This window comes from Cupressus sempervirens, chromosome 8, assembly GCF_028749045.1.
Source record: "Cupressus sempervirens isolate cs-2001-9-10 chromosome 8, ASM2874904v1, whole genome shotgun sequence".
Classification (NCBI taxonomy): Eukaryota; Viridiplantae; Streptophyta; class Pinopsida; order Cupressales; family Cupressaceae; genus Cupressus; species Cupressus sempervirens.
Window position 1 is genome coordinate 707,620,264 of NC_143125.1, and position 144,179 is coordinate 707,764,442.

Below are 144,179 nucleotides of genomic sequence, written 5' to 3' on the forward strand. Positions count from 1 at the left end.
TGGCATTAACAATGGTGGCATGACCAGGTTGGTTCATGAAAGCATCAATGTCTATGGAGGAACTTGTCTCTTCGGGGATTTGTGGTGGTGGATCTGGCGCCATCATGGAAACGATGGGGTATGGCTGAGCTCGAGATGTGTTATTACTATGACTAGGATCCATGTCCTTTTTCCTTTTGTTTCTACCAAAATGAGTGGTGGGTGGCATGAAAATGCAGAATGTTCCCAGGGATGAGATGCAACAATGCTAATGGATGCAAAAGGGGGAAGGCTATTTTATGCAAGTGATTTCCTAGTTTGAGACAAAGCTATATGACAAACCTAAGGAGGATTGGGTTGGGGATTCTAACTTCAAAGATATGTTGCCAAAGCATGAAAGGTCTGCTTTCCTATGTGCAAGCTTGGTGGTGATTGTGTCAACTTAAGGATAGACTGATGATCCTTTAGGAAAAAACATGAGATTAACCACTTGTGGATCTCAACCTTTAGCTCAAGGTGATGAGGGATGACAAGTGACAAGCCTAGATTACCCTAGACAAAGCTCTGTCAGAGAGATAACCTCGGTGAGACTGGTGGATTTGCAAGATGGTAGGAATGGCAGAATTCTGGCAAGGTGACAACAATTTTGAAGGCTTAGATGTGAATTTTTTTGATTACTGGTTAGATGGTTTGGTTCTAAAGAAAAGAACTAAATGAGATGGAGAACTAAAATGCTTAAGAGGATGACTAAGGATGGCTGGCTGTCTTACCTACAAAGATGACTCTAATGCAAAAGTGAAGCTTATGCAAGAAGATGTGGAGAAACAAGGGGGTCTAATCATAGAAATCATGCCTAGTTGGTAAGGCATAAGCATTGTTAACTCCTGGATGTTGGTTAAGTTGGATGGTGCAATCTAACCAGGCGTCTTGAAGGGCTTCGTCAGCAGCTTTGTCCTCTGCTTTGTGGAGTTTGGCAATTCGAGGGTTTGGTGTTAGTTCCTTTCTCTTGGCTGAAAGTTCTTGGTATACCTGAGATGGCTTGAGTTTAACTTTGTGAAACTTCTGTTTGGGTTTGGGTTGTTCTGACATGAATTCCTAAATCTGCTTGGCTTTGAGAGATCTCGGTTGTTTTGCTTTGACTTCTTCAATTTTTGAAACAAGCAGTGACTACACGAAGTATGCCCTAAGCTAGGATTGACCAAGTTTGGCAAACATTCATTCAACAAATAAAAAATCAAGCAATAGATAGGAACAACCACATAGAAGTTTTTGATTCTCAGAATGTGATACTTGCGCCAAGGAGTGTGTATGTTTTACAAATGTTTTGATCAGTCACTTCAAAAACATTAACACCCTAGATGGTTGTCTACAAGGCTGACAGTTGGTTTAGCTAGGGAGTCCTCGATATACCCAAGGTACGTGAGGCCCAAATTCGTAGATGAAAACAAAAAGATGTCGCACAGCTGAGAGGAGCGGTAACCCACTTCTCCTCTTTCACTTCTCAAGGGTATAAAGTTCCTTGAGGCTTAGCCCGAGTGACAAAATCTTGATCCCAAGAGAGGTGTCTTTCGATTCACCTCCGGGTTCTTATACTCCGTCGGAACGCTGGAGTTGAGGTCGTCCAAGGGGTGATGAAATCCCCAAGCAGGCCTCCGAAGAAGACAAACAAGGTTTTGGATCCTAATCTTATGCACCCAAGATGGCCTCGAAAGATGACAAGGGGAGAGAAGACTTGGATGACCTTGGGCTAAAAAATATGCTTGTTCTTTTACCAACTGACTCTTATGTGTGCCAATCTAGACTCTGCAAGCACTCATGTTTAAGAGACAATGTTCAATTCCAACTTGAAGTGCCAACAAAAGTAAATCGATCGAAGAATGCAAATAAGAAGAAGAGTTAGGGTCAACAATAAAGTAAACTCGCGCGCCCGAAGGCCCTCCACGTCAAGTATCGATTGATTTTTCTTTAAGGCATTCAAGATTGAGTGTGAGTTTGTTTTAAGCCCAAAACAAAAGTGTATGAAATTCGATGTCTAGCGCGCGCTCGGAGGCCCTCCACGTCAAGAGTTGTTCAATTTTAGTGCCCAAATGAAGTGTTAGCGAACCTAATGTGCATTCAAAGAATTTTCTAAGTTAGAAAAACTAATAAAAATACAAGTAAGTGAAGTTTGATCTTTGTGGAGCACTTAACACCCTCTTAGGTGGACCCATCCCCATAGATGGCGTTGAGATTGCAACCAATGGTTGAATTGATGGGTGATTAAAGAGGGTGAGTCCAACTACAAACTCACTTAAAGCGTCTTTATTTGGTTTTTATAATTTAGGAAGTTTCTAGAATGTAGATTCTTTTTATGCCCAAAAACTGAAGTGTGAGATATTGCAATGGTTAATTGATCTTTTGCATTCAAGATTGAGTTTGTTTGTTTTAAGCATACATTCCAAGAAAGATTGATTTTAATCCATGGCATTCAAGATTGATTTAAGCGACATACATTCAAAGACAAGTGTTTAAACATTCAAGTTCATTTTAGCAAAATGCATTCAAAGACAAGTGTTTAAATTTTCAAGTTCATTTTCCAAGAGCATTAAACCATGTAAGGAGAACCTGCAAGAAACGTGATTAGTGGTTTCATAGAAGTCTTCAACCAACAATGCATGAGTTAGCAAATATCCCTGCAAAAACTATCAAAGTTCAGTCATTGATAGTGAAAATAAGTATTTAAAAGGCTGTAAAATATGATAGAAACCAATACCATCATGACGGGCTCGGAACCAGCTTTTCGAGGATATTTCATTTTCTGAAAACAGAGTCTGGATGCTCAAGTTATGAGAAAAACACCAAATGTTGCTTCTCAAGGCTTAAAAGGGCATGTAGAAATGATGTCGTGCTAACATCATCAAAGTGCAAGTTTAAATTTCATGGCCATATGGCTGTCATAGGCATAAAAAAAAAAGATTTGACCTGCTAACATGGCAGATCCAATGGGTGTGGACTATGCATGATTAGAGAGTGACTTGATATGATGATGTTTTACTACAATGGCTAGAACCCAATGAATGAGAGCAACGGTGTTGGTGGTCTTCAAAGGCCGCAAGCTGTGAATAGAAATGGTGTTGTGGTGGCTGCCCAATTGGTTTGGATGGGTTTGGATGGTACCTGCAAGAAATTTAAAAAAATTTGGGGGCCAAAATCCGTGCCACTCCAAAAAGACAAGCACGTATTTTACACTTTTTTGAATTTTTTTTTTTTAAGAAAATTTGAAGAAGAGAGAAGATGAGATTTTTTTTTTAAATTTTTTTTTAAAAATTAAATTAAATTAAATTAAAAATGGCCAAGATCCCACAAGAAGAAGTAGACGGAATAGAAGAAGAATATAGACAAGAAGAGGAAGAAGAATTCAAAGTGCTCCGTCCACCTATAAGCTTAAAAAATCTGAAAACACTCTAAATCACATTAGCATGTTTGCAAAGAACCCGTGAAGTGGGTCCCACCGGGCGTGCCAAAATGTATCACCTATTTTAGTAGAGTAAAATGAACACTAATCAATAAAAAGCATTCTCAATACTAAAAACAAATAAACACTTAAGATAGGACCAAAGAAGACAAAATTGAGGAAAGTAGACCAAAGATGGTAAACTCCTCAAGTGCTTCTCATGATGACGAAGCTATGTCCCTGATGGATAGTGGATGTATGCTCACGATGTGCTCAAGCTCCAAATGGATGAGTGATAATCAAATATGAGTGTGGATGAATGATTCAACAATGAAGGTATGGAGGGTTTTTAGCATTATAATAGTATTTTGGTAGTTTTTAGGCTCTCAAAATAGCATTATAAGTTTGCTTCAAAAGTGGATGATTTTAGTGAAGGGAGAGGCTTCTATTTATAGGCCAAGGGGTGGAAGGATGGACAATCAGGATGCAAGGATGGCAAGATGGTAAGGGAGGGCTAGGATGCACTCAAAGGGGAGCACATGGATTGTGCTTGTTTAAAGCCAATTAGGAGGTGGCACATGTCACAAGGTGATTGGATGTGAGAGGGTAGGATATGGGTTGGTCAAAGGAGTAATGAGGGAGGTTGAGCCATAAATGGGGATGGTTGGGTCAAATAGAGATGGTTGGGTCATAAATAAAGATGGTTGAAAGGAGGATGAGATTGTTGACTTTGGCTTGGAGGTGGTTGGGAGGAGGATGAGATTATTGACTTTGGCTTGGGTTAGCAAGTCTTAACCCTTGCTTAAGTTGTGCACATGATTAGAAGAGGGATTAGGATTAGCTTAGGAGTTGGCTAACCTTATTTAGGGAATGTGACAAGGTTAGAGGGGGGTTTAGGATTAGAATTGACATCTTCTAGAAGAGTCTAGGCTTTTAGGATGAGGATAAATAAGATTTTTTTAGAAAATAAATAAAGTTTTATTTATTTCAAGAGTTTAGGTTGAGGAAATATTTATTAAAATATTTTTAATAAATATGAGGATTAATATTTAATCTTAATTAAATATTTTGAGTTGGGATTAGGGGTAGGAAATGATGGGATTAGCCTTTAATCAAAATTAAAGAAGGATTTAGAAGATTTTGGAAGAGGTTAGTGGTCTTAAGGAAATTGGCCAAGTTTTGGACAAAAAAAAATAAATAAATTTTTTTTTGGATTTTTGGTCAATTTATTAATTAAATAATTAATAAATAAGGAAATAATGTTTAAATAAGATTTAAACATTTTTGGGAGGGATTCCTTAATTAAATATTTTTAATTAAGATAAAGGGATTTAATGGCATAAAAATAAATTAATTAATTAATTAATTAATGATGATGTCATCAGGGATTTTTTTCAGAAAATAAAAAATACTTTATTTTCTAAAGGATTTTTAGGTGTCTACACCTGGTGTATCACTTCTAGAGCTAACGTAATTTCCATATGAACAACACTAAATAGAACAATAAATACATCCAAATAAACAAAACTCAAAATCAATACTAGACATATAAAATAAATCAAGTATTTACTAACATCCAATTTGACTAGAGATATATCCATATAAACTTTTATGATAATATACTTATTAAAATGAATAAGTATTTGAATGATAAATCCCCATTTGTGTATAAAATATTATATAATATTATCATGTTATTAATTTAAATGATCTTAAATCATAAATGACTTAATTAATAAGATAAATATATATATGATCAGTTATATCTTAACATGAGTTATAGTGAAGTTTAGTATATAATTGTTTAGTTATAATTATTTGATTTATGGGTAAAATTATAAATAATTTAATTAAAATTAATATTTATGTTTGTGTTATTTATAATTGCTTTATGAATTTAAGAAAAAGTAAATAATAATACTGGACTAAAATGGAAGTGAAATTAATATTCTAAAAATGGAATTGATATTCATATTGGTAATTGATATTTTGACATTTATCATATTTTTTATATCATTAATTGTGGTACCCTTGAGGTAAAGAGCTTCCAAGATCCCTTGCCTAGGTTTTGCGTTATTGATTTTCTGATTTAATATTTGAGTGGAACCTAATTTTATCTTATTAGCATAGTGGAAGTGGGTCATTTAGGTTCCACTTGGTCAAGTGGTAGTGATTCTATTACAGTTTGAGATTTCCATAGACATGTACTAGTATTGGATATTACACTATTGTAGTTGTATCATTCTTATTCATATAACTTAGAGGCTTAGGATAAGATGATGTATTTATGTATTGTGCACTTTGTATTTTTTAGATCCCTATAGGACAATTTATTGTATTTGTATTATCGTTACATACCCTACAACTTGTGCAATGGATGTTATGTTGTTGGATACACCTTGTACTTATGTATTCATTTATGAGATTGATGGATTTGATATTTCTCATGGATGTGGATATTGTACTTATGGTTAATCTTGATTAAACTAACATATATGTGATTCTATGTTATCTTGCTTTTGCAATTATTATCTTGATGTTATATAAAAATTTAAGAGAAAAAAAACTATATAGTAAATATAGGAACATGTTAGGTTAATTTATCTTGGATTCCCTTGTAGGGTATTACGAAGTCACCATGATTTATCCTTGTTGATCCCAACTGACAAGGATCTTTTGACTATCCTAAAAAAAGATACATTTACTTGCAACATAGAAATCGAGTTATCTATCATTTTTCCTTTCTTTTTTGTTTTATGTTGACTGATCAGGTAAGTACTATACACTCAACATGTATCATGGGGTTTAGGGGAAATGAACTAAGTTTTTTGGGTTAGCTTATCAACCATTTTCAAGTTGACTCATTAAGCATTTCCCTAGATTGACTCAAGTATTTTTAGGGTTTACATGTCAACTAACATTGGTAAATTGCCTAAAAGGCTATAATTTTTTTTGTGGTACAATATAAAATATATCAGACTACAGTTTTCTCTTTGTTGAACAATAAGATCAGACTCTCAATTTGGTGGGCATAGCCCGATATTGGGTGAACCATGTTAAATCTTTGTCTTCTATGTGTTTTATTCCTTTACGTTATTAGTTGTATTTGCATGTAATTGTTAGATTTATCTATTACAACCCTAATAAAAATGTCCATTTTTTTAGGGATTTAGTCTACTTTGTTTATGTTGGTGCAATTATTTTCTATTAATTTGTGTGTACATGTGATCATGACGGTTTATCTCTTGTTACATTATATATAGAAAACATGATGATTTGTATTTCTTTCAACCTACTCCTCTCGAAGATAAATTTTAAGATATGAGGTCTTTTATTTTAGCCATTATTCAAACTATTTCTATCTATTACAAGACAATTGGGTATTGTTTCCTTAGGTGAAGGAGCTTGCACTCCCTTTATGAATTACAAATAAAAGGACTTTGTGTTTTTCATTCCTATATATAGAATGGTATACATGTTGTTCACTATCTGAAACATAGAAAAGTGTGCATGTTGTTCATACCAGGCATATAGTACTCTGAATAATTGATAATAATATATTTAATCATATTCTCATTTTTGAAAAATTAAATCCAATAGATCAACTTGGGTGGATAGAGGATTATGGGATTGTAAGTCACTTATACAGAGTGTGTGAGAGGATGGAAATGTAATGCACTCATGAGATATAAGAAAAGGAATGAATTTAGAGTCCTGGATTCACTAGAGTTAGATCATATGTGATTATGTTTTATGGTTGATAACCTTAAAATATATATCATATTATACAAAATAATGTAAAATAAAAATATGCATGTTAAGAGACCAAGAATATTTGATAACTATTGTAGATAAAAAATGAAAAACATGTTAAAGCATGAGTATGAAATAAAAAAAGAACCTTATAGTTGTCATGAAATGTCAAACATGAAAGATTTGGTGCAAAGAAATAGGAAAAATAAGTAAGAATGGTATTTATCCACACTTCACCCTTTAGTCCCGAAACCAATCTATTTAGGATAATGAACCTGGCTACTTGCCTATCCACTCTTTCACCTAAAAAGTATTGGCCAAGCTACACTATGTCTTGATAGTGATAATTAATTCTATTGACCTAGATACATAGCCTAGTCATAGGTCATACTAGTTAGGAGAACTTATAGTGTATGAATGACTTGTTGTGTAAGATCATCCATTAGAGTTTAGTCAGCTTACCTCGTGATCATGTTTATACCCATGAAAAGGGTTGGGCCCTCTTTTATTAGAATGTAAGTATTGAGGACCAATAGATCCATGGTTAGGTGGTAAAAATGCCTTGGTGATCTCCCCTCCAAAGATGCATTGAAGCTTAAAGAAAGACAAAATTGTAAACTCTCAGTAAATAACTAATCATGCCTTGTACTTTCTTGGAAAAATTATTTAATTTAATGTACAATAGTTTTATCTTCATTTTCTACATGTCCTTTTTGTTAAAAGTTGCATTAGTTTACAGTAAATTTTGTTTATTATTAATATAAATTACACTAAAATGATTAGAGAAGTTAGAATATAATCTAAATTCTTTAGTTTTGGTTTTCATTATTTGATGTATGTCACCCACACAACATCTTCATTAAAACTCAACCCAATAGCTACTAGTTTTTTTATCCTTTACAAAGCATTGCAAATAAAAAGACCAGACAAACAAAAAATCAAAACCTAGATAAGAGACTGTCTAACTTTAGTACAAGCTACAACATGGTAGTTAGCTCAGCCCTGCTATAATACCTCTCAAGCATCACCTTGTGTCATCCCCTCTGTCATGTCTATCACTCATGTGGTCTTCCTTTTTTTCCTTGTTCTTATTATGAGCACCATTCCTTTATCTTCTTCTTCTCACCACCCTTTCGTCTTCCCTATTATTTTTCCCTCTAGCATTGCCAATTTGGGAACACTCTATTAATATATAAGTTTGACTTTGAGGGAAAATCTGTTGAATTCTCCCTTTCTCTACCATGAGGCAATGATCCTTTTCCAATCTATTTTGTAGTCACAAAGTATCCTCTATGTCTTCTAGACATCCATCTTCCTCACACATCTATTCTACCCTGCCCATCAAAGTATGAATGGATGCAAAATTGGTGGGTATTGTTGGCCATTTTCCCCCCCAATTCATCCCATTACTGATAACCAATCAAAGAAATCTTCAATTTGTTGGATTCTTTGTTTTGAGTTAACCCACTAAGGTTGGTAGCTAACAATTTGTGTTAGCTTAGTCCCTTCATTGATCGAGTTGACTCAATTTTTTCTTTAACTAAGCTATAATTTCTTCTTTGAACAAGTTGATTGGTTTGTTCTTGGTCAGGTTGACTCTGCTATGAGATCTGATGACTCTCGTATTTTTGAGAGCTATCTTTCCATCTTCCCAAAAGCACAAGATGCTTCCATGCATCGTAAATTTGGCATTTCCTCACACCGCAATGCTTCCTCAAAGCTGTAGAGCTCATAATTGTGTCATGGTGCCAGCTCAACTTCTGTGGGTCCATGGATGAAAGAATTTTATTATCCAAAATTTGTCCATGTACTTCCATGCCAGTAGCTGGTAGGGTCCAGGGTTTCATATGCATGCATACTAAATCAATGGTTGTCGTGTCTTTGTTTTTGGCTCAGCGGGGTTTCACAAAGATATGAGATGTTGCCATATGTTGCCATTCCATCATTTCCTCATACTGCAATGCCTTGTCAAGGTTCTAAAATCTAGAATTCCACCATGTGGCAGAGGGTCTCATCTTTGACATTTAAGTTAGCCCAACATGCATGTGCAGATCGACAACAAATATTCAATGAAAGATTAAAAAGATCATCATCCGATCTATCAATGACAAAACATATAATGTTGCCACACATTTCCATTTTAACATTTCCTCACTCCATAGTGTCTCCACAAGGCTTCAAAGCCCATAATTGCACAACAACTATTGGATCTGGATCCAATGCATCTAGGGAGTCTCCTCACGACATCTCAGTTGTCCACTAGAAATAAGGGAAGATTTGCATTGATGGTTGTGACTTATTCTTTTGTTGAGAGATTCATATTTCATATGGGTCATCCATTTTGAGGGGATGACCTTCATCAACTATCATCATTTGTTTTTGGGGAAATCAGTTTTCCCCCCGCGATCAATCCTGCATGTTGTGGGTAGATAACATGTCGTGTTATCCTTCCCCGTGGTTTGTTTGTCCATGGCACACCATCAGGGCTAGTTCTTTAATGCCTGGCAACTTCTTGGGCCTTATTTGCATCACGTCAATGCCCTTCATGCCTCTTTAATGCATGTAATGATCAAATCTTTTGTGATTTGATCCCTTTTACTGCTAGATGAATTATTTTTTCCCTGCTTGTCACTTCTAGCATCATATTGTACTCCATGATCAAATTTCTTTTTAATTCTTCAATTATTACTCTCCTTTATAACTCAACTCCACATGGTTGGGGTTTGAACTCAATGTAAACATCAAAGTTATGTTTGAACTCTATGTAGGCAAGTTGTAAATATATTTTCTAGGTTCTTCTCTATCTATATTTTGTAGCAGCATTATGCTCTGCAACTTTTACCTTCCATTAACAAAATAGCTATGTTTCTTACCTCTTCTTGTCATTCATTATTTGTATATGTATCTTGCCTTGTAGTGAATGTTTATTTTCTAGTTTCTGAGGTTGCACATTGTGTTTAATATTACTAGTGAAGTGTTGTTTTGTGAAAATATCCTTCCTTTTGACACCCAATCAATTCCAAACCTACATGTGAATTCTTAGGAGATAGGATAGAGTTGAGATCTATGTATTTTGGAGTGTTTCATTGATGTCTTGTGTAGTTGTGGATAGAGTTGTAACTGTTAGTTTTTGGTGATTGATCAAGGAAGTATTGTACATACTCTAGAAAAAAAATTGGGGCTATTTTATCGATATTTTATGACCGACATGTTGTAACTAATTTTAACCCTAAAGCGAAAAACATGCTTGTATAAAAAGGTTTAGGCTTAGGTATTTTTTTATAAGGTGCGATGCAAAAATTGCTTCTTGGCAGTATTGAGATGTAAGGGATTACAAATTGTAATGAGGTTGTAAATTTTTTTGGGGCTATTTTATCGACATTTTATTGCCGACATGTTGTAACTAATTTTAACTCTAAAGTGGCAAGCATACTTGTATAAAAGGGCTTAGGGTTAGGGATTTTTCATAAGGTGTGATGCAAAAATTACTTCTTGTGGTGGTATTAAGTTGTAAGGGATTACAGATTGTAAATTTTTCTTGGGGCTATTTAATCAATATTTTATGGTTGACATGTTGTAACCAATTTTAACCTTAAAGTAGCAAACATACTTGTATAAAAGGGCTTAGGGTTAGGGATTTTTTATAAGGTGTGATACAGAAATTGCTTCTTGTGATGATATTGAGTTGTAAGGGATTATAGATTATAATCAGGTTGTAATTTTTTTTGGGGCTATTATATTGACATTTTATGGACAACATGTTGTAACTAATTTTAACCCTAAAGTAGCAAACATACTTGTATAAAAGGGCTTAGGGTTAGGGATTTTTCATAAGGTGTGATGCAAAAATTGCTTCTTGTGGTGGTATTGAGCTATAAGGGATTACATATTGTAATAAGGTTAAGAATTTTTTTGGGGCTATTTTATCTGCATTTTATGGCCGATATGTTGTAACTAAATTTAACCCTAAAGTGGAAAACATACTTGTATAAAAGGGCTTAGGGTTAGGGATTTTTCATAAGGTGTGATGTGAAAATTGCTTCTTGCGACAGTATTGAGTTGTAAGAGATTACTGATTGTAATCAGGTTGTAAATTTTTTTGGGGCTATTTTATCGACATTTTATGGCTGACATGTTGTAACTAATTTTAACCTTAAAACATCAAACATACTTGTATAAAAGGGCTTAGGGTTAGGGATTTTTCATAAGGTGTGATGGAAAAATTACTTCTTGCAATGATATTGAGTTGTAAGGGATTACAAATTGTAATTGGGTTGTACATTTTTTTGGGGCTATTTTATTGAAATTTTATGGCCGATATGGTGTAACTAATTTTAACCCTAAAGAAAAAAACATACTTGTATAAAATGGCTTAAGGTTAAGGATTTTTTATAAGGTGTGATGCAAAAATTGCTTCTTGAGGCGGTATTGAGCTATAAGGGATTATAGATTGTAATAAAATTGTAAATTTTTTTAGCACTATTTTATTGACATTTTATCGCCAACATGTTGTAACTAATTTTAACCCTAAAGCAGAAAACATACTTGTATAAAAGGGCTTAGGGTTAGGGATTTTTCATAAGGTGTGATGTGAAAATTGCCTCTTGCAGTGGTATTGAGATGTAAGGGTTTACAGATTGTAATCAAGTTGTAATCACTGGATCATAATAATATTGGACTTGATGTTTGGTGGACATAGCTCAAGGATTGTGTGAACCATGTTAAATCTTGGTGTCTTGTATTCTCTTTTGTGCGATTTATTATTTTATGATATTGTTTATGTCTGTGATTTATCCTAATAGTAACCATGTTCTATCTCGGTGCATCACCCCCTTTCTCTTTCTACATTTAATTTATGTTCTCCTTCTCAATTTTCCTTTCAAGCTATAGTTTAGGTGCACATTGATAGTGAGAAAGTTGACCTTCTCTAGAGATTATGCCTCAGAGCACAAGTCCCACACTTGGATGTTGTTTCCATGTTACACAAGGTCACTTGAGCATCACACCTCAAGCAAGGGTGCAGACTTTTGTGTCAACAGGTACCCCTAGAATATGAACCCACTCACCATTGTTTGTATTGCAGCCCCAACTAGGCTCTATGTATAAACCCTGAGCTTTGATCCTCTACATTCATTCTTCCTTTGCACTCTTACACACCATGCTCCCCACTTCATCAATCTTGTTGGATTCAAGTCTTCATGCACAAAACATAGAGGAGATATTCATATTGATCTAAAATTTGTATATTACAATCAAATATTCAATGTCTAATAAATATCATAACATGGTCATTAAAATTGAATCATCTATTGTAAATATATGTTTCAATTTCTCCATAGAAAGTCCACACTAGAAATCTATCTACTGCTTAGAGGCCTTGAAATTTAAAATTGCATTCACTCTTTCAAACCTTCACCCCTGACTACCATGAAACAAAATACAAGTAATCATTGATTTCCACCATATCTCTACCATTCCTCTTTTCACATTGACAAAATACTCACTATCTTCTTGATCTTGGAAAATCCCCACCAACATTCCTTCACATTCAATTCCCATCACCTCAACTCAAAACCATCATCCTTTGTTAATGGTATTTCAAAAATACCACCACATCAATGCAACAAAAATCCATGTCACCATTTGGTTATATCTCCAGCTACCTTATATCCTACTAGGGTGTACCATCATTGCTAACATAACCTTATTGAAGGGTCAAGTAGACTACCACCTTGGAGAGGGAATCCACTAAGGTGTTTCCCTCCCTATAGATACGAGATAATTTGAAATTTCATGAAAACACTTTTTTTCTGTATGATTGGATTAATTTTATCAATTTTCTGTACATATGATTTGATAGTAGAAATAACATTAATAACAATATGTGAATCTCCTTCCAAATGCAAACAATCACCTAATTCCTCTTTTCCATTTTTATAGCCAATAATATTTCTGAAGATTCAACTTCATTATTGATACCCTCCTCTATATTTTTAGATTCCAAGGCTAGGATGTTAGCTATAAAGTCTTTTGCCACACATCCAACCCATAAAGGATCCAAATTTATTTTCATGTCTCCATCAAATTTGACTTTGATCCACCTTTCTTTTAGCACTTCCCATTTTACTTTATCTCTTTTTGTTAGGAAGGATCAACCCTTGAAACCCATTGATAGGTTCTTAAAAAATATTTGTGTTTACATAATATTTTTTTGATATATAATTTTATGGGAATTTATAGCTTCAACCACCTAGAAGATTACGCCAAAGACTTTACAAACTAAAAAGATAAAAGACATATTGGAAAAAAAAAAAAAGAAGCTTGAGCCAAAAATGTAATTTAAGAAAACATTTTTCTATTAAGATCACCATCCTTGCATCATGTCCAAATAACAAACACCAAAATTTCTATCATTTGTGCCCCTAAAGCTAAACTGACAGGTAAACCTATAATACCATCCAATTTTTAACCAGCAACCAACCAAGGTGCTATATTCAAAATAATCCAATAAAGGATTAAAAGCCACAAATGACTTCTTCTATCCATATTGGACAAGCCAACTGACATCTTGTGAAGATATATGTACTTGTTATTGCTAATACACCCCTTCATTAACAAATGATTTTAACACCTTTAGTACACCAAGACAAAAATCTTATAGAACCTCAACTTCCATGCCCTTACCTAAGATTGACACTAATTTATAGTTAGTAGAATCATTTGATTCCATTAACTTTTTTTGCCCAAACTAAAGTATACTTAATACCACCCATTTATGTAGACTAATTGATATAATATCTACTTTCACTTTCTCTAAAATCTCCCACATGACAAAATAACACAATTAAAGCAAATCACTATCTTTCAAACTATATGCCCCAATATTTATTTTGAGCAAATCCAAGCAAATAGAGTCAATGTAGAATTTTTTTTTATAGTGGTGATCAAATACTATCCATTCATGATAAGGATCATGAACCTTACCAAAAATCCACCTTTTTTTTTTCAAAAAATAAAAATAAATAATGGAAAACATAAAATAATTGACTATCACACATTCTCATTAAAAATATGAATTTCACATAGCTACCCACAAACCATGAGAACACCATTGATCACCAATAAAGACATTAAAAAAATAAACACCATATGTATAAGAAGACAAACATACACAATAAACGAGATGCATGAGCTAACAAAGAAGTCAACTAAACAAAACCAACATCAACTTTCATGACAAATTAAATTCAAGAAACTAATTTCAAGAAGAAACAAAAAAATGTTATGATAATTGCTAGTCCTTATTAACAATTTAAAGCACTTAACACATCCCAATAATTGCTTATCAACATAAAAAATGTTTCTAACTAATAATTGGATTCCTCATAGAATTCATCCCACTATTGAAAACTTCAAGACAATGAATACATTTATAATCTAATAAAATTAGAACATAACACCTTAGTTTCATTAAATAAATGGTAGACTCAGTTATTTATATAAGAACATGCCTCAATAACTACTAAGTGTTGTAATTGATTTGGAGAGTTTGATAAATCAAGATAAAATCTAGTCTAATCTCACAAATAATCATCTCTTCTTATGCTTCACTAGTCAACCTTATCTTGAGCTGGAAAGAGCCCCTTTCATAAAGTGGTCTTCAAGAGTCTTGAATCAACAACACAACACTCATCATTAAGGTTCCATGCCACCATTAAGAAAAGATGATCAATTGACATTGATGCAATGAATATATTTTGAATAACATAAGTACCACAATCATTGTATTTATTTTTTTGAAATATTAAGTACCCAAAACAAGGGGGTTGGCCCTTACAAACAGTCATACTTGTGAATTACCAACAAGTTACCATCTGAGCAAGAGGATAAAAAGCAACCCCTAACCACACTTAACACACCAAAAACATAACCCAAAGAACCTAAGATCCCCATAGGGGTGACTAGCTAAAAATTAAAAAACAACCGACAAAATAATAGAGTACCAGAACCAACACCAGGTCAAACATTTAAAAATAAATTAAAAAATGCATCATTGCCTTAAAACTAACTAGGTCAGTGACCCACCAAAAAAATTGAGAACACATAAAGAAACCAAAGGAGGGGACAAGGCACTAGTTAGCCATCTCATTTTCTTTCCCCTTGAGGAGGACATTAGCCTAGTCCTCCGCTAGGAATCCAAACAATAATTTGGAGTCCTCCTAGTTCATATCCTCTTCCTGATTACCTTGATGCAATTGAAAAGTGGTAGTTGTTGCATGGGTCACTTTGATGGTGAACTTGGATAGAAGGCCAAACTTTTCCTCCAGAACAATCATTTTCTCTCAGAGCCCCTTGACCTTTGTGTTCAACTCTGCAATTGTTTCCTCCAACGAGCAACATGACTTGCACTTCTCCACCTCCATGATGTTAACCTACTAAACTAGGGAGTCAGAAATCATCTTCTCTTTAGAATTCTCCCAAGTCAAGAAGGAGGTCATCATGGGAGAGGGAGCCATTTCATCCACAGTATCTGGGAACTAATCCCACGTAAGATCCACTATATTCATCATGAGGGATGTAGAGACATGGGTCACCTCCTTGCTCTCAGTTTCCTCTTCCCCCAAGCTTGAATCTGAGGAATCCAAAATATCCACCTCCATCTCCACATCCTTGTCCTTCTTCACTCTATATCTTGTTGCTTTTGCTTCATCCTTTGCTTGGGAGGAGCCATATCTTCATAATCTGATTCATCATCATCATGTAGGATAGTGGTTCTCAACCTCCTCTTAGCCTTTGATTTTGTGAGTCTCCCAGACCTTCTTCTACCACCTCTGACCTCCTCCTCAGAATCATTGTATTTATGTTAGTAGAATACAAATGATTCTAATCAATAATATTATGTAGTAAATTTGAGAGTTTGTAATTGAATTATGATTCAAATAGCTATTTACAACATATTGAAGTGGTATACTTATTAAATAAGAATATATAAATTTTCAGTGTTTAGGGAGTGGTTTAATGTGACCTTTTCAAGTAGTAGAAGTAGTATGCAAAATTTTAATTAAATAAAGAGAATAAATTAAAAATATGATAAATAAAATTTAAGTCAAAATTATACTTAATAGAGAATGTGATACATTTTTTCTTGTATATTCGTTAAATATTAATTTAAAGGATTATATGATAAAAATCAAATCTCACAATTACTTAATATAAAATAAAATAAAATTGAAAGACTTCTAAAGAGTGGTGTTAGAGAAAGGAAAACTCATGATCTATTTCTTGTAAAACATTTTTTAGATTTTTAAGATTTGATCATATATTACCATTAGAATCTACTAAAAATATATATATAATTTTAAAATTTTTTTAAATCACATATTATCATTAAATTTATTTAAAAAATATAAAATATTTTATTGAATAATAAATAAAGACTCAAGAATCAATAACTCTATAAAATTTGATTAAATTCTCATGTACTCAATTATAAAAAATCTCTAATAAATTTATAAATAACACCCTCCATTAAACTATAGCCTCTTAACTTCAAAAGAATTCTATAATATTTACTCAAAAATTAAAGTGATTCTTAACTTATGAGTAGATTTTGACATAAAAGAAACAACACTTTTATTGAATCAAATGTAATTCTAGGTGATTCTTAACTAATGCTTGTATTACCATCAACAACTCTCAATCTGAAGCCCTTGAACTTTTTCAATCTATCTGTTAGGGTTGTCTTTTGGCTCCAACTTTGTATGTTCTTATTGGTGAAGGTTTTGGTCACCTACTTGCTCACTTTGTTTCTTCTAGTTTGGTGCGTGACATTTTCTTTCCCGAGTCTTCTTCCTAGATTGTCAATGGTCACTTTGCTGATGACTCATTTCTCATTCTTCTGGAAGACAAGGAAAATATCAGCAATGCCTTCTAATGCTTGGATACCTTTTGTCAAGCTTTTGGTTCAGCTATTCAATGCCACAAGATCCTATGTTATAGGTAATCCTTTCTTTTGGCTCCGCCTTGGCTTGCTTAATTTGAGTGGAAATGGGTCACTCATGGGGATATATTCTGCTTTTTGGGCATCCCCTTTGCCTTTCAAGCTTCTCTGGTGGATTTGTGAAATGTTGTGCTCATAAAAATTGAGAAAAAGCTTGACTACTAGCTTACCAAACCCCTCTCTCTTGTGGGAAAATTCCAAATTTGCTTGAAGGTGCTGACTACTACTCATGTGTATTACTCCTCTTGTTGGGCTCTATCCAAAGCCTCCTACCTCAAGTTGGAATGCTTGCTTCGTGACTTTCTTTGGGCTTCTAGTTCTGACCATCATGGCTTTCACAAGGTTGACTAGGATTTTTGTTGTCTCCCTAAAGAGTTTGGAGGTTGTGTCCTTCTTTTCGCACAGACGCAAGGGCTTTCTCTTTGTGCTAGGTGGATTATTCATGCTCTCACTGGTGATGAAGCTTGGAAAGTGTTAATTCAACATTGTATCTCTTCTAGATTTCTTTTCAATAGGCTTGTGTGGAAGGGGATTGGTCTTCAGAGCCTTCTCATTATGTGGGAACGTGTTCATATCCAAGGCTCTTTTGTTATCAAGGGCATTTGGAAATCTTGGGAAGCTATGAAGCCTTGGTTTCGCTAGGATAGTGATGGGTTTCTTGATGAGCTTTCTTTGAATCAACAAAACCTTTGGTGGTCTTCATTGTTTGCCATTCAAGGTATTCCTCTAGCCAAGTCTCAAGGCGCCAGTGCTCTACATTTTTTCAAATGCGGCATCAAGACTCCTAAGGACCTCTTCTTTAGGGTCTCTATGAGTTTCAAATCTTGCAAGGATATGCAGGTCTAGTTTCGTCTTACTTGTCTAGATCATTAGACTTTTGATTTGTTGCTTTCTGCCATTCCTGATCATTTGCTTCACAAGTTGGGAATCCAATATGTGTGACCTTAGTGGAAAGATTGGAAGTAGTATCCTGCCATGCCCTTCACCGATTATAAGCCTAGCTTAGGGTATCGATGACTTTCTCCTCACCTCCCTATGGTTGATACTCTCAACTAGCGATGGCATCTTTAGTCTTCTCCTCATCATTGGAGGGTTCGATTTGATACTATTTGGGATGCTATTACTGATCCTAAGATTGCCCATCTTGCCTAGTGCTTGTTGTTTCAAGGGCTTCCCCTTCGGCCACAACTCAAGCATCTTGGTGTTCTTGATCCTTGATGTCCTTTTTGTGGGCATCCTGAGTCATTTTTGCATATTTTCTGGTCCTATAGGTGTGCTCAAAATTATTGGCATTGGATACATGATTTTTTCAAGCCTTTGAGGCCAAAACCCTTTTCTTGGCACATGATTGCTCTAGATGATTCCTCGAGGACTCCTCGTCAATTTACCCAGATCTAGCATACTTTTAGGATGAAGATTTTGTTTACCTTGTGGAAAGATAGGAATGTTGTTACTTTTACTCACAACTTTCTTTATATCAATGTTGCTATGTGTTAGCCCCAAATTTGTCTTGCCGATTGGTGATAATGATTCCCAAAGTTTTGCTAAATTGAAGTTGAACTTGAACCTAGTACCCATTTATTTCAACTTCCACTTCAAGCCAGTATCTTTCGCACAAATGCAAAATCCTTCCTTCCGCTTCCCCATCAGTCCAATATGTCCCATGCAAGGAAGGAGTTGAAGCTGAAGCAAGAAAGTGTAACTTCAACTTTGACTTTGTCACTTTTCATTCTAATGTTTTCACTTGTTTCCTTCTGAGAGGGATTTAGTTAAGTAAAGCATGTATGTTTTACTAAAAGGAGGCCCCACTTCTTTCCCATGTGTTGAAGATGTAAAAGGCAACAAATGTGATAGTTAAGCGACATATGTCAAAAATACCAGTTATTTTCGAGAAAGTAAAAGTAATGATTATCTGGCATCATTAAAATGAGTTCGCATGTTGATGTGATGGAGATGATTAACAACAGATGACTAGGAAGTCTTGTCAAATAAATTCACATGTCGATATTAATGATTTCACACACTCCATATCTGTCCTTGATTTTTTGAAATCTCATGCTTTAAAATTCTTCCTTTTCTAGTTTAATTATCTATCTTACCATGTTGGAGCCCAAAACATCAAGTTGGTAAGAACAAAACTGGAGTGCTTGACTTAGTAGAAACTGGTGAGTGCACATCTCGACCTCCTTTGTATACTTTTCTTTTTTGCTCCTATTTTTCTTGGTTAAAGTTTTCTTTTTAAGCATTTAAGTTTGTGATCCCCTGTTAAGGTAGCCATGACTCTTTTCTGACTTAAGCTCCCTAAGCCTGAGAAGCCCTTCTTGTTAAGCTCTCTATCTGAGATACGAAATACTTTCCTAGTCAATGTAGACCTAACTCGACTGGTAGAAAGAGTAACGAATGCACAAGGTGGACCCATATACCAAAGACTCACCAATAGTGGTCTAATAGAATTTGCCACTTTCTCGACTACCATAGGATGCTTAGAGTTGATTGTTGAGTGTGCAAATCATTATGATCCTCATACCAAATATACAAAGAAGGTCATAGGTGAAATTTTGGTTAGAACTGATTGAGTTACAGTCAGTTCCTCCCTAAGGATACCTCATAAAGAACCCTATGAACTGTGGACTTTTGAAGAATCTAGATGCTTGTACGAAAAGAAAAAGAAGGATTATGATTCTATTGTGGCACAAACTTAGCTTTTAAGACTGACACTAGGAGGCTCAAGGTTACCCAAACCACTAACTATTGAGCATTTTATTAAAGAGATCATCGACATAGTTTTTTTGCTCAACAAATTAAAATGAAATGAGCATGCTTTTCACTAGGATGACTGGATGTATTTGTTCATCCAAAAAATTGTTGAGGGACAAAAATTCATTGACTGGGTAGACTTGATAGCCGAAGGGTTGCACATAGGTCTTGTAAGTTTGAATAACTTCGGCTCTTTCTTCACGTTCTCCTTTTTGGTTTACATCCTAGCTATGTCAAAAGAATGGGAAGGTCTAACACATGAGCCTTGGACAGAAGACATGACCATATACCAGTATTATAGAAGTCTGTAAGCAAAAGAACCCTACAAAGAGTTCAAGAGGATTAATGATGTGTTTTTAGGGAGATTGGTTTTTGAAATCTGAGGTCAAGAAAATTGTAGGATCTCTGAAGAATCTATGCAAGCTATTGAGATTTATGGTTGTTATTATATACAGTTCTCTAGATTCACCTATATTAGAGTCAGGGGTTTCACTGGTGAACCTCTTAAACTGCCTCGTTATTGCCTTGATGACATTGTCCTTTCTGAAATTTGTAGGCAGCTCCTTTATGTCACTGATTTGTCTGAAAATATTAAAAAAACTCGTGCTACCCTGTTTCCTATCAAAATCGGCCACTATAGATGTCCCAATATAAAAAAGGCTATGTTGATAGATTCAAAAATGTCCAAACTATGCCTCAAGTCCTACTTTGCTAGAGAGAACTTTGATTATGTAGGTTTTTCTAGGGAAAATCTAAAACATGCATCCTTCCTCAGGCACGTTCCTCACCTAGAAGACTACTTGGCCAATTGCTCTGATGAGTTTGAAGTGAGAAAAAAATTATGGTCAAGATTGACCATAAGTTAAATACAAGCATTCAAAGTTTAACTTGGCATCAACGGGATAAAATAAAATGATAATGAGGAGGTGGTTGATCCCCTATGTATTGAACAAATTGAATGTCTCCCTATCCTTGAGCTAGACTGGAACAAGAGGGAAGAAGATGATTTGTATTCTTACATGACAGGTGTTTTCAAGAGAACAAAAAATTGGTTGACTAAAAAGATGAATCGAGTGTCAATTTAAGAAAAGCCCAAAAGACACTCAAGAGCTAGAAAAGAGAGGCCTTCAAGAAAGCTAATTGTGCCCTCTAATGATGCTATTAGTGATTCTATTGTAGGTCAAAAGGAAGCTGAATTTGAAGCATCTGTGCCTCTGGTTCAACTTCAAACAGTAATCACTAAAAGAGCTACTCATTTGTACACCCGAAGCAAGAAGGCTGTGCAAAATAGAGTAGAGAGCGGGATCAAAATAAACTTGGATTCCCCAAAAATTGAAGCGATAACAGAACATATCATTGCTCTTGATATGTTTGACTCAATAAGAGGCCAACAAAAAATGACAGAAGGAGATAGTGCATCAATGAGTACTTTGGCTTTGATCAACAACACTGCCACACTTGGAAAGGAGCCTTTGACACCTAAGTGGTTAGAGATTTATGTAGAAAAGAAACGAAGCAATGTACCACTCTCCATAGCAATGGATGACTTGGTGAGTAAATGCCTTAGAAGGTCTTCTAAAGTTAAGAAAGCAAAAATGGAGTCTCAGATCGATTTTGACAAGGACACAGGACAATGGTTGGGAGAAATTGCCAAACCTCCACAGGATAAGCTTCAGGAAGAACTCACACCTCAAGATTATCAGGTATCAAAAGTAGACTTGGGTAAAAGTAGTAGAGCCGTGGACATGACAATATTTGAGGTGTCTAACAAGAAGATTGCAGACCGGGACACTAAAGATAAGCAAAACATGAAGGAAGCTATGGTAAGCATGGCCCAATATATCAATGCAATTCTACATCTTGAACCAAAGCCAATCAATGAAATGTCAGCCATTGTTGATGTCAAGTCTCTAACCAACAATTTTTGGATAATTTACAAAAGTGTAAAGCCACAACTAAGAGATTTAAAGAATGAGTTTAGACTGTGCAAAATGAAGCAGTAATACAAGTGAATCTCCTGAGTGATACTCAGAAAGAAACTTCAATTGTTACGAAGAAGGTTGAATCAAATATTGAGGGATATGAGAAAGAGAAAAGTAATTGGATGAAAGTGATATTGTGGATTGATGAAATACAGGGGTATGTCCTATAGAAGTTTCTCTCTAAATGCCCTGTAGTTGGTCTTGACGATAAAACTTTCCACTAGATCTGAGAATGTATTGAATGGAGAAATGAAGCAATTGCACAGGGTGTAGCTGAGATCAAAGAAACACTATCTGAGCTTGGGGTCATAGATGATATAATTCTCAATGACTTGAAGTGGTTTTATAATCAATGTGTAGAAGGAGAAGGCAATTCTATCTTACCCACAGAACATATCATCATACAAATACAAAAGAGATTCTTGGAACTTCAAGAAAAGAAATCGCCTATGAGACAAGACTTTTCTAACATCACCCATGTCGAAGCCATGTTGATAATCAACTAGAAGCACCTAAAGATGCACAAAGGAAAGATAGCAGAACTAAAGAAGGAAAAATAAGTTGGAAACAGAGGATTGCTTTTCTCGGTCAGCCACATCATTTAGTTATCTCATCCTTTACTGCTGCGTCTAAAAGCTGGAAAGCTGGACTGTTGGGATGGACAAGGCCTTGTGACACTTGGAATCTCATAGTTGTGTGCTTTCTAGTTTTTATTTTCTCTGCTTTATTTTAGTCGGTTAGCTTGGTTAAGTAACCAAATAACTATCTACTCTTGGCAAGGTAATTTTGGATTATGTTATCGAGCCCCAAAGGGTATATATATGTAATAACTGTTTTCAAAAAGGCTCTCTCTTGGTCGATGTGAAACCAAGAATACTTTTGATTTGGTATCTGCATTTTGAAAAAAAAACTTTGACGCAAATTTTGGTTGTGATAAGGAGATATAAGATTCTATAGTTTTATATTTTGAAGCTTTTCTAGAATAGATAAGCTTGTCTGTTTTGTAATAATTTGTGTCCTTGAGGAGATTGGTCATTTGTGAAAAAGGTTTACATTGTCTTATTACAATTTAAAATCTTGTCATTAAGGTTGAGAGAATTCGAAGGGATAATAGAAACAAATTTTAAATCATTTTCATTTATAGGGATTAATCATGTGGATGATCTTGGTTATTAAGTTTAAATGGTTTTTCAATCTGCACATTCTTTTCATATTTATGAATTGATTGTTTAAACTTTTTTAGTATTTTTTGAAAATACTTGTTGGGAAGGTTTTCCCTCAAAAGAGGAATCAATGAATATCTTTTCAAATTGGTTGTTGCACCTTATAGTATTGTAAAACAATACTAAGCAGAGAATTCATTACACATTTTGGGAATTTCAATCTGTTACTTTATCAAGATTCTTCCCTCTTTGAGGTTTAAAATCAAGGAAAAAAACTGTTTAATAACACTATGTACATTAAAGCATGCATTTGTAATAATGTCATGTTGTAGATCCGTCCAGGCTAACACGATGGTGCTGGAGGTGGCCCACCTCCAAGAATTGCTCAATCATTGGGGTAACATGCTTTGCATAGTTGTCAAAGTTCCTCCTGACTCTTTGGTTGACCACACTCCACCCAAGGTTACCGTCTGGGTCGCAGTTCTACTGCTCGTGATTTGTATATGTCGCGCTCGTAGGCTCCCCATCACCACTCTGTTAGTGGTGGCGATGTTGGTTGGCGGCACCGCTAGACTTCTCCACCTTGTCGCAGTTTTGGTTGGTCCTTGATTCTTGTGGCTCCCTCTCCTGTTGCTCCTCCTAGCTCTGGTGGCTGCAAGTGGTCTTTCCCCTGCCTAGATTTGACAATTTCTCCACCGCAGGCGAAGGAGAAAGACAACAAAAAAGTTGCTGATGAATATGCTGTTGATGGCTGGATTGTTCCTAGTCCACCTGTCAATCCCAGGGATTCCTGGGGTTATAATGATCGTGATGGTCACCCTCGACTGACACTGCTCTTGCGGCCTGAGAGAATTGCTTATATGTTTTTCTAGCAAATAGTTGTTTCCGACTTCTGCCTTGTGAACTTTCACAGGGTGATCTTGTATCTCCAACCCTTTTTTTGTGAATATGTAACAAGTATATTACTTTATTAATAGAAAAAAACAATTCATTAAAAATAAAACGTTTGATTGTCTTCCATGGAATGAATTACGATTTCCTTGAACTTTTGAGGCATATCATATTTTCTATTAAAAACCATTAAAATTTCTGGTATTTTATTGGATGTGTAAAGACGTGACAAGACCGCCATTGGGAAAGTCCATCTCTTATAAAAGCGGTTTTCCTAGAAAAGAATTAGTCAAACCATCATCACGCAAAATAGAATTAAGCAAAATAAAAACACAAGAAATCATACCCAACAATTATATCAGATATGAAATGAAATCTGAACCAATGTCCCAACCTTCCCCAAATTTACAATAGTCGCCAGATCTGGGTCCCATGTCACTAGTGAAATCGGAGTTACCTGGACAAGTTCAATAGAGTTAACGCATTAGCCCCATGGACTATATTTCTATTTGCATATATGGATATAGCGGTGTTTTTTCTGTTTGCTGCCAGGAGAAAGTCAAGCCTCGTTACTGTAGCTTAAAATGAATATTGCCATGATCATGAATACATAATAATATCCACAATACATTGAGATGGTATTTAGGCCTGGACCAAAATCTGTGAAGCTTGACTGACTTTAACTTGACAGAATTAACAAAAACGAGAAAAAAAGGTATCATTCTGGGAAGAGAGAGTGAAGGAGCTCATCAAAATGCAGCAATGGCAATGGCTGCTGCTTGTGGTTTTGTTTCAGGCCATGGTGTTTCCCATGGTCACTGCTTCGGAGTATGACCACAAGGTGCTGCGTTTTTCTCGTAATATTTTGCTTTTAGTACGTTTCATAACAGTATATATGGACTCCATATATCACATTTAGGTAGATCCAGAAACTGGAAGTCTTTTGTTAAAGATATGGGTTTAGAAGGTAACCCAAGTGCTGAATTCATGGTAATCAGCAGATTCAATTTGTGCTCTGATGGCATTTTTCAAGTGGGTTTATCACGATTGATATTCACGACCTTCTCCACAAATTAACAATTCAAGCGTGTCTATATATTTGAGTACCTTGACTTTCTATGCAAGTTATGCACGGTAGTATAAAGATCTGAGATAATGGTTGTATATACATTGGGTTTTGTTGGTTTTTTCTACTTGAATGGGTTTTAATTTTTTGCCGTTTTCTGCCATGGTGCTACAATGCTCCTAATTGTTTTCCAGGTTGGGTCCCCATTCTTGTTGTTCAAAGAGGAAGGGTTTTCTGTGGGTTTGATTGGTGGACGGTAGTTCAGTCCTGGCAACTGAAGCAGGCCCATTCATGGCATGTTAATAATCAAATGTCATTACTAGTCCCTATTTGTGAATGGAACTATTAAATATTATCGTTGACTCCATTCTAAAAGTACATGGAATCTATGAAACCGGGTATTCAATCAGGAAATATATATTCTCGTTTGATTCTCTCCTGAGTAGTTCAGAAACATAAAATGAATCATGCCGTCTCCCTGAAGTCAAATCCTGTATCTCCATACGCCCATAAACTGGTCAACATTTAAAGATCTTAATTAACAAACTTAGAGTTCTGTCTGATTATGTTCGCATTTCCTTCTTCCACGATTCTGCCATTGAAATTACCATAATTCTTTATCCACGTAATAATGTTATGGGTTCTATTAGTTTTTTGCAATTTGTCTGCCCTTTTGAAGTTTTATTTCGTTAAATCTTTGGGATGTTTTCGTTGAAACTGTGGTTCTTAAGTAGAAATTGAACGTGGACCGCTTGATCAAATTAGAGATTAGATTTAGCACTATTTTAATTCTTTGGCTGGAAAAGCTCTCTGTTTGTAGTAGTACTTACAAAACACGTGTCATATCTACTATTTGACCCAGACAAGTGAGACTCTGATGCGGCTTGGCTGGTATGGTTTACTTTTGGCATTGAGCTTATATTCACATGTTTTTTTGTTTGACAAATGGATGTAGCTATCCTTTCTTCAGGGCAATAATAAATTACTAATCAGTAGTTCATTTTGGTGCCCGTTAGATTTCAAATTTCTAGATTTTCTCTGACTGCATCTGGGAATATAAACTACTGACTGAGTTTACTGTTTTGAACAGTATAATATTGGTGATCCTGTAACACTCTGGGTGAACAAGGTGGGTCCTTACAACAATCCACAGGAAACATATAATTACTACAGTCTACCCTTCTGTCATCCTGGAAATAACCCTACACACAAGTGGGGCGGACTTGGAGAGGTTCTGGAGGGAAATGAGCTTATTGATAGTCAGATTGAGATTAAATTTGGAAGTAAGGCTATTTGTTCTATTCCCAATTGTTTTCACTGTTATGATTTTATTCTATTCCCAAATTATTTCAATGTTATGGTTTTATTCTATTCCCAAATCTTTTCAATGTTATGGTTTTAGACTATGACAGAATTTCCTTAGAAGATGCTATTTTAGGATAGGTCCATGTTTTGGATTTAGTTATAACTCTTGAGGCTGCAATGTCTAAATGAAATTCTCCAACTTCAAATCCCTCAGGCTTAGATCATATTGTTATTGAACGAGTTAACAACATATTTGCAACATATAAGATGTTAATATTCATTGTAAGGATGCTAATGTTTGGAAGAAATACCCAATAGAACACGTCTTTGCAGTTCCTTTTTTCGGCAGCAAATGTTCACAGGAGCAAAATATGCTTTCCCAAATCTTTCCAATGTTATGGTTTTAGACTGCCAAAATTTCATTTGGATGCTATTTTAGAATAGGTCCATGTTTTGCATTTAGCTATAACTATTTAGGCTGCAATGTCTAAATGAAGAAATTGTCTAGCTTTAACCCCTCAGGCTTAAATCATTTTATTATTGAACAAGTAGGCAACATTTTTGCAACATACATGATGTTAATATTCATTGTAAGGATGCTAAAGTGTGAAAGAAGTACCCAACAGTACACGTCTCAGCAGATCCTTTTTTGGCAGAAAATGTTGGCAGGAACAAAATATGCAGCCTTGAGCTTAACAATGACAAGGTGCAGGAGTTCAAAGACGCTATTGAGAACATGTACTGGTCTGAATTTTTCATGGGTGGGTTGCTCCTATCATTTTGAATCTTTAAGATTGGTATAGTGCCTATGGTTCAGTTATTTCCAAAGAGGCTGACTTAGTTCATGGTTCAATTGTTGGTATATTGAATGGATCACATCAGACGATCTGCCTCTCTGGGGTACGCATCCTTTCTTTGGGATGAATTTCTTTTGAATTATTTTTTACAGTCTGAATGATTTTACCGTACGCACAATGCACTAATGGAATTAGTAATATATATAGGATTTGTGGGAGAAATACATCCCGACAAGAAAGAGGATCAAAAACATTTACTGTACACCCATAAGAGCCTTGTTATAAAATCAAATAAGGATCAGGTGGGTGAAACATACGCTTCATATATATTATTTGTGTTTTGCCAAGGTAATCTATTACTTTTTTATACAGCATTACCCTTATCTGTTATGCATAAATTGCAATACAACTTACCCCATTGTCGTGTATAACAAACTGGTATAACTTTTATGGAAATTGCAGATAATTCACCTGAATCTTACTCAGGAAAATCCTCAGCCTCTGATACCAGGAAGCACATTGGAGCTTACATATTCTGTCAAATGGGTTGATACAAATGTAACCTTTCCTAGGCGTTTTGATATCTATTTGGACTATCCGTTTTTTGAGCACCAGGTACAAACCAATTACTAAAGCATTTTACTTGATTTATGTTTATTTCTTATCATGCTTATATCAGATTTCATATTCTAATAATTGGCCTTCATTTCTCTCTCTAAAAAGGTTACTTATTATGAGTTTGCTTGTAATCCTGCATAACTGCTATAAACCTTAGGTCTAAAAATCTAGGATTTTGAATTGAAGAAAAGATATTTAGATTGCTCCGTGTAAATCATCTTTTTGTTTAGTGTTAAAGATTGGAAAATGTATAACTTCTACAGAAGGTGTAATTATTTGACAGCACAATAACAACGCTCAGACTTCTTAAAGTTGGAATAGAAGCAGATTTTTGCATATCAAAATATCAGTTTGCGCAGTTGGTAGAAGAGAAAAGAACATTTCTTAATAGGGTACAGGTACCAACTGAAGTCCAAATTGTCTCTTGCATTTATTGTACTTAGCCAACACAGTCTCTGAGAAACTGTATTCAAATCTGATTCCTCAAAGAAAAACCCTATTCCAGGTCTCAAGAGCCCATATATAAACAATGTTTCCACTATACCTCTCTTGTCTGTTAAATGGGATAAGTAGACTTTACATTAAACATCACTAGCTGATAGAAAAGTATAACCGATTGATTTGAACATAATTTTTTAAATTAACATAAAACATAAATAACCTAGTTATTTTGATCCAAAATGGATCATTTTAATGTCCCATTTTCAAAATAGTCTAACCCCCCGACTTAGCATTGAGAAAACTCACCAAGGGATTACACGAGTTTCATGTAATGGGCAAGTTGATGTTATTTGACAATTTTATACCCACATATGCATCATAATTAAGATGATAACAAACAAGAAGGTAGCTACGCTACGTATAGTAATCAGTATTTATACAAATTTATTGTGAAGGCTGATTGATCATATATCCCTTTGGTGGGAGTCTTAAAGCACTGTTTATGTTGGTTTATGGTTTGAATTCCAACCTGCAGGGACACGGATTTAATTTAATATCAAATCTAACCAAAGGAAAGTTTTAAAGGGTCACAATTGCCATTCTTCAATCATTCATGACACTTATTACACATCAAAGGCCAGCAACATATCATTTTGCAATTATTAATTGATTTAAGTCAAATTGCTGTTAGGCAGCAACTATACAATGACAAGGTGGATTAGCGATTCATCCTCGAGGTGGAGGATTGAGGGATTTGAGGAACATGTCCATTCACTAATTAGTAGTAACTCATCCAAGCAAAATGCGATTTAATTAAAAATTAAAATTTATATTTGTGTTTAACATATAACAAGTTTGGATACAACTTCTCGTAAAGGATTGGGATTTAATAATCTGTTCATATTCCTACAATTTCTATAAGGCTTAAGTAATGATAAACTGCAAATATAATTAAAGGTTATTCTTAATAATATCAATTTGTTCACACTCCTGCAATTTCTTGAAGGGTTAAGTAACAATAAAGTGCACATATATTAAAGTTAATTCTTAATATTATCAAGATGCATGCGAAGAGTTGTTTAATGAAGAAAAAAGATATTTAAGAGAGACCAAGCAAGGAGGATGGTGCAGGAGCACCCATGGGACAAAAGGCCTAAGGTGTATTTGGCCTTAGTTTTATGAAATCGATATGTAGTAGGTCCAAGTAGGACATGGCTGGTCAACCGTGGTCAACAGATTGAGTAAGGGTCAGAAATGACTGAAATGGATGTAATATGACCTATTTAGTCCACATGGATAGTTTTAGGGTCATTTGATGAGTTTTGAGGTCATTAGGTGCAAAAGTGTCAAATTGCACTAAAAGTTGCAATTTCTCAAAAATGTTGTCATAAAACGACCAACGAACTTGGGAATTGGTTGGCACACATGTAACTGACCAAAATATATTTAAAATCCCTCTTTGGATTGAGGAAAACAGAGAGGAAGAGTTTGAAGGAGCAAGAAGCCAATAAAAATAAAGTTCTTAATGTTTTATCTCTGTTTTTTTGCTGTTCAAACGTCTATCTCTCACTCATGGTGATTCATTCTTATTTGAAACCAGTTGTGGAGTGTTCTTTGATGAGTTAGCTCTCTAATTAAGCCATTTTGGGCACTAGCCATGGAGGATGGAAAGAGATCCATCAAGTCTTTGCAAAACTGTCCAGAAACTCTCATCTACTGAGTCTTGAACAAAGGGTTATTGATATCTCCAGATTTAACCAGTAGAAAAAAATGGTTTTTTATTCATGTGAAAGTAGACTCAGAGCCCTTTACGATTCATTTGATTTTTCATTGAATGGTTGAATATCCGGAGATAATTTGATGCCCTAGGCGGACTGGGCGTGCACATTTATTCTTTTCTTTGTGACAGTCAAAACGGTCTCAGTGCAGAGGCCATACTTTTTATTTAACCGTTGGATCTTAATGGTTTTTGGATATGTTGTTGCAAGCTGAGTTCTCCGAATTCTCACCAAAGCGATTGGCGAAATGATGTCTGGAATGAAAGTTGTAAGAGAGTGTAGAACTATCAAAACTGTCAAGATATGGACAGTCATGGTTAAGGTATTTCCTGCTGTTTGATATCAAATCCAAAGAAGTTGTAACAAGTAAATGCTGCTTTCATGTTGGGTCATCAACCTTATAAGTGGGGCATAAAGTAATGATTGAAAGGTTCTGTGATATGTGATCAGACCTCACCGTGTTCCTAAATGCAAAAAGTGAAATGGTTGTCAACAAGAATTGACATGATTTGGGAATTGATAAATGTTATATTGGTGTCTTGTACATGTGTACAGGTTTAAGGAGAACAGGCAAGACCAAATGGAGATGCGGTGAGTGGTTGGCAATATGGTCTACAGGCTGTAAGCCTAATCTTGCAATAAGGATCAAGTATGTGTGTGTGGCCTTGAAATATTGAATGAAGTGTCATGCACTGATTTTGTAATTGAGATTTTTGGGAAAGGATGGATTCTTAGATAGAAGATCCTCGTACCATGAGTTAATGATTATGGTACTGCCTTAAAGAGATGAAGTTTGATCAATTTGCTGATTGGATGTAATATTGGATTGAGTTGGTGAAGACGAGATGTTTGATTGTTGATTCTGCCTCTAGAAATGTTAGATTTGATCTTAAATATTTCAAGAATGAATGTTGTTAGATGGATCCTAGAAGTTTGGTTGAGCTCCAAGATCCTCCACATCAAACTGGAATCTGAGCCCAAAAGCTCTGGGCAAGGTGTTGATTGTGGTCACTGATTAGGCAAGTATTGTACACTTTTCATAAGGTGTTGGGTTAGGGGTAATGACCCATTTTCCTTATTTGAGTTAGCTCGTCAAGCAATTCCGAGTTGACTCGTCAATCATTTCCTAGATTGACTTGTCATGTATGTTTAGGGTTAACTTGTTAAGCCGACATAAGTCATGTAATAATGGCTTAGGGTTAGGCTTTTCTAAAGAGAATATAAAGTTTCTTAAAATGGTATTGAGCTGCAAGGGATATTGCAGATTGTAATAGGTTGAAGTTACAGGATAATAATATTGGACTCTCTTTTTGGTGGACGTAGCCTAAGATTGGGTGAACCACGTTAAGTCTTTGTGTCTTCTGTTCCATTTATGTGTGCTTTATTCTTTTCTATTACTGGTTATATTTCCATGTAATTGTTATTTTTCTGTCTAAATAATCTTAACACAAGGGAAGTTGTGGTGAGTTTGTGTGGGTAAGGATTCACAAAAGGAGAAACAAGAAGAGGAAGAGAGGGAAGAGGAAAGAGGGAAAGGAAAGGAGATACAAACCCCAATATATAGTGGTAAGAAGAACGCTACAAAAATAATGGAATGGATAGAGGCTATGGATAACTAATTTGAGTACTAGAAGACACGAGAGGATAAGAAGGTGAAGTTTGCAAGGTCCAAGATGAAAGGGAAAGCATGCGCATGGTGGAACTATGCACAAAGTGAAAGGGTAAGAGAAGGATCTAGTATGATCAACTCATGGAAAATGACGTTGATAAGAATTAAAAGGCACATTGCCTGCAAATTATGAGGAGCAATTGAAGAGGAAGAAACAAAGTTGAACAAGGAGATGAGCACACTAGTTTGCTTCTTAACGAATCAATGAAAGGATATTCTACTGATGTGATTCTTGACCAAGAATTTGTTAAGGTGATCATTGACAAATCTCGTGGCAAGGTTGTTATTGAACAAGAAAATGACCATGGTCGTTTGTTGCTTGAAGAGGCAACACATGAGTCTCCTGATATTCAAGATTTGGGACATTTTGGTAACCATAATGAAGGAAATATTGCTGATGGTTTTAGTGCGTGTAATCAGAGGGCTGTTCTAGTTGCTGCTGCTGATCAGAAAAGTGATCACGATGATGTTCCTGTCCAAGTGAAGGATCCCATCAATGCTTATCCCAGTGTATATGGTATAACTCTTTTTCCTAACAGGCTTTATGCAGGTACGCAATATTGTGTGGCTGATTGTAGTGCAGATGCCTATGATGGGTTGAGCCGCCGTGCTTCTTGAAGCCTTGAGCTAAGGTCATATCTACCACTTGAAAGATTTAGGGTACAACATGAAGACATTGGAGGTCATCTCTACTTTTCTTGCAGGAGTCGACAAATGGTGTGAAGGAATTGGAAGGCTCGGAAGAAGAAGAACATTCAAGGGACCTTGAATTCTTTGTCCCCGGGAGTATGGTTCAGGAGCACCCATGGGACAAAGGGCCTAAGGTGTATTTGATCTTAGTTTTTGAAATCAATATGCAAGAAGGTCTTTTTGGCCTTTTCCCAAGATCCTCCGCATTAGAGGAGCGTCGTTGAGAAAATATTTGATTGTTTGATTCCTACTCCTTGTGGAGCATGGATTTATGGTGCAATCAACCTGAGGACTGGGTTTGGATTTGGAGGACGAAAACCCACATTTCCTTAGAGTGATTTCATACAGAAATCATCTACTTTGTGGTATATTTAACGTGGATATTGAATTTCTTCCAGACAGCAAGATAAAGGTTTTTATCACTCAGATTAATCATTCACTGTTCAACATTAGAGAATTCTATAATCAGTTTTGAATCGATATACTTAAGAAACTCATAAATTTCACATAACTACAAGCTATTTCAGAATTGGTTTCACCATATAATAATCACAGTTGGAAAGAAATATTCAGTTTCAGAGAGCCTAAGAAAACATTCGTATGAACTGCTGCTAGCTGGCAATTTCAAACATCTATTTAAACTATTCTGATACCCATTAACAAAGACTCCTGCAATCTGGAATTGTCTAGGTTGCTGAACTTGATATATATATAAAATCATTCTTCGTTGGCCAGGAATGCTGGCATACTTTGTTTTGTGTCTCTTGGCACCAGCAAAGCAAGGAACATCAATTAGAGAATCTGATGCAAACAGGATAACTCGTATATTTTCCAAGCTTAGAGGATGATATGGCACCCAATGCCTTCCTTCCAGCCACAAGTGTATGCAACTATCGAGCTCTTGTGGCTAGGAAGTGTGTTCACCATAGTAACTCGGAGACGTGTCCCCCCTTGTTGCCCCACGTCTCGGAGATGGGGACGCATAGGGGACTTGGGGATTTCGTCCCCTTGTCCCAATGGTGCCACCAGATTCTGCCACCTCTGTTGAGGATGGGGGGATGTCCTGGTGTTGACTTTTTTCTGTTTCAACTATTTATGTTCAACATTCGATGTTCTAATTCAATGCAATGTTCAAGTATTTACTCTTTTATATCTTTATCTTATATTGCAATACATCTTTAAATAACTAGTATTTTAAGTACCATATTGTTGAGAAAAGATTGATACAAGTATGAGAATGTGTTTCAATTATTGTTTTGTCATTGATGTTAATCCTACTACTTGCTGGTAAGACAACTGCTTAGTTGATTTGAGTACTATCATTTGTTTGATTGATGAAGAGGATTTGATCAAATGAGATAACAAGAGCACTTAGAGGAAAGGTTGAGTTATGCTATGAAAAAGGAGTGCAAAGATCAGTTAAGACAGTGATGATGTAATGTATTGTTTATCTACTTAAGGTTGTAAAGGTTGGATACGCTGATTAACTCTAGAAGAACAAGTAAGAAAAATTGTGTCTGCGAAGCTTGACCGAGTGCACAGTAGGTGCTAAGCAAAGTTAGTGTAAGACGAGCAGAAAATCAGTTGGAGCCGAGCAAAGTGAAGATTTAGTGTATGCCGAGTGAACTTAGTGTAAGCTGAGTAAAGTTTGATTGATGCTGAGCATCAGTAAACTTTAGTGTTTTCCGAGTAACAAATTAGTATAGATGCCGAGTGACAACATATTGATGCTGAGTACCAGTAAATATGTTAAATCGAATATTTGATGAATCTGAGCCGACAATTGTTTTCTTGAATTGTGTGACGTGTGTGGAAGATAACTATGATGAGCTGGTGGCACAAAATTCAAGGTAGACCATTTTGTGGTGAATTCAAGGAAGATTGAGGAAGAAGTTTCTAGAGGAACAAAATGGAAAAATGGGCAGATTCATTGTATCCTACCTAATCCTACCTAACCCAAAAATGAACGATTGTGGTTAAGCAACAAAAGATCTTAAATCTCTATTTATAGAGAGAGCTAGTCAGAAACAAAGGTTGTCATGTGCGAGAACCTAAGGAAGACAAGGAGTCTAGGGTATTACTTCATTCAATGACCAAACAAAAGACACTGCTACTGGCAAGCAAAGCAAGAAGGCTTAAGAGTATGAATACTTGAAGGATGAACAAACTATCAGAGCTGAAGTGTGTGAAAGCCAAATATAATGGAGGACTGAAACAAAGATCTGTAATTTGCAAGTGAGTTGTAATTTGTTATTAGATCAAACCTTACTGTTACTTTCTAATCATTGTATCAGTCTAGGGTAAATCCTTTGGATTAAGGTTGACCTAACAGTTATTCGTAAATCCTTTAACCGAGTGACATTCCAAGTGAATGATCTAAAGTCCTCTAACAAGGCTCACTCCTAACTGGGTGATTGAAATCCTCTAACCAGGTCACATTTAATAGTGTGTATTGTAACCTTTAACAGGGTTGGCCTTTCACAGGGCATCACTTCAGAAGAGTGAGAATTAGTAGTTATTGGTGTTTTTTCCCAAATTGGGTTTCCATGTAAAATCCTTGTGTTAAATGTGTTATTGAATCTGTTATGTTTCATGTTTACATTTCTGCAAAGTTGTTTTGACCTAGGACAATAACCTACAAAGTTTAAGTGTTTTATGATCTAATGGATGCATGCATAATAAGGTTTTATGGATATGGGTTCACTAAGCTGTGAAAGTTTTATTTATACATCTGGACCTTGGATAACTGATTCACCCCCCCTCAGTTATTCTAAAGAATTCCAACAATTGGCATCAGAGCCATTTGCTTAAGAGGACTAGTTTGAAGGTACTAGAAGCAAAACATCAAGATGTCAAAAAGAGAGTTACCCAAGCTTAACAAGGAGAACTTCCCTGGATGGGAAAGTCTGATGAAGCTACAGCTAGGAGATCTTGGAGACCATGCACAATCTACCATCTCCACTGAGCATGTCAATCCTGCTGGAGCCCTAACTGCTGATGCTATGAAAAAGAAGAAAGAACATAATCAGGCATTGTTGGAGATTGCCTTTGCCTTAAGTCATGTTGAGTTTGATGATATCAAGGGTTGTGATTCTGCAAAGATGTGGGATGCTCTTCACACCATTTATGGAGGAGATGCAAATGTTTTGAGAGACAAATCTGAAAGTCTTAGAGGGAAGTTTGATGATATGAGAATGCAAGAAGGTGAGAATGTTGCTCAGTATTGCTCTAGAATAAAAGATGTTGTTAATGCTATAAGAGGAGTTACTGGTAAGATAGATGATGATACTGTATTAAGCAAAGTACTAAGAACACTGCTGCCCATCTATGCTATGAGAGTCTCTGCCATACAAGAACTAAGATGTATACCAGGTTCCAATCTGACTCTTGAAGGTTTGGTAGGTAGGCTTTGTAATGTTCCCAATTTTAATTAATTTGGGGCACAAGTTATTAATGCTTGTATTGGTGGGTTCTGATTGATTTAGTATATCTCAAACCCATTTTTTATTAATTGTTTTGGAGGTGTTGACTGTCGGCTATTTTTGTAAAACCTTGGGATGCTTATCCGAAGGGTATTTAAGCACGGCTTGTAGGTAGTCTTAGGTATGCTTTTGGATTATTTTTTATGTATTGCGAATTCCTGTTGGAGTTCTCTGTTATTCGCCATTTTGGAAGTGAAAGACCTCTATTTGGCTTGTCTCGGTTTCGGTGGGAATCAACCCTCACCCTATTCTGTTTGTGTATTTCTTGATTTGATTCTGGCAAATATCGATATATATTTTGTGGAGTGACTTTGTTGGTATCTCTTGTTTGCAAATTTGGATTTCTTATCAAATATTGTTCATATGTGGAATCGTACGTAGCCCATCGACAGTAACTTCTTGACAAGCCACAACTTGCAAACTGTACCTCGTCACAACAAGGCTACTGTATGGACTGATCCAGTACGGTCTCGACTGAAGTTGCTATACGACCTTGGCTGAAGCTGCTGTACGACCTTGACATTGTACGGCCTTCTTGGCCTTGTCTATCATACGGCCTCCCATTATCTGTATGGTCAGACCCCAACATACTGTACGAACAATAAGGTATTGTACAACCTTTTCCATCTTGCACATTAACACTGTACAACACACATCCTGAGGCATTGGAAAGACTACCCAAGGCATGGAGGAGAACTACCTGAGGCATGGAGGAGAACTACCGGAGGCACTGCAAAGACTACTCGAGGCACGAAGGAGAACTACTGGAGGCACTGGAAAGACTACTCAAGGCACGAAGGAGAACTACCTAAGGCATGGAGGAGAACTACCAGAGGCACTGGGAAGACTACTCGAAGCACAAAGGGAGAACTACCTGAAGCATTTGCTACTGGGAGCACACGACAAGGCTACCTAAGTAATTGCCTACGGGTCGAGATCCCCTTGTTTAGCCGATATTGCATTCGGATTGAGATCACTTATAGGCCGAGATCCCCGTAGGAACATTACAGTGGTATCAGAGCTAGTGATCTTGCCAGCCTGTTGGGATGATTGAGAGATTTTAGGATTGGGATAGCGTTATAGCGCCAGGTAGCGACAAAGTGGTGGTTGAAGATACTACATGGGATTGGCAAGGAGCTCAGTGAAGGTGTTGATCTTCTATTAGATTTGTTGCAAGTATGTTTGTGTAAGGTTAACCAATTACCTTCAAGATTTATACAGAGAATCCTCTCACCGATTAAAGATGCCTTAAGTCAACCCAAGCTTTTAAGACAACATGACAAGGGGAAAAGGTTGGCAGTTGCAGCATGTCTCAGTGAGATCTTGAGAATATCGGCTCCTAGAACACTATATGATGATAACACCATGATAGAGATCCTGCATTTGATTGTTGATAGCTTTCAGAGTCTAGATGACATTAGTGCCAATCCCTTTTGCAAAAAATCTACAATCTTGGAGAATTGTGCAAATGTTAAAATGGGTAACCTTCTCTTAGATCTCAAATTGCAAAATCGGGTCGACGACATGTTTCATCACTTCTTGGCCACCATCAAGGAAGATCATGATACTAAGGTTTCAGTTGCTATGGAGAGCCTTATGATTTCGTGCATTGAGGAGATGGATGAAATATCCCAACCCATCACATCTATGTTATGGGTTATTCGTAATCTTGAATGTGTCCCCTCTATAGTTGCACGTAGATTGGTTAGTCATATTTTCAAGCATTGTGAAAAAAAACTAATATCTCATTTGCACAAGTGGGAGAAAATAGATGGCTGTGATAAGGACGATGCATTACACTAGAAGGAAGGCATTATTATAGGGCTGCTTCAAGAGGAATTGTTAAATCTTTCTTCTACACCAACCTGGGGAGAACACCAAAAAATTGAAGAAGTTGCTTGCATAGATCTTGTGAAGACATGTACAGATCATGTTATGCCCATCACCAAGGTTGTTACCGAGACTGTGTGTTTGTCATCGAAGTTATGTCCACCATGGTCATGTTTGTCGCCAAAGTTGTATGTCCATCACTGCGGTTGTATTTGTCACCATAGTTGTGTTTGTTTTTGTCATTGTCACCGTGGCCGTCGCCGTCTCTAACATCGTCACCATGTCTATTGCAAAGTCCATGGCCATGTCCGTCACCATCATGTTTGTCACCGTTGTTGTGTCCATCACCGTCGTTGAGTTTATGTCAGTCACCGTTATGTCCGCCACCATTGTGTCTGTCTTTGTTGTTGTGTTCGTCACCGTCATCGAGTTTGTATCTATTGTTGTCGTTGTATCCGTCACCATCATTACTGTCGTTATATTTGTTGTTGTCGTTGCGTCTGTCACCATCGTTGTGTCAGTCACCATTGTTGTGTCCATTATCGACGCTGTTGTATTCGTCATCGTTGTTGCGTTTGTCACTGTTGTTGTGTCAGTCATCGTCGTTGTGTTCGTTATCGACGTCGAGTCTATGTCCATCATCGAGTTTATGTCCGTCACCGATGTAGAGTCTGTGCCCGTCACCGACGCCAAGTTTGTGTTTGTCACCAACACCGAGTCTGTGCCCATCGTCATCGCCATGGTCATCCGTGTGTGTCTGCCAGTGCAACTACAACCGTTGAGACGTTGCTCATTGTGGAGGCTTTATCTATTGTCGAGGTTTCAACTGGGGTTTTGTGTGCCACCAAGGTTTTATCTACAGCTAGAATTGCTGGGTTTGTACCAACATCGATGTCTGTGTGGATGACCATACCCGAAGAGATTGATGAACATGATGACATCGATGTATGTTATGATTGGCATCCTTGGGATCCCAGTGACTTAGGACACGACAATGTTTATATTAGAGTGGCGTAGCGAAAGTTTGATGAATATTTACTCTCCTTTTCTAAGTGTGTGTATGTGATCATGATGCTACATGAAGACTTTAGAAGATACAACTATCGACCTCCACACATAGTTTGGGATCTTGAAGTTGCGAATTGCTTGAGGACAAGCAATTTTTGGGCGACGAGGATTTGTAATGTTCCCAATTTTAATTAATTTGGGGCCCAAGTTATTAATGCTTGTATTGGTGGGTTTCGATTGATTTAGTATATCTCGGACCCATTTTTAATTAATTGTTTCATAAGTGTTGACCGTCGGCTATTTTTGTAAACCCTCGAGATGTTTATCGGAAGGGTATTCAAGCACGACGTGTAGGTAGTCTTAGGTATGCTTTTGGATTATTTTCTATGTACTGCAAATTCCTATTGGAGTTCTCTGTTATTCGCCATTTCGAAGTGAAAGACCTTCCCTATTTGGCTTGTCTCGGTTTCGATGGGAATCAACCCTCACTCTATTCCGTTTGTGTATTTCTTGATTTGATTCTGGCAAATATCGATATATATTTTGTAGAGCGACTTTGGTGGTATCTCTTGTTTGCATATCTGGATTTCTTATCAAATACTGTTCGTCTTCGAAATCGTATGCAACCCATCGACAATAACTTCTCGACAAGCCACAACTTGCAAATTGTACCCTGTCACAACAAGGCTACTGTATGGATTGATCCTATACGGCCTCGGTTGAAGCTACCGTACGGCCTTGGCTGAAGTTGTCGTATGACCTTGACATCGTACGACCTTCTTGGCCTTGTCTACCGTACGACCTCTCACTGTTTGTATGGTTAGACCCCAACATACCGTACGGTCAATAAGGTACCATACAACCTTTTCCATCCTGCACATTGACACCATACGTCACACATCCTGAGGCACTGGAAAGACTACCCGAGGCATGGAGGAGAACTACCTGAGGCATGGAGGAGAACTATCGGAGGCACTGGAAAGACTACTCAAGGCATAGAGGAGAACTACCTGAGGCGCGAAGGAGAATTATCGGAGGCACTAGGAAGACTACCCAAAGCACGGAGGGAGAACTACTTGAAGCATTTTCTATTGGGAGCACACGACAAGGCTACCTAAGTAATTGCCTACGGGTCGAGATCCCCTTTTTTAACCGATATTGCATTCAGATCGAGATCACCTATAGGCCGAGTTCCCCTTAGGAACATTACAGGCTCACTGCCTTTGAGCTCTCTAATTTTGATAACTTCAAATCTGACAATGTTAAATCTGCTTTTAAAGCTAAGCTGTCATTGAAGGAACCTAAAATATGTTTTTAGTGACAGTGATATAGATGAGGAGGATCTAGAACAACTTGAAGCATTGCTAGCAAGGAGATTTCACAGAGGCAAAGGCAAATTCAAAGGTAAGTTACTTATCATGTATTTTAATTGCAATGAGGTTGGTCATATTGCTGCGAGATGTCCAGAAAAGAACCATAGAAGTGGAAACAAATATAGAAGTAAAAGAGATGAGGACCACAAAGATTACAAAGACAAGGGCAAGAAGTCTTGCTACATTGCAGAAGAGGAAACCAGAGATGGATCTGATGATCATGATGATGAAGTGGTGTATGTTGCAATGAAGGATGATTCTGATGAGGATGAGGCAACTGCACTGGTGTCTTATGTGAAGAAGAGTGACAGATGGATCATTGAAAGTGGGTGTTCACATCACATGGCTGGAGATAAAAGTAAGTTCATTACCCTGAATTATTATGATGGAAATAGTGTAAAGTTTGGCAATAATGCACCTTGTTTGATAAAAGGAAAAAGATCTATCAAACTCACAGAAAAGATTTTGTGTGACGATGCTTATTATGTTGAAGGAATTGACTATAATTTGTTGAGTGTGTCACAACTGAATGGTTTAGGTTGCAAGGTTGAGTTTGAAAAAAATATAGCTAAGATATATGATACTGATGGGAAGCTAATTGGAAAAGGTGATCAAACTAGAGGCAATCTATTTTATCTTAATTTGAATGATGCTACTTGTCTTGTAGAATTTGATGATGTGTGGTTATGACACAAGAGGTTATGTCATATTAACTTTGATAATTTAGTGAGTATCAGTAACATGAAAAGAGTCAGAGGTTTTCCTAAATTGAAGAAACTTGACAATATAGTTTGCAAACAATGTCAGTTAGTCAAGATGGCAAAATCTAGTTTTAAAAGTAAGACTCACACCTCTAAAGAAATTCTTGAGATTGTTCATACTGACTTGTGTGGACCAATTAATGTGCAAAGCTACAAGGGTGAAAAGTACATTATCCTATTTGTTGATGATTATTCTAGGATGATGACAGTTATGTTTCTAAAAAAAATAAAATTTGATGCTTTTCAAATGTTTAAGTGGTACTTAGCCAGAGTTGAAAAGGAGACAGGCAAAAGCTTGAAATGTCTGAGATCTGATAGAGGTGGAGAATTTACATCAAATGAGTTTGAGATACTCTGTAATGACAGAGGAATCAAAAGACAGACATCTGCACCTAAGACCTCTTCACAAAATGGAATTGCTGAAGGCAGGAACAAATCTGTAATGGATTGTGCTAGGACACTCATGATGGAGAAGAATGTTGCTTTGAAATACTGGAGAGAGGTTGTAAGTATAGCTCTCTATACCTTGAACCGTGTGTAAGTCAAGAAAGGTACTCATTCAACACCTTTTGAATTATGGTTTGGATATTCACCCAATGTAAAATATTTTAAGGTATTTGGAAGCAAGTGCTATATTCTTAAAGATTTCAGGAATGATAAAGTAGATGCTAAAAGTGAAGAAGGTATATTCCTTGGCTATTCCACAAGAAGTAATACTTGTAAGTGTTTAAACGCTAACACTAACAAAGTTATGGAAAGTGCAAATGTGAAGTTTGATGAATATACAGAGGTACATGAGACTGAACCTATGAAGGAACCGAAGGAATACAAATCTTTTGTATACTTTTATAAAGGTATGCCTGCTGATGAAGATGCTGTAAATCTGGTTGCAAATCAACAACAAGTTTCAGTGACTGCCGAGTCACATACAATGAATGCCGAGTTGCATTCAAGAACTAAGCTAAAGTCAGGAACCAAGTTTTCAGAGTGAAGCTGAGGCACATTTTGATTCTGAAATTAATGTACATGAAAGAGATGTTGAATTACCTGATATAGAAGTACATGATTATTCAGAAGTTGATAGGCCTAATGAGGAAGGTAGAGCAGAACCAAGATTGTCAAAGTATGTCAAGAGACATCACCCTGCTGAACAAATAATTAGAGATAGAGATGCTAGACTAATGACAAAGAACAAGCTGAGAAGTGATACATGTTTGTTGAGCATGCATGAACCTAAGATAGTGAAAGATGCCTTAGAAAATGAGGACTGAAGTAAAGCCATGAAAGAAGAGATTGAACATATTGAGAAGAACAAGACATGGACTCTAGTTCCTAGACCAGAGGATAAGAATGTGATAGGAACCAAGTGGGTGTATAGAAACAAGCTAGATGAATATGGTGAAGTTACAAGGAATAAGGCAAGATTAGTTTGCAAGGGGTATGCACAAGAAGAAGGGATAGATTGTGGAGAAACATTTGCTCTTGTTACAAGATTGAAAGAAGTAAGAACTTTGCTTGCTTACTCTGCATACAAAGGTTCCAAAGTTTATCAAATGGATGTGAAGTCAACATTTCTAAATGACATATTAGAAGAAGAGGTTCACATAGAACAACTAGAAGGATTTGTTGATGCTAACAATAAGAACATGGTATATAGACTACACAAAGCTTTATATGGTTTTAAGCAAGTCCCAAGAGCATGGTATGAAAGGCTTCACAATTATCTTGTGAAGATTGGATTTGAGAGGACTGATGATAACAACAATTTGTACTTGAAGACAAAAGGAGGTAAAGGTATTTTACTAACTGAAATTTTTATTGATAATATCATGTTTGGAGGTCAAGATGGATTAAGGCATTTGCAAATGAAATGAAAAAAAAATTTGAGATGTCTATGTTTGGAGAGATCAAGTTTTTTATTAGTTTGCAAGTATATCAGATGAAATATGATATATACATCACTCTGTCTAAGCATGTGAACGAAATATTGAAAACTTTTGGATTAGAAGATTCAAAACCAGTTAGCACACCTATGGTGATAGGACACAAGTTGTCAAAGAATGATGATTTAGCTGATGTGAATCAAGCATTGTACAGATCTATGATTGACAAATTGCAATATGTAGTACATAGTAGATCTGATATTGCATTATCTGTTGGGATAGTTGCAAGATTCTCTACCAATCCTAAGGAGAATCATTTGATGAATGTTAAGAGAATTATGAGATATTTAAAAGGAACAAAAGACTATAGTCTATACTACAAGAAAAATGAGAAATTTGAGTTGAGAGCCTACATTGATGGTGATTGGGCTGGAAATATTGATGACAGAAAAAACACAAGTGGAGAAGCATTTTTCTTAAGAAAGAGGTTGGTCACCTGGACCAGCAAGAAACAAAATTGTATAGCTCAATCTATTGCTGAAGTTGAATATGTGATTGTTGCAGTAAATTATACAAACATTGTATGGATCAAACAACTACTCAAAGCTATGAAGGAGGAAATCATTGAACCTGTGGTACTTTATTGTGATAATACAAGCGTTATAAATATATCAAAAAATCCTATGATGCACACAAATACTAGGCACATTGCAATCAAGTATAATTACTTGAGAGAGTTAGTTCAAAACAAAGAAGTGAGGATGCAATATGTAAATACAAAAGAGCAGTTCAAAACAAAGAAGTGATGATGCAATATGTAAATACAAAAGGGCAGATAGTTGATATCTTCACAAAAACTTTACCTAAGGATGCTGATGAGTATCTAAGAGGTAAACTAGGGATTATACCCCTATCTAAAACTACTCAAGAAGCATGAGTAGTGCCCTACATCAATTGGAGCTGAATGTTGTATCTTACAACTTGATGCAATGGATCTTACTTTAGGAACTACCTAAAGTAATCAAAGAGCTGAATAAGAAGATTTACAGTCACATGCAAGGTGACAGAGGAAGAAATTGAAATTGTTAACATCTACATGTTGAGATGACAAGTCTTTGGCATTGTTGTCAAAGAGAGAGAAATAAAGAATACCAAACACAGTGAGAAAGATACCAAGCAAAGTGAGAAAGAGAGAAATACTTTAGAAGGAGAAAGAAATATGAAATATGTACTTAGAGGGAGATAATGTACTTGATGTTTACCTATTGAGGGAGAAATGACTACAAGCAATACATCTACCTAGTAAGAGGGAGAAAGTATCGAGGAAGATATAAGCCAGAAGGAAAAGCCTTCCAAGATGACAGATGAAGGGAGTCATAAGAAAGAGTTGACTGTCTGTTGGTCAGAACATAATTTTGAAACCTATACAGAAGATGAAAGCAATTGATAGAGGGAGAGATTTCAATACAAGGAATTATTTTCTTTTTGGTATTGTTGTTGGTATTGGTTTGCCATCAATCCCAAAGAGGGAGATTGGTGAGAAAAGATTGATACAAGTATGAGAATGTGTTTCAATTATTGTTTTGTCACTGATGTCAAACCTACTATGTAATGACCCTGCTCAAATCTGACCTCAAAATGCTGATTGGAGGCTCAAAGAATTTCATCAAACAACTCACATGCAAGGCTCATATGACTGATATAACTTTTCAGTTTGCTAAAATTACTCTTTTTTTCAATTTGCATCAATGAGAATGCTTATAAGAAGACTCTAGATTGTCTAAACAATGACCTAACATAAATGTGCAACTAATTTTGGCAATATTGAATGCATATATGAGTTCTAATCATGAAAAATGATCACCTACAGCCAACTGGTATTTTAACAAACAGTTGGTATGCAAACTAAATAACTGATAATAAATGATATAATAATGCTCAAAGACAACTATTAATGACCAGCAATTGAATCTCCTTGATTGAGAAGTAGTATCCAATACAATGTTCATTACTAAGTTAGCCAAGACTCTTGGCATTTACAAAAATATCAAAATATGATGATTGCTCGTACAGTAATATGCACCTACAGCTGCCAATGAAAACTAAATGCAATACTAAAATCTGACTTCGATACTCCCCTACAGCAGTACGCTAATCACATGCATGATTAAATACAACTAAAACCATGGATTGCTGATTAAGACAGTGAGAAATACAACAATGAATGATGTATCTATTCATGAATGATAGGTCGGATATGAAATGACATTTACAACAGCACTCTATAGTGATATGCAACTATATAAATACACATAAAACTTGGTATATGAAGTCGCCTTAGAGAGTAGATGAATTGCAATACAACTCCACAGAAAATAACCTCCGCAAGTGTTCAAATCGTGCCTCTCTAGCTGCCGCCCCTGTTTTGGAGAAGATAATTTTAAATAAATTATTGACTGCCTCCAAGTGCCAACACAAGCACCTAAAATGATCTCCACTCCTTTGTGAACCAAGCGCAACCTTTAGAGCATAAAGTTGATGGCTCTAGGAACCTCTATGAACAAAAATGTGGTATCCTTGTCTGCAGCAACTGTGACTGTAATCTAATAACAGGGGCACCGAAATGCCTCCAAATGCACTTTTCAATTATCACAAACCAACACAAGGCTTCCACAAATGGTGCGCCCCAATGAAAGAAGAGAATCGATGCACATAAGGGCTTCAATGAATGAAATCGTTGGACTCAATACACTGCCATGAGAATCTGGATGGACTGAAATCTGAATTTGAGTATGCACAATGCAAATCGACCTCCAAGAATGAAGATTTCGATTACAAATTGTCTCCAGCTTGTCTCCAGCAATGCTTCAAATCAAACCATACAAAAACTTGGCCAAAGGCCACTAAGTTTTAACCAATGAAGCTTAAATAGAAAGTCTGAAGTAACTTTCTCCCAGCTGCAATAATTCAAGTGATATTTTACACCCTCAAAATTGCGTACCAATTGAGAGTTTTCGTTCTCAATGGCCAATTGTGACTACTGCAGAAACCCTAGGCTCGACAGTGTGCATTAACAAACATCAACATCAACAACAACAAATCTGCATGGTGAGAATGAAGCCCAGGATGCTTATTTATTCTTTTTTCTCCACTTTCTCCAAAAACTTTTAGAACATTATTTTATTTTATTTATTAAGTGAATTTATAAAATATTTTATAATTCAAGTCACTTTATTAAATTAACTAAATATAAAGTTACCTTTTAATATTTATTTATTTGATAACTTTATAAATAATTAACTTAATACCACTTAATTATTTAATTAAAATAATTAATTAGTCATCCTCATAAAATATTCATTATTTTGGACAACTTAATTAATTAAATTAATTAAATCAAATTACCTCCAAAACGGGGACATTACAGTCCGCCCCTCTTGAAATTGCTTGTCCTCAAGTAATTCACCACCTGGATCCCACAAGAAGAGCTACATAATGTCCTTGTCATCACAAAAGAACTCCTGCAACATTTGCTCAAACCATTTGTCGTTCTGTCGTACCAACTCAATAGCATCATCAAGTGTTGCAGAAGTATAAGCCTCAAGTGGAAGCAAGCCAAGAGACTGATCATCCTTGCCTCCAAACTTTGTACAAGCTAAACTATCATCCCAACTATTCAGCACATGCACTCTTGAATTGCGCATCACGAATAGGTCACGTGTATGAGGATAAAAAATGAAGCTGTGAGCGTTCCTTACCATGCACACCTCTGAAATCTCCTCTATGAGCCCCGTTTGCAATCCCAATGCACTAGTAGGATCATAAATACTATCAACAATGCTCATCTCAAGGCTGGAATCAAGAGAGCTATCATCATCCAAGCCATAGAGTGGAATATCATATGACCAAGCGGCTTCCACTTCGAACAATGGATTGAGAATCATCTCAGGTTTCTCCTGAATCACCTTTTTCTTTCTCTTACTATCTAGCCCTCTGATAGAATGCAAGCCTCCATCCGTAATACCCCTCAATACATGTCTCCTACCATCAACCTCAAAAGACATTTCCATCTTAGGTACATTGAGGGTAAATACTCCCAAGTCTTGGAGCCACTTCATTCCCAAAACTATGTCCATCTCTCCCATGTTGACCACATAAAAATCTGAATGTAACTCATAGTTGTTCAATCTCAAGGTTAGATGAACAACCTTTCTGGTGCATGCGAGAGCATATCCATTTGCTACTCGAATTCTGAGTCCATCAAAATTCTCAACCTGAAGTTTGCACCAAGCTACAAAATCTCCATTAATAAAGTTATGTGTCGCACTAGTATCAAGCATAGCGATGCAATGCTGTCCATCAACTGTCTCCCTGGACCTGAATGTAGTCTCATCTTGAACATTGGCAATATATGCCATGGGAGCAGAAGTCTCCTCACCCTGATCAAGTTCTGAAGCAACCTGTTGATCAACTTCATCAGAATTGGAGCCCTCAAAATATGCCCACATGAAATGGTTCGCCTTGCCCGTCGGCCTCAAAGGGCAATCATGATCCTTGTTGTAAGGCTCCTTGCACCAATAGCATAATTTCTTCTTCCTTAACTCTTCTCATATCTCCTCATCCATCATAGGTGCTGATTTCTTTTTCTTGTCTGATTGTTGGGGAGTCTCATTGCTTGTTGAAGGGATTTCCTTATGCAAGCTCTGGCTCTTTGGTGCTGCAAACTCCATGCTCCTAGCCTTCTTCGTTGCCTCCTGAAGAGTAGGAGGATCAAAGGCTTTTATCCATCCTCTCATTGGCTCCAATAAGCCCTCCACGAATAACACCACCAGTCGTCTCTCTGAGATATTGGGAACCATTACCAACAATCTCTGAAAGTCCCCAATGTAGTTCTCCAAACTCCCAACTTGCTTGAGTTGAGCCGAATCTTTGAAGTATGATTCTGGGTCTTTCTTGTCAAAGCGTTCCACCAATCTATGCACAAACTCCTGATAAGATGTAATCTGATTATGCTGCAATGTAACTAGTCCATGATACCACCATTCGCGTGCTGCTCCTTCCAGGTGCAAAGTGGCAAACTTGATGGCTTCCTCTTTTGTCATGGGTTGAAAAGCCAAGAAAGTATCCAACTTATGAATCCATGACTTTGAAATAAATTTGTCACTTCCATCAAACATAGGTAATGTAAGCTTATTAGTAGCCTGCTTGAGATCTTTATTCTGATTCCGAGGTCCCCTCTCCTGTTGGGACTTGTAGTAGTCCATCCTCGTTTGTACAAAACGATCAAAATGCATGAGCTCTCGAGCTCCTGGTGTCAATTGTTGCCATTCATCATGAGCAGCCATATATACATCAGCAAAGGTAGGCTCCTCAACATCTTCATCATTCTCTTCTACTGCACATTCTTCTTTCAAGAAGGTGGGTCGTGTAGGTCTATCTGCTGTTTTGGAAAGAGTTCTATGAACTCTAGGTGATCCCATTGCACTCTTGTTATCCCCTTGCTCTTGATTCCATCTATCCTATGTGTTTATGCACTCAACCACGGTAGTAAATGCCTACAAAGCCTCAGCCATCCACTCTTATTCTGTAACCATTGCTTTGAAAAATTCCCTTGTTTTCTGATTCTCATTCCTATTGTCTCTTGGTGGGCTATGCTCTTGCCTGTCACCCATGGTGTTTGGCTGCCTGTCAAAATCTTTTTCCTTGTCAAACCCAGCTCGCCGGCGAGTGTAAAATCTGTGAGGGCCAACATCAGGTGTCTGCATGTGATTGCTAAACCCTCAAGATGGTAGGAATTTAGCTCTGATACCACTGTAATGACCCTGTTCAAATCTGACCTCAAAATGCTGATTGGAGGCTCAAGGAATTTCATCAAACAACTCACATGCAAGGGTCATATGACTGATATAACTTTTCAGTTTGCTAAAATGACTCTTTTCTTCAATTTGTATCAATGAGAATGCTTATAAGAAGACTCTAGATTGTCTAAACAATGACCTAACATAAATGTGCAACTAATTTAGGCAATATTGAATGCATATATGAGTTCTAATAATGAAAAATGATCACCTACAGCCAACTGGTATTTTAACAAACAATTGGTATGCAAACTAAATAGTTGATAATAAATGATATAATAATGCTCAAAGACAACTATTAATGACCAACAATTGTATCTCCTTGATTGAGAAGTAGTATCCAATAAAATGTTCATACTAAGTTAGCCAAGACTCTTGGCATTTACAAAATTATCAAAATATGATGATTGCTGGTAAAGTAATATGCACCTACAGCTGCTAATGAAAACTAAATGCAATACTAAAATCTGACTTCAATACTCCCCTACAGCAGTACGCTAATCACATGCATGATTAAATACAACTAAAACCATGGATTGCTGATTAAGACAACGAGAAATACAACAATCAATGATGTATCTATTCATGAATGACAGGTCTGATATGAAATGACATTTACAACAGCACTCTATAGTGATATGCAACTATGAAAATACACATAAAACCTGGTATATGAAGTCACCTTAGAGAGTAGATGAATTGCAATACAACTCCACAGAAAATAACCTCCTCAAGTGTCCAAATTGTGCCTCTCTAGCTGCCGCCCCTGTTTTGGAGAAGATAATTTTTAATAAATTATTAGCTGCCTCCAAGTGCCAACACAAGCACCTAAATGATCTCCACTCCTTTGTGAACCAAGTACCACCTTTAGAGCATGAAGTCGATGGCTCTAGGAACCTTTATGAACAAAAATGTGGTATCCTTGTCTGCAGCAATTGTGACTGTAATCTGATAACAGGGGCACCGAAATGCCTCCAAATGCACTTTCCAATTACCACAAACCAACACAAGGCTTCCACAAATGGTGCGCCCCAATGAAATAAGAGAATCGATGCACATAAGGGCTTCAATGAATGAAACCGTGGGACTCAATACACTGCCATGAGAATCTGGATGGACTGAAATCTGAATCTAAGTATGCACAATGCAAATCGACCTCCAAGAATGAAGATTTCGATTACAAATTGTCTCCAGCAATGCTCCAAATCAAACCATACAAAAACTTGGCCAAAGGCCACTAAGTTTTAACCAATGAAGCTCAAATTGAAAGTCTGAAGTAACTTTCTTCCAGCTGCAATAATTCAAGTGATATTTTACACCCTCAAAATTGCGTACCAATTGAGAGTTTTCATTCTCAATGGCCAATTGTGACTACTGCAGAAACCCTAGGCTCCACAGTGCGCATTAACAAACATCAACAACAACAAATCTGCATGGTGAGAATGAAGCCCAGGATGCCTATTTATTCTTTTTTCTCCACTTTCTCCAGAAAGTTCTAGAACATTATTTTATTTTATTTATTAAGTGACTTTATAAAATATTTTATAATTCAAGTCACTTTATTAAATTAATTAAATATAAAATTACCTTTTAATATTTATTTATTTGATAACTTTATAAATAATTAACTTAATACCACTTAATTATTTAATTAAAATAATCAATTAGTCATGCTCATAAAATATTCATTATTTTGGACAACTTAATTAAATTAATTAAATCAAATTACCTCCAAAATGGGGACATTACATGCTACTTGCTGGTAAGACAACTGTTTAGTTTATTTGAGTACTATCATTTGTTTGATTAATGAAGAGGATTTCATCAAATGAGATAACATGAGCACCTAGAGGAAAGGTTGAGTTATGGTATGAAAAAGGAGTACAAAGATTAGTTAAGACAATGATGATATAATGTATTGTTTATCTACTTAAGGCTACAAAGGTTGGATACATTGATTAAGTCTAGAAGAACAAGTAAGAAGAATTGTGTTTGCCAAGCTTGACTGAGTGCACAATAGGTGGCGAGCAAAGTTAGTGCAAGTTGAGTAGAAAATTTGTTGGAGCTGACCAAAGTGAAGATTCAGTGTATGCTGAGTGAACCTAGTGTAAGCCGAGTAAAGTTTAGTTGATGCCGAGCATCAGTATACTTTAGTGTTTGCTGAGTGAATTAGTGTTGGCTGAGTGAAAGAACAGTATGGAAGCCGAGTGACAACATATTGATGCCGAGTGCTAGTATTCATGTTAAATCGTAGATTTGACGAATCTAAGTCGACTATTTTGTTTTCTTGAATTGTGTGAAGTTTGTGGAAGATAACTATGATGTGCTGGTGGCACAAAATTCAAGGTAAACCATTTTGTGGCGAATTCAAGGAAGATTGAGGAAGAAGTTTCTAGAGGAACAAAATGGAAAAGTGGGTAGATTCATTGCATCCTACCTAATCCTACCTAATTGTAAAATGGACGATTGTGTTAAGCGGCACAAGATCTTAAATCTCTATTTATAGAGAGAGCTTGTTAGAAGCAAAGGTTGTCATGTGCGAGAACGTAAGGAAGACAAGGAGTCTAGGGTATTGCTTCATTCAGTGATCGAACATAAGAGACTGCTATTGGCAAGCAAAGAAAGAAGGCTTAAGAGTATGAATGCCTGAAGGGTGAACAAGTTACCAAAGCTAAAGTGTATGAAAGCCAAACATAATGGAGGACTGAAACAAAGATCTATAATCTGCAAGTTAGTTGTAATTTGTTATCAGATCAAGTCTTACTGTTACTTTCTAATCATTGTATTAGTTTAGAGTAAATCCTTTGGATTAAGGTTGACTTAACAATCATTTGTAAATCCTTTAACTGAGTGACATTCCAAGTGAATGATCTAAAGTCCTCTAACAAGGCTCACTCTTAACTGGATGATTGAAATCCTCTAACCAAGTCACATTTAATAGTGTGTATTGTAACCTTGAACAGGGTTGACCTTTCACAGAGCATCACTTTAGAAGAGTGAGAATTAGTAGCATTTTACTGGTGGTTTTTCCCAAATTGGGTTTAAATCCTAGTGACAAATGTGTTATTGAATTTGTTATGTTTCATGTTTCTATTTCTACAAAGTTGTTTTGACCTAGGACAGTAACCTACAATGTTTAAGTGTTGTATGATCTAATGGATGCATGCATAATAAGTTTTTATGGATATGGGTTCACTAAGCTGTGAAAAGTTTTATTTGTACATCTGGACCTTGGATAACTGATTCATCCCCCCTTTTAGTTACTCTAAAGAATTCCAACATTGTATAGTATATATAACCCCCTTGGCTCCCACCATTGTTCCCTTCTTGTCTCCAAATTAAGGCCCCTCTATTCCCCCGTCCCGAAAACTTGTCCTCCCATTCCATCACCCCTTGGTCCCTCAGGGCAATGCAACTATGGTGTTCACCCAACTCCTGCAATGTGATTATAGTCTCCAACATGATGTCTCTTGCGATTTGATTATGCTCTCTAGCATGATGTCTAACCTACAATGAAAATAAGAAATAATCACAATTTGCTACGCTTTAGTGCTTCTTATTCTACTGTGCAAGGACAAGAATTGGCTAAGTATATGACATATCCTTGACAAAGCTCTGCATGTGCCTAAGAGTGGTATTCCTTCATGGTCAAGGATTTTCCTCAAACATTAAAAATTCCACCATCCAATCTCAATATTGCCCATGAGTGCTAATTTCTTGGGCCCAAGGAACTCCTTCAAGATACAAAATCTCATTGCCAGTCTCGAATGCGCCCATGAGTGCTAGCTCTATTATGCAAGAAATTCCTCACCCAAGTGGAAGAATCAACCTTCCTATCTCAAGTACACTATTTTACTAGGGGCAAGGAATTTTTTTTGAACTTAAAAATCTCCCTATCCATCTCATCTGCGCCCAAAATAATATTGCAAAATTGGTCAATTGTTTAAAAATCTGACTTTGTCTCATATGCATCCAAAGGGGAAGTTGCAAAGGAGGATTTAAAATTGGCTCAGCGTGGGAAATTCAAGGGTAACATTCCAAGAGACATTAGGGATATTGAAATGGCCTAAGTGTTATTTCCTTCCTCATACATAATTTATACCCAAGAATAAGGATGCATGAAGTGTTAAAATCAATGAAAAATCCTTGGAAGTATCTAATTTGCATACAAGAGGGAAAGTTGCACATAATGATTGAAATTAACCAAGTTCGAAGAATCTTGACTAATATCTCATGTGCACCTGAATGGCAGGAATTCAAAATGGGAGTTACATTTTAGCAACTTGCGGGGTCCATGCAAGTGACAACTTAAGATTCCTCACTCAAGAATATAAACTTGTAAGAATTTTGGAGAGTGATTAATGTAATTGCTAAAATTAACTTCTTGCCAACTTAGCAAGTTGATGGCCGAAATTTTCATTTTATTCCACATATCCAAGTTAAAGAATCAAAGGGAAAAGGCAAGCATTTGGAAGAAAAAGAAGCAATTTATAATAGATTTTTAAATACCAATAGGTTTTCTTCTTCAAGTTAGAAACTTAATCCTAGTTTGGAATGAAGTGTAGAAATGTTTTGTCTTTAACTTCTTCCTAACTGACATACTTATGTTATTTTTTCTTATCTTATAGAAAGAAGATGGCAAAATCTAGAGGATCAAAATCGTCAAGACAAACTCTGATCAAGAATGAGTTGAAGTGATTTCTTTTAAAATCCAAGATTGTGCTGACATGGAAATAGTTTGGTGACACAAATTTGGGATACCTCAACATGGACAAATATAACAAAACGATGTTTGGCCACAAGGAATGCTCCCCAACATTCCCAACCAAGAAAATAGTCAGAAGTGGTATTCTAGTTGCATCTAGATTCCTTCTTGCCATCCAGTGCCTGAACTTGATCATGGGATGTGTGAAGCATTACAAATTAGAGGAGAGGGTGATCTAGGCTCCAGATGACAAGTTGTTGGCAAGTTTCACTCTGCCAACAATTGTTGAAGCCTTTCAAATTTCAATGTATTAGTCCATGGTGCATAAATCAAAGGAGAGGGCATTGGGGTTTTACAATGCTGAAGCTTACAATTGTGAGAATTTATCAATTGTAAGTAATCGTAGAAGCCTAAGGCTCATCATTGAAATTGCCCAAATAGATTGTTTGACTGGATCTTAAGTAGGAGTATAGTGACAGTGATGATACTAAGTAGAATAATGGGGTGCCCACAATCTTGCATTTTTGAGCCATGGATGTGGTATTTTATTGAAAAAGTGTTAGATGGAGTCAAGGTTGTGGACTGGTTGAGAATTATTAGTGAGAACTTGGTCTAGCAATTCACAAATTTGGAGTAGTCGAGAATTTTCTATATGAGTTCCTATGTCATATACATGGTAGCAACAATCACTAGGCATGAAGGACTAAGATGCTGAGTGATGGAGCTCAAAATTCTTTTTCCTCCATTTGATAAATCATGTTAGATGATCCTAAATTCATAAAAGCATCTCATATCTTTTTACTAGATCCCAACCAATTATTCCTCCTGCCTTTGTCAATTTTCTCAGGAACAGCAAGCTTGTAATCACAAACACATCAGATACACAACAACGTTAGTAAGGAATGATGCCTGATTTTGATGACTCGAGCAATGAGCACAATACAGTGTAGTGATAAAAACATTACTAATGTCCTAGGAGTGATGGTGATTTGAACGTTGTAATGATAGTAAGGATAATGGTCAACAACATAGAAACTGAATTAAAATAACTACCAATTAAAGGCTTTTAAAGAGTAGGAATCCAATGACATTTACAGCAATATGTTTGATATAGGGTATATTCTTCTCTAGTGGTGAAAGCTTGATGTATTAAAGTCTTTAATATGCTTGTTAAAGAAGGTTGAAGCAAGTCTACACCTTGAGGCAGAATAAATACATTCATCTTTTCTGAATTTGAGTAGGAATGAATAGAAATGAGTATTGGAGGCATCATTTAGCTCTTGCAAAGACTTGAGCACATTCAATGTGCGGCAATACAATTAATGGGATACATATATGACATTGAGAGCAGCTTGACATATCGCTAAAGATATCTTCAAATGGAAATACGGACAAATCCTTACCAAATCATCTAACACCATAGCACCCTAAAGAGAGTAGCGTCAAGTTCAGACACAACCGTGAATGAAGTCGGAAATATTTTTAGGGATGTGCGACAAATATACTACAAAGACAAATAATGTGATTGGATGTCGTATAAAGAGAGGTTAATGGTGTTGAATGCCAAACATGTATACGCAAGTGTGAAGATAGTTTTATGATATCCCAATAGCTTTCATATCCAACACAATAATGGGTTCAAAGGTGATGGGATAACATATATGCAGCAAAGACACAAGAGCCTCCCAAGCAAGGATTTCAAATTACCTATTGCTAACCGGTATTTGATAATTAGCATCTAATGTTATTGCATATTTGTTGTAGGTGGAAAGATTCCACGCGGATTTGGAATGTAGAGATTGCAAGCACAATGCGACAACTATCATAACGTATGAATAAATATTGGGAGAGAGTGCCAACACAACACAGGTGACGGAAAAGGAACGAATATGTCACAGAATCACTTTAATACACTCTGAAGCACGGATTTTTACTACCACACTATGAACAAAGGACTAAAGAAGGAATGATAAATTGGGGGCCTTTATATTTCTAAACCATCTATGCATCGCACAGGATTATCTAAAGGAAAATAGAAGCTTGTGCAAATATGGAGACAAAATATGTTTTTATTTTGAATGAACCTTTCAAGATTGATCTTAATTATTGCTGAAGGATAAATAGGCGATTAGATTATCTAGATATCAATCATTTTATGTTAATGTTTAATGTTTAGTTATTTGTTATGGAAGGGTGTGGTGCTTGGAAAGCAATCGATATCTCTTACTCTCTTATAAATATGAGATGTAAAAGACACAACATACAATTCATATTCATATTTTAAAATTTTATATATTATGATGCACTTATGATTTATTATATTCTCCCATTAGGGAAGAAATGAATTCTTGAACAAAGCCGGTAGATTGAATTATTGGGTAAATTTTGTGCGATTCGGATAAATTCGTAATAGATGGATCATCTGTAAGGAATTTGTTTATTGTGATTTTATTTGCGGCGTAATTTGTAAGCGTATCTACTTTATTTATTTGCATTGGAGTTTCAAATTATTATGAAGTTGTGTCCTATATAAATATTTTAAAATTCGGATAAGTGGATTGGGTCATTATTGCATTTTAAGCTTGATAAACATAGATGTTGTGAAATATTTAATTGTTTCCGTATTTATGTCTGTTTACCTTATGGATTAATTAAGCAACGCACACAGGAAATAGACACGAACACCGAATAGCAAATAGCATAACTCTTATTATTATTCGCATATACCAACAGTACATTATGCTTCGATGATAAGATATCCTCTGATGATTACAATGCTTCCCGAAGGGGTTTATAAATACTTTCCGACGAACCTTCCCGAAGGTATCCGTCGGCCAGATACATCATGTCCACTACAAACTATTTATCGTCAGCTACATAACAAGAACTTTTACCGAAGGGTCCCGTCAGCCGATGCACAATTTCTACCGACGACATCATCCCCCCCAAAAAGAAAAGTCGTCTACAAACTATTTACCATCGGCTACATAACAAGAACTTTCCCGAAGGGACCCATCGGCTGATACACAATTTCCTTTTCGAAGGGACTCGTCGGCTGATACACAATTTCCTTCCCGAAGGGACCCGTCGACCGATACACAATTTCTACCGACGACATCATCCCCCCCAAAAAGAAAAGTCGTCTCCTGACGACTACAGAACAAAACTCAAACAACTAATACAACAATATTGATCTGCCATATCACTTTCACATTCATCCTATTGCATCTATAGCCTTTGCTAACACAATACTGACTCCTCAAGCTGACCTTGATAGCCACCTGTGCTGCTTCCTTTGCTTCCAACTCCTCAGTACCTTGAGCCAAGTGTCGCTGCACTGCCTCCAACTGGATGATCAGCTCCTCCCGAGCTCTCTACGCATCCACCAAGACAGCCTCACGGCCAACACCTACTCTCAGTGCCTCTGGTAGACAGACACTCCATGCCTGCCGCAGCTCCAAGTCTTCTCAACTGGTCAGACTCCCACGACTGATATCTGCAACGACTGGGGGTCCAGGGGGCAATGCCCTTGGCGGGGTCTTGGGGCAGCGCCCTGGGTGCGCTCAGTACAAGGCGGGGTCGAGGGGCAGCGCCCCTCGCCACTAAGACCAAATTAGCACTTCGCAACCCACACAGAAATGCACGAAACACGCCATTTCTGTCATTTTCTGTTGATTCTACACTCTTTCTGGCAATCGCTGATGCTTCCCCTTCCCTATGGCATCATCTGATACTCATTTTGAGCAGCTTGATTTTGTCGTCGTTTTTTTTTTTAATATTTAGAAAACCTCCTGTCACCCTTCTGTGATGAAATCCGTACGGCTTCGAAGTCGACACAATCTGGATTCCAATCCTCTTGAAAAAGCCGTACAGCAATATCCCACCCAGTCTTGCCTTAAAATCGTACTTCAAATTTGAAACCCGTACCTTGTCTTTAAAAAACCATACTGCAAAAACCGTACTCCAAAAACTGTATGGTGGTGCTCCTTCCTGCATATACTGAATACCGTACGGCACTCTCCCTTAAAAACTGTACAAAACTCTATTCTTTAAAAACTGTACGTCATTTTCCATCTTCTGAGAGATCCGTATGGTGGATGTATGAAATCCGTACGCCGTACGGTGCTCCATTGTGAAATCCGTACGTTCTTGAGGAAGCCGTACGGTGCCCATATTTGACTTGTAAAATTTCGTACGGTGCTTATCTGATTGCATAAATCCGTACGGCCACACTACATCTAAAAGTCCGTACGGTGATAGGGACTCAAAAGCCGTACGACTGCATCTAATAAATCCGTACGGCCACACTGCATCTGAAAAGTCCGTACGGTGATAAAGATCAAAAGCCGTACGGTGACTACATAAAATCCGTACATAACTTGCCTGCACCAGAAGACCACAAATCCGTACAACAGTTTCTCTCCCTGAATTTGTATGGCAGGAATGATGGAAATCCGTACAGTGCATCATTGTTATAAAATCCGTACATCATACATTAAAACCCGTTTTGTTCAAAGCTCAAAAATCCGTACATTGTCTTCACTTTAGCTCCTTTCAAAAACTCTCAGACTTTACAAGCTGCAAAATCGTACCCTTCCTCCAAATTTTGTACGATGAGCAGGTTAAATCCGTACGATGCTTCAGAGTTTAATAAACCGTACACTAGCTCCCAACTTAAAAATCGTACAACTCAAAACCAAGTGAAAACCGTACGGTGAGCAAACAAAATCCGTACGGTACTTTTTTTAATTCATTATTATTATTATTTTTTTATGAAAATCTCACTTCTAGAACAATTATGTACAATATTTACATATATACAGTACTTACAGTCTTCTCTCAGTTATTCGTCCATGGGGGTGCGTTACTTCTTTCATTGCAGACATTCAACTTCGACCTTTTCACTACATCGAATACTTCCTTTTGGTCTAGCATCCACTGTTTTATTGCTCCGTTATTGCTTACTTCCTGCATTTGGTACGGCCCGACCCATTTAATTTTGAACTTGCCTGGTTTGATCTCATTTCGATCGTCGTATAACACCCATTGTCCGAGTGAAAACCTGCTACGCCTATTCTGTGTCATCTCCATATCGCTTAGTTTGTTCTCGAAGCCCCGTACCATGGACTTCGTCAATTGCCCCTTCTGTCCTTCAATAACACTTTCACTCTGTACTGCTACAACTTTTATTGAGACCTTCCTCTTTGTTTCCTGTGCAGACGGTATCGTGTGTCTTCCTTGCTGCCAGTACCTTTCTGCTATATTTGTGGTTCGACGTAATACTTTCTTCCGGCTCAGTCGTACGGTAGAATCTTTCCTTCTCTTGGGTTCATACTGTATGTTCTGTTCTTCAGCTTCAGTCATACCCGCGTTTCTTTCTTCGGCTTTTCTGTGTTGCTTCGAACATTCATTTCCTCCTTCGGCTTCTCCATGTTCCTTCAGACATTCATTTCCTCCATCGACTTCTCTATGTTCCTTCGGACATTCATTTCCTTTTTTCTTACCTTCGTCGATCCTTAGCATATTACAACTTGGAAAGAGCTCGTAATCCTCTATCTGCCAGTGGTAAAGACCATTTACTGAATCCAGATCGTCATCTCCTTCCAATCGTAGGACTCCCTCCTGATTGGGTTCCATACTCTGCCTCCTCTCATCATCTTCTCTTTTGGAATCTGACGATAGAGCTTCTTCTCCAACCATCTGAGTGTGTAGATCGATGACATACTTCCGGCCTTTGCTTTCGAGTGATAAAGTATTTTTCTTCCAATCGTGCTTTGCCTTGGCTTGTATCAGCCACCCCCGGCCCAGAATGGCATCATATCTTCTCCGCTTCAGTGGGATTACGACAAAGTCCAACAGAAATGGCTGTGTTCCAATCTTCATTGGTTGTGCTGTCAGGACTCCCAATGGCTTGATTCCATGTTGATCGGCCGTTAGCAGCTGGAAGGTAGGTGGCCATAATGTCGGCTGTCCCAACTTTTTCCAAGTGTCTTCAAGCAACACATTGACACCAGACCCTCCATCCACAATTGTTTCCGTCAATACAGTCCCGAGAATTCCCATTTCGACGACTGTTGGATGGCGTCCGGATGAGAGGGCTAACAACATCGGATCTTCTACACTTGCGCCACTTTCTTTCTCCTTTTTGTCCACTGTACTTGCTCCACTTTCCTGCTTCCTTCCATGTTCTCCTGGTAGTTGAGCAGCGGGAACAATGTTTGTGAGTGCCGATCAGAGCTGAGGCATAGTGAGCAACAAATCACTTATCCTGACAGGTATCTCGGCTTGCAAAATTTGCCGGACAATGTTTTGTTCTGCGCAGTTCCGTATGGAAGTACTCGGCGTGTCCTTCAGGTGTGTCGTTTCTGCCTGTGTTGCTTTCTGGATCTCTACCCGTGCTTCTTCCAGTCTTTGCTTTTCTTCCGCCAGGTCGGGGTACACTTTCGCTTGCTTTCGTGTGATGGCCAAAACCTCTTCTTCGTTTGTCCCGACGGTGATCAAGTTTACTCCCGACTTCAGACACCTAGCATCTTCATGATCTCCAGGTCCACATCAACGGCATAGCAACTTCAGTGTGTTCGTCGTTGTGCACTGTCGGGCGAAGTGACCCCACAGATTGCATGCGCGGCATTGAACAATTGGCCAACCATTCGCATCGTACTGAATTCGACTCCTTCCTCCATTGTTGTTGTTGCCACTATTGTTGTTATTGCTGCTGTTGTTTGGACCGCGGCGGTTGTTTCTGTATCCACCTGATGTAGCACCTTCTGTACTAGTGTTCCCGTTCCCTCCTAACGGGGATGCCTCCTGTGACAGGAACACTTGCTGTGGTGTCCTTGTTTTTAAATTGAAAGGACATTCCTTTACCGAGTGTCCGAGGATCTGGCAGATTTCACAAATTTGATCTTTCGGGCAGGATCCCTTCATATGGCCTTCTTTCTTACATTCCGTGCACCACAGGTCATTGCCCTTAGTTTCCTTGTTCATGTTTTTGAATTCTTTCATCATCCGCATCATGTCCTTCTAGAGGGCACGGACCTTCTTGTTGCTTCCTTCGTCATCGCTGCTATCATCTCTTGAGGATGCATCGTCATCTGAATCGGATGAGGTGGTCTTCTTCTTCTTCTTTGTCTTCTGGTCACTTTCAAGGTTCATTGCCCGATTGTACGCTTCATTGTATGTCGATGGGGGCACGATCTTCATCTTTTTCCGCAGCTTCAGGTGAAGGCCTTCAATGAACCATCTTTTCTGGAGCCCATCTGCTGGCTTATTCTCCATTTTACTGATTAAGTCTTTTAATCTCCTGGCGAAGACCCGTACTGTTTCATTCTTCTTTTGCTTGGTATTGAATATCTCAGCTACAATTTCATTATCATCACGCAAAAGTTGAAATTCTGCGATGAACTCCTTCTTAATATTATCCTAACTATTTAATTTCTGTGGATCAGCATCAGTAAACCAATCAATCGCAACACCCCGCAGGGTAGCAGGAAATTGTTGGATCCATTCGTTTGTATCCGTTATGCCATTGGCCCTCCAGATCGTTTCACATGTTTTACAATGTCGAATGGGATCAGCTGCTTCATCACCATCAAATTTAGGCAATTTTTCCTTCGGACCTGCCATTATCACTGTATGTCGAGGGTTTTGTTGTGTACCTGCGCTGTTTTGCACTCCCGTGCTATTTTGAGCACCCGCGCTGTTCTGAACACCCGCGCTGTTCTGCACACCCGCGCTATTCTGTACACCCGCGCTGTTCTGGACACCCGCACTGTTCTGCACACCCGCGCTGTTTTCTGCTTCCGTGCTGTTTGGTGAAGAAGAGGGTTCGTCCACCGAAGCTGTCCGTTTCGGAAGTATATCTCGGACGAAGAGGTCACTCCACGCTCGTGCTCCTTTGGCACTCCGAGCCGTGCGAGTCGATCTCCTTCCGTCAGGATTCTCTTCCCATGGCGTATGCAGGTTCAAAAACTCCTCCCTCGCTTCTTCCACCAAATCAAGCCGTTGTCGAGTCTCCTTCAACAATCCTTCCGCGCTCTTGTTTCCGTCGGAAATCTTCTGAAACCTCCTTCGACGCTCTATTTGCTGAGCCAAAATTAATTTTTTCTGCGCAACGCGTATGTCATCTTTTTCCTTTAGCTTACTCTTATCTTTGTTCAATTGATTCGGCATTTAATTCATACCCCCCTGCTTGCATGCCAGATCCATCGGGCAACGGCGCCAAATGTTTACCGTATGGATTAATTAAGCAACGCACACAGGAAATAGACACGAACACCAAACAGCAAATAGCAAAACTCTTATTATTATTCGCATATACCAACAGTACATTATGCTTCGATGATAAGATATCCTTTGATGATTACAATGCTTTCCGAAGGGGTTTATAAATACTTTCCGACGAACCTTCCCGAAGGTATCCGTCGGCCAGATACATCATGTCCACTACAAACTATTTATCGTCAGCTACATAACAAGAACTTTTACCGAAGGGTCCCGTCGGCCGATGCACAATTTCTATCGACGACAATGTCTAGTTTGTCTCCATATTGTAGGAGTTAAAATGCATCCTAGACTAGTTTAAGATTGTGTACATATAATTGATCCATCGCATTTGAATTGTTAAAATTGTTTATAGTTTAAATACATTGAATTTTATAAAGTTGTATGTGTCAACTTATAATATTGACTCTGATTGCCCATTTAATTAAGCACTGGTCTTTATATTACTCTTGATTTGTAATCCACATGCAAGCAACTATTTTCATTTCTTTCTACTGAGGAATTAATATATTCATTTGTTGTGTTCATTCTTTATTTAAAATATTATCACATTTATTATTCTTAATTTGTAATTTGCAATCTTAAAGCTTTCTATAATTCTTGCCATTTTGAAAGCTTTCATTATATTCGTGTCCTAATCAATTTGCTATAAGCATCTTGGGCTCAAGTGTTTTGTTTAGGATTAGGTACACCCGCCTTGGTTTTGCAGAGCTAAAAGCATAAGAGATTTGGATTGCATCAATCAAGCCTGTCAAGTTGGCCTTAACCAGTTGGATATCCCAGCATCAAGCAGGCAAGGCTCATAGGATTCCAATCTGCAGTTTTGGGAACCAACACAAAGAACCCATTGGGTGGGGTCCAATTCAGAGTTGAAGATGGACAATTGTTATCCTTAGTTGCATTTGTATAATATTCTTGATTACTTGAGGGCCAATGATGCCTTCGCCATATATGTAGTCAGATCTCTTCAAGGAGGTTGCCAAATTTTTGTTATGATGCTGCCAAATTGTTTTCAACTCATTTTTGGTCTTCATATTGGATTGTTTGTATCGTTACAAACAGTTATTGGTTCGAAATACGGGTTTGAAGAACTGGTTCGCCGGTATGACAAAAATTTGGAAAGGGTTTTGGGTTCGTTCGTACAAAAAACATGTAAAAATTATAAAAAATTATATATATACATATTTATGAAGCCTAGAAGTATAGAGTATCATAAAATCATATGGATGTAAACTAAGTTAATCATTTAAGCAACAAAAACACCATAGGCATAAACTTTAAACATGTAAGTTGTAATCTATGTTTCCCAGGGATGCATACCCGACCAAAATACAGGAGTTTTCGAGACGGGGGTCGGGTATGGGTCATCCTCGGTACGGAAAGGGGACGCCTAAACATCCCCCAACCATACTGGGTATGGCCAACCATCCCCAAATGTTTTATTTATTTATTTAATTTAATTTTTTTATGCAAAAAAATTGCAAAGTGAATATTAAAAAACAATTTTAAGGCTCCTAACTAGGTCGCTTAGGTGGACCCCACCCTGCAAAATGCGGTAGAGGTAGAATAGGAGCAGCAGTTTGCTTCATTTTTCTATGTTATGTTTTTTATGTTGAACGTGAACATGATTATGATACATTGATACTTACTACTTTTGGGCAGCTCTCTAGCCTTTCGGCGTATAGCTTTATGCATATTCAAATTTATCATGTTTATAGTTTATCATTATGATATTGTTCACTAATATTGATATGCATTTCGACAATTGAGAATTGAAATCGGATATTATTTCTTAGATAGCATTCAAATGTTGTATGTTATGGTTCTATAATGTTTAAATGACATGCCTTGTATATTTGCAAATTTCAATGTATATTTTAAAATTTACCTATATATATATATATATATAGCCGTCCTCGTTTGCCGTCCCCCCTCCCATCTCCAAGATTGCAAAAAATTTTTGTCATCCCGGAAACCCATCCCACCGTCTCCGTACCGGAAACAAGGGGTAACATAGGTTGTAATCATAGCATCATGAATAAAGGTCATACCATCATATATTTCAATTTTCAAATTCAACTTTAGAGATTCAAAACATTAAAACTTAAAAGTAAATCATTATCCATGAATCATAACAGCAAGTTCAAGTATCATCGTTTCAACTTCAAGTCAAGTAATCATAATGTATAAAATTTTAATATTCATCTTCATCACCTTCACCTTCTTCTTCTTCTTCTCGTAGTCCTTCCGCATTAGTTGACTCAGCAATAGAGCTCAGGCCAATGGGATCAACACTAACAACAATAGTATGGGCATCAAAATCTTCAAAGTCTTAAATTGTAAGCTGAAAAGAAAAAATATCCAAGTCGGCCAACTCTGCATCTACATCTTACTTCTTTGTTTCCCCTTCTTTGTATTCTTTAGTCTTGTGCAAGAGGAGACACAAGTTGTAATGCACAAACACCAGGTTTTCCGCTCTTTTTGATTGCAACCTATTGCGCTTTACTGAATGGAGTGCTCCAATTTCTCTCTGAAACAGATGAACTAGCAATCTATGAATACATGACATGTAAACAATTAATATAAAATTTAAATTATGTAACTTGAATCAAAGAATTTCTAACAATTTTTTTAGACAAAGGAAACTAATATCAATTTTTTAAAAATTAAACTTACTTGTGATATCACTTTGATTGCAAGGGGCTGCAACCTTTGAAATCTTTCGCCATGAAGGTACCACCAACTATGAGCATCCTTCCTAAACCGATGACAAAGAGCATCATTACTTGAATTTTTTGCTTCCACAAACTGTATGAACTCATCCGTGATCAAATCTCACATTTCATCATCAGGGAAGAGTGTTTCAAATGCTGCCTTGTATCCATCAGACACTTTTATGTCTCTATAGGGTGGTAGCCTTCCTGGTAGATTGGTATATTGGGTGCTATAGTATTTGGGCGTCAATGCACAGGCAAGCAAATGTAGAGGAGTGGTCATTTTGTTCCATCTTTCTATAACAATTGCTCGCAATTGTTTGGAGGTCTCTTGAGGATCTTGTTCCTTTTCATTTACAATTTGCTTGATCTTCTCAAGCATTGAGTCTATGCCATCATAGAGCTCTCCAAGGCAAGGCCTATATATGTTTGCGTACCTAAGCATGATCATGGATGCGGTGAGATCAATGAGATATTCCACATGTTCCCACCAATTTTCTTCCAATATCCTCTTCCTTATTGTGGTTGCCCTCTTAGTATTGCTTTGCCACCGTATAGCCCAATTGTTGCTGGTTACCATATTGGTAAGTGCCTCTTTCACTTGCATAAGTCATCTCAAAACGATTACATTTGATGCAAAACGTGTCTCAAAAACCTTTAACATAAAATAGAGCAAAAACAATACAAATTGTTAGATACATACTTGACAAAAGAATATACATCATTACATAACCAAAAAATCAGAAATTGTAAGATACTATTTAAAAAAAAAAATAACTAACTTGAGTTCAAGTTTGCTTACCTTCAGCAACTCCAAACATGAGAACATTTTGAATATCCCTTGAGTCATGTGGTGGTTTGTGATGAACATCTGGGTGTCCTCAACTTTTGCATACATCTCCTTGATCCACTGAATACTCTTCCCAATCTTTTGTAGCATAAGATTGAATGAATGAACTGCACAAGTTGTCCAAAAAATATGGTGGTATCTCTCTTTAACCAACAAACCAGCAGCTCTACAATTCTTTGCGTTGTCTGTTATGACTTAGACAACGTTTCTTGCATCCACTTGTTCAGTGGCCTCAATTAGGATATGAGCAATGAATGACCCATCTTTTACATGCCCCTCACAATCCACTACTTTCAAAAACATTGCCCCTTCAGGGGACACCACCAAAACATTGATCAATGGACGATTTCTAGCATCTTTCCACCTGTCTGAAACAATTGTTACACCTGTCTCAATCCACGAATCCTTGACGGGCTTCAATTGCTCATCAATCAACTTGACCTCGTCATCCAACAAGGTGGTTTGTACTCTCTCAAAATTGGGACTTGAATACCCTGCAGGTGCTTTATTAACACTTCTCAACATCTACTTGAAATATGGAGAGTGAACAAGATTAAAAGACAACCCATTTCCATACAAGCATCTTGCCGCATCAATGTCGGGAATTTCCCTACTCTGATTTTGAAACGCAGTTTCAAGTGGTCCTTTTCTTTTGTGTTGAATGGGTGTTTCATTTTGAGAATCAGGGGCAGCTGAGGTAGTATAGAAGGGGTGCTTCATTTTGATGCTCCTGCTCATCTTCTCCCTCACGTCAGGAGTTGAACAAGCACGTTAGACAGGAGATTTACAGACAATACATTACTACTACCTAGAGTAATCCCTTGGGAGGTCTTCAACCTAGGATGACATTCTATGTTGAGCATTTTCTTATGCTTCAGGATGGTATTATTGCTCTTGTTGCTTATCTCTATCGGTGCTGGAATCATGCCTTACGGTTTTCTTTAGGCTTATTTAGGGTTGGTTCTCACCGCCTCCAGGCTCGGACCGGGATTAGGCTGGTCGGATATGTCAGTTGTGTACTTTGGCTGAGGTTGAGACTGAGATCCACTTCATTTTTCGATGTTCTCTCTACTATGAGATCAGAGGGAGATTTTACTGCCTTTTTAGAGACTGTTCTTCTCTTTCGATGTTCTTTAGTTATATTGACTAGTGGTGTCTTGCACTTTATCTTCAGGAGGCCACCCATCTTCGAGAGATTACCCTGCAGTCTTCTATACCTCAGGGGCGTACTTTAGACCAGCTCATTACTGCCTTTTTCTCTCCCCTGTCTCCTCCACGGGGTTTGAAAAGGCTTTCCAGTACTTCTCATTTTAGATCTAGTAGACAATGCACCAGTCTCTCCAGGCAGCGACAATCATACAGCGGTGGCATTTTGTCTAAGTTCCTTTCTCTCTTCAGCTCGCTCATGCTCTTCAATATATTTTAATACTACTGAGTTTGTCACAGGTGCATTTTTTTTTCTGGACACTTCTTCACTCCTCTACCAGGGTATCCACACAAATGACTCACCACACGATAATATGAACTATTTCTTTCTACATCACGACCTCGACATTTCCAACGGAAGCCACCACCTCCTAGAAGAGGTTCTAGAATATCCACATACTTCCACAAAGAAGAATCAGATGGGGGTTCTTTTCTTTGTGGGATATTGGCATTGCCTATTGAGGAAGATGTAGATCCCTTTGAAGCTCTTTTTCCTATGATAAGAAATTGTGTACATATTGACATATTGATATTATATTGAGAATAAAACTCTAGCCTTTAATATTTATGAAACATTCAAACAAAAGCAAAATAGAACAAGAACTTACCTCTTCCTGACATTGTAAGCTTGTAAAGATGTAGCAATGAGACACAAACACTTCAATATAGCTAACAATCCAGTCTTCCTACTCCACCTTGCACAAACTTATTTTTCTCAATCACCTATTTGCTCACAAAATCACCTATTTGCAAACCACAAATGATGTTAGAAGCCAAAATAACCTACTTACATTCACTTTTTAGGGCAATCGGACCTCAAAAAATATAAAATTTGTTATAAAAAGTGACTTGAAAGTCACCCATCAACGAAAATTCATCCCAAATTCGTCACAGGTTCGCTCTGGGCAGCCCAAATTTGGTCGGGTTCGAATTTTGGGCTACAGGTTTGAACTAGCCCTGGGAAAATTTGAACCCTAATCGAACCTGGGTTGAACTAGACCCGAATTTTGAATCGGTTTGAACCCAGGCAGGGTTCTTGGGCCAAAACGACAAACCCGGGTAACTAAGGTTGCAGAGTATTGCTTGGTTTCTACATTTCCTTGTAGAGTAGATTTCATTTTGTGTCGAGTGGAAGTAGTTGGGTTAGTTGAATGGAAGTAATTGTGAATCCACCTCTGTAAAACTCAATTGATCCATACCACGAGCTGCTTGCTGAATGTATGTTTGGTTTGCGTGGTCAGCTGAAGTTTAATGAGCTTTATGATTATTTCTCACACATTGATATGCATTCGTTGATGGTGTTAATGGCATAGTAATAGTTTGAACATCTTACATTTACCTTAAAAGATTGCATTAGCTTGGCCAATTTCAATGGCTAAACGAAGTCTAGTAGAATAACAAAGACATTCACAGTCTCTTGCATTCTTAGAGTTAGATTAGATTTCTAAATCCTTGTCCCTGCGAAGTTTGCTTGGCTAGAAATAGTCGATATCCATTGAATGAACAATGTGTTAGCGTGAATGCTGATGGTATTCTTTTGGGGAGTATCCTAAGCATTGGAGAGTATTGACATGTTGCATTCATGACTGTAGACATTCACAGTCTCTTGCATTCTTAGAGTTAGATTAGATTTCTAAACCCTTGTCCCTGCGCAGTTTGCTTGGCTGGAAATAGTCGATATCCATTGAATGAACAATTTGTTAGCGTGGATGCTGATGGTATTCTTTTGGGGAGTATCCTAAGCATTGGAGAGTATTGACATGTTGCATTCATGACTGTGTTTGTCATTGATGTCAACATAGCAGTAATTTTGTGAAGACTGGCAGAGGAGCAAACATAGATTGTACTTGTACGGATAGAGTCTTGATGTACAAGTGAAGTGCATTTAGGGACATGTTATTTGTGTCTAGATGACAAGGTTAAATACACAGAGTCTAAGTCGAAGATGTACAAAAGCTATAAGTGATTTACAGAGAGTAGTGTAGAGACAAAGTGCATGGAAAGCAGTTTGTGATGATCCTGTTTTATCTTCTAACAAAGATATAATTTGGTGACAGAGGACAGACTGATGGTGATGTAAGCGAGTGCGCAAACCTAGTATCGCATGTGTGAAGTTTTGTATAGACTGTGAGCCGATAGTGCTGTTGTAATTGTGAATTAATTAAATTATCTTATTATAATTAATTGGGAAAGTTTCAAGGCTGACTTAAGGAATTATTTTGAAGGTATAGTATAAAGGAAAGATGTTTTCCTTGTTTGCAAAGTGTAATTTGAATATATATTTGATGCGAAGTGTGAAAAGGAGCATAGTGTTTGGTGAATGTGAGCAAGCGATCCAAGGGATTATCGGATGCGAGATCTATGATTTGGTTACAAGATCAAAAGGAGCAGAAGTTTGGTTGACAGGACAAAGAAAGAGGAAGGAAGTACAATTCAATTCTATTAGTCTCCTAACAGGGACTGATATGTACTGAATGTTGTTATAGACTCCTAACAGGGTTCATCCTCTAACAAGAAATATTTATATCAGTACATGATCTTGTGGGTTTTATCTCCACTAGGATTTTCCCCTTGATCAAGGGTTTCCCAAGTTAACATATCTGGTGTTATTGTGCATGAGTATCTTGTTGTGGTTTTTGATTATATTGCCCACATGGTTAAGTTTGATTAAGGGTAATAATTGTGATAATAGTTGGATAATTGATTCACCCCCCCTTTTAGTTATTTTGGTGGACTGTATATTCTAACACAATGTAGGTCCCTTTGTGAGACCAGCATATCACATCATTATAACTAAGTGAAAGTCCACAATTAAGAAGGAACCTTGAGGCTGTCTCATTGATTACACAATCCATATACATTGTTCAACATATGAGCTTCCTTATTACAAAGAGGATTTGACATTTGTTGTTTAACCTAGAACTTTAAGTGTTTCATCCTGCATGTTGTAGTTGCATAAAAATCACATCAACAAGTGGGTGATAAATCCTTTCCCTATTTTAGACCAATTAGTTATTGTAGCTCCATTAGTAAACTCTTCTCCAAGATTAATGCCTTATTGTTACAAAATTTTCCTAAAATCATTTATGTGTAACAAAGTGGTTTTGTGCACGAAAGGCTTACTGAACTCAATAATTTCAATCCGCAAGGTCCTAAAGTTGTTATTAGTGAACAAAAAAGAACGTTTCATACATAAATTGGATATCATGAAAGCTTATGGCAGGGTGGAGTAGGATTTTCTTTTAGAAGTCCTGAATAGATTTGAGTTTTAGGACATTTTTTGAAGTTGGTTTTGAAATGATTTCTACCTGCAAATTCTTGGGTTATGATCAATGGTTATTCATCTGGTTTCTTAAAAAACTCAAGGAATACTAGGCAGACAGATCCTATATCTTCATTCCTTTTTATCATTATTGTAGAATTTCTTGATAGAAGCTTGCAAAAGACAGTCAATGGGACTTGTTTAAAAGGAATTGAACTTGCTATCACTTCTCCACGTTACTCCCATCACAGTTTGTGGACAATACTATCATCAAGAGTGAAACCTCTTTGAAGGAAGCTGGAGAGGAAAAGAGATCCTGTCTAAACATGGAAGGGCTTCTGAGCATAAGATTAGTTTTTGAAGGGTAACATCCTTTCTTGAATAGCCAATTCCAAGACAATAGAATTTTTCTTATATTCTCGGGTGCCAAGTGGATATGCTTCCTACTAAATATCTGGGCCTACCTCTTTTCTGAGATGTTGTTTTGGATTCCTTTTGGAATGAACTCGCTGACATATTTAGCAGAAATTTGGCTGCTCGGTAGGGATCCTTTCTTAGCCAAGCTAGCAAAATCTAGATTATTATTGCAACACTTTGAAATCTACCTGTCTATAGTACAAGTATATTGAGAATCCCTACAAAGTTGCTGATAGGCTTAGTCAAATCCAAAGAAAATTCCTTTGGGTTGGGATTGAAAAAATAAATGCCTCCTCTAGAAGCTTGGGACTCCATTTTGTAGGCAAGAAGAAAGTGGGTTTAGGGATTAGTAAGATAGTATAATTTATCTTTTAATGCTGAAATTATGTGAAGATTGCCTTTTGAGTAAAACGAGTGGACTGGTATCATAAACAGAAAGTATCTCAACCAAAATGAAAATATTGTGGAAAGCTCAGCGTGTAGCAATCTTCCTCAAGGACGTTGTTTATTGTAGGCTATCTACTACTAGCTAACCAACTTCCAAGTACTTCAACTTTATTAAAATGATGTAATGTCCCCATTTTTGCCAGTATTGGAGTTTGAGAATTACCCTATTATTGTGATCTTCGTAGGCTAATTATTGTGAATAGAGGGTCTTTTGAGGCAGTGGCTTGGCTTGGGAGGGTCTTATCTTCTTCGCAATTCAGTAAGTTATAGGTTGGTCTTCGTTTGGCTCAGATTGGACCTTGTTTGGGCTTAGTTTTGTGTTCTTGCTATTTGTGGTAAGTCAGGTGTTGATTGAGATGGAGCCTTTCTATTTTTCGAAAGTGCATTTGATCACATGGAGAAATAATAGGTTCGACTCCTATTTTAGACGACATATTTAAATGATGAGTATTTTTGGAGTTATTATATTTTTAGTGGCCAAATTATTGTTAAATCATTAAATGACTTATTACAAAGTTATAATTTAAATTTTATAATTTCACTTAAGTTGAGGGTTGAGTTATCATTGGAAGGGGCCATGTGTTTAATTAATTATATGCCTAATCCAAGTATTAAATGTTATAAAGTGATGTGTTGGAGAAGCTTCGTAAGTGAAGTTACATTTTGGAAACAAAAGGCCATTTGGAGATTATAAATATGAACTCATTGTGAAGGAAAAGGCATCTGATTATTTGATTATCTTATTTTGCTCTTGTTGTCTTTGTGACATTTCTGAGTCTGAAGTGAAGTATAAGGGGTTTAATCTGAAATTCTGAGAAGTGCCTGGCAATTCACAACTGAGGTATTGTGAATTAGATTTCTGAGATTTGATTAGTCTTCCATTTCTATGTGACTGTTGCTTTGGGAGAAGTCTGGTGCTAAGTGTTGTAGGAGATTTAATTTGGAGAATTAGAGTCTGAAATTATTGGAGTCTTCCTTTTGTCATTGCCTGTTACCGGGAGGCTTCATTGTTGAAGTTTGAAATGCATTGTTTCCTGCACAAAAGAATTCGATCTGCATGTCTGAGAATTGTGATGAGAGAAAAGTGTCGTAACCTGGCATTATTGAAAGTATTTGCAAATTTTAGGGGTTTTGATTTGTGAAGAACAGCCATCCCTGTGTGAAGCAATGTGTGTATCTGTGCAGGCTGTGGCTAGAATCAGAGGTCTGTGATTTACTTTGTGGCCTGCATTTCACCTTAGAAAGGCCTGCAGCAGCATTATAGAGGCCTGCATTTGTATTCTGGGAGGCTTGTATCTGTATTTTAGGCCCAGTGTTGAAGAATTTGACCTGCGGCATCATTGGGAATGCCTGCAATGTAATTCCTGGGCCTGCATTTTCATTATTTGGGTCTGTGATTGCCTATACTGGCCCGTGTCTGCAAGAAGAAGCCTGCGATTATATTCTTTCAGGCCTGCGTTGTGGTTTTTGGAAGCCAAATGGACTGTTGTGGATTGGACTGTTCAATCTGGAGGATGGGATCTGCTAGATAAGGAATTATTTTGCTCTAATTCATCTTTGTGCTTCAAATCAGGTTCCATGATTCTATTATTTCTTGTGTAGAAGGCTTGGATTAATAATAAAATTTGCTGTATAATTTCATCTCTGAATTGGTCTAGTAGTAATTGGGTTATTTTTCAGCACTGTCATTTGCTTTTCTATACTTATTCAAAACACTTAAACTGGTAGAAGCAATTAAAAATTCTAAACGGAGATCTGCATTACCATTACTGATTAGAGAGCTGTATTAGACTTACCACAATGACAGCAGAGTTTGTTGGCCAAGTGTTTGACAAAATGTCAAACCCTTGAATTTGTGAAAGAATTGATGTTTTATTAAGCTATATCTAGACAGGGGGTTATTACAAATTATCAAATATGATTAATTCCTATGAATATCTAATATATGGATTTTGTTTTATTCATCCCTGACCTTGATTTTATCTGCAGACATGTTTATTTTCTCTATTACTTATCATGCTCTTCCATCCTTCCCAACTTCTTCTTCATCTAATTAAGTCCTGTTGATGTGAGTTTTCTTCCACTACAACATGCAGAATCAAATTCTTAATGTTCCAAGCAGAAACACCAATCACTCAATCCTCTCTTGATATAAGGCTATCTCTCATGCTAAGCTTGCAAAGTAAGATCATGAAATGACTTCATGGTTCCTTCTTGATTGTGTACTTCACTCAGTTTTATGATGTGATATGTTGGCTATCACAAAGGGACTTGCGCTATTCATTCAATGGATATCAACTCTTGCATTTCTAAAGATTTGGCTCTACAATGCGCAAAGAAAATGTAGTTTAACTTTTCCACTTCAACTCCAACTTAACCTATAACTTCTATTTCTACTTCTACTTCTAATTCTAACTGCGAATGCAAGGAATCACGGATGACTTGGACTCTACTAGGTGTAATCTCACTAGTAGCTCTACCCACCTAGTGTAAGCTTCTAAGGAATACATAAATGATTTTCACATCAAATCCTCTCTCCAATCTCATCAATGGATGCAAACTAAAGATTGAATATCAATTGAAGTTAAGTGCATTCAATCATCGACTTACCACACAAGGGCACCCTTACCATCAGCAAGAGGCTAGTAGCTCGGATTTGTTTGAGTCAAACAAGTAAACATCCACAACCACTTCCATTCAACTAAACTACTTCAACATGAAAAGGAATCTACTCCAAGTGGAAGATTGAGGAAACCATGCAACACTCCAAAGCAATAACAAGTAATTCACCATGAAGAACCAATAATGAATTATCAATTACTTTGATAAGCATTATAGCAACAACTTCATCAAGTCTCTCCTTTAGCTACCCTACACTATCCTAGCTCTTTAATCTCGCCTCCTAAACTGATTTCTAAGCTCGTCCCCTTAAACTAATGAATCACAAATGAGAAGGCCTTGGCCTTTTATAGTAGTTCCATTACAACGGGAGGCCAAGCTCGATTCAAGATCAAGGACCGAGATTTCTTCCCACAAACCCTATATAGGGTCGCCAAATTTACAATCTATTACACGAAGGCACCAATTTGTGGGCCAATAGGAAAATTACAATGATTTTGATAGCCAATGAGAAAATAGGACACTTGGCATGATTTGATTGATTGTGCTTGAAGCTGCAATTTTCTAATTGGAGGAGGCAAACAATTGCCACCTCATCATCCTTATCTTGTGCTTGGAGTCTTGACTTGAGAGGATGTTCGTTAAAATTGCAAAAATGTCTCTTGCCCGATTATTCGAAATCATCTCCCGAAGTTTGATTTTCTCCATCCTTTGAAGTTTCCTCATGGAATCGACTTGAACCACTTGCATCTTCGTGAACTCGTAAACTTGGTCTTTCTTGATTCTCCTTGAATATGTCCTAATGGAGTTGGATCCTCTGCGCTTTCTTGATTTTGCTCTTGATTTCAGTTTGAATTTAAGGGTTGCTAACTTGAATAGTAATCTGTCCTTCTCACTTGAGTCCTCGGGCTTGAGCCATCTTCTTGCAGTATCCATTTGAAGTTTTGAGGCCTTGATCATCACCCTTCCCTCTAGCTCCTTTTGTTGATGTCACGATGGCGGGTATGTGCACCATCAATGCTCTAATTTTCTAAGATTTCCCAAGAATGAATTTCAATTCAACCCTTCTTCTTTAATTCACCTTCCTAAACAAAGGAGAAAAGGATTAAGTTTGTGAAAAAAATCTGAAAAAAAAAACACGCATCAATGATAAACAAAATTCATCCCCATTTAGAACTAATCATTTTGCAAAGTCGAGGCAAATCTTAATCTCATTCCAATCCAAAACCATTTATTACAATTATTATTATTATTATTTCTAATTTTCCTCACTTTCTTTCATTTTTTTTCTTTTTAAATCTTTATTTGAAGAGTGGAAGGGTGGTTTTGGCGATTAACAGAGGATGAGAGTTGGGGAAAATCTAGAGCATTAGGAATTTCCCCTGAACATGGTGTTCTTAAATTTTTTTCTCAATTCAACGTTTCTTGGTGATTCCTTCTTGTATTCTTGCTCATGATGTTGTCCTCATGCCATAAATTGGTCTAAATGCCTTAGACGATGGTAAAACTTGGCAGACTCAATGTGGGGCAATTCCTGAGAGAGGTGAAATTTCCCCAGGAGGGAAATTTGTGAGAAGTGAAATTTCCCCTGGAGGGAAATTCTTGAGAGGTTAAATTTCCCCCGAACTTGGTTTGCTCAAAATTTCGTCCCATTTCTCAAACACGCAAACCCTTCTCTCTTCTACTAAAATCTCACTCTTTACTTGGACTTAGGATATGAAAATTCCTCTAAGTGGCACCAAAGTGCTCATACAAACCTGAGACCAAAATTTGCTTCCCACTGATCCAGAATTGGTCAAACTCATCCTAGACTTGAAAAAATAATGTTGCCTATTAAAACCACCTAAGACAAAGACTCCTACTTGCCAAAGCAAAAAGTGGGGATCCCCATTTGCAGTGGGGAGATGGTGTGAAAACCACACAACATCTAGCACCCACCCAAAGAAATGTTCCTGAACATTTTAAGGATAAAACTTGTGTGGAACCAAAAACCTTTGATCAAATCAACTTCCACCTATCAAACAACTAGGAAACACACTCAAAATGGATGAAACCACGAATTGGGCTAAGCTCCCTCATCCTCGATTAGACATGTGTGTGCAAGTTTATTCATTCCCCACTCGACAAGACCCTAGAAAGGCTCTGAAATCCATTGGACTTAGCTAAAAAGATAACCTTACTCCAAAAGCATCTTGGATAGAGCCTCATTGCCAGTTAGGCGCCCATAGCCCTGATTGTGGTTAATCACTAACATTGCTCTACCTTTAGTGATTATTTTTATAGCACCGATATAGATATTCACACATCCAAAGCCAAACTGCTTGATTTTCTTTTATTTTTTATTTTTTAAATTTTTATTGTTTTGATATTGCCTTTCTTTTCTTCTCAGTCTTTTATTTTTGGCTTACAAGCAGTGAAGCTTGTTGAGGGTTTTTTGGAAAACCACAGTGGCGCTAAATCAGGTGTACGATTTTTACTAATCCCAACTTCAGCTCAAGAACTCTCAAAGAACTCAAAGCAATTAAGTGCAAGTAAAATGTTGTAACCAAAAGACTTGGATGCTTTAGACTAAACAAATGAATTCAATTTAAATTTAGTACAAATCTTTTTCGCAAGATAAGGTAATTAGGAATCTAATCTCCAATTCAAGGAACCCTCACAGAGAGATATGTAGGAAATATACCAAACAAATTCATTGGGAGGAGTACCAGAGTGTGTTGTCTAACACCTAGACAACTAGAGGAAACAACTACTAAACTACTTGGGCCAAATGACTCAAGGCAAACCTACAGAATGGATCTCTAAAGTAGACTAAGCCAAGCATCTAACTGAGCCACTCAAAAAATCTTTAGTCAAATGACTTGGGGAAAATTAACCTCTCAGCTTGACAAGGAAACCACTAGGCAAACCGACGGAAAGGAAACCTACTCTAACCCTCTCAAATCAAGTGGCTCAAGACAAACCTACTCTAACTATGTACAAAAATCTCAAGGTCATTGGGAGATAGGGAAACTTGGAGGTCTTCGGTACTGGTACCGGTACTTGGAGATGCAATTTTTTTTAATAGTTTAAAAAGTCTAATACTTAACTACAAAATTTGAAAATAGTAATATTGTAAAACTAAAAGACAAAAGTAAATAATAATAGTAATGTCACATTAATATAGAGTGAAATATTTCAAAACTCACATAATCACAATATTGTATCTCATTGGTCTTAATTTTTGCATTGAAAACATTAAAATGAGGGTTAAAATATATAAAATAATTTAATATTATATTTTATCAGGAGACTTCAGGGAGACTTCACTTTTTGGATTAGGAGATTGGGAGACTTCGCAACGAAGTCTCCAACCTTTTTTGAGGTCTTCGGAGATGCGAAAAGTCTCCAAGACGCGTCTCAATCTCTGAGACGTGACTTTTAGGGTGAAATGGGTCTCCCTATAACAATGAAAAATTTCGAAGGGATGACACAAACCAAACTAATATATACACTTGATCTAACATGGTTTCTCAGGATGTCTGAGAGCAACAAGGCTTTGGTGATGGTTCTCAATTTGGCATTGTTATCCTTGTACTACAAAAAAATATTTATTACCCCATTTCAAGCTTAGGAAAACTATCATGCAAGATCAACAGTTGAGGCAATTCATGTGGTCCACGATCAGTCCAAAGGCAAGATTTCCTTCCTAAACCTCCATAATCAAAATAATAACTTTCAAAATTTTCTATATTAGAAGTAAGGGAAGATAACCTGGTGTTCAAGAGTAGTAATTCTTGTTGGAACCTTTGCTGATCATCGACAACTTCAAGAAGTTGTAGTTGGTGGTGGATTCCCCCTCTGATGGCATCATCAAACTCATGGGTGGCTAAGGAAGGATCAATGTTGCAGTCAAACCCATAAAATATTGTATTAGGAGGCTTGTGCTTGTACAACATGAACCATGCATCCTTGTGTGTATTGCTAATTGCATCCTTAAAAATCAAGGATTCCTTGATGAGGTCTCTGTCAAATATCTTCCCAAGTTCAAATGCAACATCCAACTATGATATTAACCCAAATTGTTCTTTATCCTCCTCCTCCATGGCATTGCATGTAGAATTCTTTGTAGGAACATCTTGCAATTCTTCATGTAGAATTTCATCAAGCATAGCCTCTACAAAACTGGAAGGAAGCTCCTCACCAAACATCCTCACGAGTTCATCAAATTCTTTCTCAAGTTGTGAAGCCTCTGGAGGTCGAAGCCGATGGTGAACCATGTCACTTGTAGTAACTTGAACAACTTGAAATACCTTTGGCAATGAATTGACTTCCTTCATGATATCGTTTAGCAACCCCCCAAAGAACTTGGTGGTGATGATGTCTTGAGATGCTCTGTCTAATGTTCTTCATATTTAGATTCGCATGTAATATCTTGTAATTCTTTGTTCAACCTTTCCACCTCATTGCCTTCCTTTTCAAGGGTATGTGAAATTTCTTGCAAGTCATCCTCAAGAATTCGTCCTTGTAGCACTAGGGAAAGTTCACCAAGGATCACTGCCTCAAACTTATGGTTATCACCTTCTTAGGTCTTTAATATGTTTATCTTTTCCTTCCATGCTTCCCCTTGAATAAAATCTATTGCCTCCTTAATTTTCTTGCCCACCCCTTCTAGTGAAGTGATGTGTGAAAGTTCTTCCTCTCGATTATCATTGCTATGAAGCTTATCCATGCCGCCTTGATGCAACTAATTTCTTTCTTCAACCTTTAGTTCCCAACTTGAGTGGTGAGTACTACCTTCATTAGACATCCAACTTGGGAGTTGGAAGAAGTCCTTGTCGACCCCCACAAATATTTCCTCATACCAACCCATTTGAAACTTGATCAAGTCAATAGTGCCTTGACAAGATGGGCAAGTAGATTCTGAATGTAAAAGGCTATGCACACTGCACCAAGTATTTCCTCTATATCCACTTCTTAGTTTTCTATTGATATCTTCCTCGAAATCAAGAAACTTCTCTTTTGAATTAACAATTATCGCTAGTTCATGTACTTGTGAAAAATAAATTCTCCCTCGTAATGCCAAGTCCACGCTCAAAAGGAAAATCAAATAATGCATCTCCTCATGCTCAATGGTGTCATGTATCCTACATTGTCCTTATGCTGGCAGTTGAGTCAAATCACATGGATGCATCCTCTTGTTCAAATACAACCAAATTGGAAGAACATCCACCTGCCTATCCATTTGAGAAACTTTTTTTTGTCTTATTTTTTGATTTTTTAATATTCTCACATTTTTTTTAATTTTTCACTTTTGAAGAGATCTATCTCAAATGCAACTTGAAAGCTCACTTGTTGACAATTCCATGAATGAACTTTGTTCGTGCCCTCCTTCTGGAGCCAATTTCTGTTGGTCTGAGTTTTGTTCCACTACAACATGCAAAATCAAATATTTAATGTTCCAAGGAGAAACACCAATCACTCAATCCTTTCTTGATATAAGGTCATATGTCATGCTAAGCTTGCAAGGTAAGGTCATGGAATGACTTCAAGGTTCCCTCTTAATTTTGGACTTCACTCAGTTTCATGATGTGATATGTTGGTTATCACAAAGGGACTTACACTATTCATCAAATGGATATCAACTCTTGCACTAATACAGATGCAAAGAAAATGTAGCTTAACTTTTCCACTTCAACTCTGACTTAAACCTCTAACTTTTATTTCTACTTTTACTTCTACTTCTAACTATAAATGCAAGGAATGATGGATGACTTGGATTATACTAGGTGTAGTCTCACCACTGGCTCCACCCAACTAGTGCAAGCTTATAAGGAATAGACAAATGATTTTCACATCAATATCCTCTCTCCAATCCCATCAATGGATGCAAACTAAAGATTAAATATCAATTGAAGTTAAGTGCATTCAATCATCGACTTACCACACAAGGCACCCTTACCATCAACAAGAGGCTAGTGGGCCATATTTGTTTGAGTCAAACAAGTAAACATCACAACCACTTCCATTCAACTAAACTAACTCAATATGAAAAGAAATCTATTCCAAGTGAAAGATTGAGGAAACCATGCTACACTCCAAAGCAATATCAAGTAATTCACCATGAAGAACCAACAATGAATTATCAATTACTTTGATAAGCATTATAGCAACAACTTCATCAAGTCTCTCCCTTAGCTACCCTACTCTACCCTAGCTCTTTAATCTCACCTCCTAAACTGATTTTTAAGCTTCTCCCCCAAAACTAATGAATCACAAATGAGATGGCCTTGGCATTTTAAAGTAGTTCCATTACAACGGGGGGCTAGATCTATTCAAGATCAAGGACCGATATTCCTTCCAACAAACCCTAATTAGGGTTGCCAAATTTACAACCAATTACATGAAAGCACCAACTTATGGACCAATAAGAAAATTACAATGATTTTGATAGCCAATGAGAAAATAGGACACTTGGCATGATTTGATTGATTGTGGAAGAAACTGAAAATTTCTAATTGGAGGAGGCAAAAAATTGCCACCTCATCATCCTTATCTTGTGCTTGGAGTCTTGACTTGAGAGGATGTTCATTACAATTGCGGAAGTGTCTCTTGCTCGATTATTAGTAAGCATCTCCCAACATTTGACTTTCTCCATCCTTTGAAATTTCCTCATGGAATTTTCTTCAACCACTCGTGTCTTCATGAACCCGTGAACTTGATTTTCCTTGATTCTCCTTGAATATGTCCTCGTTTATCCTCTGTGCTTTCTAGAATTTTCTCTTGATTTCAATTTGAATTTGTGGGTTGATAACTTGAACATGAATTCATCCTTCTCACTTGAGTCTTTGGGCTTGAGCCATCTTCTTGTAGTATCCACTTGAGGTTTTGAGGCTTTGATCGTCACCTTGTCCTCTAGCTCCTCCTGTTGATGTGATGATGGAGGGTATGTGCACCAATAATGCTCTAATTTTCTAAGATTTCCCAACAATGAATTTCAATTCAGCCCTTCTCCTTCTTGAATTCACCTTGTAAAACAAAGGAGAAAAGCATTAAGTTTGTGAAAAAAATTTGAAAATAAAAGCACATCAATGATAAACAAAATCCATCCCAATTTAAAACCAACCATTTTGCAAAGTCGAGGCAATTTTTAATCTCATCCCAATCCAAAACCATTTATTGTTATTATTTTTTATTTCTAATTTTTCTCACTTTCTGTCTCATTTTTTTAAAAATCTTTATTTGAGGAGAGGTAGGGTGGTTTTGGCTATTAATAGAGGATGAGAGTTGGCTAGGGAAAATTTTGAGAGTCAAGAATTCCCTTTAACATAGTGTTCTTAAAAAAATTCTCAATTCAATGTTTCTTGGTGATTCCTTGTTCTATTCTTGCTCATGATGTTGCCCTCATGCCATATATCGATCTAAATGCCTTAGAGGATGGCAAAACTTGGAAGACCGAATGTGAGGAAATTCTTGAAAACGTGAAATTTCCCCAGGAGGGAAATTCCTGAGAGAAGTGAAATTCCCCTAGGAGGGAAATTCTTGAGAGATGTGAAATTTCCCCCAAACCTGGTTCGCTCACAAACTTTGTCCCATTTCTCCAACACACAAACGCTTCTCTCCTAGACTAAAATTCCACTCTCCACTTGGACTTATGCAACGAAAATTCCTCTAAGTGGCACCAAAGTGCTTGCACAAACCTAAGACCAAAATTTGCTTCTTAATGAGCCAAAATTGCTCAAACTCACTGTGGACTTGAAAAACAAATGTTGCCAACTAAAATCACCTAAGACAAAGATTCCTACTTGCCAAAGCAAAAAGAGGGGGTTTCCATTTGCAATGGGGCAATGGTGTGAAACCACACAATAGGTCCATTTTCTTCAATCATTGCTCCTTTTATTATTCTAGGAACACCCATCTTCTTGACGTTCTTCTTATTAGATCTAGTGACATCTTCCTCCTTGCTGGGCTCCAATTCGGTTGGTTCATTTGAATTGATGTGAACAATTGCATATCTGATCCACATGGAACTAATATAGGATAATTTCAGATATTGATTTATATTTTGCTTCTTAGTAAATAATTGAAAATTCAAAACTTGGCCCTTTTCCTTTAAGCCTAAGGTTTATTTGTACCTTGTTCAAACCCTTACAATATAGGCCAATTTCAAAAATTAACAGCATTTAAAGTAGTTACAAGAAGTTAAAAAACTTGTAGAAAATGGCGTTAACGTTTTGAAAAACGTCAACCAAACTCTCTAATTCCGACAAATAAAACCATAATTGCGACTCATGAGAATAGTAAATATTGAAGAAGCTTATTTACTAGTGAAAGAACAGGGTTATATGGAAATGTTATGTGCCAACTAACATTGAATTCACAAAATAAAATGTTCTGGACGAAGTCATGAAGAAAAATGAAACAAATGAGAGTGATAGATGAGGATGAGGAAGGTTAGTGGTCTAATCAAAATGACAAATAGTTAAACAAACTAAGCAGCTGAAGGAGAACATGACATTGGCCATTTTGTAATAATGAATTGTTGTTCCCATTTCATTGGAGAATTAGTAATGAAGGCATAACAGTGTAATCTTTACATTATTTGCATTTGGAAACAAAATATGGCAGAACAACTTACATGCCAATTTACAGAGAAAATAGGCATCGTGATTCCAATTTATAAAATTCAACTGATAAGGAATGTGTAACTATTAGTAGAAGAATCATAAATTGACACACCAAAAGATGGGATAATGGTTGTCGTTTAATAAAAGTGTAGGCCAAGATAGGTTTTCTCAACTTAGAGCAAACGTAATCCTGATTATAATTGCCTAAAAAGATGGAGAACAATAAATGATGAACTGAAGGAGAAAATGGCAATCAATAAGAGAAGTGGGATAATAAAAGTGAATTATATAAAGACGATCTCTAGGGGAATGGTTAGTGCAAGATTTTACCAAAAAATAAAGATCTCGACCAAGGCATTGTTACCATTGGTGAAATCTTAGGATCTTAAACAAGCTAAATCAACTATAAGTCCTGTTATGAGGTTTTCACACCATCGCCCCAAATTCTTTGGGGACCCCCTTTTTTTTTGATCGCCTCGGCAAATTTTTGTTTTGTCCAACAATTTTGATTTTTCGAGAATTTTCACGCTTTGGCACCTTTAGGACAAATGTGGGGAGAGGGTTAGATTTATTTTCACCCAGTTTCAACTTGATTTTCCAGAGCCACCAATTTCATCTTTAGACCGAACAAAATTTTAAAGAGCAATATTTGGCAAGATAAAATTGTAAATTTGTACTTAGACATTTTCTTTTGAAAATTTGGATATAATTGTATAAATTTGGATAATTTTCAAAAAATGAAATTTTTGTTAAATTTGGTCTTTTGGAAAATCTTAATTATTTTTTTGGTGAAGAAAATTAATTTTTGTGATGGTTAAGTCAAATTGCAAAATCGATTTTTAGGCTCTAGAGAAATAATTCTATTTGTGTTAAAATGCTAAAATTGCTTAGCAAAATCGATTTGAATTAAAATTGCAAAATTTGGCTTTAAATGGATTAAATTGCCTTGAAAACTTTTTAGCCTTTAATGAAATTAGTAATTTAATATTGAAAAATGGCTTTTGGCTAGCCAAAATCTAATTTTAATGATGTATTAATTACTAAATCCTCATTAAATGGAAATATTTAACATCTCCAAGGCACCATTTGTGGGAGATAAAATTCTGATTTTTGTAAGAGGTTGCAATTTTTGCCCTAGGTTGGGTAATTTTATTTGGAAGTGAATTGCATGATAAATTTCTGATTTGCAAGGGATTTGAAGTTCTTAAGGTCAAGTCCTAATTCCGAAAAGTCGTTGTAAGATTATTGGTTAAGGTGAATTTTCATCATCTAGAGTTGCAAGGGGTCCTTAAGCTAATATCCTTCTTTCGTTCTAGTCTTAGGATTAATTCCCTTGGTTCTACTTGCCTTCTGGTCCACCACTCTACCATCCCGTAATAGGGCGACGAGCATGGAGGATGTTAGTGCAAGTAAGAATCCCAAGCGGACAAGACTAAGAAAGACAGAGGATATGATGCCCAAAACGCCCTTCTTCTCGAAAATGAAGAGAATAATCGACACCAATATCGGTACAGTGGACATGATATGGATGAAGGAAAGACTGAAGGAAGGACAATCCCCCTTGGCAAAGAGGATGTCAACGAGACAGATTTTGGATCGAGGTTGGATGAGTTGGGAAAGGTTGCTATCAAGAAAAAGCATTTGGGCACCCTTTCCTTTCTTAGTGCTTTTATTGGATTTGCGAAGGAATATGAGAAGGATCACAAAAGGATACTACAAGCAACGAGCAACGTGGCGAAGTCAGCAGAATTCAAGGCGAAGCACACACCTTGTCCTCCTATGGAAGAAGTTAATGAAGGGCTAGCTAAGTTCATTGCCTTAGCTAAGAAGATGAAAGAAAAGGGAAGATTTATATTAGAAGATCATTTGATGTAAGACCAAGTGGCAATTTCCCTTTTTTCTAGAATTGGACAAGTGTCTATTTTTGATTGGCCACCATTTTGGTGCCTTCTCATTGCTTGCCACTTTTTGCACTTTTTTCATTGGTCTATTGACGAGGTGGCAGCTTCTCATTGGCCGATGGGGTGGCAACCCTAATTAAGGTTTTGAGGATCCAATCTGGATCGTTGATCTTGTTTTGATCTCCATTGTCCGTTGTATTTTTGGCCCCTATAAAAGGCCATTTGCTCTCATTTGTAAGTGTTGGAGAAATTGTTGTGAAGATAATACCAAAATTGCTCTTTTCTTCATTGTTGCGATTTGCATGTTGATTAAGAACATTGGGTGTTATTGCATGTTTTCTACTTCCACTTAGTTAGATTTCCTTTCAAGTTGTTAAAGTTGGTTTCATTTCAAGTTGCTAAGTAGGAGTGAAGTAGATGGATAGTTGTATGGTAGCATTGGTAAATGTTTGATAGGGATCAATACTAGACCACTAGCATCCTAGCGGCTGGTTGGGAAGCTTTGTGTGGTAAACTAGTTTATTATTCCTTTGAATCATTGCACCTGTGGAAGTGAGGCCGTTGGTTAGCTTTCATTAGGTTCGATCCCCGTCCATTTGCTAACCTTCCATTCATAGGAGTAGGAGTAGAATAGTGAGTAGCTGGGTAGTCAAAGTTTAGGAAAAGAAGTTAGAGGAGTAGGTCCAGTATTAGAACACATCCATTCACCTTCCACCACCATCGCTTTCCCATCAACATCACCATTGGCAGACACACCCTCCATCATCACTACCATCAACATTATTTGCCACCCACACATTTTACAAACTGAGCTGCCATCACCTTCATCCCACCAAAGTCCAAGTCATCCTTGAATGAATAGCATAAGGCCGCCTACGTGATTACTAGCAAATCACATCAATAAAATTGAGCGAGTATCCAACGGTTTAAGGAACATTGGAGTTATACTCATGTCTCATGAGCATTAACTTTTCAAGAGAGGAGTTGCATGTTTGATATCCCATATCGAATATTCAATTGCTAATATGTTATGTAAGTGATACAAAACTCGCATCAACAAGTCTATAATCATTAATAACAGTATGTAAACTTGAACAAGAAAGAAATCTTTTCATCTTATTACTGCTAGGGAAAAAAAATATGTGACAATCACAAGTTATACAATAGATGTCCCAGTTGGAAATATAGATGGAGTAACTGAGAGGGGGGGTGAATAAGTTACCACAAAAACAAATCCATAGATCCCTTAGATGTCTTATAAAACTAGTTACTGCTGTCACTCGGTAACCATACAGAAAAATGCCGTAACTCGGTAGATGCAGTGTATGTTATCTTTAACAGATATTAAACATTCACAATGATTAACATGCATGCATAAAAGAAATAACATGAACACATGAGACACCAGATTTAACGTGGAAACCCAATATGGGAAAAACCACCAAGTAACTAGCTACTAATTTTCATTGTTCTGAAGTGAGCCCTGTTAGGAGCCAACCCTGTTAAAGGTTACAAAACACATTATTAGGTGTGACCTTGTTAGAGGACTTAATCACCCTGTTAGGAGTGGCCTTGCAAAAGGTCTTTAGAACAATTCAATAGAATTGTCATCTTATTAGAGGATTTATAAATGACTATTAAACCAACTCTGTTTAGAGATTTAGAAATCATTGCTACAATGGTGAGAAAGTAACAATGACTTGATCTGAATGAGATGCAACTGAATTGCTGATACAGATCTCTTTTCTGTTTCACTAGATCCTCTCTGATCGAATACAACTTTGCCGCTTCTCAAGGATATGTGATCATCTTTCAAAGTTCGCTCACACTTTCCTCTTCACACAATCAACACACTTGCATGTTCGCTCATTACCCTTTAGAATTCTCAACTTGACCTTTTATTTATACCTTACAAATTGTCAAGTCGGCTCATTTACAAGTTACAATTACCAATAATCATTACCTCAGTTGGCTACAATGATTACAAAAAACAATTTAAACTTTATTCTCCAAGACAGTGAAATCCTTCATTGGCTGACCCTGCTTGGTAAACATTGTTCCAGAATTGATTTCCAGTGTTAACCAACTGAAGCTCGGTTAACACTGCGAACTTTGCAAGATCTTTTGGAGACCGAGTGAACTCGGTAAACACTGACTTTCCTTTGTTAACTTTGTGAGCTCGGTTACCACTGACTTCTGCCACAAAAACCTGCGATGCCCGAGTGAGTTCAATAGAAACTGTTTCCACAGAGTAATTACCAGGAATGCTAGGTAAACTTTGGAATTTGCTTTGCTGACCAACTGAGCTCGGTAGACTCTGTCTGCCAACTGATATGACATTTGTGTAACATCAAAGACAACACAATTAAACAATTGTATCCAACAATCTCTCTCTTTGGCATTGATGGCAACACATGTCATAGCACAATGAAATTTGAAAACAAGTTTTTTCCTGATAGAACATTTCACCCTCTTAGATTTTATGCCACAAACTTCTCTAATGCAGTAATTTCCCTTTGTGAAGGAATTACATAGCAAACTCTCCTTCAAACAAATTCAAATTTCAGAAAGATGACAGTAAAATCTCTCTTTGACAACACATGCCAAAGACAACACATACCGAATGAGTAACAATGTACCTTAAGAACTGATTCATATGCAATGTTTCCATGACTATGCTGCATCAACTGATAGATCTTCAACTTGGTTCCTATTGATGCATCACTAAAACTTTATTTTAATGAGCTTCAGCTAGGGGAATGATCCCTAGCTTACCTCTTATGTACAAGAATGCATCCTTAGGTAATGGCTTGGTGAATATGTCAGCAATTTGTTCTTTTGTATAGACATATTCCAATCTGATATCCTTCTCCTGCACCAATTCTCTGACAAAGTGATACTTTATTGCAATGTGCTTGGTTTTTGAATGCATTATTAGATTCTTTGATATGTTGATTGCACTTGTATTATCACAAAACATAACAACTGGTTCTTTGATCTCAACCTTTATGCCTTCAAGCAATTGTTTAAACCAAACAATATCAGAACAGTTTACTGCTGCTGCAACATACTCTACTTCAATTGTAGATTGGGATGTACAATTTTGCTTTTTACTTGTCCAAGAAACCAACCTCTTTCCAAGAAAGAATGCTCCACCATTGGTACTCTTTCTGGCATCAATGTTTCCTGCCCAATCAGCATCAATAAACACTTTCAAGTCCAAATTTCCTCCAAATTTGTACCAAATTCCATAATCTTTAGTGCCTTTCAAGTATCTTAAGATCCTTTTTATTGCCATCATGTGATTTTCTCTGGGTTTTGCTGAAAGTCTTGCCACTATACCAACTGCAAGAGCAATATCAGGCCTTGTATGAACTACATACTGCAACTTTCCAAGCATTGATCTGTATAAGGTCTAATCTACCTCTTTTGATTCATCATCTTTGGTAAGCTTTAGTCTAGTACACATGGGAGTTCCAATTGGTTTTGAATCTTCCATATCGAACTTCTTGAGTATTTCTTTGATGTACTTAGATTGAGTAATGTAGATACCATTCTTGCTCTGCTGAATCTGAAGACCAAGAAAGAATTTGATCTCACCAAACATAGACATTTCAAATTCCTTGTTCATTTGCTTTGAAAATTCTTTACATAAATCATCATTCCCTATAAACAAAGTATCATCCACAAATATTTCTGCCAAAACAACCTTGTTATCTAGTCCTTCCTTGATATACAAAATACTGTTATCATTAGTTCTTTGAAAACCAATTTGAATAATATAGTTATGCAATCTCTCATACTCTGCTCTAAGGGCTTGTTTCAGACCATACAATGCTTTGTGTAATTTGCAAGCCATGTCCTTTCCGTCTGGATCAACAAAACCTTCAAGTTGCTCAATGTAGACTTCTTCATCCAGAATACCATTTAGAAATGCTGATTTGACATCCATCTGATATACCTTAAATCCTTTGTGTGCAGCATATGCAAGTAAGGTCCTAGCACCTTCCAGTCTCGCAACAGGAGCAAAAGTCTCTCCATAGTCTATTCCTTCTTCTTGAGAGTAGCTTTTACATACCAATCTAGCTTTGTTTCTTGATACCTTACCATCTTCATTCAACTTATTTTGGAATACCCACTTAGTTCCAATCACATTTTTATCTTTAGGCCTAGGTACAAGAGTCCATGTTTTGTTCTTCTCTGTTTGCTCTATCTCTTCATTCATAGCCTCAATCCAACTTTCATTTTCCAATGCATCTTTGACATTTCTAGGTTCAAAATCAGCAAGTAAACAAGTACCGTTTAGCTTACTTCTTGTTATAGTACCTTCAGATTTGTCTCCAATAATCTGATTTGGTGCATGATGTCTCCTGACATACTTGGCCAATACAGGTTCTTTGCCTTTTGAATGAATTGCATTGTCATCCTCTTGCACTTCAATTTTAGGTTCTAGTTGCTCTGGCTTGGTAGGCATTAACTCGGTAGCATTTGAATGTGAGTCGGGTTCCTGCAACTCAGTTTGACTTCTTGCAACTCGGTGACTGAAAACTTGGGAGTAGAAGTTTCCTGATTAACATGTGTCTGACACTGTATCAGGTTCAATGAAAACAAATCTCCTGTAATCTTCTGGTTCCTTTTTGCTTTCTTCTTCAGTCCTTTCTGCAAACTCATCAACTTTCACATGTGCACTTTCTATGATTTTGTGAGTAGACAAATTCAAACATCTATATGCCTTACTTTTGCAAGAATATCCCAAAAATATGCCTTCTCTAGAGTCTTTCAAGATATAACATTTACTTCCAAATACTTTTAGGTAACTTACATTGGGTTTGTAGCCATACCATAACTCATTGGGGGTTTTGAATGAGTTCTTCTTCAACTGTACTTGGTTCAAGGTGTGAACTGCAGTGCTGATAGCTTCTTTCCAGTATTTGATAGCAATGTTCTTTTCAATCATTAGAGTTCTTGCACAATCCATGATAGATTTGTTCCTCCTTTCAGCTATTCCATTTTGCTCGGGAGTTCCAGGGGCTGATACCTGTCTTTTGATTCCTCTTTCAATGCAAGAATTATTGAATTCATGGGAAATGAATTCACCACCTCTGTTTGATCTCAAACATTTCAGTGTTTTCCTTGTTTCCTTCTCTAATCTAGTCAAATACCATTTGAACTTTTCAAATGCTTCTGACTTCTCTCTCAGATATATGACAGTCATCATTCTAGAGTAGTCATCAGCAAAAAGAATGAAGAACTTTTCTCCAGTATAGCTCTCAATTCCAATAGGTCCACACAAATCAGTATGCACAATTTCCAAAATTTCTTCAGACTGATAGTTTTTATTATTTAAAGCTAGAATTTCCCATCTTACCAATCTGACAATTCTTGCATAGACCAACATCAGGTTTCTTTATACTAGGAATGCCTCTTACTTTCTTGAATTTTTGCTTATTTTTACTAGGTAATCAAAATTCACATGACATAACCTTCTGTGCCATAACCAACTTTCTTCAACTTGAGCAATAAAACAGGGGCATTTGCCAAGTTCAAAATAAAACAAGTTATCTTTTGTTTGTATGCCTGAGCCAATCAGCTTTCCTTTGTCATCCAGCAGTCTTGCCTTTCCATGCATGAATTCCACTTTAAATCCAATATTGATTAGCTGTGCCACACTCAACAGATTATGTTTTAGTCCTTCAATCCAATAGGCATTATCACATACAAGCTCTTTGGTTAGTGAGATTCTTCCTCTTTTTTTTATGCAACAAGGTTCATTATTACCAAACCTCACACTACCACCATCATAGTCTTCAAAATGTTCAAACTTTGTTTCGTCACCAGTCATATGATGAGAACAACCACTGTCTATGATCCATGTATCATTTTTGCTTACATAAGAGATAAGTGCCATCTTATCTTCCTCATTATTATCAGATTCATCTTTTACATCAATGTAAACAATTTCATCTTCACTATTATCAGAATTTTTAGAATCCTTAGCCATGAAACATGTTATCATACCTTTGTCCTTGAATGATTTGAAGTCTTTTTTGCCATTGCACTTATGACCTTTCTTTTCATCCTTGTTTTGCTTGTTTGGGCACCTAGCAACAATATGACCAGTTTCCTCACATGAAAAGCAGATTAGAAGAACTTTACCTTTGTATTTTCCTTTGCCTCTAGAATATTTTCTTGCAAGTAGAGCTTCAACCACCTCAAGATCATTGTCGGAAGTCTCTTTTGATTCTTCTTCACTTTTTGACTGAGAATCTTTTAACTTCTTACCCTTTTCTTTGAGTGAAAGCTTGGCTTCAAATGCTGCTTAAATGTTTTTGGAAGTTGGAACATAGTTGTCATAGTTATCTAGCTCAAATGCAGTCAATCTTCTTACTATGGCCTCTGAATTTATCTTATGATTTGCTTCACATCTTCTTTCTTGAATTGTAGAAACTCGAATTGCATAAATGGGAAGCAATGTTCTCAGAACTTTACTTACAATTGTTTCCTCTTTGATATCTCCTCCAGAAGCCTTGATTGCACTGACGCTTGCTTTGACCCTTTCAACATATTTAGCAATGTTTTCATCCTCTCTCATCCTCATCTGATCAAATTGTCCCCTTAGACTTTCTGCTTTGGCTCTTCTCACATTGTCATCACCTACATAGATATCTTTCAGCTTGTTCCACATATCAAAGGCAGTTTTAAAGTCCTTGATATCATCAAATTCTTCATAGCTTAGGGCAGATGCAATGTCTATCATCATGGTGTTATGAGTTTTCTTCTCAGCAATGTCATTTACAGATAGTGTACCAGCAAGAGTTGTATACTCTTCATGAAGATATTTCAATCTTGTATCTCCAATGGAAGCTAGATGGAGTCTCATGAGACTTTGCTATGTTGAAAAGTTATCCCTGTTAAGCCTTGGAATTTCCCTCTTGTAAGACATCCTGATCTTTAGCTTAGATTCTTGAAATTCTTCCAGCAAGCACCAAAAGCTCTGATACCAATTGTTGGAAATATAGATGGAGTAACAGAGGGGGGGTGAATTAGTTACCACAAAAACAAATCCACAGATCCTTTAAATGTCTTATAAAACTAGTTACTGCTATCACTCGGTAACCATACAGAAAAATGCTGTAACTCGGTAGATGCAGTGTATGTCATCTTTAACAGATCTTAAACATTCACAGTGATTAACATGCATGCATAAAAGAAATAACATGAACACATGAGACACCAGATTTAACGTGGAAATCCAATATGAGAAAAACCACCAAGTAACTAGCTACTGATTTTCACTATTCTGAAGTGAGCCTTGTTAGGAGCCAACCCTGTTAAAGGTTACAAAACACACTGTTAGGTGTGACCTTGTTAGAGGATTTAATCACCCTATTAGGAGTGGCCTTGCAAAAAGTCTTTAGAACAATTCAATAGAACTATCACCTTGTTAGAGGATTTACAAATGGCTGTTAAACTAACTTTGTTAAGAGATTTAGAAATCACTGCTACAATGGTGAGAAAGTAACAATGACTTGATCTGAATGAGATGCAACTGAATTGCTAATACAGATCTCTTTTCTATTTCACTAGATCCTCTCTGATTGAATACAACTTTGCTGCTCCTCAAGGATATCTGATCATCCTTCAAAGTTCACTCACACTTTTCTCTTCACACAATCAACACAATTGCATGCTCGCTCATTACCCTTTAGAATTCTCAACTTGGCCTTTTATTTATACCTTACAAATTGTCAAGTCGGCTCATTTACAAGTTACAATTACCAATAATCATTACTTCAGTCAGCTACAATCATTACAAAAAAAATTTAAACTTTATTTCCCAAAACAATGAAATCCTTCATTGGCCGGCCCTGCTTGGTAAACACTGTTCCAGAACTGATTTCCAATGTTAACCAATTGAAGCTCGGTTAACACTGCGAACTCTGCAAAATCCTTTGGAGATCGAGTGAACTCGGTCAACACTGACTTTCCTTTGTTAACCTTGTGAACTCGGTTACCAGTGACTTCTGCCACAAAATCCTTTGATGCCCGAGTGAGCTCGGTAGAAACTGTTTCCACAGAGTAATTACGAGGAACATTCGGTAGACTCTGGAATTTGCTTTGCTGACCAATTGAGCTCAGTAGACTCTGTCTGCCAACTGATATGACATTTGTGTAACATCAAAGACAACGCACAATTAAACAATTGTATCGAACAGTCCCATGTAAATGCATTTAACAAATAGCCCCTTTCTCTAGAATGTTAGTAGAAATTAAAATTAAAGACCATTTGAAGATTATGCCTGATCCTAGTAATCCGTTGAAGTTTCTATAAGAATCAAGGCAAGATTTGAGACACCAAATCCTGTTACTTGAGACAGATCTGTATAAGTCCTTGGAATGTTCTCAGGGTATTAGTAAGACTTATGATTAGCTTGGACCTGTGAATACCCTGAAAGTGACCTTCTGTGCATTGTTTTTGAGAACCATGCAATTCAATTCTGTTCTTGAGATAAAATTCTGTGGACATGTTTTCAAATATATATTTATAAATATGTTGTTGGATACCTTGTGATCACTATAATAAGTATGCAGAACATTGAATTTTACATATCAAAGTCTTGAGTCAATGCACTCACTACTAAATAGTAAAACTCCAAAGTATCTCTTTCATGTGGCTAATGCTGTTGAGGCTTCTTCCATATGGTAAGTCATGTTGGCCTTATTCAGCTAGGTTATGCTTTGATTGTTGCTTGAACAATCTCGACCATTTTAGTTTTCTCCAAGTTTATATATACAACTTACATTTCTAATATTTCCTGATATGCATGGTGGGCATTTGTTAGGCAGATAATCATCCTGATAAGGATGTGACATACATCTTTGAACACATGTATAGTTTCATCATAGTGCTTATCCTCTCCTAAATGAATCCGACCAGTTCACAGTGACACATCATAACCAATTAGTTTCAGCACATAGAGGGGATGGTTAATCATTAATGTGCTGGAAAGTTAACACCACCTATTTTTTCTAGGCTTGTATATGATTCTTTTGTGAAAGATTTCTTCATTATATTTAAGTTAGCAGTGACTGAAGTACTCTCTAATTGATTAATGAGTTACAACCTAATATTCAGAACTCTATAAATTAAGAAGGATGTAAGCTGGAGCAAGTTTATGTTCCACAACCATTGTTTCTGTATGAGACTGCTAGTTGTGTTCAGGTGTCCATAATTGAGCAACAAAATATCAAAAACTATAAACAATACTTTCTCAAGTTTTTGAGATTGCTCACTTTATCTCAAGAATTAAGTTTATTTGGCTGTCCTCAACTCAATCGGGCTGCTCAATCTAGAGCTCTGATATATTTTCTCACATTAAAAATTAAACTTGGGCTAGTCTTAGTCAGCTGAAGGCTCAAAGTGACTGGCTTATGCTAATTGTGAATGATCTGATAAAAATATATAACCCATTGTGACCATGGAATGAAAACCATTGAACTATTAAGTAGAAACAGTTGAAATGGATTTGGTCTGTGTGGCCTTGTAACCTATTTTAGAGAGTTTTAAGGTTATTGAATCTTGCTGTTGCAAACAGATCCATTGGTTTTCAGTCTTCAACTCCTCCATGATGGTTGTTTTCTTTGCTGGTTTAGTCTTTATGATCATGATGCATACTTCAATGAACCACTATGCAATGTGTGCTTGTGAATATGAGAATCTAGAAATCATGTGTGACTATTTTATAGAACCTCTTTTTGAATGATTAAGTAAAAATTTAAAATACTAAAAACAGGTGCAATTGATGTGGTCTATTTGTCCTTTTGATCTAATTTAGAGAGATTTAATGTTACTGAATGTTTGCTATTTCTAACAGATCCATTGGTTCTCAATCTTCAACTCCTTCATGATGGTTATTTTTCTCGCTGGTTTAGTCTTTATGATTATGATGCGCACATTGAGGAACGACTATGCAAAATATGCCCGTGAAGATGATGATCTAGAAACGCTGGTGAGTTTTAGATTCCTATTGTGATATGGTCCAACTCCACATCTAGTGACAGTAATTCTTAAAGACCGATTTCAATTGTTTTAACTCAGTGATTTGGAATATTGCCCTTGTGGTGTGTTAGGAAGGGATAACTGAATAACAACTGAGACATTGCTTATTTGGATAATCAGTTAAATGGTAACTCTTGGATTGTTCGCATGCCTAGTTTTGTAGCACTCTATCGATTTTACTGGAGTATCTTGTAGCAATAGTCATTTGGAGGATTGTTGAATAGTTATCATCCCATTATGTATGATGAATGTGAAGATGGATATTGAGTGGCTTAAATGTTGTCTGAAACAGCTCCAAATAAGTCTTTATGCACATTTTGTTAAAAGGCAGCAATATCAGCTTTGCTATTTTTTTGTTGTTATCATGTTATATCTAAACCACATTTTGATTCTAATATGGTAAATATATCTGCCTACAGGAAAGAGATGGAAGTGAAGAATCAGGATGGAAGCTTGTTCATGGGGATGTTTTCCGTACACCAAGAAATCTAGTATTGTTGTCAGCATTGGTGGGTACTGGTGCACAGCTTTGTATGCTTGTGCTTCTTGTCATCGTGGTGGCAATTATTGGCATGCTCTATGTTGGGTATGTAAGCATGCTTCATTTCTCTTGGTTTGATTTTTGTAACAGTGAGCATCATGTGTTGTTTTAAAGCATATTGACAAAATTCATAGAGGTTTGGATACTATCTGACTTCAGTTCCCTCTCAGTTTGATTTGAAGTTCTTTTTTCGTTCTTCATGATGAGAAGTTACCATATTTAGACTGTTTCATTCACCATTTGTACATGTTCTTGGATGTTTTTGGTCATGTTTTTAATTAGACAGCAGAATTTGTTTACACTTTTAGTGGTCAACTGTCATGTCCTTTTTGATAAGGTTATATGTGAGGAAGTTAGAGAATGAGTAGATCCACATGTTAAATAATAGAAATTTGCCCATAATAACAACTATATGCAAAAATACCATAGCAATCACACACGAAAATAGAGGCTTAAATGCCCAAATAAAAATAAGATACCACAGTACAACAATGCAAATAAATATTGTTTATTAAAAACCATGAGTGGTCATTCCTAGAAATATTCCCTAAATTGAGGGGACGTCTCTCATATCTGAATTTTTATGGATATAACAACTTTTTATTTCCACTCTAAGATCTTGAAACATCAACCATTTTGAGGGTGGTAGGAAAAGCCACCCCATGCAATATCTCTAACTTGAGATTGCAACCAAATAGAATACTCTCCAGATAATTAACATACTTAGACACTAACATTCATTTCATATATATACACCTCCCGCTAATACTAACGGAGGGATAAACGGCTAATCTGAACATAGGATGATTGATTTCTCAGTACTATTAATCCTACAAGACAACTCTATGATCTGATATAACTAAGTACCAATTAGTCGGTATGCATGCAATATGTTTGCATCTTTATCACTCCATTTACAACTAGGATAACATAACAGAATGAGTTCAGAATCTGCACGGAGAATCAAATCACTTAATATGTCTAATTGTTTTGAATAAAGCAAGAGAGTCGAGGCAAGTAAGCACACAATTAAGACAAAAAGTGAAACAAAATCAAGTTAAAGGTCAGTCAAATGTCTTCCTTTTTGACTCTGTCAATTTTTTGATGTAGTGATGCAATCACTCAAGATAAACCACAAGGCATTGAACCTTTTGGAATCTGTAAGGCATTGACGCTTTTGGAATCTGTTTTCTTTTGCTAGAGTTCTGAGTTGTTAAATGCCTGGCTTCAGTATATGTATTGGCATCAATTTGTTTTGAAACTCTTTTAATGCTATTACTGACTTGAATTTCAGCTACTTTATTTGGCTTGTTTTTTGGGTTGTAAACTTAAGCTTTCCAACTTATTCTGTTGATGTTGGTTCAGTCGTGGAGCAATTGTTACAACTTTCATTGTCTGCTATGCCCTTACATCATTTATCTCAGGTCATGTGAGTGGAAGCCTTTACTCGCGGAATGATGGTAAATATATTTATGTATTAGAACTTAACATTTAATATCAAATTTTGTAACATGAGCTTTTCCTGATATCTTTGATTTTGGGTGGCTTGATATTTTTTTGCAGCACTGTTGGAAGTTATGTCTTTCTGAACTTTGCTTGCATAGCTCATTTCATGTTTTACTTGACAGGGAAGCATTGGGTGAAATCAATGGTCCTTACTGCGTCTCTTTTTCCTTTCCTGTGCTTTGGAATTGGTTTTGCATTGAACATTGTAGCTATATTTAAAGGGTCACTGGCTGCTATTCCTTTTGGCACCATGGTATCTTTCCTGCTGCTAAGAATGCATACCGCTGTTTCTTTATATCTGGATTTTCATATTTATGCCATATAATAATTTTTTTATTCTCTCTTCATCTAATACAGGTGGTGGTTTTTGTAATATGGGCTTTCATTTCTTTCCCTTTAGCACTTCTGGGAACAGTTGTAGGAAGGAATTGGAGTAGGGCTTCAGATAATCCTTGTCGAGTGAAGAGTATTCCTCGGCCGATTCCTGAGAAGAAATGGTATCTCACTCCTTCAGTGGTGTCAGTGATGGGTGGTTTGCTTCCATTTGGAAGTATATTCATTGAGATGTATTTTGTTTTTACATCATTTTGGAACTACAAGGTAAGGGGCTTGTTGAATACTTAGCTGTGCATATTAACATATAGATTAACAATTTAATTATTATTATTTGTGAAACAACCTCATTTCTTCATTTTCCCTTTGCTGCTTGATCATCTTTCCTGGAATTCCTTACATTGCCATAAATGGAGAGATTCAGTTGAATTTTCAAAAATCTGAGTTGGTTATTTTCTTTATACCTGTCTGAAATTGCACCATTTTCCATTATCTCTGTTTTCAGTGCTATATGTCTTCCTCTTCTTTTAACTACATTAATCTGGTGGTTATCTTGAAGGTTTACTACGTGTATGGATTTATGTTGCTGGTCTTCTTGATTCTCATTATAGTCACCATCTGTGTCACAATTGTTGGAACATACTTTTTGCTAAACGCGGAGAACTATCATTGGCAATGGACATCCTTCTTCTCAGCTGCATCAACAGCGGTTTATGTCTATCTCTATTCCATATATTATTACTACATGAAAACAAAGATGTCTGGATTTTTCCAAACAAGCTTCTATTTTGGCTATACTCTTATGTTTTGCTTTGGTTTGGGCATACTCTGTGGTAAGCATTTCACCTCTCTTCTTAGCTTTTAAACAGAAGAAAATTTAATATGTTTTTGCAGACACTTCTCTATGGAAAATAATTTGAGACTTTCTTTGAAACTTGCAGGAGCTGTTGGTTACTTGGGTTCGTCAATGTTTGTTAGACGAATTTACAGAAACATTAAATGTGACTGACAATAAAATGAGACGTTTTTGAACCAGAAATGGAACTTTATCATGCCACATTAGTTATCCAGTCCATGGTGCAATAGTTGAAGCTTCAAATTTTGCTAATTCAATTCTTGTTTTAGTTTATCTGCTTTTCCAGCGCCTGATAGAAAATTCACATTTGCCTATGAGATAATTATTCTATTATGAATGTTCAAGTGGTCACTGGAATTAGAATGTTACACTTTCAAGCAATTATTCTGTTATTATTGTTCAAGGAAGCACTCAGATGAGAATGTTTTGTATCATTCATAGGGCTAGCTTTTTCAAGGAAGCATTAGATTGACTTTTCAGCCAAAATTTGTGTCTGATTCACTTAGGCTGATCAAGCATCAGCAAGCCCTTCAAATATAGCAGCGACCTCAGTGCCTTGGTTCATCTTGAAGAGGAGAAATTAAATTTTGCAGAATATTCTTTTAGGAAGATATTTTTGACATGAAAATTAATGACATTTTCTTGCTTTCATTCCTATAAGAAACGGCAAATGTTATTGGAATTATGGGCATCTCTTCCAACTGTTTTGAAGCTTAACAGTACTGTTTTAACTTTTTACGCAACTATTGTATTAAAAAACCAGTTTGACATTTTATGCATCTTGCATTGAGTTAAACATCTTGTTTTTCATAAGATGTCCAGGAATAAAACAAGTTCTAGATAATACTCATGTCAAATTTATTAAATGGAGAACAATATTTCTCTATGTTACTCTTCTGCCAGGGCTATATCAAATGTATTTGATTTTGATAAAAGTAGGTTTTAAAAGGGCTTGGACCCTCCTACAATATAACGACATCAAGTAATTCGAACAAGCCCCATGAGAAACCAAACAACCCAACAAAATGAATTAAGGGATCTAATTGCAGCCTAGTCACCCTACACAACCAAAAAAGAAAGAAATCACAATAAGCTCACATGCCCGACTTTGAGAAAGCTAGACCCAACCCTATTCAATTTCACACCCTTCACTTTATATGAGATTGGGAGACAGATTTTGAAAGACATTTCTTTTATTTTGCACAGCAGATTATGAGATGCTATCATTTAGGTCGTTAGAACAAGGTGAAGTGAGAGGGAATTCCTTCACAAATGAGGAGTTTATGTGTGCAATAGGAACACTGGTATCTTTAAGGTGGAGCAGCTGAACATAGAATGACAACCACATGAGTGGGATGGAGCCAATTCGAAGGTGAAGACATAGCAGGTTGGAGGATTGGAGCAAGTGGTCGAGACTCACTAACGTGAGCTAATGAGGCATCAGGGTTAGGCGTTATTGGATTGGTATCAAGCACATGAGATCCAACATCTTTGCATCAACTAACTTCAATTGACTTAACATCAAAGAAAGATAAAGAAACAAAAAACATACACACCAAAACTAAATTTTTTGTGGAAAACCCAATGTGGGAAAAACTACTATGAGAATAACTCACTATATGAACTATTGTTTTTGGGTCAAGGCCAAGATAGCTCATTGTTCTTTATTTGACTTATAGGATAAGGCACACAACCTTAGGGCAAGGTGTGAATGACTTGCAAGTTGAGATGCAGAGTGTCTTGTAGGTTGTAGACCACTGCTTGAGGGCAAGATATAGATTTGCACAATTTTGCTAAAAGGACACTATCTTCTTGTAGGAATATAAACAATATGAATTGAAATAAAAAAATCTCTAAGCATTAAATTACCCTTGATTAATTGTCTCGTGCGACCAACTTCATGATAAATACCTTACTTGCATCAATTATTACAAACACTGACATTCTAAATGATATGATTAGGAAAACACATCACAAACTAATCTTCACACTTATTCACCATAGAAGCTTAGAGAAGTTTAGTTATGTTGTATGGGTGGATTGTGGAACTATTTGGCATGTTTCAAATCTTTAATAAAAGCTTCAAGAAGAGCCTTAGACATAACACCAAGTTGTGTATGTATTAATCCATTCTTATGGACCTTATGCATTATCATTTTGTTGCCACATTTGCTTGCCATTTAGCTTCATCTCTCTCCAAATTAACCATTCTATGGATAAAAATAGTGAATTAGATCAACATTTTTAGCAGTCCAGTATAAAAATGGGCCACAATGCCATTGATGTCAAGTACATAATGTGGCAAAACTTTCTATCTTATTTTTATGCAACAAAAAGTAATTCTTCTCAAAGATAATGCCATTCAAGCACTGTGGGCCAATAAAGTGTACTTTGTGTCAATCTTTTGAAAAACACTTTTTTTGTTCCCATAATTAAAAGAACTTTAGGGTTGAGATAAAATGGACATTGGTAAATTATTATATTGCTATCATGATTTAACTATGAAGTTTTTGAGTCAAACTCATTGACCCATGTATCGTGAGTAGTGATTCACATGTGAATCCATCTCTCATGAGAATACATGTAATACTTAACACTCATTGGATTTAGGTGATGCTCATAGAGGTGAAGTACCGGGACTTCTTGGGAGGTCACCCATGCTAGTACTACTCCAACTCGAGTGTGCTTAACTACAAAGTTTCCTCCATGGTTTAACCCACTCTGCTTGTAACCCCATTTACAAAAACTTCACCAAGTGTTGTGCCTTATGAACCATTCATTAGAAAGACCCTTAAGCTCATCAATTGATAAAGTTTTGGAAATTGTGTTGTGGCACCAAAGTCTCTCCACACACCCATGGTCCTTCTTGCTTGAAAACTATTACATTGAGGATTCTAATCACATCTCACTTGTAAACATGTATTTAAGGCCGGTCAATGCTATTGCTATACCTTTTTAAGTGAGAAAGTTCATGCCAAAGAGTTGACTTTTGTACATTAGCTCTTAGTCACTAGAGTGCTCTTTCATAAGATTCATATATTATATACAATTGTAGATGCATTTGTGACATTATATGCATCTTTTTTTTTTCTATTGAAAATATAGAATCAACTAGTTATAACAAGGTTCGATCACCATCTTTTACATCAGCAAAAGCAGAATTAGTGTATGATATTACACAACATGTAGAGTATCTATGTATACTTTCAAAACTGTACATAAACTTTTAAACAAGCCTATACATAATGATCAAAAAATTTACTACAAAACTGGGAATGAGCTTTTAACAAAAATATTTTGAATTCCTCTATTAACTCCATCCATCTTCATAAGCTTGATCTGCATGTTCCCTGTGAGAACTATTGTTCCATTGACCATCGGTAGCCAACTCAGATGTGTTTTCACTAGAGGCCTTTGCTGTGTTCTCGTTCCCTTCTGCTATTTGAGTTTCTATTCTATTGTCTTCTTCAACAACAATTGTGTTGTAGTCAGTAGGTACAATATGTCTTGGAGTTTCCATTTGAGTCCCTTCAACTTCATTTAAATTCTGGGTGTCATTGGCAAAAAGGATGGTTGCACCTGCTTTCAGTAGGCTATTGAATCTCTCCTTTGGAATCTGAATGTTGACCAAAACTTGAGACATAATAGTAAATTGTGTGAGTTTATAATTAAACGCAGTAAGGACCCATTTTTTGCCTTGGAAAATCTCCTCATTTCTCTGCCTCCAAATGAACCAAAGCACTTTAGTAGTAAGAACAATCCAGAAATCATTGAGCTTGCAATCAAATTTGTCTACATAACCAGCCAAGATTTCTTGCCAAGATAAACAAGACCCATACATATTCAGACCTTTGACTCCAAGAACAGTGGACCAAACTTTAATAGCCCATGGGCACTTAAAAAACAAATGTTCATAAGACTCAACACAATTACAAACTTAACAAACAATGGTGACCTTAGAACCTTGAGACACATAATGACCAATTGCATGCTTTTTCAATAGAAAAATCCACTTAAAACAAACTTTATTGGGCTCCACGTGAGAATGCCATAACAGTTCAAAAATTAAATGCCACTTATTGTTAGACCAATTCAGACCCCAGACTCGGTTAACTTCATTAAAGATTTTATCACTATCTTTCATCATATTATAAATTTGCTTACATGGAAAGTTCATTATAGGAGTGCCATCCTTCCATTTTATGTATTCAGTATTATGACAAGAAGATATACATTTGCCAGGGAACTAGTTACCTATTGCCTTAGCCAAAAGAGTTGGAATATCAAATTTGAAACTTAATTCAGCCCAAGAGTACATCCTGTTATCAACAATAATATCCTTGATGTAAGATTCCTTTTTTATTCCAACTTTTTGCTGAACAACGTTGTGTGAGAGCCAATGGTTTATTATTTAGATAAACTCCCCACCATAGGGATCTGTCGATAACAACAAAAAAAGGATTCCTCCCTACAACATCTCTGAAACTTAGCAGTGGTTTAATATCCTTCCAAGCTCTCCATATAGCAGAGAAAACCCTAGAGCCAAAAACTTTGATATCAAAATCTCCTAGCAGCATGTCCAGAAAAGGAATGTTACCCCAAATTTTGCCCTTCTTAATGACCGATTTCACCACATTATTCCTGATGAGAACCTTCCATGGTTCATTTCCATCAATAGCTTTTATGAGCCATTTGGATATAAGTGCCCTGCCCTACTTTTTTAAATCCTTGATTCCTAAACCACCTTGCTTCCTTGGAGTACAACACCACTCCCAATTGACATTATGTCTCTTCCTGTTACCTAACCCATCAGGCCAAAGAACATCTCTCATAATCTTCTCCAACTTGTTTGTATGAGCATTAGAAAACAACCATGTGGATGCATAATAAATTGCATGGGAAGATAGAACTTTTTGAACTAATTTAAGTCTGCCAACGAGAGCATGTGAGTTTGCCATTTGATGTGCTTCCTTTCTACCTTTTTAAAAATCTAGTTCCACATTTCATTCAAAGAGGGCTCAAGGGCAAATGGAATCCCCAGATATCTAACAATAGTACTTGGACCAGACCAATGCCAACCTTTCCCCTCAAGCCAAGAGGGAGGGGTATTATCCCAACCAAGAATAACATACTTTGAAGGAGCAATCTTGGCGCCAGATGCTTTGCAAAACAATTCAATTCTAGTAACCACTCTATCAAAATTGTCCTCTTCCAAGTTCACAAAAAGTGCTATATCATTAGCAAACTATTCAATCAAGAGTTCGTCATTATTAGGCAAGGAAATACCTTTAACTGGGGGGCCAAACTCTGTAGATTTAAGGATATAATTCATAACATCTGCAACAATAACATATAAGGCAAGGGCCAAAGGGCATCTCTGCTTAATAGATCTCCCCAACGGAATAGATTCTGATAACCCACCATTGATCTCAATACAAGTATTAGAATCCTTGAACAAAATATTGAACCAATGACAAAAATAATTAGGAAATCCAAATTGTTTAAGCATAGCAATAACAAAGTGCCACTCAATCTTGTCATATGCCTTCTCAAAATCTAACAGAATCATTACTACATTTTGGTTATCAACTTTAGCCCAGTGTATTGCTTCCTAGCTGGTGACCAAATTCTCTAAAATGAACCTGTCCTTAATAAATCCAATTTGAGTCACTGAAATGATATTATCTAGTATTTTTGCAATTCTGTTGGCTAGTAATTTAGCAATGATCTTATAATAAATGTTTAAAAGGGTAATTGGTCTCCAATTCCTCACTTGCAGTTTGTCCCTATTTTTAGGCAGAAGTTTGATTAGTCTTTGATTAATCTTATCTCCAAGGGACCCCTTCTCAGTAGCAAATTGATAGACTTCAAGCAATTCCTTGGCAATCCACTCTTTATTCACCTTATAAAATTCAACTGGTAAACCATCAATACCAGGGGATTTCCCATTAACCAAGGATGAAATGGCTTCTTCAATTTCCTGAATAGAGATTTCCTTTCCTAACATATTACTTTGCTCTTTATTAATCTTGGAAGGTATAATACTAATGTATTGATCCATATATATCTGCTTCCCTCCATCATGTTTTGAGGAAAATAAGTCTTTATAAAACTCATAAAAAGTGAGCATTATATCATTGTTACGAGTACTAATCCCCTTATCAGTCTAAATTCCAATAATTGTTTCTCTGCATTGCTTAGCCTTGATGATATTAAAGAACTATTTAGATCCCCTGTCACCATCCTTCATCCAATTTGCTTTAGCCCTGATTTTCTGTCCCTAGATTTTATATTGCTAGAGAACTCTTAGTTTATTTTTGGTATCACATAATATTCTTTCTAGAGTTTCATCATTACCCCTATTCTGCAACTTAATTTTAGTTTCAAGCAATTGAGAATTTAGTCTTTTCTCTTCTTGATTCCTACCCTTAGCCTCTTTGGTACCAATAGTTTGGAGTAGTTTCTTCTAGGCCTGAACTAGCTGCTCCGACCTCTCAATGGGTGAACAACTACTACTTCTGAATTTGGATAAAACAGTAGCCGTTCAGAGGGTATCCAAATTGTCCTGATTATCAAGCAGTGAGACATTAAGCTTGAATAAGGTTTTCTTACCTTGATGCTCATCTTTTTGCCCTTCCTTATTAATATTAATCAATCCACAAATCAGAGAGTGATCAAACATACTAACAGGAATAACATTGATAGGATATTGACCAGCCTTCTGATTGGTACTCATTTCATGCTTGTTGATGTACATTCTATCAAGTCTACGGTAAATTCTGGCCTTATTTGCTTGATTGTTACACCACGTATACCAAATCCCTTCATAACCATCTTTGAGACCCATCATTGGATCATTAATGCCAAATGTTCTCTTAAACCTATTTCAAAAGAACATCTCATTGTTTTTCCATTCAAATTTCCCACCACCAACTTTATCCTTTGAGCATTCTATCATGTTAAAATCACCTACAAAGATCCATTTCACCTTGGGCAGATTATTTGCCAGCCATTCCCACAAGTTAGATCTCTCCCTATAGTCATTGGGGGCATAAACATTACAAATGCCAATTTCACCCTCCTCACACTTAGTAATTACCCAAAGTACCCTATTACAGGGAGAGACACCACTGACACTAATCATCTTTTCCAAATTGGGATTGATCAAGGTGGCTATACCTCCTTTCCCTCTATCATGGTTTGAGTAGAAGCATTTAGTGTTTCCCCAAATGAATTTCAGGGTGTTGAAAGCTTGATAACCATTAGCTTTTATCTCTTGCAGACAAACAATATCTTTCCCTAAAATACTGTTACACCATCTTCTACCAATGTATTTCCTATTGGACATTTCTAACCCTCTAACATTCCAACTATGAATTTGCAACTTCATGGTTAACAATGAGGAGGAGGGTTATTCTTATACAATCTAGAGAAGCAGACTAGCATATCACTTCCCTTAGCTTTGTTGCTCTTATCATTATTCTTTATATTATTGCTCTTGTCATAGGTTTTCCTCTTCTTCTTTTTAACAACTTCAATGAACCCATCACCATTATTAACATCTTCCTCCATATTCCAAGCTTCTGAGGATATTTTACTGCTCTGTGGAGGAAGGTTACCCACAAGGGGAGGGCTACTAAGATTCAGAGATGCTGTAAGGTGAGTGTTATCTTTACTATTTTGTGCCACAACTTTGATTTTTTCCAAAGCTATCTGCTGAGCATTTTTTTTTCCATTGATATCACCATTTTTGGACCTAGGAACCAGGATATACAGAGGATTTTTATTACAATTATTCTTTTCCGGCATGGAGGCAGAGGTAGAATTCACCTCTTCGGCAGGCACAGGTCTCACTTCACACTCATCTTCAAATAATGGATTATTCAATGTGACAAACCCATCAACATGAGTGTCTACAGTGCTAGAAGATGGAGATGAATTATCATTGGCTTTATTATTATCACTCTTAGGCTGATTCTTTTTATTACTGGAAGGAAAAAAATCCTTAGAAATGTTTTTAAGCAACAAACATTCCTTCTTACTGTGACCATTGGTCTTATAGTGAAAACAAGCACCAATGTCACCTAGTTTATTAATCTTCCAAATTAAGGGCTCACCTTCAAAGTTAACAGAGATATTCTCGGGAAATGAAATGCCAGGATTTGGTGCAAGGAGAACTCTAGCATTAACGTGAGGCAATGTAATTTTGGAATCTTCAACCTGCAGAACTGAACCTGGGGGCTTAAGAATTTGAGATAGGAAAGGCCAAAATTCTGGTTGAACACCCAAAATCTCCACCCAAAAAGGAGAGACTCGGTGGGCTACATCTTCAGTTTTACCTTTCAAGGACCAGGGCAAAGCCCTAAACATAGTTTTCCCTACATTCCAAAAACTTAAAAAAAAAACTTTTTCTTGCATAGTATGATTCTTGAAAAAAAATACAAACAATCCTTTTTGAATCATTCTACTGAAATTAACAATAATGCTGAGCTTCTTACCCCAAACATTATTAATCCAGTCATCCAAATATTTACGAGTGGGAAGGAATTTGACATCCATGCATAATTTTTTTTTTGCAATACTCTTCAACCTAGATTATTCTCCTTTAATCGCCTTAACCATGTCAACATTTGGAGTCAAAGAAAGAGTATTTTTGGGCAGAAGGGGAGCCTTACCACATCCTCCTGAGATGCTAGCGGGGCTACCTAGACCTGTGGTGGGGGCTCATCTATGTCCATCAACGTTGTTTCCTCTATGCCCATGATCCTCTGGACCAAAGGAGCACTCAAAGGCGACCGTCAGAGGACATAAAACACTATTACCCTCGGCCACCATGTCTTTAAAGGACGGCTTGCTAACACCCACATCCGAAACTTCATGACTGTTATCATCACAATGTAATGCTTCACTTGGCTTCACACAAGTATTATTACTGTCATGATTTCTCAAACCACCATAATCTTCATCCATGCAGGAAAAACCTCAACTACGAGCCGAAGAGGAGAACCCTAAGTGGCAGAAAAAAAAAAGAACAGAGACAACCACGGGAACCCAAAAAAACAAACAAGACACCACACAAACAAACAGGACAGGACACAAAGCCCATGAAAAAACCAGAGAGGACACGAGAGAAATAAAACTCCACACAGGGGGTGCTCACAAGAACACGAATCCACAATAGATGGTGCCCACTTGCAGAGCACTCATAATCCTTTTGGGATCTAATTTGATCAAAGACACAGAGTATTTTCTAAATTTTTGATGCAGAAATAACTTTTTGGATGACCTAGTAACCCATTATATGCATCTTTCATAAGTTCTTTATGCAATTTATTTATTCCATTGAAAAATAAAGGCAGTGTAAGGCATCAAGGCTTCAAAATGTCTAGGTTGTTGCATCTCCATTATCACTTCATCCAATAAGCTATGTAAGTTCTTGACATTTTAAAATTTAAATGAAGACATCAATTGACCTAAAAAAACTGTTTACTTGAAGCCACAAAAAAGTTAATGTCTTATTCTTGTCATTTGTCCATATGTTGAATAGAATGTTGCAACTTGCTATTTTTCCCAGTATGTTCCTCTTTTACTTCAAATGTATTTTAGGCCCCATCTTGAAATGATGAGCCACTTGTCATGATGGCTTCCGACCTTGAAATCCTTACACACTAGACCAATGCACTAATTAATTGCTCCTAATAAGGGCTAAAAGCAACATTATATAAAATAAATTTGAAGTACCAAAATTTGGAAAATGCCAACTTTGTCTTGTGTAATTCTATATTTCACATAATGCTTTTAGATGAAGGTTGTGCATGAGGGTTGTTATGAGGAACATTGTTTTGGCTATCTACATTATCTAATCTTTGTATCAGTTGTCCAATGGAAGAAGAAGAACTCAAATACATTTCCTTTAGTGTTTTTCTTGTAACTAAAAAATGGATTTGAGGTTTCCATTGTATCTGTTTTTCCTTTCTCAAATGTTGAAAACAAAACATTCATCTTATTTTAATCCTTTTGAATTGTTTTGGTAATGGTTCTATATCTTGCCATCAATCTATGCAAAATGATACTCCAAATAATTCATGTCTCATTTTTTTAGCACAATAGTTGTACAATCATTTATATCTTTGTACCCTTTTCATATTTTTCTAACAAGGGTTAATGGGCTTTTCAATCAAAAATGTCATATTTTTGTTGGGAAAATGGAGATTAAACCCACCAAAAGGTAAATAACATAAAAAATATAAGCATCCAAATAGTCTAGAGGCCACAACTTAGTAGGAACATTTAATTATTAAAACACAAAATAAATGGTGATGCCTCTTGGAAGGTGACACTCACATACATTCTTCATTAAAAATAATTAAAAAAAATCAAACTATATAAGCCTCTTAGCTTAGCAAATGGCCGAGTCAACAAATAAATATGCAATATTGAAAGTCAACATGAGAAAACACAAAGTCATAGATAGATTAGGGCTATATATAGCCACCTCAACAAAGACGTGTGTGTTTTTGTGATGAAATGTAGACAAAAGTGATGGGATGGAACATTTCCCATCTTTTTGATTGAACTTGCTAGGTCTGGGTGTTATTAGGACATTGAGGTTACATTAGTCTTCCATGATTTACTGACTTACGTTATGATCTTTTGCTCAAGTGGCATGCTGCTAGTAAAGATCGTGCTAATATCTTTTTGCTTAAGAAGATTGAGATAAGTATTTTAGTTAATTGGTTATAATGATATGCAAATATAAATTTTCACTAGTTATTCTATAAATGTGTTTTGAATTATAGCTAATAGTTTGATGAATGGATATGTTGCATAATATGTGTGGGAACTTTGTCTCTAGTTTTTCTTTTAATCTTTATGATGCAAAACAACAATTGGAGCAGGTCAAGGAAGTGCTTGAAGCAACTAGCAATAGATTTGGTCCTGCATTAGAAGGCAATGACATGAAGATCAACTCATAGTCAATCATGTAATTGACAACAAAAACAACCCAAGTCACAAGGTGTTACTAAGGTTGAACAGATCCAAGATGGGATGGTACCTAGATTTTAGGGCTTATGTCAAATGAGAAGTTTTCTATTATAACAATGAATGTGGCTTACCTCCTAATGTAATAATGTTTCTACCTCTTTTTGTGGCAAAGTTAGTTTTGATAAGATAAACATGTTTTGAAGGGACACTAAAACCCTTTACAAATGAAATTTTTTCAATGAAGCCCAAACCAAACAAAACAACAGTCCTAAGGAGAAATAGGTCACCCAACAAGTAATTGCGACTACAGCGGGATCACAAAAAATACAGAACTTATCGGCCACAAAACAAATAGGTTTTGAAGGGTGCCTGAAACCCATAATGAAACAACGATGAAACATGTCACCAAAAAAAAGGTGACCAAGGCGGCAAGACATAAAACAAGAAAACAAAAGCCACATTAATAAATTTTAACTGAGATCCTGAAGCCCCATTGTGAAACACTCTTCCAAAAACTAAAGGCCAAAAGACCCAAAGGACAATTGGCCAAAAGCCAGGATAGCCAAAAAAGGACAACCACATCAGACTTTCACTTTTGAACTCTTCTTGTTAGACCTCAGTGCCATATCAAAAGAGGGAATGGATGGCTTTACCTTTTTTCCTTTAACTGTAGTCCATCCATCCTCCACCAAACCAATAGCCTTCTGCCATTGATAGTTAGCACCATCAGAGCTAGAACCTGAAGCTCTCGAAGCCAGGGAAAAGGTCGTGGAAGAATTGACAGCAAAAACCTGAGACTGAACAATGAAACCCATAAAAGGTACCATAGGAGAAACTGCCTTGGAAACACCACAAGCCACCACAAAAGGAGCTAAAGGTGATTCCACCATGAAGAGGTCAGAAGTGGATGGACAGATAGAGTCCAAACCAAAAATTGGGACAACAAAATCCAGAGACAGACCAACTGCCACCACTGAAGAAGCTAAAGGAGAGGACTAAATGATAAAGATAGTAGCAAAATCCACACCAAAAATAGGGATAGCAACAAGAAAATCCACACTAGAAATAGGAACAAAATCCAAAGACAGACCAACTGCCACCACAGAAGGGGTCAAAGGGAAATCCTTCTTTAAGTTGCCAGGAGAAGATGGGTTATGAGAAGAGACACCATGCTTAGTAGAAGACACCTTCTCATATGTACTATTATGCTTGGAAGTTAAGGAAAGATTATTTTTGAGCATATAAGTTGTGTTGAGTTATCTGGATGCTCACTCAAGGGGGGCCACTTGAGTAGTCCTTATTAGCTTAGTTTCTTTCCTGTAGTAGAATAGATTTCAATTCAGAAATTGTTTAAGTTTTAGAAAGTAGATGCATGTTCTTGCAACCAAATGACTAAGTAAATTCTACTAAGTCTAGTTAGAGTAGTATGTTCAATAATGTTAATCACAAATGTTAGTGTGTGCACTTAGATTGAGCATTTATTTTAAATTTATTCTCTTCCAACATTTTAATTGTGCAACCATAGAATAGACTTTACTTTCAACAAGTTTTCTGTAGCATGGTTGATTCTAGTTCTTGGTGCATATATAGTGCCAACCCATTTCAATCAAAATGACCTTGGTCTGATAATCAAATGAATCTTTGTAAGGGAAAGATAACTATTTAGTATGGATTAATTATCCCTAAATTAAGCATTATGCCAAGGTCATCAATCTAATTATGACAGTGAGCATATTTGGCACCCTTGTTGAGGATAATGTCAACTAAGAGCTTGTTGCAGTCCTTAGTAGAAAAATAAGTATTTTGATTCTTGCGGTATAGGTAGGTTTAGTTAGTTAAAATTCAGAAGTTTTGAAAAACCCAACTATATGAGTAGAAGAGTTAGGTAGGGTGTATTTTAGTGGTGAATTTGTAGTTTGGAAAATTTTGGGATTTTTTGGGTGTTGATTTTGGTAATTTTTGAGCCATTACATAGTGACCCAATCGCCAAGCATTGTCAAGGTTAGCGGGTCATTACTCCTACCAACCACCAACAACGAATTCACATTTGACTTCTTTGATTGTGTTATTCATCTTTCATGTAGCTGACCTAGTTATTGTAACGTATGCCATGTTTGTCAACTCTGAATACATTAGATTTTCATGTGTATGGGGGGTTCGCCCAATGCATTTAATTTTAATTCCCTTCAATCAGTCCATTTTGCCAATGGATTTTCATTTTGCATTGAGGAGTCGATACATTTTGCCTCATGGAAATTGGAATCAATTAATATGAATTTCATTTCACTCATATTTTCGTATCCTTGATTGGAACAGTTTCAAATTTTGGGCATGCTACATGATAGATTGTAGGGAGAGATCCTTTGTAAAAGATATTACAAAATCCTCCCTACCAAGAGTCTGAGTTTGAATTGGATGATATTTGTACTTTGAGCTGTTGAAAAATTCTAAATTTTATGATTTAGGTAGTGTTTTTGAATTCTTGGCCACTTTTATCATGCAAAATTTTAGAATCATTGAAAACTATTGTCCTTTTGGTCATGGTGTTCAACCATGTCTCTAAAAGTTTATGATGCAGATATAAAGTTCATAGAATCCACTTAATCCACTTAACTATTATCTTTGTGTTTGTCATTACTTTATGCTTTGTTATCCTCCTTTGATTGAATGCCTTATAAGATTTCTCTCTACTTCTCAAGTAGGGCATCTTCTGATTCTACAAAATGCTGGATCTTTTGTACCATCGATATCCTCTTTTGATTCTACTCAATTTTCCTTGGGTTTAACATCCTCTTCACCATCCAATGTACCATTTTTTAGGAAGAAGGCCTTATCTTTATAGACTGAATAAAACAATATTACTTTAATAGAGACACCACTAGTGCCACCAAGGAGATGTCTTTTGTTGTATCCCTTAGAGAGGGTGCAAATCTAGGGTTTCCTACCTAGTGGGGATGTCGAAGGTCTTGGATACTTGTAGTAGTCCCCAACATCCTATAAGAATTGTATAGCTTTCATAATTTATGTTGGTCAGATTGAAGAATGGATTTTTGGTTTGGTTAGAAATACAAAAATAGTGAGGACTTGGCAGTGGAGAAAAAATGGCAATAAAAATTTGGAATTGGAATGCCCCTAGACTCTCCTCCGAGCTCTTGTACTCTTTCCATCCCCAAATCAAGGTTATTTGTTTACCATCCCCAAAAGCTTTTTTTCGACCCCCATTCTGAAGCTTTATGGAGTGTAGATGATAATGAACTTAATCATATAGGATGACATAAACTTACATATATTCTATGTTATAACTATATGTTGGCTCTTGAATTAATAGTTTTTCAATAACCCAATGATAGGAAAAAATACATCTAGGAGCAGATAATTCCCATCTACAACACACTCATTTAGACACTGGGGCCAACTATAAGGCTATACTCCTTTAAGCTCTACAAGACCTAGGTGGGTGAACCTCAAATTCTTCATATGGTACCCGTTTCAAAACATACAACTGAATCTTATAAAGTAGATAAAACTCTGAATCTTCTACTGCTTATGCAAACATTCATGAACATGAAATAACTAATAACATGACTTATAAATTTGATAAACTAAGTGAAGGTAACTCCTTTCAACTCTTGAATAAAAGGGAAAAGGATAATTGATTAAAGATGTTGATTATCAGCAAAACCCAGGTATGAACAACAAAAATATGCAATCTCCAAGTTGACAAATCCCTTATCCATTGGGCATTAAATAAGTAAAAATAGACCATGGATACCCAAGATATACTCATATACTCAGATATCAGATCTATCCATTCACCTTGCAAATAGACACCTATCTTCAAAATGAAACTCATACTTATCAAATCCTTCCATGATCCCTGCAATTCTGCCAATGCATATCAAGCAATTTACTCAAGTCCTTGACCCAAAAAAAAAATACACAATGACATACAACTTCAAAGCCAAGCTACAACTAGACGATATGCACCTTGTACATATATCACCAAAAATTACAAACCCATAAAGAGGAGACAAGGTTCAGATTGAAACTTTCAACAAAGCTTTGTATTCATTTCCTTGAAACCAATACATCAAGTGTACACAAAAACTCAAAAAATACACAACCGATGATTGTATTATCTAATTGCTTGAAAGAAATTACAATGTTGTCATTAATAGAGAAAAATTGCTGAAATTGGTGGTATCTTAGTAATAAAACTGGAATCATCCTTGTGATATCACAGTAGTAAAGACTAGAACCAACATGTGGTATCACAATAGTTGAAACAATTTTTAACAAAAAATGGAACCATCCTTGTGGTATTACAGTTGTCAAAAAAATCCAAAAAATTGGAACCCTTTTCCTCCACATCGTGGAAATCGTTATATAGAAAAGGATTGCAACAACTAGACTAGAGGGCACATGTCAAAATCTTACTGGAAAAAAAATACAAAGGTATTTCTATGTGTTACATTACAAACATTCTCTATATTCAAACAAAATTTGGGGAAGTACTTGCAAAGCTGGCAACAAGTAATTATTGCAAGAGTCTTTGACTTAATTCTGTTTGTCTTCAACTGCCTTTAATCACGTATATCTCTAACTACTTTCTATTGGCAAAGCCTTGATATGTGTAATTGACTCCAAAATAGTTATTTCTTTCTTGATGGGTCATTCAGAGTATCTAATTTTATTTGATTTTCCTTACTATCATACTCCACTTGAAAATTCGATCACCATCAAAACTGTGCATCTTGAGCATTAACTTATCCCTCTATTTAGTGCTGATCTATGCCTTGTTCTATTGATGCACTTTAATATTGAAACCCTTCATATTCTTGTAAGCTTGGAAATTGGCTTTTACAATCTCATGATCACCTTCTTTATCACATGATTGAGGTCACTATTTGAGTCTTCTATGATCTTAAGAGCACAGTTAATTGACTCTTTGTCGTGACTTCAGAAACCTCAACTTTTACCTTTATGATCTTATGCTGACTATTATTCTTTCTCTATCACAGCTTTGAAAACCTTCGTTGTCTGCTCTTGGGATCACACCATCATCTCTTTCTTTATCTCGACCCTACAACATCTCATAGCATCAGAGCTCCTCTATTTCTATCTTACAATCTCATGAACAATTGTAGCATTGTAGGTGTGCACACCAAGCCCTTCCAAACTTGTGATTGGCTCCTGGAGCATGCCACATGGCACCCCTTGATTGGTCAGATCTGCCATCTTTCTTACTACATCATCAAGTTTTTGCCACATGTCAGCCTCTCACAACTTCGCGACCCTAACTTGTGACCACACTTTAACTCAAGTGACCCTGCGACAAACCACCTTTTGCACCATCACACCTGATTATCTTGATTATGGGTTAACCATCATGACCATGTGATACAAGTATTTTTGCACCTTTGGGGCAATTTTTTCTAACTGCACATCAACTGTCCTAAAACTGTGATGAGGTTGGCTCCAACATGCATCACTCTATTGCACCTCAATCTTCTAACCATGTGATTTTCCTTGTGATCACTCAATTACATATTTTACACCATCACACCTGCTCTTCTTAACATGACATTAAGTGTTGCAACCATGTGCCCGACAATTAGCTGACCAACTTCACACTGTCTGAACTATTAAAGACTTAACATCTCTCTTGCGTGCGATGTTGCGCTACCTTCATCAATTACCTTGTTGCCTCTTTGCAAATGCTAGACGCAAGGCTTGCCTTTACTATGCAATGATGCGACCACCATTTTGATCAACCACCACATTCATTTTTTAACATCACAAGTCAACATTATGACTATCCTTGAAATCCCGTGACACTGTGCTAACAGTTTAACCTTAACAATTTATTCATTCACATGCTCACAACTGAAGTTCTTGTTGACCATACTAACCTGTGATGTTGCAAACTATTGCACATTAACTATGATCATGCCTTTTCCATAGTTTATCTCTCAACACTACTACTGATTGCAACCATGTGAAAAGGCTTATCCTTAACTGTCATGACTTCACCACCCCTTTTCTTAACCTCTATACTTGAGTTGTAATGATGCGATAGTCTTGAACATTAACTATCTTGAATCCATTTCACAAGCTCACAACTTAACCTATAACTCAACCATTAACCACTTGTGACCTTGCGATAACTGTAAAAATTAACTATTGTTGCTTTATAAATGAGCCCACTGATACATGTGTGATAACCTTGCTTCCTCACTTTCATTAAACTTAGCACACTTTTAAAATGTGGGAATATGCTGAGCATCAATCTTCTAAGATCTGATGGCTATGACCATGCATTATCTTATATTTCTTAGAAACTAAAGAGGGGCCCACAGGGAAAAGTGTCATCATTCTGGAGACTTTCTCCAAAACTCTTTTGTCCTTTCACACTTAGGCTCGAAACACGATTATGGCCATTTGATCCTTGTCAGCATCTTTGTCCAAATGGAGCACAAAAATATGTCACTTGCTTTGATAGTTTCCTTTTGCAGCCCACATACTAAATCCCTTCTCACTTTGTCAACATGGAAGCTTCTCACTTACCCACTTTAGTTAAAATTAGCACACCTTCAGAATGTAGAAATAGATTGATCATCGATCTTATCATGATCAATGATTAATACAATAAACTCTTCAAGGGTTAAGATTTTCAAAAGAACACTATGCGAACTAATTCAAAAAAAACCCAGTGTTAGATTGTGGTGACTGATTAGGGAAGTACTATACATACTCCATAATTCCTCGGTGGGGTTTGGGGCCAGAGCCCTTGAGATTTTTTTTTGGGGCTACTATATTGACATTTTATAGCCGACATGTTGTAACTAATTTTAACCCTAAAGAAACAAAAATACTTGTATAAAATGACTTAGTGTTAGGAATTGTTTCATTGTGGGTGATGCAAAAATTGCTTCTTGTGGCACTATTGAGCTGTAAAGGATTATAGATTGTAATCGTGTTATAATCACTGAATCGTAATAATATTGGACTTGTTGTTTGGTGGATGCAGCCCAGGGTTTGGATGAAATACATTAAATCTTGATGTCTTGTGTTCTCTTTTGTGTGATCTATTATTTTTTGATATTGTTTTTATTTGCATGTAATTGTTATTTTTGTCTGTGGTTTTATCGTAAGTGGTATTAGAGCAATTTTTTTTCTTCGAGTTATCCTCTGCAAGAAAGTCTCACGATTGAGTGGGAGCGATGGAAAAAAAGGTTAAGTTGAGGGTTGAAAAGTATAATGGGCAAAACATTTAGTTATGGAAGATGCAAATGGAGGACTATCTTTATTAGAAGGATTTATGGAAGCCATTGGAAGGAAAAACTAAGAACCAGGGAATTATGACAAATTAAGACTAGGAGATTTTAGATAGAAAGACACTTGGAAGCATTCGATTAGGCTTGGCAACATCAGTGATATTTAACATTACAAAAGTGAAGACGAGGGAAGAGTTGATGGAAACCCTAGCAAAATTGTATGAAAAACCCTCCGCTTCAAATAAGGTATTTATCATGTAGCATTTATTTAATATGAAAATAGAAGAAGGTGGATCTGTTGCAAATCATTTCAATGAGTTTAATACTATTACTAGTCAGTTATCTTCTATGGGTATTAATTTTGATGAAGAAATTAGGGCTCTTTTGATTTTGTGTTCTTTGCCTGAAAGCTAAAATGGGTTGGTAATGGCTGTGAGTAATTCTATTTTTGGACCTAATACCCTAAAATATGATAATGCAATTGGTGTTATTTTGAGTGAGGAAACTCATAGGAAAACTGCAAGTGGATCTACATCAGGAAGTTCTTTGAACACACAAAGTAGAGGTAGAACATGAGAGAGGAAATAATTCCAAAAAATCATGGGAAATCAAGAGAAAAATCAAAGGGGAAGAGGTCTCAATTGAGAGGACCAAATGACTATTGGTACTATGGGAAACTAAGGCATAAGAAGAAAGATTGCTGGACTTGAAAGAAAAAGGAAGGAGATAAACTAGAAGGGAAAAAGGAGGAAAATGTGGTAAGTAACAAATCCGAAGAGGATTCTTTGATTCTGTCTTTAGAAAGTATTAATGATTCATGGGTTTGAGATTCTGGCGCTTCATTTCATGCTACACCTCATAGAATTTATTTCATTGATTATGTCCAAGGTAATTTTGGGCTTGTTTATTTGGGAGATAATGAACCCTGTTAGATTGTTGGAAAGGGAAAAGTTAAGATTAAGTTTCAGAATGGGAATAATTGGCTACTACATGAGGTAAGACATGTTCCAAGGCTAAGTAGGAAACTAATTTTAGTAGAGCAACTTGGTGATGAGGGCTGTGTAGTTACTTTTAATGATAAGAAATGGAAAGTTTCAAAAGGTTCCCTTGTAGTAGCAAAAGGTGTGAAAGTAGGCACCTTTTATCTTTGTACAAGCTATACTATTCCTTCTACTTTGATTATTTAAGAAAAAAATGAATGTTCAGGAACAATCACTACAGTTGCTACAGTTGAGTAGGGAGAACAAATAATTATTGTAGATTAACGCTATGGCACAACAGACTTGGGTAGATGAGTGAGAAAGGTATGAAAGTACTTCATTCAAAGAAATTTTTACCAGGTTTGAAATGTGTTAATATGGAATTCTGTGAAAGTTGTGTGCATGGAAAACAAAAGAGAATGAGTTTTGTAAAGACTAGAAAGGAAAATAAAAGTGAGAAATTAGAGCTTGTGCATACAAATGTATGAGGACCAGCTTAGGTATCTTCCCTTGGTGGCTCTCATTATTATGTTACATTTATTGATGATGTAACTAGAATAGTATGGGTTTGTTTCCTTAGACATAAATCTGATGTATTTTAAACTTTTAAGAAATGGAAATGCTTGGTTGAAAATGAGATTGGTAAGAAATTAAAATGCCTTAGATCTAATAATGGTGGTGAGTATTGTAGTCATGAATTTGAAGATTATTTCTCCATTAATGGTATTTGTAGAAAAAAAAATTGTTCCAAGGACTCCATAGGAAAATGGAGTGGCTGAACACATGAACATGACTATAATAGAGTGTGCAAGGAGCATTTGGTTGCATGTAGGGTTGCCCTTACACATGTGGGTAGGTTCTGTCAATACTATTGCATATTTAATTAATAGAGGTCTTTCTACTCCTTTGGGCCATGATATTCTAGAGGAAGCATGGACCGATAAGAAGGTTAGTTATTCTTTTCTCAAAACATTCGGTTGTGAAGCATTTGCTTATATAGATTTTGAAAATAAAACCAAGATGGAAGCTAAGTCAAAGAAATGCATATTTTTTGGATATGCATTGATGAATTTGGTTATAGGCTTTGAGATTTTGAAAATCATAAAATTTTAAGAAGCAGGGATGTCATATTCAATGAGAAAGTATTGTACAAAGGTCTATTGCAACAACATGAGAAGAAAGAAGATGATTATGTAGTGCTAGATGATACTCCAAAAGATGATGTTCCAACAATTCTTCATGATGTGCAACAGCCGCAACAACAAATACTACACACCCCAATGAAAGTTAGACAGTCAACAAGGCTAAGTAGATCTCCATAAAAATTTTCTCCTTCATTGTATTCTATTTTACTAATAGATGTTGGTGAACTTGAATCTTATGATGAAGTTGTATAGGTGGATACTAAGGTTTAGTAGGAGTCTGCCATGAAAGATGAAATGGACTCTTTGCTGAAAAACACGACTTGGGATTTATGCAAGTTGCCTATAGGTAAACAGACTTTATAGAATAAATGGTTTTATAGGTTGAAAGAAGAGGATGGAGGTAAGAACATATTTAAAGCCAGGTTAGTGGTAAAATGATTTTCACAAAAAAAAGAGATTGATTTTGATGAGATATTCTCTCCTGTTATTAAAATTACTTCTATTCGCACTATTTTAAGTATTGTGACTACAAAAGATTTGCATTTAGAACAAATTGATGTTACAAAAACCCTCTTTCATGGTGATTTGAATGAAGAGATATATATGGCACAACCACAGGGATTTGAGGTCAAGGGTAAGGAGAACTTAGTGTGCAAATTGAAGAAAAGTTTATATGGCTTGAAGAAAGCACCTTGGCAATGGTATCTGAAATTTGACAGTTTTATGCATGAGCATGGATATAGTAGGCATCATTCAGATCATTGTGTTGGCTTTAAGATGTTGGATTATGACAACAACATTATTTTATGTTTATATGTTGATGATATGCTTGTAGCTGGGTCTAACATGGATCACATTAAGGGGCTGAAATTCTAGTTAGCACATGCATTTTCTATGAAGGATTTGGGGGCAAAAAAGAAAATCCTTGGTATGAAGATTTTTGAAGAGGTAGGAAGCACAATAATTTGACATTATATCAGGATGATTATATTGTGAAGGTGTTGCAACATTTCTCTATGGAGAATGCTAAAGCTATTAGAACACCTTTACCTGATCATTTGAAGTTGACTAAGGAGATGTGTCCCAAGACAAAAGAAGAGGATGATAAGATGTCCAAGGTACCTTATGCTTCAACTATAGGAAGCTTGATGTATGCTACAGTACATACAAGGCTAGATATTGCCCATGCAGTGAGAGTTGTTAGTAGGTATATGAGTGATCTAGGAATTGAGCATTGGAATGCAGTCAAATGGATTCTTAGATATTTGAGAGGCACATTTAGTAAGTGTCTACACTTTGAGGGCTCTACTAGTAGTTTATAGGGATATGTTGATTTAGATTTGTTAGGGGATATTGATACTAGGTGGAGTACTATAGGTTATGTATTTACTGTTGGTGGGGCAACAATGAGTTGGGTTTCTAGATTACAAAAGGTGAACACTTTTTCCACTATAGAGGTAGAGTATGTTGCTACTATAGAGGCAACCAAGGAGATGATATGACTTCAGTTCTTGGAAGAATTGGGACACCCTCAGAGGGATAATTATTTATTTATAGATAGCTAGAGTGCCATTCATCTTGTGAAGAATTCTGCTATGCATTTAAAGACAAAACACATACAGTTGTGGTATCATTTTATTCGATTAGTTTTGGACGATGGATAGTTAAAGTTGGACAAGATACATATAGATGACGATCCAACATATATGTTTATAAAGGTAGTAACAAGGGAGAAGTTGAACTCCTCCTCTTTAGCTTCGGTTGGTCTTCTAGAATGAACAAGAATAAAAGAACAACAAAGTCCAGGGTGGTTTGATCTAGTGGCAGCCTCATGGAGTAGTGACATAGCTATAGGACCAATCTCCAAGTGGGAGATTATTGTTTAGTGCAGAGCTTGATTAGTCCCCAAGTGGGAGATTGTTAGATTGTGATGATTGAGCAGGGAAGTATTGTACATACTCCATAATTCCTCGACGGGGTTTAGGGGCAGAGCCCCTGAGAATTTTTTTTGGGGCTACTATATCGATATTTTATGACTGACATTTTGTAGCTAATTTTAACCCTAAAGCAACAAAAATACTTGTATAAAAGAGCTTAGGGTTTGGGATTATTTCATTGTGGATGATGCAAAAATTGCTTCTTGTGACATTATTGAGCTGTAAGGGATTACAGATTGTAATAAGGTTGTAATCACTAGATTGTAATAATATTGGACTTGTTGTTTGGTGGACGTAGCCCAGGATTTGGGTGAACCACGCTAAATTTTGGTGTCTTGTGTTCTCTTCTCTGTGAGCTATTATTTTCTGATATTGTTTATATTTGCATGTAATTGTTATTTATTTCTATGGTTTTATCCTAACACCTAGGATTATAAAGAAAAATGCATTAGGTTAACAGGTTTTCATGAGAGTAATAAAAGATTGCACGAAAACCATGCACTAAAGGGTTTTTTCAAAAGTATTTAGGGCTTTATAAAGACTTCTTGTGCATATTTTTCAAATATGAACAATGTTAACCCATTTTTTAGGAACCTAGGGCACAATGAATATTATGACAACAATAATTAGGGATTTTTTTATGAGGAATGATAAAATTTTCAAAAAACCTAAGCATAAAAAACACTTTCTTCCTGATTTTCACAAGGTATTTCAAAATTTTTGGTTGGGTTAAAAATTACGCCAACACTATAGACACTTTTATTTGGTTTAAACAACTATTACAGTTAAATAAATGTAAACTCAGAATCAATATTTTTAAATTTGATGAACTACAAGTACATTTTTTGATGTTGAGTTTTATAGGCACACATCTAGCATAGAATATTGACAAGGAGTTATAAAAATGTTACAACAAAAAAGAACGGAAGCACCCTTATTTTCTAAATAATATAATTTTGATGCTTATTGGAAGGAAAATCTATAGGTTTCAAATGAACAGACTTGAACTAAAATGTATTGTTCCATAATAGCCTTCCTGCTTGTCCCTTTTCCAGTTATCTTTTTCCAATGAAGAATCAACTTCGTATTTGTTCTTGTGAATGATCTTTTGTGACTTGAATAATTTTTCATCTTTATACCTGAGGAATTCACAAAACCTTTCAAATTACTTGTATCATGATGAGGCTTATTCTAAACTCCCTGATTTGACCCCTTTTCATTTTCCTTCCTAAACAATATGATTTTTAATTTATTTTTCCTTCTTAGTATCAATTACCATGAAGTCCATTACCAATATCAAAATCTAGGGATTTTCATTTGAAATATAATTTGAGTCCTCTTATCTTTTTGCTTTTTATGTGCCAAGACTATTTTGTGTTGTTGTTGTTGACTTACACATGTAGAAACCAATATAGCCTATTGTTTGACTACCTTATAGCTTTTGATCTTTTTAGAAATTTCTCAAGTATCACAAATTAAATAAGGTCATTTTTGTTTAGGAAGTCAGTAACAGTAAACTTTGTTCCATGAATTTTGCTACTTTTGGCTTGGAACTATTTGCGTGTGGGAAGAGGTTTGATCCCTTTGTGGGTGGTTGTGGATGTTACATAAAAATCAACTTGACCTAGTAATATATGGATGCATATGTTAAATCAATCAATTATGGGTTGATTCTATATTTACTTAGTTATTAGTTCAAGTTCTGATTCAAAGGTTTGGTTTGTGGGTTTAGTCAAATCTTCTTTGGGGTTAGGTTTGTACTTACAAAAACATAAAAATAAAAAATATATACATATTTGTAGCAGTAATTATGTTCAAAATACAATATGATATTAATAGTCAATCGGCATAGAAAAATACATCTATATTAATAGTCATGATAGATATTAAAGTTATAACTAGCTATCAGGATCAAATTCACATGGGTCATCAAAACTATCATCATCATCCATATGAGATAATCTAAGTTTTATTAAATTTGAGGAACCACTGACACTATCATCAACACTAGTATGATCATGTTCATTAATGGATGATAGTCATAAGCAACATCAAGTCTAGCAATGTGGGCAGTGGAATCATCCAAGACTATAAACTCCAAATTTGATGTCTAATTTCCGTGTCTCCTCTTCTTTTTAAGAAACCACAAGAGGATATATACAATCAAATTTTATTTCTCCACTAACATCTAGGGAGAATAAAACTTTACTAGTTGATGCACTTGTTGAAACTTATGATTAAGAAGGGATTGCCATCAATATCATGAAGGAAGAAAGGGAAAACATCCATGACAATGATGACATGTTGATTCAAGAGTGAATATATATTTTGTTTGTTGTTGTGCCATTGTGATCTATGTTTCTATAGTGATATTTTTCAGTGGAGAAGGAAGAAATGGAAAAGGAAAAGGAAGGGTCTTGTATATATAGTGTAGTACAAGTGGCTTACATATAACCACATTAGTGGCCAGTAGGAGCAATATGAGCTAGGTTAGTTAGTAGTAGTGGTAGTAATAGTACTAACTATGCCATACTATACTATACAAAGGAAACCTATACTATGATCATTAATAATAACTAGGCCTAGGCTTGTTCATGCCCATCATAAAATCATGTAACATGCAATCCATATAATGTTTTATCATTCTTAGCTACAACCCCAAAAATTCCTTTTTTGTTCCCCTATGACCTAATTTTGCATTCACTTACTTTCTACCATTACTGACAAGTATACCTTGCTCTATGTCTTATATCACAAACAACAAGATCCACTAAGAATGCTAGAAATTATATCATCCCTGTGGTTTTTCCCTTCACCAAATTTGATGGTTATGCGAAAGGAAGTAAACTAAAGTGTTTATCTATAAAGCCAATTCCAACATATAAGTTACAAAATAAAGTTTGATGTACTTTTGATAAGATACCATCTCCTTTCATGGACTTGTGGCATTTTACAAAATAAGGTTCTTTTAGAGAAAAAAATGATTGGCTTAAGCTCATTTGAACCCTCTCCATCTTGCTCTACTTTTTATTGCCAAAAAAATGAAAGATAGTAAGAGATCAAGATAAAGAACTTTTATTCATTCCAGAGGAAAATGTAGTTTCATAAATCTCTAAATAGACTAGCAGTTATATGATGAATAGCTTTGACAAAATGAATCTCCTTTTTTTTTTATCAGTGTGCCACCTTGTGATGAAGAATTAAATCCTTTAGCCAAATAAAAAGTAGATATGGTCTTGTTTTTAAAAGAGAACAAAGCTTGACTGTATGAAATAGAAGCTTGATTAGATGATGCCAAACCATTAATATAAAATATTGATCTAGGAAAGCATTTGGATAAGCCTGCCAATGATGACATGTTGATTACAAAAGAATCAATCTCAAACATTAAAATTTAACATATCTACCATAAAATATGACACTTCCTTACACACTCTACAAAGGAATTGGATATTGTATATAAAAAGCCAACTGACTTCTCTAATCTACATTTGATATGTTGTAGTATTTTCTTCACATTTAATAGACAACTAGAGTTGAATATTTCATCTTCACAAAAAAAAGAATGTATCTCTAATTATTTTGCTACTCTTTTTAACAAAATTTAATGTTAAAATTGAATTGGGTTGAGTTGAGTTGTTTTATTCAGTATATATTTAATTATCATCCACTTCTTTTGAGATGCCTCAATACTTGATAATAAATCCACATTTACAATTGAACTCAATCGCAATTTAACAAACTAGGGGTAGTAGGGGTTTGTCATCATTGCCACTCAATTAGGTACATTGCCAAATAAAATATCATAGCATTACATGAGAAATTATTTCTTCATATGGAACATATGATAACTCAATAATAAAGGAAGAATTAGAAAAGAAGAGGAAAGAGGACACATAAATCAAGAGGAAAGAAGATGAGAAGAACAAAGAGGCCAAGCAAAAGAAAAGGAAAGGAATAGAACAAAGGAAGAAGAAAGAAGAGGGGGATGAGAAGGAAAGTGAACCCAACACATCTCTCACCCTAGCTGCACTAAGAGGTTTAGATGATCATGATGATCAAATAGAGTTTATATCATCTCTCAATAAAATTATCAGTAAGAATAAGCAACTAAGGAGTTTACAGAAAACTCTTATGGATGTAACTGAAAAGTTAGAAAGCATGCTGACAAAGAAGTCATTAGATTCTAATCCAAAGGATAGAGCTAAGGATGTGATTCAAGAATTTGATCCTGAATTCACAAATTTATCAAAGGTAGTAGCAGCTCAAGCCAAAGTAAAGCATGATGCCTAGATGTTTGACATTGTATCTCAGAAGATCAGAAATGACTTAGGAGCTCTTGATGCTTGCATCAAGGAATTAAGAAGGTAAAAAAATGAAGGAAAGAAATTATATGAAAAATGAGCCATGTCCTTTAATTTCACCAAGGACATTGATAAGGAGCTGAAGAAAAATCATGGTGACATCTAAGTATTGGTAGATTAGCTCAACCAACCTGGTGTTAAGATTGCAGGAATAGAAACATAGGCCAACAAGACTTATGATGAAATAAGTTTGTTAGAAGCCAGAAAAGAGAAGATCATCAAAAGGTTCTCACTTTTGAGAGAACACCTATTGGTGAAGGTTAGCACTATTGAGTAGCAGTTAGAGGATTGCCTAGCAACAAAGGCATCATTTGATAAGTTCATTTACTTAGACTTGAATGTAGTGTAGATTGCATCTTGTGGGTTGTGCACTCTCCTCAACATATCAGATAGAGTAAAAGACACATGGGAGAAGAACATGAAGAGTTTGAAAATAAGTTTTGCAGATTGTAGCTCTCATCTATTAGCCTATAAAAGAGGTAATGAACCAAATTTTGACATGTATATAAGTTTTGACACCTTTATCATTGATGTCAAAGGGGGAGAAGAATATAGGAACATTATATGGGGAGAACAAAATAGGAAATTGTATAGAGTAATAATGATATACTAAGATGGGCCAATAGTGGCATGTTGTGATGGTTAAGTTGTTGAGTTGTTATCCTTGCAATCAAAGTTCAAATCTAATGGGGATGAAGTCCCCCATTTGTGGCCTCACTGGTTCATAGCTCCGAGTCAAAGTGTCTACCGCTTTAAAAATAAAATAAAAATGATATACTAAGATGGAGTAGTATTATATTGTATTAGGAGATATAAGGAAATATGGTTATGAATGTAATTATCTACAAAATTTGAATTTTGAAATTTTGTATAGTTTTGAAAGCCAATTTTTTGAAAAAGTTTTTGTATAACATTTTGGGACTTAGCCAATTTTCCCATTTGTTGCCATCAATGCCAAAGGGGAAGATTGTTGGAAATATGGATAAGTAGGATGAATTAGGTTTTTCATTTATGCAAACACATAAATCAAGATAAGATGACAAAATGTAGAGTTAAAGATCTTATAGTCTATGACACAAAATTGTCTAAGTGTTAGACAATTTCATTGGCAGTTAGTGACAATTTTGGATAATGCATAGAATATAGAGGTATTTGACACATGAATAATTAAATAAATGTATTATAGAGTGTACTGATGATGTGGCTAAGTTCAAAAATTAGTACAAATAGTACGACATCTGATATATCAATTTATCACTAAAGGAAGTGAATAGAGCAGAACAAAGCACAACAGTAAAAGGTGAATAAAAGGTTAAGGAATTATTTTGGTTATGAAATAATTACTTAGTTATTTAGTGATAAAATCCTAGATGTAACCCTATGTTAGAAAGATTTTATTTTAATATGGCAAGTGTGTGAAATCTTGAAGGATGACTGGATAAAGTTTTGTAAAAAGAAAGGTATAAGCATGCAATCATAACTTGTGAAGTTATGTGTGCGATTTTGAAGCTGTGTATGCTAAGGGAAACTATGTATGTGATATAAGAACTTATGTGAAGGCTATGTGATGTGAATTTTGATATAAGATTAGAGATATGCGAAGTAGAGTTGTCAATAGTAAAGATGTTTTTGTATCTATCTCTTATGTATAAAGGCACTATATTCTATAATTGCATGTTTGGGTAGTGGGATCTTCTTGCATACATTTGTAATTGTATTACCAAATCCTAACATAGTTGAGGATTTTAATAGGGCCAAGTCCTCTAACAAGGACTAAGACACTATATGTAATTCATAGACTCCTAACAAGGTCAATATCCTTAACATGATTCTTTTGTTTAGTGGATCATTTTGTTGTTATCTCTAACCATTGTTGTCTATTAGTGTCAACCACTTAGTCATTTACAAGGTAGAGTTAGATGGTCATCACTATGACCACGTTACTCTATATAGGCCAAGTGATGTACATAAGTAAGTATGTACCTAGCTCTATAGGAGATGAGTAAGTTTTTGGGTTGCAGAGTATTTTTGTATACAAGCTAAGCTCATCAACAATCGATCAAGTCATCAGAGACCAATAAATTTTTTGAGACTACAAGTGCTGAGTTACTTAGTATGTAGGAAGCACAATGAAGGCTTAGAAATAGCAATGTCGAGCATCAAGAAATAGTAAGGGTTGAGCTATGTAGAGTTTATATGAAAGTTAGGAATGGAACATATTTTTAGGAAAAATGATTATCAAGTTGACTTGGAAGGGATATTTAATTTTTGAAGAGGTTGTTATAGAACATTTAATACTTTCAGAGGTTGTTACAGAACATTTACACATTGTGGATCACAGATCCCTATGTTGCATGTTTGACAATCAGGATGAAGAGGAAAAGCATGGAATCATCTAGAAAACTCTTTACAAAACTCTTTATTTAGCAATGATCTTAACCTATATCATATACGTGCCAATAGAGAAGGAGATGAAAAGAGTTTATGTGTGAACATGAAGCTATTGACAGAAAAGGATTGAGATCAGATTAGAAGTCATTGAAGGGTTCTATTATCATCTTGTAGATTAAGTGACCTAGTCATTGTAGTGAAGTGAAAGGCAAATACAAGAATATTAGATCAAAGGAGAGGATCAGTTAGCAAGGAGAAGACTCAAAATATTCTTATAGAGAAAATTGAGAGTTAGGTACTAAATCAGTTTTAATAGACTTGAATCAGGGTAAATATCTTAATAGAGTGGTCTTAATAGATTTTTGTAAATCTCCTAATAGAGTCCTTACTTTTTTGTAAGTGTAAAATCATCTAAAAAGGTGAGACCTAGTAATCACTTAAGCTTTTAACAGGACAAACCCCTTGTAGGGTAGATCCTATTTTATGGTCAAACATTGTAACCTTAATTGGTTAACTTTATTACTGCAGTAGTAAAGATTTGTGGGTATCATCCCCACCCTAGTTTTACCTTCACCTTGGAGGGTTTTTGGGTAGAAAATACTATGTTATGTGTTTTACTTTAATGCATCTGATTAATCAGACTTATATGCTGCAATAGATTTACATTATTAGTTTTACATGCTCAAGTTATTGATAGATATGGATGAATCTGAGAAAAGTAAAAAGTGTTTTAGATTCTAATTCACCCGCCTCTTAGTATCTAGTTTATCTTATTTATTCCTCCATCAATCAAAAATTGGTATCAAAGCTTTGGTTCTTTGAAAGAAGCTTAAACGGTTTGAGATTAGTACTTGGAGATATAGGCTTTTGAACCAGACAAGGCTATTGACAATCAGATGATTGACATTCAACTCACACTGTGGAAACTTGAGAAGGAAAGACAAGATCTAAAGGATTTCCTAAAAGAAGAAAGGAAATTTCCATCTAGATAAAGCAATAATCTTATGAAGAAGTTAAAATTGAAGAACTATTTATGTAAGGAAACTTAGCTACAGAAACAATTTCCTGCACTAATCCCTTAAGGAAATTATTGTGCAAATTCCTATTAAATCTTTACAATTTTAGATTTGATATTATATAGACAATAATATTGCGATCAACCATGAATACAAAAAATAGATAGAGAAAGAAAACACATAAACACAAAGATATGCTAGTGGGGAAAAACCTTTTGGTAAAACAACACCATGCCTCCAAAACTTGTACAATGTATTATCTTCAACACAAAGGTTACAACACACTTGTAATGGAATTTATTTCAACACATGGAAGACCAATCTAGTAGCAACCAATAATACACTTTTCACTCTCTCCTATCTACAACCCTAAAAATGCTTATATCATGCACTTTCCATTTTTAGGGCAACTTCCAAAGAACAACCGTATTAGGGTTTTACCATTCTCTACAAAAGTAGGAACCCAAATTTTTTTCCAAATCCCATGCGCTAGATGGAGATTCAATTGTAAAGTACTCAATGATCAATTGCCACATGTCTTCAACCATCATCATATCATCTAGAGATAGCTCTTATGCATCATAGGAATCTGTCATAACCATTTCATCCATGACCTCCTTACACACAATTCACGATATTAAAACATACAAGTGGAGTAACACATCAAAATTCCAACTAGCCATGTACACTCACACTTAATTACATTATTTTCCAAAAGTACATTTACAAAATAAATAATAAGAATAGGAATTATCCAAGGTTGAGACACCTTATTCCTAACAATTTGAACCGATCAATCCAAATAAAAAAAAGCATCTATTGATCTACTTGACAAGAACAAACTATTGAATGAAGAAAGAAGAGCATTGCAAAGAGAACATGAAATCCAATAAGTAAGACTATGTGAAGTGACTGAACACAAAAAGAAAGCTAAAGAAGACAAGACTATGGTTGAAGAAGACAAAAGGGTAATGGCTACTAGACTTGAAGAAAGGATATCAATTATGAAAAAAATCACAAACACTCAACTAGACACAATGAATCAAATCATGCTTGCAAATCAAGAATTTAATCACAAGGATGTGGAAATTACAAATCTGAAATCACAAAATGATATACTGAAGAATGAATTGAGAAACAAGAAGGATCCGTGGAGAGATTCAACAAACCAAAGGAAGCAATGAAGGACTTTGATGAACTAATGAATTCATCAAGTTGTTCTAATGGGCTAGGATATTCTTTCACTAAGAAAGGAGAATCTCATCTAGGAATGGAGAAATGAGAAATGTAAAGACAAAGGAAAAAAACAACATTCTATCATTGTGGAAAGCTTGGTCATACTGTAAACATTTGTAGAAGCAAACATGGTCTGCAAAATTCTAAACCTAACTTTATTGTAAGAAACAAGGACATTAGATACAAGAGTGTAGATAAAGACTAAGGAATACATCTACTACACCTATATTTGAAGGTTATTGCTATAATTGTTAGAAATATGGGCATAAAGCATATGAATGCAGATCAGACATAAAACCATACTGACCAAATAAGAGGAAGAAGAATTATGCACCTAACAATACATGTTCCAAGTCTCACAAGTTTGGACATCAAAGCAAGAATTGTAGGACTCAAGTACATTCAAAAAATTTGATAAAGAATAAAGGCAAAGGAAAAGTGGACATTGAGCAAGTGTGAAATGAAATGAACTAGAAATGGAAAAAGAAAACAAAAGATGGAAATAGTGGAGTTAATGGAGCGAAGATCACCCAATCAAATGGAGAAGGTGATCATGTCATCTCAAACTAAGCAAGAGTGGTATGTATGGAACTGGATACTTAGTTGATATATCATACATCAATTCCTTATATGATAATGTGCCAAAAGTTCATAACTACATATACAATATGCATAAGAACAAATTTGTGAAAGGTTGTTGAGTGTAAGGAAATTGTTTATGTTGATTGAGCATTGCAACATGGACCAAGCATTTTAACAATGATGGAGACTGAGTGACATGGAAGAGATCAAGTTGTAGACGTAGTTGAAAGGTATCAATATCGACTAAGACAACTAGCTTTTATTGGAAATATAAGATGAGTAACTAAGAGGGGAGGGGAAAATCATTTAGCACAAAAATTAATCCCAGATCGCTTAGATGTTAATATAAAACATAAACTTTTTTGACACTACTATTACTTAGTTAACACATAGGCACTTGATAAATACTGAACATGCAGATCTTGAGATGTTAACTATGATTAACCTTAATTAACTTAGTTACATACAAATAGAAGAAATAGCATGAACACAAGTGACACCAAGATTTAATGTGGAAACCCAATTTGGAAAAAACCACCAATTGCAATTAGTTACTATTTTTCACTCTTTTGAAGTGAGCCCTATTAGGAGCCAACCCTGTTAAAGGTTACAAAACAAACTGTTATGTGTGACCCTATTAGAAGATTTAATCACTCTATTAGGAGTGACCTTATTAGAGGTCTTTGGACACTTTATTCTAGAAATTCCACCTTGTTAGAGGATTTACAAATAGTTGTTAAGCCAACTCTGTTCGGAGATTTAATACACTGTTACAATGGTTAGAGAGTAACAATGATATGACCTAATTTTTGATGCAAACTTATCTTTTCTAATTTAAGATCTCAATTCTAGCTTTAGTACTTGACCCTTCTTGATCAAATGTATCTTTGCAGCTCCTCAAGGATATTCTGCTTATCCTTTCAATTCACTTCTTCTAAACATCTTCTTATCTTCCACACATTCTTACTTAATTTCAATCCTCAACAAGATCTTATACTTATATCATGTACATTGTCAAGTCAGCTTGCTTACACCTTAGAATAATTAATATTCATTTCTTCAGTCGGCTAGAACCAAAAAACAAATTTATTAAACTCAATATGTCAAAAAAAAAAAATCCTTTGTTAGTCGACCCTACTCGGTAGACACTAACACTGAAATTATTTTTGTGTATTAACCAAGTGAATTCAGTTAACACTACATCTTTGTAAAATTCCTTTGGTAACTGAGTGAGCTCAGTTAACACTAGTTCCATCCAACTTTTTTTTGTTAATTGAGTGAGCTCGAATAACAGTCAACTTTTGTTAACTTCTCTTTGATGCCTGAGTGAACTCAATAGATACTATCTTTTGAACTTGGTAAACACTAGAATTCTTGGTAGACATAGGAAATTGTCTTCATCACCCAAGTGACCTTGACATACATTGGTTGGTAAAGATATGATATTTTGTGTAACATTAAAGACAATATACAATTAACAAATTATTTTCAAAAATCTCCCTCTTTGGCATTGATGGCAACACTGCATGTCATAATACAATGAAATTTTAGAGAAAAATAATAGTAAGGATAATATTTTTAGTTTCATCCTAATTCTCATCCATGAGAACTCCCTCTATCAGTGTGAAATCCCTTTGAATTTAGTTGCTCCCTTTCTTAGCAAACTCTCCAAGTTTACTCTGTCTTCAAAATCTTCTTTTGATAGAAAACTCTTTTTCTTTGATATTAGACCAAGTTCTCCTTATTTGACATCTTCAAACAAGAATTCTATGATATGACAATATATTTGCCCTCTTTAGATTTTTTTTGTGATATGACAACAAACTCTCCCTCTTTTATATCTTATGCCAAAGACAATATTTAGTGAATTTTCATGTACCTGATGTATAGATTCATATGTAATCTACCCTTTCATTACTATATCAACTTGATTGATCTTCAACATTCTCTGGTTAATGCATCACTAAACTTCATTTAGTGAGTTTTAGATAGGGGAATAACCCCTAGATTGCCTCTTAGATACTGATTTAGTGCAAGGTATGAGAATTCCCAAAGGAGATGTCCTAGCCCCCAAAAAATAACTACACAACATAAATAAAATAACAATGGAAGATCTGATACCAAATCAAAACTCTTTATTCATAAAATAATTGATTACATACAATGTGCCAGGTTGTAAAGCCTTCCTAGTTATGACCAAATACAAAGCAAGTAATAGTTTTGCAAGATCCCTCAAGATCCAATACAAACCCTATCTAGTCCACATCCACACTCTAGTAGAAACCTCCAAGGATGATCCAACTAGTACTCGCAAGCCCACCAAGTAATCTCCTTGTTTCCCAAGCCTCAACTACTAGCCTTTCTCAAAATTCTCTCCTCTACCACCTCCTCTTCTCCAAGATGGATGAATAATGACTAAAGAATTCACCACAACCCCTAATTATACCCAAATAAGCCACAAGTCAACCCAATATGCTAAAAATTAAATATACATTATGTTAACTACTTGAAGAGCTACAAGTCAGCCTCCAACAAAAATTAAATACCAAATGCCTTCAAAGGATTGCAATAACTATTAAATAAATCAAAATTAATTATCCAAGACCTAAATAGGTCCACTCAACTCCACTAAAATCCCTTAATCATGTAGGATAGCCAACTACCCCAGGATGATCTTGCATCAGACTCCCCAAGTGTGAAAAGAAAAGTGTGTCCCACACTTTGATGCCCAATAAAAAAAATCCACAACCGTCTTCATCTTGACAAAAGGCTTCCACTCCAATAGGGACAAGAAAACAACATACAAATCATCCATATCTACATCACTCTATCAAACAATATAATCTCAACTATCAAATCAACATGCTCACTCCTAGGAACAAACTGAACATAATGCTTCATTAGTAAATCCACATCCACAAAAAAAATAGTGAATCCACACCAGCAACAAAAAAATCCATACCAGAAACAATATGTAGATATCTATCAAAACATTCTAAACTCACAACACCAACCATCTCATTGCTCACAAAAAGATGTTTTGCAACACAACTCATCAACCATATTAGCCATGATCAAGTGCTCTACAATCTCCATTTTAGACTTGACCAACTGATCATGAAAACCAATCTCCATCCCAAAAAAAAAAAAAAAAGGAATATCCTCAGCAACAACCTCAAGTCGCTCTATAGGTTTTGTATCAAACTCCACAAATTGATCAAAAAAACCAAACTCTTCCACCTTGACCTTGCGATGCCATCTTTTCTCTTGAACAAGTCTTCTAACTGGCTAGGCAACTCTCTTCTAGATCGGTAGACTCTCCACCAATCTCTATGAAACTCAACCATCCCTTCCTTAACTCAATCAACCAAACTAGCTTCAAATCATGTAAACATCTCTAAAAACCTTTTCTTCACCACATCATAGAGATTCAAAATCACCTTAGGGTCTAATCCTCTCTGAGCTATCTTCCAAGATCTTCACAAACCCTCTAGAATAAATCACCAATAGATCAATCTTCTTGAACAAGATCAACCTTCCATCTTTACAACCATAGATCCATTTGCATGTCCTCCCAAGGTCTTGGTGCAAACTACCTCAACTTTGGCGCTTGATCTACACGCTCAGGAACTACCTTCACTCTGATATCACTTGATGAAATGCAAGGTTGGAGAATCCCCAAAGGAGATTTTCTAGCCCTCAACAAATAACTACACAATGGAAATAAAATAACAATGCAAGATCTGATATGAAATCCCAACTCTTTATTAATAAAAAATTGATTACATGCAATGTGCTAGGTTGTAAGGCCTTCCCAATTATGACCAAATACAAAACAAGTAATAGTTCTACAAGATCCCTCAAGATCCAATCCAAAGCTTAGCTAGTCCACATCAACACTCTGGTAGAAACCTCCAAGGAAGATCCAGCTAGTACTCACAAGCCCACCAAGCAATCTCCTTGTTTTCCAAACCTCATCTACAAGCCTTCCTCAAAACTCGCTCTTCTACAATCTCTCCTTCTCTAAGATGGATGATTAATGACTAAATAATTCACCATAACCCCTACTTATACCTAAATAAGCCACAAGTTAGCCAATGTGCTACAAATTAAATATCTCTTACATTAACTACTTGAAGAGCTACAAGTCGGCCTCCAACATAAATTAAATAACAAATTCCTTTAAAGGATTACAATACTTATTAAATACATTAAAATTAATTACCCAAGACCGAAATAGGTCCACTCAAATCCACTAAAATCCCTTAATCATGCATGAAAGCCAACTACCCCAGGATGCTACTGCATTAGATACAAAAATGCATCCTTAGGTAATGACTTGGTGAATATATCTATAGTTTTCTCTTTAATATTTAGATATTCCAATCTCAGCTCTTTTTCTTACACCAATTCTCTCAGAAAATGATATTTTATTGCAATGTGCTTGGTCTTGGTATGCATCAGATGATTCTTAGATATATTAATTGCACTTATGTTAATAGAAGATAACCACTGGATCCTTGAATTCTACTTTCATACTTGCCAATAGTTGTTTGAACCAAACAACATTGGAACAATTAACTTCTTCTACAACATACTCTGCCTCTACTTTAGAATGAGAAATGTAATTCCACTTCTTAATTGTCCAAGATACTAGTCTCTTGGCAAGAAAGAATGCTCCACCACTGGTGCTCTTCCTGCCATCAATACTTCCTTCCAATTTGCATCAGTGAAGGATTTTAATTCTAAATTGCCTCCTTTCTTATACCATAATCAATAATATTTAGTACATTTTAGATACCTTATGATTCTCTTTATTTCCATCATATGATTTTCTTTAGGATTAGCTGAAAATCTTGCCACCATACCAACTGCAAGAGCAATATGAAACCTAGTATGTACTATGTACTGTAGTTTTCCAATCATTGATCTATATGTGGTCTGATCTACCTCCTTGGAATCATCATTTTTAGAAAGCTTATGTCTAGTAGACATAGGTGTTCCAACTAGTCTTGAATCCTCCATTCCAAACTTCTTCAGTATCTTCTTGATATAATTAGATTGAGTAATATAGATACCATCTTTCTTCTATGGAATCTACAAGCCAACAAAGAATTTGATCTCTCCAAACATTGACATCTCAAATCCCTTACTCATTTCCTTTGAAAAAGATTTCCATAAATTATCATTTCCAATAAATAATGTATCATCCACAAATATTTCTGCCAACACAATCTTCTTATTTGGTCCTTTGATGTATAGGCTGCTGTTATCATTTTTGCTTTGAAATTCAATCTTCAACAAATAATTATGAAGTCTTTCATACCATGCTCTAGGAGCTTGTTTGAGACCATACAATGCTTTGTGCAGTTTATAAACCATATCTTGTTTTCTAGGATCTACAAAACCTTTAGGTTTCTCTATGTAAACTTCCTCTTCTAGAATTCCTTTCAAGAATGTAGATTTTAGATCCATTTGAAAAAATTTAAATCCTTTATATACAACATAAGAAATTAAATTCCTAACACCTTCTAATCTTTCAAAAAGAGAAAAAGTTTCACCATAATCAATACCTTCCTCTTGGGATAACCTTTGCATACTAACCTTGCTTTGTTTCTTGAAAGTTCTCCATCTTCATTCAACTTATTTATGAAAACCCACTTTGTGCCAATTAGGTCTAGGAATAAGAGTCCAGGTCTTATTCCTTTCTATCTATTCTATCTCTGCATTCATTGTTTCAATCCAACTTTCTTTAGCCAAAGTGTCTTTAACTGTTCTAGGTTTAAATTTAGTAAGCAAACATATACCTTTCAATTTGTTCCTTGTCATTGTACCTTTTGACCTGTCTCCAATGATCTACTCAGGTGCATGGTTCCTTCTAACATATCTTGCTAATACATGTACTTTGGGTTTTGAACTTGTTCTACTTGCTCACCATGATCTTTCACATCATGATTAGGTCCCACTGTCTATGACTTTGATCCTTTAGATTTAGAGTTAGGTAACTTAGTAGCCTCTAACTATGATATTGTGTCCTTCAGACTATGACTCAAGTTGTACTAGCTATAACTTGGGTGCTTCTAAAGATTTTGGGGACCTTGAAGGTGAAGTTCACTAACTTCCAATTGGATTAGGCAATGTATCAAGTTCAAAATAAATAAACTTTTTGTGGTCCTCAAGTTCTTTGCTATCTTCTTCTTCACTCTTTTTTGCAAACTCATCAATCTTCACATGTGCACTTTCTATGATCTTATGACTAGTTATATTCAAACATTTATATGCTTTACTTCTGTTGGAGTATCCTAGGAATATTCCTTCATCACTTTTGACATCGAATTTACATTTCCTAGTCTCCTTCAAGATATAACATTTGCTACCAAATACTTTTAAGTAACTTACATTAGGTTTGTAGCCATACCATAGTTCATAAGAAGTCTAATTTGAGTCTTTCTTTAGCTATACTCTATTTAACATATGAACTACTATATTGATTACTTCTTTCTAGTATTTGATTGCAACATTCTTTTCTATTATCAGGGTTCTTGCATAATCCATGATTGATTTGTTCCTTCTTTCTACTATTCCATTCTGATGTGGTGTACTAGGGGCTGAAACTTGTCTTTTGATTAATTTCTTAGTGCAAAATTCATTGAATTCATTAGAAATGAATTATCCTCCTCTATTTGATCTCAAACACTTCAGTTTCTTTCCCATTTCTTTCTCAACTCTAGCTAGATACCACTTAAACTTTTGAAAAGATTTAGACTTATCTTTTTGATACATTACTATCATCATTTTAGAATCATCATCAACAAATAAAATAAAGTACTTATCTCCACTGTATCTCTCTATTCCAATAGGTCCACAAAGGTCTGTATGAACCAACTTCAAGACTTCTTCAGGATGATAGTTCTTGCTCTTGAAACTTGTCTTGCCCATCTTAACAATTTGACAATTTTTGCATAGACCCATATTAAGTTTCCTCAAACTAGGAATACCTCTCACTCTTTTATTTTTTCTTATCTTGATTAGGTTATCAAAATTCACATGAAACAAACTTTTATGCCATAACCAACTTTCTTCTACTTGAGCAATGAAATATGAACTTTTACCTTTTGTTTGGTTACTAGATTCAACTAGATTTCCTTTTCCATCTAGCAGCTTGGCCTTCCCATTCATGAATTCTACCTTGAATCCAATGCTATTCAACTATGCCACAATTAGTAAATTATGCTTCAGTCCTTCAACCCAATAAGTATTATTACATCTAAGTTCATTGGTTAGAGAAATACAACCTTTTCCTTTTATGCAACATGGTTCATTATTTCCAAATCTTACACTTCGACTATCATAGTGTTCTATATGTTCAAACTTTTGTTTTATCACCATTCATATGATGAGAACAACCACTATCAATAATCCATTTATCATTTTTTCTAACATGAGAGATAAGTGCCATTTTATTTTCTTTATCATCAGATTCATCTTTTCCAATAATATAAACCATTTCATCATCATCACTACTATCTGAATCTTTAGTCATGAAACAAGACTTCTTACCTTTATCCTTGTAGTCTTTGTAGCTTTTGAAATCCTTTTGGTCTTTGTACTTTTTGTTCTTCTTTTGATCTTTGTCTTCTCTATTTGGACACCTTGCAACAATGTGACCAATTTCTTCACAAGAAAAACATATTAGAGGGATTTTACCTTTGTACTTTCCTTTTCCTTTGGGATATTGCTGCAAAGCTCTCCCTAAAATAGGAAACTTTCTGTAGTGTAGCCTTGGATCATTTCTTAGGACCCCAAAGTGGAGTCAAAAGAGAGCTCTGCACCTTTTAAAAAAAAAGGTTACTTGACAAAATAGCCTAGGCACCTATAGTTGCTTTACTAGGTCTATTTGCCTAAAACATAAAAATAAGAATTTTGCCTTATTGGGAACCTAAAAGTTTATAGAGGGGATGGAAAGGTTCCTTACAAAACATTAGTCTCATATAATGCTGATCAATTTAGCCCAATAGGTTTTAGTGGCTGTTTGCAAGATTCTGGCTTTTAGGCCTAGAATTCCTAGTAGCCTTAAAAATAAGGAATCTAGAATTAACAAGGAATTTTTCCAAATAACCTACCAACTTGATTATAGAATCATTTGTTCCCTTACATAATTCCACTGATTCCAAGATTTGAGGTCCTGAAGCCTCAAGGTTTGTTCCACAAAACCAATATTGCAATAGACCTAATTAGGCCTAATTGGAAGGGTTAAGGAAGGAAGTCTTAACCAGAGGATTGATTGGAATTTCACACCTATTGGAACATTAAAATGGATCAATTTTTAATTGGTTTGAGTTTATCCACCCCCTTAAGTGCTCTGTCACTTCAAATCTCTCATTGGACTGTCAAACACATAGGGATGTTTGACCTAGGGATTGAAAGTAAAAATATAAGAACAAATCCCCATGTATCAAGATTTAACAAAAATATATTACATGTTCCTTACTTTAATTCCCCAAATAAAAAAAGAATTCCTACGATGGGTTTGCAAGTTAGGGCATTTTTCCTATAACCTGTCACTGAAAACTAGTGTTTCCTGGACTTGATAAGGGTTTGATGATTTCTCACAATTCCTGTTGCTTCAAACTTTCAAACCAATTGAAAAATTTAGGAAAGTCAATCAGTAATCTAGATCAATAATTCATCTCCCTCCACCAATCCATACCAATCTATACAATGTGAATCTACAACAAAATTGTAAGAAAAATTAGGGTTTTTATTGATTCAAAACAAGACTACATGATATTTGCCTTCCACCCACCTATGAGGGATATATGAAGAAAATTCCCAATGGGTCCAACTAATTTTGGGAGGGTTTGGACCATTGATGATTCAAATTACATAATTTGACAACTTTTTGCAAAAGTTGTCAAGCAACTTTTTGCAAAAGTTGTCAAGCAACTTTTTGCAAAAGTTGTCAAGCAACTTTTTATGCAAAAGTGAAACTTTTGCATCTTATGCAATATTTGTAATATGATTGAACTAGGACCTTAACTAAGTGTCTTGGAGGCCTAAAGCATACTAGGAAATTGTATCTTACTCCTATTCTATGCTAGGACCAAAATTTTCCCTTTTACCAAAGTCAAAACCCATGGTTTATAAATTATCAAATGAGGACTTAGCCTTACAAAATGGGATTTTTAAATCCAAAGATGATTTTACTATCCTAGAAAGAACTCATAAAGAGTTTGAAAATGATGATTCCTTGGAGAGAGAAAGGGTAGGTTCTCCTTCAACATACTCCCTTGGTTAAAAAACTCAAGTCTACTTGAGGATAATTGTTGAATTGAAGTGCCATGCTTATTTATGCATTCTTCGCTCATCCAAGTAGCATTTATGTCTAGAAGACCCTCCCATTTGACCAAGTAGTCTATGTAGGTATTCTTCCTTATCTTCTTGACCACCTTAGAGTGAATTTTTTTCTCCAATTTTAGAGTTTTTCTAGGTGTTAAGTCTTTAATCCATTCAACCTGTGTGTCATCAGTATTGTGCAACTAATAATTAGTTTTTGCATTGCCCTTGAAGGGGGTTAAATCACAAACATTAAAATAGGAGAAATGGAAATTGTAGGAGTAAATGAAATTTCATAAGCATTCTCCCCAAATTTGTGGAATATCTGATAGGGTCCAATCTTCCCCATTTGTAGTTTGGCATGTCCCCTTGGATGCCTTGCTTTATTAAGATATGCCCATACTTGATCTCCCACATTAAATGATACATGTCTACTTTTCTTGTCTTCCTGCTGCTTGTACTTGGTAGTGTTTTGATTGAGAGTTTCTCTGACCTGATCATGGATCTATTTTATCCATTTTGAGAACTCTTTACTTATGTATTGGTCTTTGCATAATTAGGAAAGTATCTTAGTTCCATGACTCCTTTAGGATGGAAGCCATAATTGATTTTGGTTTAGGAGACCCACTCCACCATCATTAAGAAACCAATGATTTACACCAAGATCATCATATTCATGCTTAGGAATAATAGATTTCATATTAGATCTCATTGTAAGGCCATAGTTACAAGATTGGCATTTTATAAGCCCTTTTTTAAGCTATTGGTCATTTTTGATCCCAGACCATAGGCATAGGTATTTTCATGTTTTTCATGTTTAGATCCATCAAGGATCTTAAAGTTAGGTCTAGGATAAAATTTGGTTGCCAAATATTATTTATTGTAAAATATGGCAAAGTTGTTCAAAAAGTTGTTATGCAACTTTGAGCAACTTTAGAAAAAGTTGTTTAAAACTTGTAAAACCTTCCCCCAAATGGTTAGTTGGTTTAAACCAACCATGTAACTATTGGAGCACCCTATAATTAGCCCTTATAGGTGGGAAATAGGGAGTATGTACTTTTTTTGGCAAAGAATCAATAAAATAACCTATTTTTCCTACAAATTTGTGAGTTTTAGGGTGCTGTACAGACTTGTACAAATGTATGAGCATGTGTCAGTGAATCCAAAAGTTAGAGGGTTGAATCAAATTTCATATGCAAGTGGTTTCATTTTTTATCCTTTTTAGTTTGTAAGTTATTCAAGTTTTGCTGAAAGTGCCTATATTTTAGGCTTAAATCAAGGGTTTCACCTAGGGCTTGATTTTTTGGGTACTTTCCACCATGTGATTTTGATGCCTCTTGGTGGAATCAAAGATTTTTCAATTTATTTTCATATTTTTTAGGTTTTAAGGATGGAGGAGTAGTGGTTTGGATTTGCCACCATACCCTAGGTGTATGGCACCATACATACACCATACAACAATTTGCAATAGTCATCATAACTTGTGTTTGGGAGTGATTCAAGGATTGAAACTTTGGAATTAGACCATGTTTCCATGCCCCAACATGTTCCAATAATTTTTTTCAGATTGGCATGTGTGAAGAGGTACTTGTAGTGTAACTGTAGCCTAATTAGGCTTATAAACACTTTCCAAATGCTGCTACAATAGGGGTTTATAAATACATTCAGTTTGTGATGCTTTGGCATGTTATGTATGTCCCTAAAGGGTGTTAGTATCTGCAATAAAAACACATCTTCATGTAGGCTATTTCTATGTTATGTCTTGTTTTCAAGTTGAAGGGCTAGTAGCCTTTTTAATATCTAATTGTTGTAGTAGTGTACCAAGACTATTTGGAGCCAAAACAACCATTAAAACTATTGTAGACAGACCTTAATAGGTCTAAGGGGTGTTTTTATTCCATTCCATAGTCATTGTTCTCTCTTTATTAGAGTTTGGGTGTATGTTTCCTTATTAGCCTTTTTGGTGGATCCTTATATTTTGGTATTTTTGAACTTTAGCAAACCTAGTGATTAGATTCCCTGCCTTGTTTGGGTTGTGATAACCTATTGTAAGTTCATTACCAATACTTGTGATAAGTATCCTTGCATTAAACCCTCTTTTTGGGTGTTTGAAGGATTCCAACATTACCTAGTTGCCTATGAACTTGCCATTTGAGGCTTCCATTGTGTACTGCTACATCAAAGTAGTATCAGAGCCATGTCTAAACTTAATAATGAGGAGATCCCTACAAGGGTTACAAATAGTGAGTTAGTAAATATGGTGAGATAACAAAAGGCTCCAAATAAGGCCTTGACTTAGAGGCTTCAAGAGCTTGAGAAAAATATTGAAGGAAAAGACAAAGAAGAGTCTGAAACAAAAGAAGGGAGTGAAGAAGAGGAGGATGATGCTGCACAAAACATCCCTACAAATCAAAGACCTTTCATAAATTCTTTAAAATATATGGGAAAGAGGACCATGGAGGAGAAGATGGATTTGTTGATTTTCAATGTCAAGATGAATGGTGATCTAGCCTTGGATTGGATAGAGGCATTAACTAAATTCTTTAAATGTGAAGAAATCCTTGAGAAGTAGAGGGTAAAGATTGCAAGATCCAAGTTGAAGGGAGTAGCCCTAACTTGGTTGAACTTCATCCAAGTAGAAAGGGTGAAGAATGGAAGGAGCATGATTAGTTCTTGGAATAGAATGATAGCATTGGTGAAGGAGACATATATACCTAAGGACTATGGGGTACAACTCCATAGGAGGAAGCAAAGTATGAAACAAATAGACATGGATGTAGCCTCATACACTAAGGAGTTCTTAAAATTATGTATGAAGATTAATACAGCTAAAGATGATGAAGAGAAGCTAGCAAGGTACATGAATGGCCTGAAAATACCCATTCAAGAAGAATTGAGTTTACATTTCCCTACCACACTCAACAAGTGCTATCAAATGGTACTTAAGGTAGAGGAAAAGTGGAAGAGAAAAAAAGATTTTGGTAAAGGCAAGAGCAATGATGGTGGGAAGATTTTTAAAGGCAAATACAACTCGTGGAACAAGGGACAAAGTAATAGTAGAAACAACAAGAATATTGATCAAGGAGATAAGGAAAATAGTGACTCCAATTCAAGAGGAAATTATAGAGGAAAAATACCTTTCAATAGGGGGAGGAAAAATGCTAGAAGAAGTAATGGACTATTGAAATGTTTCTATTGCAATCGACTTGGTCATTATGCAGGAAGATGTCCTAAGAAGAGGAACAATAACCAAGGTCAAAGGAGAGCACAACTTGTCCAAGAGGATAAGCAAGAAGATAATAATGTTGCTAGATAATTGGAACTAGAAGAAGGAGCATGTCTAATGATGAGGCAAGTCTTCCTTCAAGTGCCACAAAGCCAAGAACCTCCACAAAGGAAGAATCTCTTGAGGACAAAGATCAAATGCCATGGAAAGGTATGCAATCTCCTTATTAATTATGGTTCAACTAAAAATCTTATGTCTTGTGAAATGGTTCAGAAATTAAACTTGCCTAAGTAGCCACACCCTTGCCCATATCATGTTTCATGGTTAACAAAAGGCCAACAAACTCTAGTTACAAAATAAGCTTGGGGTATAATTCTCTATTTCTGATTTGAAGGATAATGTTCTTTGCGATGTTTTTGAGATGGATGCATCCCCTATTCTTCTAGGTAGGCCTTGGAAATTTGATGTTGATGCCATCCACCATTGTAGGAAGAACACCTACTCCATTACCAAAGATGGGAAAACCTATACCATGAAGCCCTTAATGGATAGCAAGGTTGAAAAAGAACCCACTATAATTATGATAGGGGAAAAGGAGATGTTAAAAAATCTAAAAGAGTCTGATGATGATCCATTTGTCTTGATTCCAAAGCCCAAGGATAACACCAAAATTAATAAAAAGGAGCCCATACCAAATGAAGTCCAAAAACTATTGCAAAAGTACAAAGATGTCATTGCTAGTGACCTACCCACTAGCTCCCTCCTATTAGGGACATAAGCCATCAAATAGACCTTATACCAGGTTCATCCCTACCTAATAAGGCCCCATATAAGATGACACCATCGCAACATGCAAAGATTGAAAAATAGGTCACTTAATTGTTGGAAAGAGGACTCATTCAAAAGAGTCTTAGTCCTTGTGCAGTACCTATAGTTTTGGCTCCTAAAAAGGATGGAAAATGGAAATTATGTACTATTAGTAGGGCTCTAAACAAAATCACAATAAGGTATAGGTTTCCCATGCGAAGAATTGAAGACTTGTTGGATCAACTAGGAGGTGCTTGCTACTTCACCAAGATAGACTTAATGTCTAGCTACCACAAAATTAGGATCAAACCTAAAGATGAATGGAAAACAAAACTCAAGACTACTAAAGGTTTGTTTGAATGGTTAGTAATGCCTTTTGGTTTGAGTAATGCTCCTAGTACCTTTATGAGGCTTATGCATGAGATATTCAAAGATTCTATTGGAAAATTTGTTGTTATTTACCTTGATGACATACTAATATTTAGTCATAGCAAGGAGGAACATCTTGATCATATAGAATAGGTACTAAGAAGACTCCATTAACACAAGTTGATCATCAACTTGGAAAAGTGCATGTTTATGAAAAAGGAACTTGTATTCCTAGGCTTTCTCATTTCACAAGGTACCCTCAAGATGATTCTCAGAAGGTAAATGCAATCATTAACTGGCCTCCACCTAAGAATCAAAGTGATGTAAGAAGCTTCCATGGACTTGCAACATTTTATAGAAATTTCATCAAAAATTTCAGTCATGTGTGTGCATTAATTCTTGAAACAATCAAAGGTGGAAAGAAGTCTAAGTTTGCATGGACAAAGGAAGCAAATGATATATTTCAATACTTGAAGAATAGAGTTTCTCAATATCCTATCTTGGTTCTTCCTAGTTTCAACAAGGTTTTCACTATGGAAATATATGCAAGTAATGTAGCTATAGGAGTAGTCCTAAGCCAAGAAGGAAATCCAGTTGCTTTCTTTTGAGAGACATTGAATGAGGCCAAGAGGAAGTACTCTACATATGACCTAGAGATTTATGCAATGGTCCAAGCCCTAAAGAAATGGAGGCACTACTTGATTCGAAAGGAGTTTGTAGTTTATACTGACAATCATGCACTAAGCTTCCTGATTTTACAAGAGATACTTTCATTCAGGCATCTCAAATGGATAGAGCAATTGCAGGCTTAGACCTTCACCATTCAACATAAAAAGGGTGTAGGAAACAAGGTTGCTAATGCTCTTAGTAGGAGGATTGGTTTGATTGAAGAGGTGTAACTACAAAGTGTCGAGATTGAATCTCTAAAGCACCTATACCCAAATGACTCTAAATTTTTAGAGATATATTAGATTTGCACAAATATGGAAGGTAGATATCATACTAATTTCTCTGAATATCTAATTTTGAATGGTCTACTATTCAAGGGAGCACAACTATGCATACCAAAGTTCTCAATGAGAGAAAATATAATAAAAAAGCATTGTGGTGGCCTAGGTGGACATTTTGGCATTGATAAAATAGTAAAGATGGTAAGAAGAAGTTATTTTTGGCCCAAGTTGAAAAATGATGTTAGGAAGTTCATTGATTCTTGTACTATTTGCCAAAAAGAAAAAGGGATGACAAAAAATCAAGGAATATACCAACCTCTACCGATTCCTTCAAGACCTTGGAAATCTATTTCAATGGATTTTGTCATGGGGCTACCCAAAACCAAGCAAGTATTTGACAGTGTGTTTGTCATAGTGGATAGGTTCTGTAAAATGACCCATTTTTTGTCAAGCAAGAGTACATATGATGCATCCCATATAGCCCATCCCTTCTTCAAAGAAGTAGTAAGAATTCATGGCTTACCTCAAACAATTGTCTCAAATAGAGATGTCAAATTTCAAGGCCACTTTTGGAGGACACTTTTCAAGAAATTAGGTACAAATCTCACTTATAGTTCTTCCTATCACCCTCAAACAAATGGGTAGATTGAGGTGGTAAATAGGTCCCTAGGCAATCATTTAAGATGCCTAACCAAGCAATATTCATAGAGTTGAGATACCACACTTCCCCAAGCTAAGTTTTCTTTAAATGATT

General features: G+C 36.0%; 1 protein-coding gene across 1 annotated transcript; it reads left to right on the forward strand.

Moving 5' to 3' along the window:
* Positions 1-24,487: 24,487 nt before the first annotated feature.
* On the forward strand, positions 24,488-97,508 carry LOC149544393 (transmembrane 9 superfamily member 1-like). Its single transcript, XM_089798831.1, has 13 exons — positions 24,488-24,799; positions 26,115-26,307; positions 26,986-27,090; positions 27,212-27,229; positions 27,334-27,428; positions 27,589-27,741; positions 93,403-93,537; positions 94,007-94,173; positions 95,494-95,588; positions 95,757-95,887; positions 95,992-96,234; positions 96,527-96,800; positions 96,909-97,508. The coding sequence occupies exons 1-13, from the start codon at positions 24,713-24,715 to the stop codon at positions 96,974-96,976; spliced, it is 1,764 nt and encodes a 587-aa protein (XP_089654957.1). The 5' UTR covers positions 24,488-24,712; the 3' UTR covers positions 96,977-97,508.
* The last annotated feature ends 46,671 nt before the right edge of the window (positions 97,509-144,179 follow it).

Coding starts and splice junctions, on each gene's coding strand:
- LOC149544393 (XM_089798831.1), top strand. CDS start 24,713: ATGCAGCAATGGCAATGGCTGCTGCTTGTGGTTTTGTTTCAGGCCATG. Junction 24,800..26,114: donor CTTCGGAGTATGACCACAAG/GTGCTGCGTTTT, acceptor TGTTTTGAACAG/TATAATATTGGTGATCCTGT. Junction 27,742..93,402: donor ATCCGTTTTTTGAGCACCAG/GTACAAACCAAT, acceptor TATTTCTAACAG/ATCCATTGGTTCTCAATCTT.